Genomic DNA, 124,197 nt, shown 5'->3' on the forward strand with positions numbered 1-124,197 from the left:
GGACAACTGCTGCTGAATTTTCATCCCCCCCCCCCCGCCTAAAGATAATTACTTTACATGCAAAGCGTCTTGCTTCCCATTTCAGTTCCAATTGTAATGCCAGTTAGGTCATTGAACCTATTTTACAGATGGGAAGACTGAGGCTGAAATTGATTCCCCGCCCCTGCCCGATCACTGGACTGTCCATGGATGACTACGGAACTGAGCCCTTCTCCCCTCATGGGCCACCACACCTCTCATCTTGTCACATCTTTTACTCTCAGAGCAGCAAAAAGGGCTTTTCTCTTTGCTCTTCAAAATGTGATGACAGACCCAGTTCTACAGATCTGTACGGTTCGACAACTTCACCAGCTTTGTCTGCTTGTCCGCTTGCAGCTTCTTTTCCCCTTCTCTGCCCCCCACAAGCTCTTCCCCCCTTTATTTATAATGAGCCAGCAGAATCGCTGAAGTCAGTGACAGCTCAAAAGATGTTACGATTCATTGTTTCTGTTGTCACTGGCTTGGCTTGATCAGGAGAAGAAAGGGAAAAGAGAAGCCGCTTGACTTCTAGGAAAGCAGCAGAGAGTGAAAAGAGAGATTTTGTTGTTGTCGAAGGTGTGGAAATCTGCATGCTGTTAAGCATAGGGATGGTGCAGGTGCCTGATTCCATCTGGGAATTCAGTGGAAACCCCCCCTGCCTGCACCCCCAAGCCCTGCTTGCCCCCTACCTGCGAGCAACCCACACTGACCCCAGTGGCCTCATCAAGCTCTGCTGTCACCATTCTTTGAATAATAAAATGGCAATCGAAAAAATGTGCACATTTGTGTGTGTGCGAAAATGCGCATTTTTGCGAATGCACATTTTTTGCATATCCAAAAATGCACATTTTTGTAAATGCGCATATTTCTGTATGCGGAAATCCCCATTTTTGCAGATGTGCATATTTGCATATGAGCAAAATGCACATTTTGTGAAGTTGCACATTTTCACACATACCAACTATGCGCATTTTTGTGGTCGCCATTTTGTTTTTTTAAAAATGGCAACTACGAAGCTCGACGAGGCTGCCGGGGTGAGTGCATGCTGCTTGCCGAGTGCAGGAGGGGCTCAAGCGCAGTCTGGAGACCAGCGAGCGGGGACAAGGGCTGGGCGGACACCCAGAGAACCTGGACAGGGTGGGTTCTCACATCCCTAGTTAAGCATAGCCCCACACAATGCAGAGCCAAGAGTTGTTGAGCATTTCTGTGCACTGAAGGACCATCCAAATGAATAGCATAGATAGTAGATACATCACCTAGTTAAAACTGGTTTGATAAATCCATGATTTCTTTAATTGCCAGTTTATGGAAATTTGCATTGGAGGAAAAATCTCAGATGCAGATTTCCAAAAACCAAGAATCTTTGATTTTAGATCAGGAGTGCGGAAACCTTTCAACCCGAGAGCTGAATTCACTCAGTTAGAAGGTCTGGGGGCCACATTCCCATGGCCGGTGGGACCAAAAATACCAGCATATTTTAGCTTAAAGGCACTATCCTATGCAATGCTGGCTGGGGAATGTTGGGAGCTGTAGGGTTTCTTTCTGTCTAAACATGCATAGGATTGTGCCTTAAAGCTCTTATTGCCCAGTAACTACACCTTAAGGGAGACAGTTCAACCTTTTAGATTGGAGTGGGGAAAAAACTGCTCAAAGGCTGGGAAACTACCAAACAATTGGTGGTCTGGGGAAAGGGGCGGAGCCATCTGGGGGACCAGGGAGGGACAGATTTAGCCCCCGGGTCTAAAGTTCTTCACCCCTGTTTTAGATTATGGGTGTGTGTGTGTGTGTGTGTGTGCGCGCGTGCGTGCGTGCGTGCGTATGTGTTGTTATATATAACATCTCATCCTGGTTTTGTCAGGGCAACGTTTAGACAATCAAAAGGCTTTTTTTTTCAACTGATTCATCGAAGCTGATTAAATGTCGTGTTTCCAATAATGCCAATAATTCAGAGGGGTACAGTCTTTATGCACATGTCATGGGTTCCATTGTCGTACTGCTCTAACAGTCAGGACATTTTTCCTGATGTTCAGCTAGAATCTGGCTTCCTGTAACATAAGCCCATTCTTCCGTGTCCTGCACTCTGGGATGATCGAGAAGAGATCCTGGCCTTCCTCTGTGTGACCACTTTCAAGTACTTGAAGAGCACTATCATATCTCCCCTCAGTCTTCTCTTCTCAAGGCTAAATTATTTATTAAATTACTTAAATGTTCTCATTAACATTTTAACCACACCTTTCCCCTGTCTTCATCCGCACAACAGCCCTGTTAGGTAGCTTTCACTGGGAGATGATGCCTGGCCCCAGGACGCTGGATGGCTGAGTAGGGATTTGAATCCGAGACTTCCCACTCCTAGTCTCACACAGTAACTGCTACACTGAGATGGCTGGCTGGTTGCCTGCGACTTTTGCAGATCTCTAACAGAGGTAGTACTTTGCTCTATCTAGCCTGATAGCTTTATTTTTCTTTCTCCCCACCCCCACCCCCGCCCCCAACTCCCCACTTTGTAGGTAAAGAAGATGTGAAGTGAACCTCCCCAGGAGCGTGCTCAGCAAGCGCCGTCTTTTCTGACCGTTCCGTTCAGCTGGGAGATGCCAAGTTCTGCCCACGCTCTTTCCCACCCAGTGTTCCACATAGTTTCATTGTATTCCAGAGCTAGGCCAGAACACGATGCAGGACTGGAACGGGTGGACAAAGACTAATGCGTGAACTGTGTAGGCAGCACACTTGTTCAAGGTATGAAGCATCTGAAAGAGGCAATCTCCCTCCCCCTCCCCCAAAATGGTCCAGCTATGGATGGACACTTGGGGCCAAAATCCAGGGGTCCACAGGTCAAGCCCCTCCCCAAACGACCACCCAGAGAGTGACAGGTGATGGGGGGCAGTGGTGTAATGCCACTGCAGCTTGCTTGCTTGCTTGCTTGCTTATTTTTTAAAATGTTTTATACTCATGGGGCTACTGGCTGGCCATGCATGTATTTACAGATGGCCATTTTATTATTTTTACTCTTAAAAATATATTATCCTTTTCTACAACTAAATGTTGCTCATTCCCAGGTAAATAGGTTTAGAACCAGGGCAGTTCTAAACTGCATTTTATTTCTGTAGTGCTATATGCTTTTAAGGGTGCAATCCTGTGCATGTTTAGACAGAAAAAAAGACCCACAACTCCTAGCATTTCCCAGCCAGCTGGGAGTTGTAGGACTTTCTTCTGTCGAAACATGCTTAGAATTGTGCCCTAAGTGAATTTAAAATGCAAGAAATCTGCACACGCACAGAATATTTATTTTATCAGGGTTGGCAAACAGGGTTGTTTTCCTTCTAATGTATCAGGTATGTAGAAGTAGTTGTAAAGCATGGAATGGTGGTGGGGGAGATGGGGAAGAAGAGATGTTGACTGTGCATTCAACAACTGAAGTGACACACATGGGCATCTAAAGCCCCTCACCATCAGTTAGCTCTATTAAGTCCAGAGCAGGGGCATTGCTAGGCACTTAAAAGATTTTGGTCCCAGACCCATATGATGCAAATCTTCATATGTTGTTCAAGGTGTTGGCATTGACTTTTAAAACCTATCTTAAGGAGCACCTCCAACAATACCAGGGATGCCACTCAAAGAGATCAGCCTCAGTAGGCCTTCTGTCTGTCCCATCATTGAGGACAGCTAGGCTGGTGAGGACTAGGGAGAGGGCCTTTTCTGTGGTGGCCCCCACTCTGTGGAATTCCCTCCCTAGTGACCTCCACCATGCCCCTTCTTTGATGAGCTTCTGCCGGGCTTTAAAAATCTGTCTGTTCAGGCAGGCATTTGGGGTGGGTTAGGGTTTTTAGAGCAGTGTTGTTTTGTTATATTCAGCTGATTATATAAATTAATTGTATTTCGTGTTGTCATTAGTATTGTACGCTGCCTAGAGTGGCCGGGTAGCTGGCCAGATGGGCAGCTAATAAATCTAAATAAATAAATAAATAAATAAATAAGCAAATTTAGAAAGAATGACTAGGACTTATTTCCATTTCATAGCAGATAAAGCCAGCCAATTAATTCATTGAAATTATCTCAAATAAAATAAATTCTTCAATTAATTTGCAGACCATCCCAACTCAGTAGTTCCTCCTCAATTGCAATTAATTTTGCTCTGTCTCACTGTCTCTTCTCCCACTTTCCCTCCTGGAAGGAAATGCCCCACCTCACGCAATTAAGCATTGAAGAAAAGCTTCCATTAACACCCAAGCTTTCATTAACACTATGTTGGCGGGGAGGGGGTATTCCAGCATGTGGGGAGGGGAAGGTTAACCCTTCCCTCTCCAACTTCAATCCCCATTAAAAATCACCCCCTGCATGAGCTAAGGAAGAAATCTTCCATTGGCATGAATGGACACTTAGGTCTCTGGGGAATCAATCTGGGCCCTGGGGAAAAGATCAGGCCCAGAGCCCCATGAGTCCGGCCATAGCAACTCCCATGGTCCAGGGTATCAAATTACCAAGCTTCACCACTTCTTCCCCCTGAGTACTGCTCGCAGATGGAAATAAATCTGTCGTCCTCTCTCTATCCCTCCCTCCCTCCCTCCCTCTCTTTCTTTCCTTCTCTCTCTCTCTCTCTCTCTCTCTTTCTTTCTTTCTCTAGAGGCTGGAGACTAGCAGTAGACCAACTGAGAGACTGTCCGTGCACCTCTAGCTCTTTGCGCCTGGGCTGGTAGATCTAGGGACTACAATGGAAGAGACTGTGTTCAGCGTCCAGCAGATTCAGCCCAATGTCATTTCAGTGAAGCTCTTCAAGCGCAAGGTTGGGGGTCTCGGGTTCCTGGTGAAGGAACGTATCAGCAAGCCGCCAGTGATCATCTCTGACTTGATCCGTGGAGGGGCAGCTGAACAAAGTGGCCTTATTCAGACAGGGGACATTATCCTTGCAGTCAATGGAAGGCCCCTGGTGGATATGAACTATGACACTGCTCTGGAGGTCCTCAGGAGCATCGCCTCAGAGACCTACGTCGTCCTCATCTTGAGAGGCCCAGAGGGCTTCACGACTCACCTGGAGACGACCTTCACCGGCGACGGGACACCGAAGACCATCCGGGTGACCAGGCCCCTGTGTGTGACTCCTACTGCGGTCGACTTGCCCTCCGACTCCAGTCTCCACACCAAAGACAAACGGCAAGGGGCAGACCACATGATGGGCGGCTCCATCAGCTCTCGGTGTGCCCGGGTGAATGGGCGGGGGGACGAGAATTTGGTGCACATCAACGGCATGGTTGCCGGCACTGTTGCCGGGGACTCTCTGAAAGGAACTGAGGAGGTTTCTGATCATTGCCTTAATGGCAGTCTCGACAACAGTGAACTGCTAAAAGAGATTGAGCCGGTCCTGGATCTCCTGAAGAGCAACAGCAAGGAACTCAATGGAGACACGCAACCCAAGATGGAAATGAGAGATGTCGAGGTCCAGGTTGACAGGTAGGTCCCCTGCGTATCATTTATACTTTGGATGAGATATGTCAATATGCTGCAGTTACTGAAAACACTTCTCCATTTAATGATCTTGTTTGAGCCTGCTGTCTCCCCACAGTAATGCTCACCAACCTTATAATGGTGTGAAGCCATTTTAAAAGTGGCTACTGAAAGTGAGCTGAGCTGGGATTTGAGCCCAGGGCCCCAGTTTTTCTTACAACTGGACTTGGTCCCTTAGAAAGAAGCAAAAGGAGTAATAGTAACAAGGGCTACCAACAGATTTAAAGAATTATTGTTGTTTTTTGGCAGTAATGGATTGATTTAAATAAAATGTGAAGATAATCACAATTTTAAAGTGTATTAGGAGATTTTCAATTCTGTGTGCGTGTATGTATTTCAGTTCAATGTCTCCGTGTATGTAGGCTTGTGTGTGTGTGTGTGTGTGTGTGTGTGTGGAGAGAGAGAGAGAGAGAGAGAGAGAGAGAGGTTGGTGTATCATTAACATGCACTTCTACTAATATGGTGTATTTTATTGAATGTTTAGAAATAATGGATGTCGTATGCAATATGTAGGGCAAACTACAGTGGACCTAAGAACAAGATTCTGTAACCACAAATCTGTGATTCTTACCAAAAAGCTGTAGTGGCCTCTTCTAATTCACCTTCATATAGTCTCTCGGATTCACAGTTGTTTCCAAAAGAACAAACAAAGACGCTGACACACTTGACAAAAAGGAAAATTTCTGGATCTGTGGACTGAGAACTCTTAGATCAAAAGACCTTAATCTGGAGAACAATTTGTAAGCATAATACCAATCGTACCTCTGTTTTTCCTCCTAAGAAACTTTCATCTCTCTTTCTATATATATAGAGGGGCGGGGGTTAGTGTAAAGCAGCACAACAGCAAAGCAAGAAGGGGGCTTGGGATCCACTGTGGATGCAGTCAGTCTTAAGGTAAAATATACAAGAAAGATGGAAAGACTAACAACAGAGTATTGAGAAATATTTTTTAAACTGCCACTCCTGATACCCATTTAACAGCACAGCTACTGATGATGGTGGAAGCAGAAATGTTTAGCGATATATAGATATATAGATATATAGATATATATACTCTGTTAGTCTTCCCATCTTTCTTATATATATTTAGATAGATAGATAGATAGATAGATAGATAGATAGATAGATGTGCACGCACACACTAACTATTTTGTAAACTGCTTTGAGCCGTTTTAAAGCTGAAAAGCAGTATATTAAAAATGATGTGTGAAAAAAAGAAATCTTGTGGCCAGATTTCAAGGTAGGTCCTTTTCTGAGATATTGGACTAAAGTAGCCTTCCCCAACCTGGTGCTCTCCAGATGTGTTGGACTACAACTCCCAGCATTCCCAGTTTGCAATGGAAGGGTGAGCTTGGCCAAACGCAATTGGGGCAGGCCCAAAATATCAAAAAAACCAGTCTATTTTAGCTTAAAGCTTTTACTGCTAGTAACTAAACCTCAGGAGATGTATTTCGACCTTTTGGCATAGGGGAAAAATTGCACAAAAGCCAGGAAACCACCACATAACTGGTGGTCAGAAAAAAGTTTAAATCATTAATAAATAACAGCACAAATCCTCTCTCTGGCAGCTCATCGGAACTAAGATGAAGCTGTTAAAGCTGTTTGGAAATAAACTGGCTGACAATTCTTCTTCCTGCTGGTTTAAGCAGGCTGCTGAAAGCTTTTACCTGGTGACCTTCTCTCTGAGTTGGAAGTGTAATTACAGTATTGCAAGTGATATCCAGGGAGGAGGAAGAAGTCAAGTCTGAAGAACAATAGGCCTGCCGAACTGGGCTATGATCTTGTGTCACGTACACAGTTCTGCTTTGGACGTGACTGGCCTGGCTTCTACGATGGCGAAAAGGTTTATCTTGTGCTCTTCCCAAACTGAAATAAATCTTGGGAGGAGCCGTAGCTCAGTGGTAGAGCACCTGCTTTGAATGTAGAAGCTCCCAGGTTCAATGCCCAGTATCTCCAGGTAGGGCTGAGAAAGACTCTTGTCTGAAACTCTGAGAAGTCACTGCCAGGTAGGGATGTTGGAGAAATCTGCAGTGGAACCAAATGAGTTTGAATTTTCATGAATCCAACCCACGGATTCCACAGTGGACCAGCCTTTTCCCTGGGGGTGGATTCCACACACCTGCAGACATATCCGCCTTTCCCAAATTTTGCACAAATTTTGCCATAGAAAAAAATAACCTGGCCAAAAATGTGCATTTCCCCCATAGGGGGAACAACTGTATAGTTGCACAAATGTGCATTTTTGCAAATTCAGAAATGAACAAAATCCGATTCCGCCAATGGGCAGACAACAGAACGTACATCCCTACTGCCAAGCAATGTAGTCAGAACTGAGGGAAGTGGACCAATGGTCTCGCTCCTGTATCAGGCAGCTTCCTATATTCCTGTGTTCTGGAGGAGGGCTGTAGCTCAGTAGTAGAACACATGCTTTGTATGCCAATGGTCGCAGGTTCCATCCTCAGCATCACCAGATAGGACCAGGAAAGACGCCTGTCTGAAGCCCTGGAGAGCTGCTGAACAATCAGCAAATGTGATTTCCCAATGTGGTGCCCTCTAGATTTTTTTGACTACAACTCCCAGAAGCCCAACCCAATATGGCCAATGGTTGGGAAATTTTGGAGTTGTAGTCCAAAACATCGGGAGGGCACCAGGTTTCCTGACCCTGGTGTAGACAATACTGGACTGGCTTGGTATAAGTCTTGGTATGAGGGATCTTCCTATGTTCCTAGAATAAAAGCCCATCCTGTTCCAGATGCTTAAAAGTTAACATTAAATACATACTGTTGCCCTTTTGATACAAAGTATTTGTGTCTCATCTGGGTGCAATAATGTCCCAATTAAAAAAGCTGTGTGTGTGTGTGTGTGTGTGTGTGTGTGTGACCAAAGGGACAGCAGTGAGAACTTAACTGGCTATGTTTTATGTAGTCCTCTGTATAGGAATCCCAGAGAAAGATTGCTAGGATCAGGCCTCTGTAGAACTATAACTAGGCCTAAGGGTTTTTAACAGATTCCCCTACTGCTAGATTTGGATAAAACCATAACCAGTAAGATATCGCTTTTGCTTACAGCAGCTGGAGAAATTCCAAACCTAGTTTGCGCCCTCTATCACTGTCCCTTGCAGAAGTGGCCATTTAATTTAATGTTCATCATCATGAGGTTGATATATGTGTATTTTTAGTAGCTCTGGCTCAAATCTGGTCTGCAAAATATAATGCTTGAAATTTGTCCATTTTGGACACCTGCAGGTCAAGTTGCTCCCACCGAAGCCAGAGATGGATGAATCTGTCAATTTTGGTGTCTCTCAGTTTCTCATTTTTCCAGTTGGTTCATCTCAAATGTTGAGACTTTTTTTTTATTTGCACGAAAATTCATAAGCATCTTTCTGCACATTTCTCCTAATACATGCATTTTTTGCCTAATAATGAACATTTTTGCAGGCAGTGTTCCTAATATTATGCATTTTAATGTTATTTTCCCTAATATATGTATTTTTGTACACAGTTTATGATTGGAGAACTCCAGTGCAAAATTTGGGGCAGTGCAGATTTTGAAGGGTCACTGATGTTCAGTTCATGTGGTTTGAAAGTGTGAAATGAGGCGAATGAATGTCTCCGCCATCCCAGAAAGGAAGATTGGTTGGTGAGAGAGAGAGAGAGAGAGAGAGAGAGAGAGAGAAGCTGGTAGGGAAAGATATACAAAGTGATTGAAAGGAGGGAGGGAGGGAGGGAGGGAGGGAGGGAGGGAGGGAGGGAGGATTCTTGGAAAGAGACATTGGGGACCATCATGCCATGGACAGATATGGAGAGAGATATTTCAATAATTACAACTGAATCTTAAACTCCTGAAGAACTTATGTGGATAAATATAAGGTTAGTAATATATTGAGGGCGCAATCCTATGGCCGCTCGCTAATCAGTGGCTAGATGGCCATAGAATAGGTCAGTTCCCTGAGAACTGACCTCCACCCCCTCCCGCACTGACTCATAGGCAGCGCGTAATGGCCCCGTGCTCCGTGCTCGGAAAAGGAGTGCAGAGCGGCAAAAATGGGGCATTTCTGGGGGCATGTCAGGGCGGGGAAGTCGGAAATGCCAGTACGACACATTCTACATGTCATCCGGCTGCCGCTTCCTGCACTCAGAGGTCCCACGGCTAGACAGCCAAAATCGGCTGTCTAACAGTAAAAGCAGGGTGGCTGAAGCACAGAGGAGACGATCCCCTCCACACTTCTCCTGCCCTGCATTGGATAGGCAGTCGTGTCCGAGTTCAGAGGCGGACGCTTATCCTGATAGGATTGCACCCTGAAACACCTGTGATCCCATTTGACTGTAATTGGATCTCCTATGTAATGTTTGTGTTTAATTTTTTTTTTTTAAAGAAGCAACATATAAATTGGATCATAAAAAAATGTCTCCCTCATCCCCAGCTGAGGCTTTGGATATACTTGTAGAGGACACCGTGTTGTGATGACCTATGGGGTGGGGTTTGGGATAAGCAAATGAACTGAACTGATGTGATAAAATGGCAGCATGGCGATTCCATCCTCCCAATCCGTTCCTCCATGGCTTCCAAATTCGTGAGCTTATTCATTTGGACAGAAGCGAGAACAAGTCCTGACACTGTCCAGCACTCAGTCACATATCATTGTAAGAATCAGGACTAGCGCAAGACAAGTTGGTGACTGAGCTGGGAAATATTAAAAAACATAAGGAAGCAGTGGTACGGTTACTTCATTTTAGACTCCGGTCTTAATGGTCTTATGTGGGTGCTCTTTAGTGTGCAATCCTATGTATGCTTAGACAGAAAAAAGTCCTACCAACCTTCTGAAGAACTGGTGATGGCTTTGAAGGATGACTCATCCTATATCATTGAGAAGGTTGCAAGTTTCTTAGTTCCAGAGGAGGCTGGTGGCTCTTATTTAAGTGGGGCCTTGCATCTGCTCTGGGTTTCAGTCAGAGCCACTCAAAACTCTGCAGGAGTTGAACCTATTGGGTTCAGCACCTTGGATAGCTCCTTTAGAGTTCTGACTGAAACCTTGAGCAGGTTCACTGACCCAATTAAATTGGAGCCACCAGCCTCCATTGCTTATTTCACTGCAAACTAGTGGGGAAATTATGTTGGCCGCATTTTAAAATTTATTGGTTTATCTTCTTGAACCACTTTTCAAGCATAATAACAACAATAATAATTTTATTTTATTAAATTTTATATTTTATTTCATGTTATTATGGTATTTGTTTTTATTTTTCTAATTTGCTAATATTATAACATATTACATTTTCATATATCATATACTTAAATAACCTTTCAAAGATGAGCCGTTAGTTCTTGGCCATCCAGAAGAATGCAAAAATCATTTTTAAAGTTCATTATATTCAGTATAGCCCCTCAAGTAACTACCTTTATATGCAAAACATTATTCCACCATACTTATAAGTTGCTGATCACATTCCCATCTTTATAATAATACAAGTAAACCTATAATTGCATCAACTAAACTAATATCGCACCATAATTTCAAATGATCCAAATAATCTAGTTCATGGAAATAACACAAATAATGCATATGTACTATTTATATTTTTCATATTTGCTGTGATAGTGAGGTTATTTGCGAGCTACCCATTTTTTTGCTCAAACCTAAAGGGAGTTGGTTCCTCAAGCCTGGAGACTTGGCTTGTTTTCCTGGCATGCTTTTTGAACAAAAATCTGCAATTAAAGCAGCAGTTGACTAATAATGCCAGTTAATTAATGCTTGCAGCCCTAATGTCATGTGTGTTTCTTTTAAATAAAAGAAAATCTCAGTTACAGTGATATACCTGACCATTAATGAAATGTTAATTCATTGATGGTTTTCCCCCAGCTTCTTAAATTGTCTTAGTTGCCTGTCTCAAAATGCTGACAGACTTGTCTTTTCCTTTTCTTTTTCTTCCGCTGCTGCTTCTTTTCTCCAGAACTGAATGACAAGGGGATGTGATCAAAGCTGCTAGTCATAATTCCCTCTGCACATTAGTCTCAGCAAGCAGCTTTGGCACCCAAGCTGGCAAGAGGGTGGGTAGGGGAAGTCTTTGCAATGATCATGGCTTCTGCTCCGGACAGTTAGCGCTCTGATCTCGTGAATCAGTTGAGAAGCACCTTCTTCAGGTAGGATGGGATGGGGGAACGAGTGTCTTGGGGAAGAGGGCTGACCTTCTAAATAGGTCATCAAAGGCTAAATTGTTCCATCTGGACAGAACTGTGTAGATGTGCTAAAAAAGAAAATTAAAGTCGCACACCAAAGGAAACCCGGATTTGGCAACGTGGAAAGCTGATTTCCACAATCTGCATAAATTATGCAAACACTCACGAGATCTCTTGTTTTGCCTAATGGTTTTACATTCATTTATCTGCTTGTCAATGGAGCGGGGGGGGGGGGGCAAGGCATTTTTACAGGGTTCTTTAAAAATACCCATCCAGTTTCTAACCACTTTATTCAGCTGCCAAAGTTTCACTAGGTAGTCTCACACATTCCAGTTCATTCCAAGCATACGGTCTAGAAACTTGTTGTCTTCCTTTTTGACAAAATGATGATGGAAATGGCAGTTTTCAGGGTGCTTAATTTTTGCAGCTGACACCACATTCGGCAGCTTTTCTGCACTCCCTTGAAATCCTCACTAAGCACAGAGACTTCCGCATAAGGAGGGTTTTCCTTGAATGCGTGGAAGGAGCTTGGTGGGGAACGTGAAACTGATAGCAAAGGTGATCCGTAGGGAGAGGTGTCGCTGTCAGCAATGCAGCTAGGTAGTTTTAGACCCTGGCTGTAATGGTCTTACTTGGGGGAGCCTTTAGATAGCCATGTGTATTACAGTTGTAAGATTAGAGTTCTCTCCACCGCCACCATCCCATGCTTTACATATGCTTCCATATTCCTGACATGTTAGACCAACAAAACTGTTTGCCAACCCAGATAGACAGATAGCCTTGTGATGCTGGGAAAGACTGAAGGCAAAAGGAGAAGGGGACGGCAGAGGATGAGATGGCTAGATAGCATCACGGATGCAATGAATATGAACTTGAGCACGCTCCAGGAGAGAGCGCAGGACAGGAAGTCCTAGCGTGCTATGGTCCATGGGGTCACGAAGAGTCGGACATGACTGAACGACTGAACAACAACAATAGACAGATAGACAGATAGATAACACAATACTCTGAGCATGTGCAGTTTTGCATTATAAACTCATTTAAATCACAGCACTATCATGACCACAGGAATAAAATGGAGTGTGCTCTCAATGCTCTGATGCTCTCATCACCTGCAGTGTTCTGTGTGGCCATTGGGGGGGCTGTGCTGCGGCCCCAAGATCCAAGCCTAACCACACCATTGGCTGCTGGGAAATAAGAACATAAGAAGAGCCCTGCTGGATCAGACCAAGGTCCCTCTAGTCCAGCATTCTGTTCACACAGTGGCCAACCAGATGCCCCAGTGGGAAGCCCACAAGCAAGACAAGCAGGAATGGCAGGACTTAGCGTCTCCTACAATGGTTAATGCTAGAAAAGGATGCTGTGTTCCTGCCCCATTGTGAGTGCAGGGGTATAGTTTCTGGCCATTGAAAGAAAGCCAGATTCCGGCTGAACATCCGGAAAAACTTCCTGACTGTTAGAGCAATACGACAATGGAACCAATTCCCTAGGGAGGTGGAGGGCTCTCCCACACTGGAGGCGTTCAAGATGAGGCTGGACAGCTATCTGTCAGGGGTGCTCTGATTTGGATTCCTGCATTGAGCAGGGGGCTGGACTCAATGGTCTTATAGGCCCCTTCTAACCCTACTATTCTATGAAAGCCGTTTCCTCATGTCTTGGAGGCACGATTCTCTTTACTTTGGGGGTGGTTGTTTTTATTTTATTTTTAAATTTCAACAAAACAAAACATAAAAAAGAGAAAAAAGGAGAGAGAAAAAGAATATAAGTACATGTTTTAAATGTATCAGTTTCAATTGATATATATGAAATGTATATAGATATGTATGAAAATACAGCTTTCTAGAAAGAGAAAATTATGCATAAACTTCAACAAAAGCAGACCAAATGTCCATATATGTATCCAGTCAAGAGTGGTGCCTATATACCACCCGTTCAAACATTGTGTTGTTAGGTCCTCAGTTCACTGCATTATAGGAGGTGAACTTTATCCTTTCAGTGTTGTAATGTCAGTCTTTTAAGTTGTCAAGAGGGCACGGAGAATCCATTTACGCTGACCCCGTGTTAACTTCCAGGAAACAGGTAAATAATTTAAGAGGACAGGTACATCAGTAAATATTAAGGAGTGTTCTAATACAAAGTTTATCTGTAAAACAACCTCCTCCCAAAAGGAGGCAACTATTAGGCATTGCCAAAACACATGGTTAAGAGACACATTAGCCATGTTGTTGTTGTTCAGTCGTTCAGTCGTGTCCAACTCTTCATGACCCCATGGACCATAGCATGCCAGGCCTTCCTGTCCTGCACTCTCTCCCAGAGCGTGCTCAAGTCCATATTCATTGCATCGGTGATGCTATCTAGCCATCTCATCCTGTGCTGTCCCCTTCTCCTTTTGCCTTCAGTTTCTCCCAGCATCAGGGTCTTTTCCAGGGAGTTTTCTCTTCGCATTAGGTGGCCAAAATATTTGAGCTTCAGCTTCAGTATCTGCCCTTCCAATGAGCACTCAGGGTTGATTTCCTTTAGGACTGACCTCCAGAAATTAGCCAGCTTAGACAATTCCTTATTAAAGAGACGTTGTGGCATCCAGTAGTCACGAAACAAGAGTTTTTGCTGAATAAGACTCTTGTGTCATGTGTTTCTGCTGTTCCTAAAAGGGGCTTCTGGACTTGAGATCTGGCTCCAATTTTATCACATCTGTTTCTGGTGCAGTGATGCTCTGCCACTGAGTTCCCAGTAGAGCACAAACCCGGTGTGGTGTAGAAGTCATGACCAGAGAAAGATCCATGGCTCAGTGTGATAGAGCACCTGTCTTGCACGCAGAAGGTCCCAGGTTCAGTCCCTGGCATCTCCAGGTAGGGCTGGAAAAATTCTGAAACCCTGGAGAGCCATTGCTGCCAATCAGCATCGACAGTACTGGGCTAGATAGACCCATGGTCTGACTCAATATAAGGCAGCTTCCTATATTCCTGTGAGACCTGGGTTCAGATCCCCAGTTAGCCATGAAGCAGGCCCATTGCTGTCTTTCAGCCTGAGCTATCCCCCAGGGCTGGTATGAGGGGAGCTGTGTACATTGCCCTGAGGATGTCCTTGGAGGAAGGACAGGGTAGAAATGATAACAAACATCTTTAAGGTGCCACAAGGCTCCTTATTATGGTATAAGCTTTCATGTAGGGGCCGCGGTGGCTTAGTGGTTAAGACGCTGAACTGCAGACTGGAAGGTCGGCAGGTCAGCAGTTCGAGACCCGAGTGCTGCGTGACGGAGTGAGCTCCTGTCTTCAGTCCCAGCTCCTGCCAACCTAGCAGTTCGAAAGCAAGAAATTGCAAGTAGATAAATAGGTACCGCTTCGGCGGGAAAGGTAACAGCGCTCCGTGCACCTCGGTGTTCAGTCATGCCGGCCACATGGCCACGGAAGCGTCTTCGGACAGCGCTGGCTCTTCGGCTTAGAAACGGGGATGAGCACCACACCCTAGAGTCGGACACGACTGGTTGGGGACACCTTTACCTTTACCTTTTTAAGCTTTCATTGACTACAGTCCATCTGATGCATGAAGTGTGATCACGAGTTTAAGATACACTCATGCACGCACACACATATGGTGGGGGGGGGATTGCAAACAGTGGGGTCAGAAGGAAATGAAATGCAGACAATACAAACAGTGACAATCACATTATTGACAATGGGTGTTCACAAAACAGTTGTTGCTGATAACAAAAATGCCTGGCATGAATAAGCAAATTAACAGATATACTGTGAGATGGATGGATGGATGGAATTTATTTTTTTATTTTTTTATTCATTTATTACATTTATATCCTGCCATTTTTCTCCTGAAGGTACCCAAGGCAGTGTGCATAATCCTCCTCCTCTCCGTTTTATCCTCACAACAACAACCCTGTGAGGTAGGTTGGGCTGGGAGTCTGTGACTGTCCCAAAGTCACCCAGTGAGCTTCCATGGCTGAGTGGGGGCTAGAACACGGATCTCCCAACTCCCAGTCCAACACTCTAGCCACTGCACCACACTGGCTCTCAGAGAGAGAGAGAACCTTTATCCTGATTCAAGCTGCAGGAGATAGAACTGAACCTCTCAATGAACTGCAACTCAGTGGGCCCTCATTCTAATCCCACCTTTCCACGTTGGGTTTTGTTTTGTTTTGTTCAAGAATGGCTACTGTAAAGTCAGTGACAGAGTGCCATAGGAGGCTGAAGAGTTCTCCCACTGGTTTTTGAATGTTGCCATTTCTGATGTCAGATTTGTGTCCATTTATTATTTTGCGTAAAGCCTGGCCTGTTTATCCTATGTAGAGTGCAGTACGCCTGGGGAAGGCAACGTGATGCCTGTGGGCACCAGTGTGCTCTTGGGCACCTTTCTTGGAACCTGCCAAGGTGCCCCACTCCTCCCACTTTTAAAAAAATTAGCACATTTTCTTACTGGCAGTTGGGATTGCTTCAACGGGCCCAGTGAGGGCCCCAGCTGCTGCCGTCTTCATTTCCCATGAATGCCTCTGGACCGCACATAGGGCTCAAAGACATTCTTAGATAATGAAGACAGAGGGTGGCTGCAGGCCTATGGTTTCCTCTGCCGCACACCCAGCCACCAAGAAGGTAATAGAGTAGTTTCTCAAAGGGCTAAATATGCCCATAGGTCCAAACTGTTGCCTCTCCCTGCAGAAGGCCATTGCTAGCAGGTGATGGCATGTATCACACTGGAAGATGAGAAAGTAAATGAGCCCCTGCTGCTGTTGATGACATTAATAATTATGACATGATTAAGTCACGCAACTGTGTTACCAGAGTAGATATGGGGATGGAGTTGGCATCTGGGTTTGTTGCTGGGTCTGGTCTTCGTGTTTGTATCCTTGATTCGTGGCTTGTGGTTGCTAGTTGAGTGGCTATTTTTGGTTGGGGTGGGGGCTGTCTGTAAGCAAGTACAGGCCTACCCACCAAGATCTATGAGAGTGAAGTGTTGTCCAGGATAGATTCTAGCTCATTGATGATACATTTGAGTGGTTTAAGCTGGGAGCTATAGGTGACAACAAGTGGTTTTCTGCATTTTTCTCTTCTGAGCCTCTCCTGTAGTAAATTATTTCTGGGTCCCTTGTCAATCTGTTATTTTCACTTCCTTGGGTAGGAATTTTAGTTTGAGAAATGCCTGCTGTAAATCTTTAAGTTGCAAGTTTCTGTCCAATGGGTCTGAACAGATACGGTTATATTTTAGGGCTTGTCTGTTTCCTACAGATGTGCCAGACCAAATCTACAATGACATGCCCAAAGAGTTTCAATCAGGCATCTTCTGTTTGCTACCCAAAATACGCAAACCAGGCGATCCTGAGCACCCCATTGTTTCAGGCATCAGTACGATTACAGTTGGGATGTCTGGATATATGGACTCCATTCTCAGACCATATTGGCACCAATACTCCAAGTTACATACAGGATATGTACGTTTTTGCCTTAGACTTCTATCTCTTAAAATTAGTCTTTTTCTCTCCCCAACTCCAACCAGTCAAGAGAGTAGTTTCTTCTTCATTTCTGCAAACTAAGTTTCTATTTTCTGAGTTGATTTTTTTCCCTCTTCCCCGGGCCTTTGATTGATCTTTATAATCTTCCTGCTCCTCTGAGTGCCAATGGAGGGTTTTTTCCTCTTTGTTTAACCCCTGCATGGGGGGGGGGGTTGGGGGGGAAGTAGCTGAGTGGGAAGGTTTAACCCCATCCATCCACACACTCCCACATGCAGTGGTCCCAATCCAGATCAGTGCCCTGAATACTTACAGTAAAGTTGTTTTGTTTTGTTTTTAAAGGTACATTCTGCTAGATGCTACATATTAAACATACCATCTAATTTAACGCAATTCGATCTCCTATGGCTTCATTTGGGACACAGGGATTTTATCACACTACATGTATTAGTTTGTGTAACCATGCCAGGAATAACTGTTTTGTAAACAGCCACTGTTAATGACATGATTGTCTCTGTCTGTATTTTTTGCCTTTCATTCCCCTTTGACTTCATTGTTTACAATCCCACCCCACCACCACCACTCCAACCATGTGCATATATAGTTTTAACCCCAGATAATACTTGCATCTGATGAAGTGGACTGCTCTGGATTTCATTCAATGAGCAGGGAGTTGGACTAGGTGGCCTACAAGCCCCCCTCCAACTCAACGGTACTATGGGCAGTATCCTACACTGCCTGATTGCTAGCAGAACTGACCACTAGCTCAATGAGAAATTGCCGTTTCAGAAACATCCAGAAATGAGCAGCAGCACTCATTTCCAGAATGGGGCAGGGAGCTTTGCTGACCTGCTCTGTTCTGGAAACTAACGTTGGCACTCATTTCCAGGGTTATTTTTGGAACCGCTGCTTCCTGTTTCACGAGTGATCTGTTCCACTTCTGCAAGAGAACCAGTAGAGGATATTGGCCTATGAACCAGGGACTTACGAATGCATACGTCACAGTCTCTGTAGCCATAACACTACACCTTTTCTGTCCTTGTAACAATTTCCAGAGGCGTGGCCATGTTAATCTGTTGCTGCAAAAAGAACAAGTATTAGAAGTTCCTATGCACACCAGTTGCTAGAGATCATGGGTGGGAGGGTGCTGTTGCACTCACGTCCTACTGTGGGTTTCCCATTGGGGCCACTGGTTGGCCACTGTGTGAACAGAATGTTGGACTAGATGGACCCTTGGTCTGATCCAGCAGGGCTCTTCTTACGCTCTTCTGTTCTTAACAAAGCACGTTTGTGGCACCTTAAAGACTAACAGATTTATTATAGCATAAGCTTTTTTGGATGGAAGTGGATGGCAGGCCACAAAAGCGTATGTCACAATTTTTTAAACAGTACTCTGTTTAAGAAGTACCTTTTAACCGCCCAGAGAGCTTTGGCTATTGGACGGTATAGAAATGAAATAAATAAATAAAATAAAATAAAAAAGAAAGAAAGAAAGAAAGAGAAAGAAAGAAAGAAAGAAAGAAAGAAAGACTTTTAATATGGTGTTTTATTCTTTTTATCCTTTATTGTTCACCGCTCCGGAATCTGCTTAGATGTGGAGCAGTATATAAATACTGTAAATAAAATAACTTTAAAAATGTATTAATCTTTGGGGTGCCACAAGGCTCTTCATTGTTTTGCCACAATGGTGATAGAAAGTGTATGGATAAGACAGATGCCATCGTTCCGGAGGGACATGAGCAAGACTGTGTTTGGTTGCGGGGAAAGTATGGAGGAATAAGCTGGTGACTTTTTCAAGTACACAGGCTAGAAAGCTATCGCCCTTACCTGTTTCCTGATTTGTACAGCCATATCCAGAGACACAATGCTGGCACAGGAACATTGCAAAGTTGCACTGGCACAGAGATTGTTCTTATCTCGATTTCTCCCTCCCTCTCTCCCTCCCAGGTGCTGAGACGGAGGTTTCCTCAACAGTAAGGCATTACAGCCAAATGTTCAGTAACCCACCCCAGTTGTTACTTGTTTCCCTCCTCAGCAGCTGGCACAGGGAGATACGATCTGTGCCAGTCACAGCATGTAACTGCTTCCTGCACTAAACAAGTTGGAAACCATTCTGCCTGCTGAAACAAACCAAATGGCTCTTGGGCTTGCACAAAGATGGTTGCACAAAGAGGGCCAGATGCAACAGAGCCAGAAGAAGAGCTAGAAATGGTGCTGCTGATGGAAAAAAAAAAAAAAAAGAGCAGGTGTGGTGTAGGGGTTAGAGCAGAGGTAGGTGACCTGGTGCCCCCACCCAGATGTTTTTGGCTACAAGTCTCATCAACCCCAGCTACCATGGCCAAGAATGAGAATGATGGGAGCTGTAGTCTGAAACATCTGGAGGGCATCATGTTGCCAACCCCAAGTTTAGAGCGATGGACTAGAATCGTGGAGGTACTGCTTCAAATCCCCACTCAGCCATGAAGTCCACTGGGCCAGCTGTTCTCTTTCAGCCTACCTCACAGGGTTGTTGTGAGGATAAAAATGGGGTGGGAGGGGAGAGAACCATGTACATAGGAAGCGCCTGTATACCAAGTCAGATCATTGGTCCAGTACTGCCAAGCAGTGGGTCTCCAGGGTCTCAAGCAGAGGTCTTTCTATGCCTCACCTGGAGATGTCAGGAATTGAACCTGGGACCTTTTGCATGCAAAGCATATGCTTCGCCACTTAATGATGGCTCTTCCCCTTTGAGGGAAGGTGGGAGGTAAAATGTAATAAATGGTAATTCTGAGACCTCCAAGGATATACTGTCTGCTTTTGAGGGAACTGATGATGTTTTTGAAGATTAGCACTGTGTCTCTGGCTGTTTGCGTGCTCTGTCCTTGCTAGTCAGCTGCATCATTTCTGCCTCCTTCTCTGGCAATATTGCACCTGCCAATCTGTTTCTCCCAAGCAGGTGGGATGTGTCCAATAGCTACTAGCCACCAGCCATCAAGGCTCACTTAAGCCATTCTTTTCTAGCTATTAGTGCCTACAGAGGAAGCCATTGCGCAAAATGCTAGAAGACCAGTAGTAGTTGCATTTTGCATGGGATGTGCGGGTTTGACAGACACAGAGACAGACATAGAGGCAGACAGACAGACAGACATAAAGGCAGACATACAGACACACATAGAGACAGGCAGATACAGTATGCAGTAACAGTTGCAATTCTAATTGTCAAGCATGAAAAGTCTAGTACTGATAACAATGTTTAGGTATTTAGTTACTAAGGAAATAGTATTGACATTGACCCCATCAAGACAAAAAGCAAGCAGCAGTCTATTGATACGCAATCTCCAAATATCTGAAGTAGGGAGGGATATTGACGCAACTGAAAACCTTCTGTTAATGGCTGAATGGCCCTTAATGGTGCAAATCAAAATGCACCCTAGACAGTTGATGAGATGAAAAGTGATGCCTTTCTTTCCCACCCCCAGGAGGCATTGGGAGACATTTCACCCGCACTAGCTACTGGGTAAAAATAGAGCATGGCTGATTCAGTGTCCACTAACCTTGTTCTATTTTTGCCCCCTGCCTGAAGATGGTTGTCATGTCCTATCTCCTTTACCAGCTACCAGCTTTTCAGTCTAGATGTGCTTCTGTGTTTTCCCCGTGACTCCTGAGGCCTCTTCCATTAATTGATTGAATGATTTGTTTTGTACCCCACCTTTCTGCCCAGAAAAATGGCACTCAAGGCACCTTACAATCATAAATAAAACTTGATTAGAACAGTAGTAAAACAATGCAATACAATAATAGATAAGGCAGATATTGCTGTATTGACGTACAAGGGGGCCTCAGAATCATAGAAGCCTAGGGTTGGAAGGGCCATTGGGTCCAACCCCCTGCTCAATGCAGAAAGCCTGATTCCGGGCAGTCTCCCATCCAAGTACTAACCAGGGCTGACCCTGCTTAGCTTCCAAGATCAGGCACATCCAGCCATCGTAGCTCGGTGGTATTTTATTTATTTATTACATTTATATCCCACCCTTCTTCCATCATGGAACTCAAAGTGGCTACACACGGTTCTCCCAGGTGGTGTCCCCTCCAAGCACAGAGCAGATCCAGACCTGCTTAGCTTCAGCAAGGTGGCTGCCTCATGTGCCTTCAGACCTTGCCCTGGTAGAATGCATATTTTGCATCTCCAGCATCTGCAGGCAGAGCTGAGAAGGGCTCCTGTCCTGTCTGAAATCCTGGACAGCTGTTACCAGTGTAGAAGATACTGAGTTGGATAGACCAATGATATGAACTGGTGCAAGTCAGCTTCCTAAAACAGGCAAACAGGTGATTTTTTAAACTGAGCAGGTGCTCAGAAAATTCAGGTTAAGAATGTAAGAGCCGTGTTGGATCAGACCAAGGTCCATCTAGTCCAGCATCTGTTCTCACAATGGCCAACCAGCTGCTCATGGGAAACCCACAAGCAGGACAATAATACTCTTCTCCCTGATGTGCCAGCTGTGGTTGTAGGGAGCAGTGTGCCAGTTGTGTTTGGGGGGGGCAGCTGGGAGAACTTTAGTAATGTGAACATTTACTCAGAACCAGCTCAGGACATTCTGCTGCCTGAGGCGGAACAACAAATGGTGTTTCCCCCTCCCCCCCCATCCCAAACTCAAGGTGCCTAGTACCCAAGGTGGTCAAGTTATCTTGGCACTGAGACAGAAAAGCCTACATGCACCAATCTCTGGAAATAATAATATGATAACAATAATAATTGAAGATGATGATGATGTAACAATTTGCTCTTCCTTCCATGTCACCCAAAATCAGTGGTCTGGGGTGGCTACCTCACTCTGCCTAATGGCAGGGCTGGCTCTGCTGCCTCATCTGCAACCTGACCTGAGACAGCCCAGAACCAGGTTTACCTCTTCATCTGCCGTTCGTAAGCACCTAGGTTACTACAGGAATGTAGGAAACTGCCTTTTGCTGCGACAGACATTGGTCTATCTAGCTCAGCGTTGTTGACACTCAGGGGCATTGCTAGGCCTGGGCCCACAGGGCCCCAGCCCTGAATCTATTTTCCAGGGCCTCGGAACTATTCCATAGAGATTTGAGTGTCCGTTGGTGCCAATGGAAGGGGGGGTTGCTTGGCTTAGAGAGTAATCCTGTAGTCCCTGGGTGAGAATCTCAGGGACCATGGGATGGCTCAGATTCCCCCCCCCTCGCCAAGGTCAGAGACAGTGCTCCAACCTTGGAAGGGGGAGTTGTAGGGGTCAGATACCCCGACCCCTCGCAGCTAGCTCAGAGAGAACACGGTCGGCTACCGCTGTCGTTCAGGAAATTCACCTCAGAGAGCAGGGGAAGAGGGCATTCTGTGGGCAGGATAAACCACCAAGATAAACAAGGGGGGGGGAGGAGACCGGAGAGGCCAGGATGCAGTTTATCCTGAGCCTCCTCCAGCCTCTTTCTCTCCCCTCCAAAGAGCCCACACTAGATGGACTAAAAAGCCCATCTAGCAAAAACTCAAAGATCAGAGGACCTGGAGGCAAAGATTGCCTCTGCCACTCCTCCCGCCCTGCCAGGTTCAACCCAGCAGTGCATAGGAATCTTGGAACCCACCTGATTCATGGGCTTCCAAGCAGTAAGGATGCTGTACATAGGATTATGTCCTTAATTGCCACGTAGGGGGGCAATTTTCAAGGGAGGAATTGCAGCTTGGGAGGGAAAGGTTAACTCTCCCTCCCCACATGCTGCAATCACCTCCCCCAAAAAGGTCTCTCCCTGCATGGCAATTAAACTTAGGAAAAACTTTTCTTTTTTTTTCATTTTTGTGGGATGCTCTGGGACTGGGTGCAAATTAACTGAAGAATATTTTGCTTGAGATGATCAGGGTGAAAAATGAATTGGCTGGCTTTGCCTGCTGTGAAATTTAAATGCATCCTAGTAATTATTTTTAAATTTGCATATATAGATATCGATCAACATACGCTATAATTGGGAGCTGCAAGAAAATGTCGTAGTGGAATGGAGTTAGGAATGTATGGATTTTGTAAAATCTGTCTGCATTTCGTGGATTATCAGGTGCTTTTTGATCTGCTGTCTGGTCATTGGTAGAATTGGATTTCCCCCCCTAAATTTGTGCAAATTTCCACTTGCACAAATTTCCACTTTTTAAGATGTGTGGATCCACCCTGAAATGCACAAATCTAATTAAAATGCACATTTTCATGCTTTAGCCTATGGGAGAAATGTACATTTTCAGCTAGTGCTTCTTCTTTTTAATGTATTTCTCTATGACTAAATTTGCATAAAATTCCAGAAAGTAAAAAAAGTCAGTCCGTAAGTCCTCAGAATCGATGCAACTCTGAAAAGCCAGTCCACAGCAGAATCAGTGGGTTGGATTCATAGAAATCCGAACTCATCTGATTTCATTTCAGATTTCTCTGACTTCCCTAAATGGAGTATGCCCTCCATTCCATTCTCCCCCTCACTCCCCATTTTCAGGTGGGGGGTTTCCCCACAACAGTCAGTATTTCATGGCCACTGAGTATGCTTAGTCCTCATACTGGCTGTTTTGGGTTCCCCCCCCCCACCCCACCCAGGTTCCTCACTACCAAAGATGTTTTGTACTTCTTTGAGGTTCCCTCAAGCCTACTGAACCTAATGCCTTTGGTGTGTGGGTGGCGCTGTTTTGGCTACGTGTGCATCGGCACTCACAGCCGAAACATCGGAAATAGAAGGTATGATTCAACTGTATATTATTTAATGTGATATCGTTAAGCTACTCAGTATATGATAAGAAGGTGGAAGAGGGATTTTAATAGCGGGGGTGCAATATATATTGCTCTGGAGCCATCTAAAGTTTTGGAGCATGTTGCCTTCCGTATGCTGATGACACCAGCTCTGTTTCCCCTTTTCATCTTTATCAGGTGAGGCTACGGATGTGCTACATCAGTGCCTGGCTGTGACAATGGACTGGATGGGGGCTAGTAAACTGAAGCTCAATCCAGACAAGGCCAAGATGCTGTTAATGGGTGGTTCTTCTGACTGGAGGGAGGGTGTTCGACTTGTTCTAGATGGGGTTGCGCTCCCCCTGATGGAGCAAGTTTGTAACAGGGGGGGGGTCTCTTGGAGCCATCTCTGTCACCTGAGGCTCAGGTGGCCTCAGTGACACAGAGTGCCTTCTACCAACTTCAGTTGGTGGCCCAGCTATGCCCTTATCTGGACAGGGATAATCTGGCTTCAGTCCCCTATACTCTGGTAATCTCCAAGTTAAATTACTGCGATGCAGTGCACATAGGGCTGGCCTTGACATGCAGTGTACATAGCGTACATGCAGTGTACATGCAGTGTCCATAGGGCTGGCCTTGACATGCAGTGTACATAGCGTACATGCAGTGTACATGCAGTGTCCATAGGGCTGGCCTTGACATGCAGTGTACATAGCGTACATGCAGTGTACATGCAGTGTACATAGGGCTAGCCTTGACATGCAGTGTACATAGCGTACATGCAGTGTACATGCAGGCCTTGTACAAGGCTGGCCTTGACCAGTTCAGAAGCTGCAGCTTGTGCAAAATGCCTTAGCCAGATTGGTAACGGGGACAAGAATGTTGCAACATATAATGCCAATTTTGGCCAGTCCTGGGTCCAGCTGTCTTACAAGCAGAGCAGCAAACATGTCAGCAAAAATGTGTTTCTTGGTTAATGGTAATACTGGAGGGAGGGGGGCACTTGTATCAGCGAATCAGCAGGGCAGTGTTGAATTCTTCCCTTGTGCACAACTGTGCCTTTGCAACTTGTCCCCTGAAGCATCTCCTGCATCAGGACTATTCTCAGTCCTAGAACCTAGCTGGAAGGAAAATGGGGAAGAAACTGATGGGATGGCAATTGCAGGGGACAAATGGTAGGGCAAGGGTTAAGCATGCTATCCCATCTGCCCATGATTCCCCACAGACCTCCCCCCCTTACACACACACACACACACACACACACACACACTGTGCCCTGACACATTGGCTTTACAAGCCTAATGGGGATCTTGTGTTTTTGTGGGGTGCTTCGGCCTTAAAATTAGAACACCAGCCCTCACAGGGGAGATAGCATGTTTGAATGGAGGAAGACCTGTAACCGAGTGGTAGAGCCCCTGCTTTGTCTTCAGAAGGTCCCAGGTTCAATCCCCAGCATCTCCAAATCAGGCTTGGAAAGTCACCCATCTGAAAACCCCGGAGAGTCGCTGCCTGTCAGTGTTGACAACACTGAGCTAGATGGCCAGACGGTCTGACTCAGTATAAAAGTAGCTTCCCATGTTGTGAATATTCCCCTGCATTAACCAAAGTCTCTTAGGCATCTAACTTTCCCCCTGATGTGCTAATTTTCTTCCAGGGAGGAACTGTTACGGAGAAGCATTCACTTGCATTGTGATGTGGTACAAGGGCTCTGTACCGCTTTATTTGTTTCTTTAGTTATTTCCCCCTTACCCCATCCCCAAATGTGTTGTTCAACTCCAAGCTCTCAGTCACTTGAGGCAGATCAAGCATCATCGGTGGTTACTGCAAAGAGTTCGTGATGATTCACTCGCTGGGATGTAGGGTGGAGGTATAGGAAGGAAGCAACACCAGCTGGAGGTGGAAGCCAACTCCCTTAGGGTCATCCACACACACAAGAATAAACAGCATTGAAAATCTGGAAGGCTCAAGATGGAGAAACACCAATACCAGGAAACATGAGATAAGTACACCAAACAGGGCAGGTCCTCTCTGTTATGGGAGAAGCTTCAGTTGGCAGGAGGTTATGAGCACGCACGCACCATGAGTCGCTACAACCAGCAATATGATGTGCGCTGAATGTGTAACTCAGTCTTTCCTGGCCTTGTGCCTTCCAAAGGCATGGGGCTACAACTCCTATCAGCCCCAGCCACCTAGAGTAGTGATGGCCACCAACTTGGATGAATTTAAAGGGACTTTGGAGAAATTTATGGAGGAGAAGGCTACAAATGGCTACTAGTCCTGATGGTTATATGCTGCTTCCAGTATCAGAGGCAGTAGGCCTGTGTACACTGGTTGCTGGGGAACATGGGTGGGAGGGTGCTGTTGCACTCATGTCCTCTTGTGAGTTTCCCATGGGCAGCTGGTTGGCCACTGGGTGTGAATAGAATGCTGGATTAGATAGGCCTTCGGTCTGATCCAGCACTGCTCTTCTTGTGTTCTTATGCACTCCTGTATTTCTGGTTATCCCAAACTTTTTATATTTCAGCAGTATAATTTAGGGCAGGCTGGAGCAGTTCTGCTGCTGTTAAATAACTGAGAGGCAGAAATCCTTGCTGACCTGCTGCAAATCCCCCAAAGATCTACCAGTAGAGCCCTATCTCGTTTCTGCCCTTGCCTGATTTAGCATATGAGCACGCTTTACTTAATTAGATGACGGCTATAAGGTATTAAGTCAGAGGTGGACAACTTATGGCCTTCCAGGTGTTTTGGCCTACAGCTCCCACAATCCCTCACCACCAGCTATGCTGTCTAAGGCTAATGGGAGTTGTGTGGGCCAGAACATCTGGAGGGCTACAAGTTGCCCACCCCCAGTATAAGGGGAAGTACTGTGTATGAAAAATCAATACTCCAGAGCAGGAATCATGGAGTAGTACCCAATGTTAGTCCTACTTAAAGTAGACCCTTTGAAATGAATGGGACATTATTATTATTATTATATTACTATTAATTACATTTCTATACTGCTTCATAGCTAAAGCTCTCTGGGCAGTTTACAAAGGTTAACTTAAGTTGGATACTACCCATGGAAGGGACTGAGGGTGAGAGACCTACCTAGAACTTTATGAAATGAGTTGAGGAACATCCTGAGCTCTTGAATGCCCATTAAATGTTGTCATTATCTCGAAATCTTTCTTTCTTTTTTTCTTTCTTTCTTTCTTTCTTTCTTTCTTTCTTTCAAAAAGCTAAATCTGAATAATGCACTGTCGAGTACATCCTTGTTGGTTGGTTTGTTGATAAATGGAAAAGCGTTTGGGTTTCCCTGAAAAGTAGCTTGCCTCCTGCCAGCTACACCAGCTCCTTATCTTTCCACGTGATGGTCTCGTGTTCTTGCGTAGGAAGCGTTTGTCCTTTCTCCTTGGTACGTTTCAAACTTGGGTTGATTGACTATAGGCTGTGCAGGGGGAGGGGGTGTTGTGCTTCCTTTGCTTTGATCCCCTGGGGCCTGTGCCAGGTGCCTCCTCTTAAGACCCCAGATCCCCTTTTCATGCTTTTGTGGCATTTCTTCATTAAGACCTTGCAAACAGAGCTAGTAATCATATTTTCCCCGAGCCTTCAGATTACATCAGCTTCTTTTCTCATTCAGTACGTCTGGAATGTACTTGTCCTCACAGGACTTTTCGAGGGAACACAAACTGCTCCTACCTTTACAAGGCCTACTGTTGAAAGGGAACTGAGTGCCTGAAACGGAGATTCATTAATGGCCTGTAAAGAGATCTCACCTGGGGCACTTGCCCCCAAGCTCTGTTCCAACTCAAATATTTCAGATGCAGCAAGCAAGTGGGGAGGTGGGGAAGAGACCAGTGGAGGCTGGTGGCTCCAATGTCAAGGGGTGGTGAATCCTCAGTCAGAACCAGTCAGAGCCCAGTATAGGCTCAGCACCTTGGATAGCTCCTTCAGAGGTCTGACTGAAACCCAAAGCAGATCATTGCCCCCAGCCTCCACTGGAAGAGACGGCTGAATGTCTGATGACAGATTGGTCGAATGCCAACATAAGGGCAGTGGTGCCATCTTGGAAGGACTTTGGGGCCGACGTCCAGGGCTCTACTCAGCAGAATGAGCAGAAGGGTCCCAGGGAATAGTCTGAAGGCACTTGAAACAGCCACCTTGCTGAAACTAAGCAGGTTTGGGTCTGGTCAGTGCTTGGAGGGAACCACATGTAGCCACCTGGGAACCACATGTAGCCACCTTGAGTTCCACGATGGAAGAAAGGTGGGATATACATGTAATAATAAAATATAAAATAAAATAAAATGCAGCAGGGCTGGTTTATGACATTTTAAAGTCAGTGAAACTATGTACATTACCATCTAAAGAGGGTGTGTGTGGCTTGTAAGACCATTAAGTACAGAGTCCAAAATCACCGAACTGCACTACTGTGTAAGCTTGATCAAGGGTGAGCAGAAAGTCTATCACTGGATATTTTGAACTTCAACTCCCAGCATTCCTGAACATTGGCTGTGCTGGTAGGGGCTTCTGGGAGTTGAAGTCCAAAACATCTGGCGATCTGCTTTCTGCCCACCCCTGAGCTAGATGATACATGTGTGATGTGTGTGTTTGACTTCCGTATGTGTGTGAGTGCATGTGTTTTAAGTGAAAAGCAGCAGTGGAAGCTGTGAACAGGGGCAGAGGAGTGGGCAGGGAAGGGCTGCTTAACCCTTCCCACCCCACCATTGTTCTGCTCAAAATCTCTTCTCCGCCCACCCAATCAAAGAAGAAATGCACTGGTAGCTGAAGAGAAAAGGTAGCTGAAGAGAAAAGCAATTTGAGGGAGGGTGACTTTGAGCATACATACGATTGAAGGGAAAAGGGTTATGCAGCCCCTCGCTGTTTCTCCACTAAAACTGGAAGCTTCTCATGGCTGGTTTTCTGTGCATATGTCTCTGTCTGTTTGAGCTATTGGTACGCAGTTCCCATGTCTCTCACGTATCATCTACTCTGGCTTTAAGAGCCAGAGATGGAGTAAAGGGTTGCCCTTGCTGGACATTTGCTGAGGCTCACCTCCAGCAGAGGGTAGGGGGGCCTGCTGCTAACCCACCCTTCCTCCTTGTTGTCACCGCCCGATTACCTGCACTCTCTGACCATAGTGGCGGCGACAAGACAGAGCATGTACCTTGCAATCTCCCTCTGGATGGTTGTGGGTATTGGGCTGAGACAGAGAAGACAAGTGAATGGGCAGCAGCAACCAGTGGCATAGTAAAACCAAAGCTTGTAGGGATGCAGCTCTGGAAATTTTTGGTTCGCAGAGACACCAGCATCATCAGCCACCCCCATCAGAATTGCCTGTCCCCTGTGAGCTTAGCTGCAATCCTCATAGTAACTGGAGGGGCGGAGGGGGGCAATTAATTTCCCCAGAAGCAGTGCATTGATCCCTGTTGCCAGGCAAAGTATTTTTGGTGTGTCTCTTGGTCTTGAATGGGCAGTTAGGAGTAGGGATGCTGGAGAAATTGGAGATGGACTAAAATGAGTTCAGGTTTTTAAGAATCCAACCTATGGAATCCTCTGCAGATTGGTCCATGGACTTTTGGATCTTTTTTTTTTTTTTAACTTTCCTGAAATTTACGCAAATTTATTTATATGAAAATATGCAAGTTTCTGCTGAGACTGGAAAATATATGCAGGGAAAAGTTGGATGGAATGGGGGACAATACGCTAAATGTTAAGTACTAATGTAAATTACGTGAATTGTTGCAATACGCTAAATGTTAAGTAAAAGGTGAAAGGTAAAGGTGTCCCCAACCAGTCGTGTCCGACTCTAGGGTGCGGTGCTCATCCCCGTTTCTAAGCCAAAGAGCCATCGCTGTCCGAAGACGCTTCCGTGGTCATGTGGCCGGCATGACTGAACACCGAGGTGCACGGAACGCTGTTACCTTTCCCGCCGAGGCGGTACCTATTTATCTCCTTGCAATTTCTTGCTTTCGAACTGCTAGGTTGGCAGGAGCTGGGACTGAGGACGGGAGCTCACTCCGTCACGCGGCACTCGGGTCTCGAACTGCTGTCCTGCCGACCTTCCGGTCTGCAGTTCAGCGTCTTAACCACCAAGCCACCATGGTCCCTTAAGTACGTAATGTTAAGTACGTAATGTAAATTACGTAAATTAAGGAATTATTTGCATATTTTTCCACATAACACCCCCCCCCCAATTCAAATCCATCTGTGAACGGACGCCAGAATGAATGACACCGCACGGACCACAAAACACACATGGGACAGATTTCACAGAATCCAGACATCCCTAGTTATGAGCCATTAGCTTGATAAAAGACCTGCTCCTGGTGCAGAGGAAAACTGCTAGAACTGGTTTGTTGATGTGGATCAACACATCCGCCTGGATTTATGGACTCTTCCTTGAGGGTGTGGCTGCAGGGGCTGTCAGCATGAGCAGCTGCACTTCTAAACTGACCACTACGCCGCTGGTGATGACAACAGTGAGGAGGAAGAGAACCTAACCTGGAAGGGAGGCCTGCTAAGGGGAACTTTCCCATGGGGCCCCACAGCCTCGAGCCGGCCCTGCCAAGGGGCATTGTGAATGCATGTTTTGTGGCTGAGCCAAATAGTGCAAAAGGAAGGGACTTCTGCTGGCTTGCATTGTACAAGAATCGCTGCAACTCCTACGCATCAGTTCAAACAATGGCTCTTTGCTGGTACCTTTTCCGCACAAAGCATGGCGAGTGTTGTGCTCTCAGCTGTTTTCTAGGCAGGCTCACTGGAAAGGGGAGATCAGTTTATGGCTGAGCCTCCCCCTGAGCTGTGAGCTTGATGTGGCTTTAAAACCCTTCATGTTCCTGCATATGTTTGTTTACGTGAGCGTAGATATCGCTCGCTGTCATTTACAAAGAGTTTAGAGGAGAGAGCATAGGTGGCATAGAGCACGTGCTTTTCATGCAGAACATCCTGGTTTCAATCCGTGACATTTCCAGGTAGGGTTAGGAAAGGGTCCAGTCTGAGCCTGAAAAGCTGCTGCCAGTAAGGTGGCCAGTTTCGCTACTTAACAGTCTTCTATTTGAAGAGCTACTGGTGAGCAGTTCTCTGTTTGATAGACTGTCCAGTCCAAGTCTGGTTTAAAGATACAGAACCATTTGAAAGAAGAGCAGGCAGGGGCCTTAAAGTTGCCCATTCACAGTTAACAGCCCCTCAAGAGCAGACTGAACAGCCAGGCGCGTGGGTCCCCTGGTCACAGCTTCCCCACACTGGTGAGATGTATTTCTGTTTAAACGATGGTGATTATTTTTAAATGCGTATCTATACATATGTATACATCTATACATATACAGCATAGTCAGAAGCAGAGACATCACCTTGCCGACAAAGGTCCGTCTAATCAAAGCTATGGTTTTCCCAGTAGTAATGTATGGCTGTGAGAGCTGGACTATAAGGAAGGCTGAGCGCCGAAGAACTGATGCTTTCGAACTGTGGTGCTGGAGAAGACTCTTACAAGTCCCCTGGACTGCAAGGAGGTCCAATCAGTCCATCCTAAAGGAAATCAACCCTGAGTGCTCTTTGGAAGGACAGATACTGAAGCTGAAGCTCAAATATGTTGGCCACCTAATGCGAAGAGAAAACTCCCTGGAAAAGACCCTGATGCTGGGAAAGACTGAAGGCAAAAGGAGAAGGGGACGGCAGAGGATGAGATGGCTAGATAGCATCACGGATGCAATGAATATGAACTTGAGCATGCTCCGGGAGAGAGTGCAGGACAGGAAGGCCTGGCGTGCTATGGTCCATGGGGTCACAAAGAGTCGGACACGACTGAACAACAACAACAACATATAAAGCAGCATCTGCAAACGTCATGCAAATCTGTGTCTTCTTTTGCCCTCTTTTTTTCGGGATGCATCTCCTCTTTTTATGGCGATGTGTAAGTGGCCACTCCGGCCGCCACTCGATCAGCACTAGATCGCTGAGTTAAGACTCCCTTGCTTGCCTTGGGCAGTGTCACTCTGAGCCACCCTTACTGTAATCATAGAATCACAGAAACATAGGGTGGGAAGGGGCCGACAGGACCATCGAGTCCAACACCCTGCTCAGTGAAGGAAGCCTGATTCCCAGGCGGTCTCCCATCCAAGTACTAACCAGGGCTGACCCTGCTTAGCTTCCGAGATCAGACGAGATCGGGCGCATCCAGCCCTTTGCTCGATGATGTGTGTGTGTGTGGCTCATGCAGTCGACTGGCTCTTCCTGAGTTGCACAGATTCCGTGGACTTCCAACCTGGCTTTTTACTTCCTGGAATTTTATGCAAATTTAGTCAAAGAAAAATACATAAAGTAAAAAAAACTGCTGGCCTTAAATGCGCATTTCCCCCATAGGTAAAGCATGAAAATGAACATTTGGGGAGATTGCACATTTTTCCATTTTGTGCGGGGAAAAATCCCCCCACCCCAAATCCATTTCCTCCAATGAGTGGATGACGGAACGAAAGACACCTGACAATCCACAAAATGCAGTTGGAACAGATTTTACAAACTCTGTACATCCCTAGCTGTGACAGAGAGAGTGGTATTGCAGAGGTGATATTTCAAGTAGCGACTTTCAGTCTCTTGGCCGTTTTGGATTAAAATCCAGATCAATACACCTTCTTTTTTTTTAGGTGGCTTTTATACAAAAGTGCAACAGCTTGGCCGTGAGAAATCTTTGTGCAGTCAAAAGAGTTGTTCAGACCAATAGCATACTTAGTTTTAAAAATAGACAATGAAAAACCTGATTGAAATACAGGCCATTGTGCCAACGCTGCTGTTGGTGAGTGCTTGTATGTACAGTTTTTGGTTTGTTTGTTTGTTTAATATATTGATATAATGAAATAGCAACAACCCCCTGCTCTGAAAGTCATTTGACATGTAAAGGAACAGGAGTAAATTCTTTTAGGAGAAGTTCGTTTTAATGCTGGGAGAAGCAATGAACCATGGGGAGAATGACAAAAAGTGGGGGAAGGACACCTCCATTTTGAAGGTGCCTACTTTCATCAGCTTCCCTACATTTCCTGTTTAACATGGATGACAACTTCCTGCGATCTATGTTCACCACTCGTGAGCAAAACCTGAACTATGGGTAGACCACTGAGTGGCTGCTTTCAAAGATTTTTCTTTCTTGTTTATGTTGGGCTAAGTCATACTGCATTCTTCTCCCATTGATCAAAGCACAGTTGCCCACATTTTTCAAAAATATGGATTTTTACATGCACATCTTTTTCAAATGTATGCATCCTGTCAGATGCAGCTTTGGGGTCCACAAATCACATTGCAAGCTTGGAAATGTATGGACTTTGACCACAGAGTCGAGTCTGAGCCTCTGTTCAGTCTGGAAGGTGTAAACTGGATAAATCCTGATCAATAATAAATTGAAACAAATTTCTCATACATCCCTACATACATTAGAACATGTTCCTGATGGTTCCACATGGACCCATGGCCTGGCTGGAGTCCACCAGGAAAAGAGCCTCCAGCGTGGTGGCCCCCTTCCTGTGGAACTCCCTGCCTTCAGAGGTCAGGCAGGGACCAATGTTGTGTTGCTTTCTGCGCATCCTGAAGACATTTTTTTTTATTTCAGGAAGCCTTCTCTGAGTGAGCAGCTGCAGTTTATTAAATTCGATCTTAGCAGAATTTCTTCCTTTTAAAATGTTTGAATTGTTTTAACATGGTGTTTCATTATTTTATCTTTGCAGTCCACTGCTCCGAAATCTTTTGATATGGAGTGGTACATAAACATTGTAATAAAAATCAAATAAATAATAAAAAAAACCAAATTCTTTGCTGACCCTGATAAAAGAAATGCTCTGAGCACATGCAGTTTCACTTTTTAAACTCAGTCAAATCATAGCCGCTGTGATGCCTACAAGAATAATATGGAGTTTGCCAGCCTAGGTGCTGACCTGTTTGCTACTGCCCCATCAGTTGCTGCTCTCTGGGTGGTCATTTGGGGGAGGGGGCAGGGCTGTGGGGTCCTATGTCAACTTTGTCCCAGTCGGGGGGGGGGGGAGCTATACCCTGTGACACTGATTCGGAGTCAGAAAGAGAAACTGTGGAGTGAGGCCCAGCCATGGGAGACCAGACGCCTGAGAATTCAGTTCTACCAACCCTCCCACCTGGTTATGAGCCGGGAGAAGGTTAGACTCAGGATGTTGATGCAGCCTGTCTTCCATGGCTGGGAGAACTGACCTTGACGGAGGCCCATGCTTTTCCACCAGGGACATCTTCCATGGGAACAGGGCAGCAGAGGGAGGACTCTGCTGGAATGTATCCAAAAATGCACCATCAGCTAAAATGGGTGGAACAGAGGTGTCCAGTGAGTTGCGAGCGAGGTTTCCCTGCCAGGATCGAATGTCCGATAGTGATCTTTAGTGACCCCTCCCCTGTTTTTAAACTAGAGCAACAGATGGTAGAGTTAGCTGGAAATAACGTCTTCCCAATCTGGAAAGCTTCCTTGTTTTGTTCCTTTGATGGAACTATAAACTCCTTTGGGCTTTTTCTGCATGCTGGACCCAAGTCTGTTTGGGTCTTTTGTTGGGAAATCCTGAAACTGGTCCTGGTAAATGAACTACATTGTAATCTGTTCTCTGCTGATGGTGACTGGGACTGTAAAGGCCAAAAGCCAGTTACTGGAGTTATGGCAAGGAAAGTTTTATGGAAACTTGAGCTTCAGTATCAGGAAGTCAGGTTCTGACACCCGGGGCCTCAGTACCAAGATCCAGGCCTAACTGCACCACTGGCCAGACCACCTGTGACTTCAGACGTGGACCATGCCACACACAGCTATAAAGCAGATTAGGGGTGATTTAAAGCGAAGGAGTGGCAGAGGAGAGGGAGGAGGCTGAACCTTTCCCACATTTGCTGGTTTGTTATGACCTCCCTCTTCCAACTCTGTTATCCCCAGAAGTAAGCCAATGAGGATTAAGCACCCAGTCCCACTAGCCAGTCTTCCACTTTAAACCACTTCATCTTTCTGTAGAGCTATGCAGCTTCCGGGGGAATAAGGAGGGGGCTGGCAAGATGCTCCCCGCTGCCCTCCCTCCCATGTGTCAGTGCCCCCCAGTCAGCCACAGGTTTACCTGGCAGCAGCAGCTGGGTCTGAGAATATATTAAATTCTTCCCTGGTTTCTCCTTTCAGAATGATTTTCCAATAATGTGAACACACTAGGGCTGAAATGGGTTGTTAGTTTATCTTAGGTATTAGGCATATAATATTTTAAAGTCTGAGATGATTTTAAGGGTCGGCTCCTGTCAGACTGGTGTACAAGATAAACACAGTACACAATTATCCAAAATGTAAAAGACAAGCAATACATAAAAGAACAATAAAAATATTGTGAAATCAGATAACACCAAGAAAAGCTGAAGCCCACAGGGTATGGAAAAGGCAGCGAAAACAAGTGAGTCTTCAGAGACTTCCTGAAGACCTGCAACGAAGGGGCCTGCTGAACCGCTTGTGGAACTGATTCCAGAGGTGTGGGACCACCACTGAAAAGGCCCTCTCCCTTGTACTCATCAGCCTAACTGCCCTTGGAGGCGGGCCTCTGCTGATGGTGTGTGTGTGTGTGTAAAAGCAAAGTATAATTTGTGTTTCCCGTACGATAAGTTATTAATTTGCAAGTGGTGTCTATCGGGGCCATATAATGATATATCCTAATGAGATCCTAATGATATGGGGCAGGATATAAATGTTTTAAATAAATAAATAAATTCATGTTTTGTTATTGAGTCTTTTGAGCGTGTGCTAGGTGTTTTACTTCAATATTCACACTTTACATGTGCAGTTCTCCAATCAGAAATTGCACACAAAACTGCATGTGTTTGGGGAAAGTGAGCACAAAAACCATGCATATTAGTTAACGTAACTTAAAGAATAACACATACCAGGGAAAATAATGTACGAAAGCACATTTTCATGCTGACTTCAAAAATAAATAAATGACAAGCTGATGCAGAAACGAGATGAAACAAAATGAAGGGTGGAAAAATGAGAAACTGAAATTGACAAAGACATCTTTCTTTACTACCCAGGAAAGCAAATAATATTTGTTGACTTTGCGGGCTGCCGAAAGACAGGACTCTCCACAGCCACTCTATCTGGCATTCGATTCTCCTGCTCTAGGGATAGAGAGCTCATGAATTTGCAGCTCCACCCCATCCCCAAATAATTATTATTTCAAAGCTTTTCATTTCCTGGTATTTTTAGGATTTATGTTAGTGTTATGAAAGTCCCATTGTTTCTACTCCTGCTTGCACATGGTGATTCATGACCATTGCTTGCCCTTAGCCAGAGTCCCCTCCCGGGTTCCTCACCCCACCCCATCCCACTTCTGCCCCAAAGTGAACTCCTGTTTTTAAAAAGCTTTGGACTCCTGAGGGAAATTGGGTGTACCAAAGGTTGGCTAGATGTTCCCAGCAAACTAAGACCTCTGCAGCACACCTGCTCCATCTTGAAGTTCCGCACATCAAAACCAGGTTAGTTTTGATCATGCATCCAGAGCAGATCTGCCCAGTCTTGACTGGGAAGAAAGGAACTTGGAAGGAGCTTGCGGAGGGGGAGAGAGATACCTTTGGCCAGCATTCCACTGCACTGTGTATCTTGCCTGCAGTTTCATAGGTGGGGCCAAAACTCAGTGGTAGAGCACCTGCTTTGCATGCAGATGGTCTCAGGTTCGATCCCCACCACTTCAAGGTAGGGCTGGACGAGACTCCTGCCTGAAACCCTGGAGAGCTGCTGCCAGTCAGTGCCAACAATTCTGAGCTAGATGGACCCAGGGTCTGACTCAGTATAAGGCAGCTTCCTATGACCCTATGAATGGATGCATCTGGGTCTGAGAAGGACAGAGTACTGGGGCTAGCAAAGGAATAGACCTGCACAGATATCTCCCTTCTGTGAAGGTTCTCACAGACCCGGTGCCTCCATGGAACATATGGGAAAGGATGCATGCTGTGTTTGCCAGGGTGGTTCTGTGCACATACAAACTTGGAATGCATATGCAAAGCTGGGTGAAGATTAGTGTGGCTGTCATTCTGGGGTCCCCAGTGTGGTGCCTATGGGCACCACTGTGTCTGCGGACACCTCTCTAAGCGCCCACCTGCCTTTGCTGATTTTTAATTTATTTTATAAGATTTTAAAAGTTATTAAAAAAAAAAAACTGGGAGGCTGGCATGCTGCAAAGCAAAAGGCTGCCCTCCAGCGCCATCTTTATTTCAGTTCAAAACAGTGGTTTTATGTTTTAGAGGTCAGACCCCCATCTCTACCTTGCACTTCCTGCACTGAGCAGGAGGTTGGACTCGATGGCCTTGTAGGCCCCTTCCAACCCTACTATTCTATGATTCTGTGATTCCTTTTCATCTCACCAGTTTGCCTTCTGGGAAAATGAGTGTTTTCTGACTGACCATGGAAGCCATTTTGGGAATGGGCAAGCCCCTCATGGTAGCCATTCTGTGAGAGCACCCACAACACTCCCTCCAAATTCGAAATGTGCCTACTGACCCAAAAAAGCTGTGGACCCCTCCCTTGCCATTAGATCCAGAAGGGGAGGTCTGTTGGATTGATTTCTTCTCAAGCAGGGAAGTTCGCATGAAGTCCTTCCAAAGGGGAACATGAATGGCAGCAGTTTTTGGCTTTCCCTGCTCCAAAGCTCGGTGGTCCCTTGATGACTCTGCCTGGAGAGAGACTAGCTATTGTTCAAATCCCCACTGATTGATGGGCTGTTGTGTTTTTCCCCCACCTCCAGTTTCCGGGAAGTGGACCGGAAGTCGCCAAAGGCATTGCCAGCAGGAATGGAGAATGACCGAGTCTTCAGTGATCTGTGGGGAAAGACAGACGCACCCGCCGTTGTGAGCAACACCTCTTCGGAGAAGGGCCAGGTAGAAGATAAAAAGGGGTGGGTGAGTGGGAGGGTGCCTGACCCTCTTCTCAGACAATGCACAACTGGACTCAATATGTTTGCTTATCAAATAGCCCACAAGAATTTCGACCCACAAGCTTGTCTCCTTTATTTATTTAAAGCATTTTTATTCTATTCCTCATCTAAAAAGTCTTCCGGACCAGGTTGCATGCAATTAGTAAAACAAGGCAGACCGTGCTCACAGGCTTATAGTCTAAAAGGACACAACACACAAGGAAAAAGGAATAGGGAGGGAAGAGGAAAAAATTAAGTAGTCTTTCAGCAGGGCTTGGAGATTTGTCCCTGCTTCCCTTTTGGTCCCCTTGCTAGAGGGCTGCTGCAGACAGCCATTGCTTCTCCCAACAATGCCTCTGGAAGGACACTGTGTTGTGACATAGCATCCTTCCACAGAGACGTTGAGAGTGGAATGGCCCCACAGTTGGCTATTAGCACTTTTGCCACTTGCCACAGTGGCAAAAGGTAATAAAGGCAAGGCAAGGCAAGGCAAGGCAAGGCAAGGCAAGGCAAGGCAAGGCAAGGCAAGGCAAGGCAAGGCAAGGCAAGGCAAGGCAAGGCAAGGCAAGGCAAGGCAAGGCAAGGCAAGGCAAGGCAAGGCAAGGCAAGGCAAGGCAAGGCAAGGCAAGGCAAGGCAAGGCAAGGCAAGGCAAGGCAAGGCAAGGCAAGGCAAGGCAAGGCAAGGCAAGGCAAGGCAAGGCAAGGCAAGGCAAGGCAAGGCAAGGCAAGGCAAGGCAAGGCAAGGCAAGGCACAGGCACAGGCACAGGCACAGGCACGGGCACGGGCACGGGCACGGCACGGGCACAGGCACAGGCACAGGCACAGGCACGGGCACGGGCAGGCACGGGCACGGGCACGGGCACGGGCACGGGCACGGGCACGGGCACGGGCACGGGCACGGGCACGGGCACGGGCACGGGCACGGGCACGGGCACGGGCAGGCAGGGCAGGCACGGGCACGGGCACGGGCACGGGCACGGGCACGGGCACGGGCACGGGCACGGGCACGGGCACGGGCACGGGCACGGGCACGGGCAGGCACGGGCACGGGCACGGGCACGGGCACGGGCACGGGCAGGGCACGGGCACGGGCACGGGCACGGGCACGGGCACGGGCACGGGCAGGGCACGGGCACGGGCACGGGCACGGGCACGGGCACGGGCACGGGCACGGGCACGGGCACGGGCACGGGCACGGGCACGGGCACGGGCACGGGCACGGGCACGGGCACGGGCACGGGCACGGGCACGGGCACGGGCACGGGCACGGGCACGGGCACGGGCACGGGCACGGGCACGGGCACGGGCACGGGCACGGGCACGGGCACGGGCACGGGCACGGGCACGGGCACGGGCACGGGCACGGGCACGGGCACGGGCACGGGCACGGGCACGGGCACGGGCACGGGCACGGGCACGGGCACGGGCACGGGCACGGGCACGGGCACGGGCACGGGCACGGGCACGGGCACGGGCACGGGCACGGGCACGGGCACGGGCACGGGCACGGGCACGGGCACGGGCACGGGCACGGGCACGGGCACGGGCACGGGCACGGGCACGGGCACGGGCACGGGCACGGGCACGGGCACGGGCACGGCAGGCAGGCAGGCAGGCAGGCAGGCAGGCAGGCAGGCAAGGCAGGCAAGGCAAGGCAAGGCAGGCAGGCAGGCAAGGCAAGGCAAGGCAAGGCAAGGCAAGGCAAGGCAAGGCAAGGCAAGGCAAGGCAAGGCAAGGCAAGGCAAGGCAAGGCAAGGCAAGGCAAGGCAAGGCAAGGCAAGGCAAGGCAAGGCAAGGCAAGGCAAGGCAAGGCAAGGCAAGGCAAGGCAAGGCAAGGCAAGGCAAGGCAAGGCAAGGCAAGGCAAGGCAAGGCAAGGCAAGGCAAGGCAAGGCAAGGCAAGGCAAGGCAAGGCAAGGCAAGGCAAGGCAAGGCAAGGCAAGGCAAGGCAAGGCAAGGCAACCTCTGTTATCTGACATTAAATTTGAAGTTCCCCACCTCCGAAACATTAAAAAATGTTTGCAGTACACCAAACTCAATGCTCTGTGGTCACTTGAGCATGCTCAGGCCTTACAGGCCTATTTTTTGGTCCCCCCTGCCACCTTAAGGTTTTTTTCCCTGACTTTTTTTTTTCCTTCTGCAAACCTTGAGTTTTCACCAAGCCTGCACCTCCCACTTGTATGTGGAACTTGGAGCATGAGTTGGCTATTAGTATATGGGATTCTTAGTATTCATAAAGTGTTCAAAGTGCTTCACACGCATCGCTTTCTTGTAATCGTCAGAACAACTCTGTAAGGTGGGCCAATATCATCACCTCATATTTCAGATGTGGAACTGAGGCTCAGAGAGAGTAGCTTGCCTAAGGCCACCTATTGAGGTCATGGTGGAGGCAAGAATCAAAGAGGGGGGTTTCTGACTCAAAGCACAACCACACCAGCTACAACCTTCAGGCTAGCAACTCTCCTATGAGGAAAGGTACAGCGTTTCAGGCTTTTTAGCCTTGAAAAAAGGTGAGTAAGGAAGGACACAATAGAGGTGTATAAAACTATGCATGGTGTGGAGAAAGCAGAGAAGGAGACCTTTTTCTCCCTCTCCCGTAATACTAGAACCCAATGGGGTCATCCCATGAAGCTAAATGGGAAGAGATTCTTTGACAGATAAAAGAAAGTATTTCTTCTATAATTAAACCATGAAACACACTGCTGCAGGATGTAGTCATGGCCACTGATTTTGATGGCTTTAAAAGTGGATTCGACAAATTCATGAAGGATAAGGCTATCAAAGGCTCCTGATGGTTATATGCTACCTCCAACATCAGAGGCAGTATGCCTGTGTACACCAGTTGCTGGGGAACAAGAGCAGGAAGGTGCTATTGCACTCGTGTCCTACTTCCGGGCTTCCCACAGGCAGCTGGTTGGCCACTGTGTGGACACAGTGCTGGACTAGATGGAGCCGTGGTCTCATCCAGCAGGGCTCTTCTATCCTTACGTTGACTTCCTGAGTCAAGCACTCGGTTGACCCATGTGTCTTCCTCCCTGAGAATTGTGTGCTGTGCAAACAGCGTGTGATGGATTACATAGGAAAGCTTTTTCTTTTCCCCTCCTCCCACTCTGCTCCTGTTTCCGTTTGCTGGCTGTTTTTGAGGCGTTCCCACCCAATAGCCCTTATTGTATGCATGATCGTGATGGATTAGTTGCTATTGTATCATGTCTCGTAGCACAAAGTACAGCAGCACCCCCTGTGGTCAGAGCTGGAGCGACAGTTCAGCAGTGTTCTGGAATTCACAGCAGCTTTCTGAGTTAGAAATCCTCACGACAAGAGCTTCCCTACAAGGGCTAGCAGCACCTTCAGGGGGGATTTTTCCAGGATTGTGGAGGGCGGGGTGTTAAAACCCCTCCATACACATCCCACGGCTCTGATCCGACTCATTTCCATTCAGCCATTTATCAAGGCACCTACAACAACTTTGAAGGAAAGCAGTGAGATGCCCACACTGTTCTCCTGCTCCATGTTGTTTGGACCTTTGAAGAAACAATGGCGCATTTACAACGTCTCTGCCCACAATGCCCAGATGTATCATTGCTCTAGAGCTTTGTGGGCAACTTAAAATGGCCACCGCTGTTGCTCAGTAAACCTGAGCCTTGAAAGGGGGTGGCTGTTGAGCCCCCGGCAGCTGCCTGAGGATACAGGACTTTCTATCACCTCAGAAATGCAATACCTCATTCTGCTGCATGTATAGATCAGCGCAGCAGTCCTGGCATCAGCGCCAGGGGCCTCAGAACTCCAGCAGCGCCCACCAGCACTGACTTCTGCCCTGGGCTAGCTGCAGAGTAGTGGGATCTGCACACCGCCATTTTCAATTGCACACAATGACACTCTAGGGCAGGGGTGTGGAACTTGTGGCCCATGGGCCACATCTGGCCCGTCTGGGGTCCCAATCTGGCCCTCTGAGGTTTTCCAGATGGCCACGCCTCCTTCCTTTCCAGATGGCACCACCCCTTTCCCCTGGTCACCGGTCATTTGGTGGTTTCCTGGCTTCTGTGCCATTTTTTCCCCATTCTAAAAGGTTGAAATGCCCCATTGTGAGGCTTCGTTACTGGCAGGAAGAACTTTAAGCTAAATTATAGAATTATAGAATCACAGGGTTGGAAGGGGCCTACAAGACCATTGAGTCCAACCCCCTGCTCAATGCATGAAGCCTGATTCCCAGGCAGTCCCCCATCCAAGTACTAACCAGGGCTGACCCTGCTTAGCTTCTGAGGTCAGATGATGTGGGGCACATCCAGCCCTTTGCTGCTGGCATTTTGGGCCCCACCACCTTTCCCTTTGGCCTCACCCACTACTGGAATGTGTCCCCCAAGAGCTTCTCCAATATGGAACTTGACCCCCAGGCTGAAAGAGGTTCTGCATCCCTGATTTACATGAACATAAGACTACAAGAAAAGCCATGCTGGGTCAGACCAAAGGGCTGTGTAGCTCAGTATCTTGTGTCCCACAGTGGCCAACGAGACGCTTATAGGAAAGCCACAAGCAGGATGTGAGTGCAGGTAGTTATGCGGCTGCAAGATACACAACAGAAATGAATCCATCTAGTTTTTCTTGGGCGGGAATGCCTAAAAACTAGAGTTGTGCACAAATGGCTTCTCAAAATTCCCCAGCCTATTTGTGGGCAGAGAAATTGGGGGACCATTTCACTGAATTTCTCCTAGGGGAGAAGAAATTCTCCAACAGTTTCTCACAGACAGGGCTCACCATTGGCAGGGGTTGTAGCACAGCTTCTTTCGCTTTCCTCAGGGCATTTAGTTTACTGCACTGCTTCTGTAGGTGGCAACAGCATCAACTGTGTTGAGGCTTCCACTTTTCTGAGGCAGAATTTTGAATTTCTTCGGGTGGTATTTTTGAGCTTACCTAATTGCTGCAAGGTGGCCGAGGGTGCTGGGTGTGTTTTCTCTCTGTATTACAAATCTTTCCATGGCTCTGCAGCCTCCCAGGCCGCCTGCACGTCCTGAACTGAAAAAGCCCCAAGGGAGGAATTGCCCCCTAATGTCTTCCTCATGATGGCTTTAACTGAAGTGTGGGAAGCCAAGGAGGCTGCAGGCTGCCACAGAGGTGACGGTACAATGACAGACAGGACAGTCATGCACACTCCTTGGCCAGCTCACAAGTAAGGTAAGCACAAAAACCCCAACCCATGGGAATTTCTCCAAAATTTCTCCTCATGTGAATTTCTTTCCGAAAGCCATTTCTTTTCTATCAAATTGAATGAGAATGGTTGGAAAAAATGTGGGAGAAAGTTTTGGCACAGCACTACTAAAAACACCCAACAGATAAAAAACAAGTTTCAATTGGGAAAGAGGAAAAAAGCAGGGTTTCCAGGGTTTGCATCACACCCTATATGCAGAACACACAGTTCTCAGGGTAGAAGATGTATCAGCCAGCCTAGTCCTTGACCCAGGAAGCTGCTGAAGTACTTTATTTTATTTATTTATTTATTCATTCATTCATTCATTTCATTTCATTTCATTTCTATACCGCCCAATAGCCGAAGAACAAGAGTGGGCCAAAAGTAGATCTCCAGATATTTTGCACTACAATTCCCAGTATTCCTGACCAATGGCTGTGCTGGCAGGGGCTTCTGGGAGTTGAAGTCCCATACATCTGGAGATCTGCCTTCTGCCCACCCATTTTAGAATATAAGAAGAGCCATGCTGGCTCAGACCAAAGGGCTGTCTCGCCCTGCATCCTGTTGACACAGTGGCCAACCAGCTGCCTTTGGGAAGCCCACAAGTGGGACATGACTGCAATGGCACTCTCCCTCTTGTGTTCCCCAGAAACTGGTATTAACAGGCATACTGCCTCCATTACTGGAGGAAACAGATAACCCTCAGGACTAGTAGCCCTGATTTCATTCTCCTCCTTCAATTTTAAAGCTATCCCGTTTTAAAGCCTTCCAGGTTGGTGGCCATCGCTACTAGGGATGTTTGTTGTTGTTTATTCGCTCAGTCACTTCCGACTCTTCGTGACTTCATGGACCAGCCCACGCCAGAGCTTCCTGTTGGCCGTTGCCACCCCCAGCTCCCCCAAGGTCGAGTCCGTCACCTCCAGAATATCATCCATCCGTCTTGCCCTTGGTCAGCCCCTCTTCCTTTGCCTTCCACTTTCCCTAGCATCAGCATCTTCTCCAAGGTGTCCTGTCTTCTCATGATGTGGCCAAAGTACTTCAGTTTTGCCTTTAATATCCTTCCCTCTGGGGGCTGCGGTGGCTTAGTGGTTAAGACGCTGAACTGCAGACCGGAAGGTCGGCAGGACAGCAGTTCGAGACCCGAGTGCCATGTGATGGAGTGAGCTCCTGTCTTCAGTCCCAGCTCCTGCCAACCTAGCAGTTCGAAAGCAAGAAATTGCAAGTAGATAAATAGGTACCGCCTCGGCGGGAAAGGTAACAGCGTTCCGTGCACCCCGGTGTTCAGTCACGCTGGCCACATGACCACGGAAGCGTCTTCGGACAGCGCTGGCTCTTCGGCTTAGAAACGGGGATGAGCACCGCACCCTAGAGTCGGACACGACTGGTTGGGGACACCTTTCTTTCATCCTTCCCTCAAGTGAGCAGTCTGGCTTCATTTCCTGGAGTATGGACCGGTTTGATCTTCTTGCAGTCCAAGGGATGTACACATTGTGTGAAATCCATTCCATCTGTGTTTCGCAGATTGTCAGGCACCTTCTGTTCCGTTGTCCACCCATCAGCAGCATTGGATTGTTTTGTTTCTGGATTTGCACAAATTCACATTTGCGCAATTCTGTACATGTAAAAAGCAAATTCTCCCAAAATGCACATTTTCATGCTTTAGCCTATGGGAGAAATGAGCATTTTTGTCCAGGTTTTTTAATTGTGCGTATTTTTATATAATGAAATGTGAGCAGAATTCCCGAAGGTTAAAAAACCAGTCTGCAAGTCTGCGGAATCCGCCCAACAGGGGAAAAGCCAGTCCACTGTGGAATCTGCAGGACGGATTCATAATAATCTGAACTCATTTGGTTCCATTGCAGATTTCTCTGACATCCCTAGTTCCAACATCCAGGGAGCTCAGCGCCATGCACTGTGTGAAGACATACTTCTTTTTATCTGTCCTGAGTCTCCCACTACTTAACTTCATTTGATAGTCCCGGGGTTTTTAGTATGGCACAAATACATTTATAATCGATGGGATCCAGATTTAAACTGGATTAGGGATGGGAGAATGAATGATGTTTGAGGTCACTGGGATTCTCTGAACATTGTTTTGCTGCTTGTCTCATGCCTGAGTCCTGTTCACTTCATGTGAATGGGAGATTGGTGCGAACCAAGCAGCGATCAAACAGGAGATTTGTGCAGATCTCCAGAGATTTGTTCTAATCTTCCAAAATTTGTACAAATCTTCCAAAGTTCGCACAGTTCTTCCAAAATTTGCGCAAATATCCATAGGCTAATGGGGGCTGATTCAGTCTACTGAGGGGATCTGTGCAAATTAGGAAATGTGTACAAATCAACGTTTGTGCAAATTTCAAGAATGGGTATCAGGAACGAGACGAACCCAAGCACGTGTTCCACAATTTGCAAAAATTCTCAGCAGACATTTACTCGCATTCGGGGCTTTGAATGGGGCACGCTCGCATGTTTTGGGAGCAAAACAAAATTCTCATACATTTCTAAGCTGGATCAGCTGCGCTGGCAGAATTGGACTTCCACGTCTAACTCCTTCCCATAGCAGCCCCTCTGGCCCCCTGAAAATGCTACACAGAGAGTAAGGAGGCTCTGCTGCATGGGGTGAACTGTGATCCCTCAAAATCAAGCAGAAAGACCTCCTCTGAGCAGAGCTCTTCCTCTCAAGGGAGGTCTCTTCCTCTGGCGGAAGGCAGATCCTGGATCCAAGTCTCAAGACTTTTCAGTGCCAGGATATTCCTGGTTGTTGCTGTTTGTTGCAACAGGTTGACATCTTTCCTCCTCTGGAAAACCTTTCTGACTTAGCAAGTCCTTAACTCAACTCCCTCTAACTTGTTTTCTCTTCTTTTTTTGAATTCCTCCTTTAATCCCATGGTCTGTAAGGCCATTCTCTGGATGCAGAGGTTTCTCTCGCTGGCCCGCCCACCAGCTGCTCAAATGGAAACATGTTACGCTTTTTGTTTCTGTGCCAAGCTGCACTATATAAAGATGAGAAAGCCCGTGAAGAAGCCTGAAACAATGTAGTGGAGGCGGGGGGAAATCCAGGTTCTCCACCCTTGAGGGGAAAGGTTCACACAGGGAACTTCAGCCTGCAACTTGAAACTCTTTGTTCAGTTGAACAACAAAGCAGGGATTTTGATCACAGCAAATCCAGAGACCGCCAGGGAGGGAGCAAAAAATTATTTGGTTCGTATTTCAGTAAGACTTTACGAAGTTCACACTTTCCCATTCGGTACATGAACTGGAACACAGTTATTGTTCCGTATTCGCATTTGTGAGAATTTTGTGATGGAGTTTTCCAAACAAAAAAGGGTACAAAAATGCATATTTTAGGGGAAAGTGCATACAAAACTATGTGGAAGATGCACAAAACATTATATTAAGGAAAATGGCTTGCACAAAATGCAAATATTAGACAAACCTGCATACACAACTGCATATATTAGGCAGATGTGTACAAAAATATGTATATCAGGCAAACAAGTGTACAAATATGCATTTATTAGGAAAATGCACACAAAATTGCGTATGAATTTTTTTTATGTTCCATACAACCGAGAAAGGATTTGTAGCATCCTTTCCTCTTTATTTATTTTTCTTTTTTAATTATTTTTTTAAAAGAAAAACACAACAACAACAACAGAAACACAACAACAATACACATACAGTAAAATATCTCTTAAGATTGTAAGATACCTTTGGCTCCCCTTACACAACAAATGCTTATTATTATTATTCTCTAGCTCTTGTCTTAGTTGTATATCGTACATTGAGTTCACAGACATTATCTCCTTTCTCGTAATTTTAACAGCAGAAAAAAGAGAATCAACCATCTCAAAGTTCAAAATTCACATACATAGATATCATTTTTCTCTATTTCTTGTACAAATTCTATAAAAAGTTTCCAATCTAACATAAATTTAGTTGTTGACCCTTCATTAATTATAAAAAATGTGTATGAATTTTTGTGTGCGTTTTTTTAAAATGTCACAAACTGATGCGGAAATGGGATGGAATGAACTTAAGATGGGAAAAATGAGAAACTGAGAGAAGCCAAACATTCATCCATCCCTAGAAGATGCCTTGCTCATCTCGTACATGGGCAGTCTGGGTGGATTGTCGGACAGCCGTCACAACAGACAAATGGCGCCTCTGTCTGGAACGCTGTGTGCAGAGAGAGCATTGTGTGATTGGCTATGGTTCTGTGTACACATGGTGGGAGGGAGAATTCAAACTCTCTACCTCTCATCTATTTATCTATCTCCAAAGAGGGATGTTCTTGTGCAAAATCCTAGTGGCCTGATTATAAATAACCCAGTGTTTGTTTGTTTGTATCTTGCCTGCCTGCCTGCCTGCCTGCCTTCCTCTCTCTCTCTCTCTCTCTCTCTCTCTCTCTCTGTATTTCCAAACCAGGATGTCCTCTTGCAAAATCCCAGTGGCCTGATTATAAATAACCCAGTGGTTATTTATTTATGTATTTATTTGTATCTTGCCTGCCTGCCTGCCTGCCTGCCTGCCTGCCTGCCTGCCTGCCTGCCTTTCTTTCTTTCTTTCTTTCTTTCTTTCTTTCTTTCTTTCTTTCTTTCTTCCTCTATCTCCAAAGCAGGATGTCCTCTTGCAAAATCCCAGTGGCCTATTTAAAAATAACCTGTTATTTATTTTTGTCTTTGTTTGTATCCTGTTTTCCTATCACAATTCACCAGAAGTGGCTTGCAAAAACAATACAGTCAAAAATACACGATAGAGCTACAGAAGAATCACAAAACAAGACAATAAAACAAAAGCAACATGGTCAGGTTTAAGGAGAAATCCGTCCCATCCCATCTGCCCAGCATGTACCCTCTGGCAGGCCTCCAGGAATTCCAGAGGCTGGACAGCCATCTGTCAGGGATGCTCTGGCTTGGATTCCTGCATGGAGCAGGGGGTTGGACTCGATGGCCTTGTAGGCCCCTTCCAGCCCTACTATTCTGTGATTCTATGATCCTCCTCCTCATTTGGGTCCTCCTGGCCGGCTTACCCATGGGTGGCAACAGGCAATCTCCATGGGGCAGCTCCGAGCCACCCACCACAATGACTCCAGAGCTACGTTGCAGGCACCGTGGGTAATTAAAATGGTGGGGCCAGCAGACCCAGCCACCTGCATGTAGGGCCTAGGGCTGGCATCAACAGTGGGCCCTACCAGAGCCCTGGCAGCTGCCTGACATTGCTGACACCATCCCTAAATGAGCTGCCGTATGAGCTGCAAAGCAAACCTTCGAGGCAACAGATCGTTCTACATTAAAAGCTTGTTGATTTTTTGTTTTCTTAAAGTGCAATCCTATGCATGTTTAGACAGAAGAAAAGCCCTACAACTCCCAGCATTCCCCAGCAGCCATGCTGGGAATTGTAGAACTTGTTTTCTGTCTAAACGTGCCATGCCTTGAGTCCTAAGTCATCAGTGCATGTCTGAAAGCAAACACAGGGGGAGACCAGTGGATCTCTACAAGGAGGGCATTCCAACAGTTTGGCAGCACCATCTATGAGATCCTGTCTCTTATACCCATCTGTCTCATCTCACAGGATGATGGAACGGAGAACAAGGCCTCTGAAGGCCTCCGATCCAGCAGCTCTACCACATGCGTGGAGTTCTAAGGGAAAGGGAGAAGAGAGGGTCCCTCTATTATCCTCTTACCATTGCAAAATAACAGCAGGGTGTCCAGGTCCTGTACAATGTTCTCGAGAGGCCTTCAGAACGTAGCAGTATTTGAACTGAATATGCCATGTTCTGAATAGTGAGAGAAACAGAAGTTTATGGGAAACGCTAGGACAGCCTTCCCTGACTGTGTGCCCTCCAAATGTGTTGGACCACAATCCCCATCATTCCCAGCCACATGGTGGCTGGGGACGATAGGAGATGTAATTAGGGTGGCCACTTCTGAATCACCAAAAAAGACAGCACCGATTTGCATAAACATTTGCATATGCTGATTTATACATATGGATGCAACTTCAGAAATTATTATTAATAATAATAATTTAAATGGAAATACAGTACATGTATTTTATTGTACTCCACTAGTGTGGAGGACCAGGTGACCTGAGTACCTTGCTCAGTCTGCTGTCCAGGTGTTCACTGTTGATGCGCAGCTTCAAGGCCCAGCTCTTCCATCTGATGGTTCTCCATCTTTAAACCAGATTTGGACAGGGCAGCCCCTTCAAATACCACAGGGGGTGCAAAACATCAGGGCCTGGGGCCAGATTTGGCCCTCTGTGGGTCAAATCCAGCCCTCCTGGGTTCCTCAGGAAGCCATGCCCGCTTCCCCTGGCTCCACCCACTTCCCACCCACCACCAGTCGTTTGGTAATTTCCTGGCTTTTGTGCCATCCCCCCCCCCCATTCTAAAAGGTTGATATACCTCTCCTAAGGCGTAGTGCCTCGTAGCAAGAGCTTTAAGCTAAAACATGCTGGTAGTTTTGCGTTTTTGGCCCCACCCATCGCTGGAAAGCGCCTACCTGAGCGCTTTTCCAAAATGAATTTTTCCCTCAGGCTGAAAGAGGTTCTGCACCCCTGAAATAGAAGACTCCATCAAAATAGAGTCCTCCAGCAGCCCTTCAAACTGAGGACTGTAAAAGGGGATGCATAGTCACCCTGTAACTCAACACATCTGGAGGGCACCAGGTTGAGGACGGCTGCTCTTGGAATTTATGGACGCTCCCTTGGCACACTGGACCATCTCAAACAGGCCGATTCACTCATGTGTTGCCTTTTACCTGTCAGGATTTCTCACTTCTATGTTCCCCGCTAAGCTCACGACTCTGTAAGCACATTATAGCCATCTGCATTGAAAGCTGAATTTCTTTCCATGTTAGGGCTGCTAAAATCCTTCCCTCTTTGAAGCTATTAAACTTCTCCCCTCCCTGGAATTGCAAGCTTTCTTCTTCTTTTTATCCTCCTTTCCTTAACCATGTTGTTCCTCTGCCTCCAACCTCCAGTTTCTCCCACCTCCACCCTTAGAGTTGCTAACCCCGAAGGATCAAATCCATGGGGTGAAGAATAAACCTCCCTCAAGGAATAAGGATTTTAAAATACTAATACTACTAATAATGGGGAGATTTTTTAAAAAGCTTTTGATTCCTTTACCCTGAGGATCTTTCCTTTCAGATTGTCCAAGTGATCTTAAGGGCTAGAAACACTGCTGTTACCAGCAACAAAAAACACAAAGCAAGATGAACAAACTCCTTATGATTTCTAATCATGAGTTTCAGAACTGGAGTGCAGTTCTAGGCATCTGCATGTTATAGACCAGAGGTGGGAACGAGTGGCCCTCTAGATGCTGGTGGACTACAACTCCCATCAGCACTAGCCAGCATAGCCAAGGGTAAGGGATGATGGGAGTTGCAGTCCAAAAACATCTGGAGCGCTGCTACAATACTGTAGACCTCGAGGGTAGAACCTTCTGTCTGCAAAGCAGTACATGGGCTCTACCACTGAGCTATGGTTCCCTTCCCTCTCTAGCTCTTTCAGGAGACATCTTACACCCCCACTTTCAAGCATATCTTTGCAGCCTTAAGGACTAGAAACTTGGAAAATATGAAAACGTCATTCTTAGAATGCTGAAGGCTTTGTGCTCATTGCCAGCTTCAGAGCTGGAGTGATGCAATCCATCCTAAATGTTAGCTTCTCTCTAACCAGCAAGAATGCAACTGTCTAATACTGTGTCCCTCTCCACCCCACCCAACCAGCTGCCTCCCTCAGACCGGCAATCGCCAACCAAGAATTTGGTGAACGGAAGCCCTTCCAAGTGCCCACGCTTTGCCAAAGTGAGGAACTGGGAGACGGGCTGTGTGCTCAACGACACTTTGCATTTGAAGAGTACCATGGTAAGTAAAATGGCATGACCACACCAGTGTTTTCCAGATGCATTTTGCCAGATCCCAGGTTCGCCATCCCATAATGCTTCAGGAAGCTAAGTTTCGGTGCAATGGAAGGGCAGAAAAATGTTAGTGATTTAAGGTGCAATCCTATGCATGTTTAGACAGGAAAAAACATCCTACAATTCCCAGCATGCCCCAGCCAGCCATGGGGCCACCCTGTCTGGGGCATGGTGGGAGTTGTAGGATGTTTTTTTCTGTCTAAACATGCATAGGATTGCGCCTTTAATTTATTCTTATTGTCATTTTACCATCAAGGAGGACAAGAGAGACTTGTGGGTCAGGCCTGGTTTAGCCGTCCTTTCCCACAATGCCCCAGGGTGATGCTAGGTCCAGGAGTATTGTAGGAAATTAAAAGTGTGCCTAGACCCAGCTGCCTGCCATTGCTTGGAGACAGGCTCTGCCGCCACCCTGGAAGTAGGAGGGAATGGTTTTCCCCCATTCACTTCTTTTATTGTTCTGCGGGCTTGCACTGCATTCTACCCCTCCTGACATCTGGTTTAACTAACAGAATTTCTAAAACATAATTGTGGAATTGGAGCATCCGTAATTTGCAGGAGCATTGAGTTCTCCCAGTTTGTTTCCATCTCTTCCCACACGCATACACCACATATTACTGATGTGGGCATGTGCATTGATCAATCCCTGCAAAGGAGTCAGTTCAATGGAAACCGCTATATGATTTGCCTCTAAGTTCTCTTTGTACTGTGTTTTGCTGATGCCGTCTATGCTCCTGTAAAAGCGGTTCACGCACAAAGCATCTTGATACAGCCATATGCACCGCCGTTATTGAGACAGCTCTTTTGTAGTTGAATCAATGCACACAAGCGCACGTGTGCCATTGATTGGTAAAACATCAGAAAGGATGGGAAAAGGCATGAATTGAACTGAGGAGCATTGGCCCAAGCTAAACATGATGTTAAAGGCATCTTTTTTATTTAATATGTAGCTTTTAAAAAAAATGCAAATAGGGGTCACAGCAAATATCTCAATGAAAGCGTCAACCCAGTGTGCAGCAGCTGTGAAAAAGGCAAAACTCTGTGCTAGAAAATGTTAAGAAAGGGACTGAAAACAAAACTGCCAATATTGTCATGTCTTTAGACAAATCTATGGTGTGTGACCACATCTGGTATACTATGTGCAGTTCTGGTCACCACATCTCAAAAAGGATATTGAAGAGCTAGAGAAAGCACAAAAAGTCAACCAAAATGCTCAAGGAGCTAGATCAACTCCCAATATGAAGAAAAATTACAAGGTTTGGGGCTTTTTAGTTTGGGGGGGGGGGAAGGCAAGTAAGGAGGAACATGACAGAGGTGCATTAAATTATGCATATTGTGGAGAAAGTGGTTCTAGGATTATCTCTGTGAATCTGAATGATGGCTGATTTGGGACTGATAAAAGGAAGAACTTCTTCACACAGTGCATAGTTAAACTGTGGAGTTTGCTCACACAAGATGAGCTAATGGACACCAAGTCAGAGGCTGATGACTATCCAGCACAGGGCTCCTGGGGCACGGGGGTGATGGTAGCCTCCGTGCTCCAATCACCCTGCATTTTTGGCTAGACAGGCAGTTTCGCCTGCCTAGCCAGGGACCTTCAGAGCAGGAGGGGGGCGGCCACACGGCACATAGGAAGCTGCGTGACACAGCTTCTGCAGTCTCCTCCCCTCCCTTCCCCCAGGACCACCTCCTTGTCCCTGACTCCATGCTCCATTTCTGAGCATGGAGACGTAGCCAGTGTGGAGAGAACCGCACTGCCTATGAGGGGATGGGGAGCGCGGTTTCTGGGCTCCGAGGTCGGATCCCAGGTTCCGACCTCAGAGCCCAGAAACCAAAAAAATCCTATGTCCCCCAGACACTGTGTGGGGGACATAGGATTGCTCCCTTCAATAGGTAAAATTAGATGGTTTTAAAAGGGGATTAGCCAAATTCATGGATAATAGGATTATCATTGGCTACTAGTCCTGATGACTGTATGCTGCCTACAGGATCAGAGGCAGGATGCCTTTGTACACCAGTTGCTGGGAAATATGGGTGGGACAGTGCTGTTGCACTCGTGTGCTGCTTATGTACTTCCCATAGGCATCTGGTTGGCCACTGTGGGAAAGAGGATGGTGGACTAAATAGGCCACTTGTCTGATTCAGTTGGACTCTTCTGATGTACTTAGATAGTTATCGGAGACTTTGGAATCTGGTACTCAGTTCTGGCATAATGATCTCAAACTAATAAACCCTATGGTCCATCCTCACACCTCCCTTCCTCATGTCATGCACGTAGCTTCAATGCTCCTATTGTGCTTAATTAAACGATAGTTTCCCATTCACCCAACTGGGTAAACCCTGGCTTCCTGTTGTAGATGTAATGGCGAATGGAGGTTTAATAAGCTACAATAGGAGGTCTACGATCTCTATTGACTAACCACGATATTGAACCAGAAGCTGGGAGATAGGATATGGCGCATGGCATGGTGCATGGTATCTCTTCCCGTTTACCTTTCTCTGCAGATCCACTGCATTACTACGAGCCACCCGGCGGGGAGCCAGGATATGTACCAAGTGGTCTTCTGATTTGTGTCTTTCAGGTGACACCCTGCAGTGAGCAGGTCTGCATGGGCTCCATTATGATGCCTTCCCAGCACGTCCGAAGACCAGAAGAAGTCCGGACGAAGGAGCAGCTGCTCCCACTGGCGAAAGAGTTCATCGATCAGTACTATTCCTCCATCAAGAGGCAAGTCTTGCGCATGAACCATCTGGGCCTCTGCAGTTGGCAGGGCATAGACAGTTTTGCCCCAGAAATCATCTAGATTCTTGTCAACAGAATTGGCTTTCCTATTACTAGAGCAGGAGTACAGGGCATCTTTTAACATGAGGCAGTGGAGGATGGTGGCACTGATGGCAGCTTAGATTGCTCTATCATCATCATCATTTCTATACCACCCAATAGCCAAAGCTCCCTGGGCAGTTTACAAAGGTTAACAACATTAAAAATACAGTATACAGAGATTAAAAGCCATTTACATTTAAAAAAAAAACACAAACAGACAGTATACATGAGAGAACCTATATCTAAACCAACTTCAAACAAGCAATCTCAGAGCAAACAACCATAACCATAAGACAATCCAGGATTGATTAAAACTTACCATATGCTTCCAAATACCTGGGAGAAGAGAAAGGTCTTAACCTGGTGCTGAAAGGACAACAAAGTTGGCGCCTTGTGGGCCTCACCATTGGGGGGGCCACCACTGAGAAGCCCCTCTTCCTTCTTCCGAGCTTCCCTCAGAGTAGGCAGCTGGAGGATGTTTAGAGTTCTGACTGGTTCTGACTGAAACCCGGAGCAGATTCACCACTCCACTGACATGGGAGCCACCAGCCTCCACTGGCATGAGACCCAAATCCCATTTCAGAGAAGCTCTCAGGGTGCTGCATTCCAATGGTGGGCATGGCCAAAAGCAGAAGGGGCAGGGCCAAAGACAAATGGGGCAGGGTGAAAGGCAATGGGGCAGAGCCAAAATAGCCAAAATGCCAGAATATTTTAGCTTAACCCGCCAATCATTTAGGAGAGGCATTTTAAACTCTTAGAATCAGGGAAAACCGTATAAAGCCTGGGGCACCACCAAACGTGAAGCAGGGGGGTCTTCTGGGGACTCCTTGAGGGCCAGATTGGTTCTGCAGCCCTGTAGTAGAGCATGGAACGTTAGTCCCCAATTATTCTGATTCCGATGGACAAGTCTTGCATGACTGTCCCCCTCCAGGTCGTGACCATTACAAGGCCTATTTGTGTGCACGTCTATGCCCGTGTCGAAAACAGGGTTGTATACTCCTGTGTAATGCGACACAGCTTTTCTCCGCTTGATGGTGATGATAGCTGCTTGCTCCTTTCTCCATGCCGGCAGGTTTGCCTCGAAGGCCCACACGGAGAGGCTGGAGGAGGTGACCAAGGAGATAGAAGCGACTGACACTTACCAGCTGCGAGATACGGAACTGATCTACGGTGCCAAGCATGCCTGGCGCAACGCCGCCCGCTGCGTGGGCAGGATCCAGTGGTCCAAGCTGCAGGTGAGGAAGAGGTTGCCCTGGGGGAGGTCTGGCAGGGAGCCTGTAGGAGAGACACCCTTGGGAAAAATTCTATTCACTGGCCAACTATGAGACCATAGGGAGACTGCTAATTCAGATGGAAGTTTGCCTTCCAGGAGGATTTGAGGAAGCTGGATTAAAACTGGAAAGTTCAGGATTTTGCAAGGAACACGTCCAATAAGTTTCTTTTCATTAAATGCAGGGGTGGGGTGGGGGGTTCTTGCAAAAGGGCTTGCTGTACCAATGTTAATCTTTAGTTAAACACTTTCAGAGATTTTGCATACAAAGCAATAATCACTAGCTCTTAACTCTTATTGTAAGCCTCCTTAAGGGCTCCTTTGCAGGCCCAGCTCCAGATGTGAGGGGGGGTCAACAAAGTGCCCCTGTTGCCCCCCCCCATTGGCAATGCTCTCCACCCCCATGTGCTTAATGATGGCAGCAGCAGGCAGTAGCTGCAGACCACCCGCCATGATAATTACCCACAATTAGAGGTGCACAAGAATTTTGTTGGTGTTCGTAAATCACGTGAACGTGTCCTGTTCGCAATCCCGAACGTGAACACAAGCAGGACCACCTTTCTGGGGAGAAATGTTCTCAGATTCCTGAACTGGCAATCGCCTTCTCAAAAAGCACGTGTTTTGTGTGTGTTTTCATGTGCACATTAAAAATGCATTTTCATGCTTTATTTGATGGGAGAAAAGTGCACACTTTTGAAAAATGCACATAGAAATGCATGTAGTTCCCATTCAAAACGTGCCCTTTTCCCGCTCAAACGAGCTGGAAAACATAAAAAAAAATGGGAGCGAGCCAAAACAACCTTGGAAGTGATTTTCAGAGAATGTAGGCAAGCTATAAAATCACTGGCTCTCCCATCCCTACCCACAATGCCCTGATGTATCATTGGTCTAGGGCACTGTGGACTATTTAAAATGGCCAACACTGCTGCTTCGTAAGCCTTGGAGAGTCAGGGGGGCTGTTGGGTACCCCCGGTTGGGTACCCCAAGCCTTGGAGAGTCGGGGGGGCTGTTGGGTACCCCCAGTTGGGTAACCCAAACCTTGGAGAGTCAGGGGGGCTGTTGGGTACCCCGACCCTTGGAGAGCCGGGGGGCTGTTGGGTACCCCCGGCAGCTTCCTGAGGATACAGGACATTCTATCACCTCAGAAATGTATTGCCTCATTCTGCTGCATGTATAGATCAGTGCAAAACTCCTGGCATCAGTGCCCAGCTCTCTTGGGCAGCAGGTGAGCCCTGCCAGACCTGCTGTGGGGAGACATCGCTCCAGCAGGGCCCACCAGCACTGACTCCTGCCCTGGGCTAGCTGCTGAATAGCTGGATCTGCACGCCGCCATTTTAAATTGGACACTATGACACTCTGGGGCAGGCGTGCGAAACCTTAGGCCCGTGGGCCACATCTGACCCTCTGAGGTTTTTCGATGGCCACACCCCCTTCCCTTAGCACCACCATTTTCCCCTTGACATTTGTTTGGTGGTTTTCCAACCTTTGTGCCATTTTTCCCCCATTCTAAAAAGTTGAAATGTCTGCCCTAGGGCTTAGTTCCTTTAGCTTTAAGCTAAAATATGCTGGCATTGGGGGTATTTTTCATCCTGTCCTTTTGGCTTGGGCCCCACCCATCACTGGAATGCGGCCCCCAAGAGCTTCTCTGGAATAGAATTTGACCCTCAGGCTGACTGAGGCTCAACACCCTTCCTATAGGGCATTGTGGGAGATTCCAAATGGCAGCTCATTTGGGTGGCACTGCCTTCATATAGGCTTGCATTCAGGCGCCCACCAGAGAGCACTTTGCCAAGGGCCCCCCTGAAGCTGCAGCGAGCCCTGGATCCCAGACACACACCCTGAAGCGTTTATTTTCAGGGCACTGGATGTGTGTTCACACTTACTAACACAGATTGTTTACTGTTACCGGAAGTATATCTGTCTTCGCCCTTAGAACGTTGCATCTGCCTTCACCCTTACTTGACTATATACAGCACACAGTTGTGCCCTGTTCAAGATCCTGTTTACGTCACTTTTCCTCTTCCCTCCCCATCCCTTTTTCCTTGTGTGCTGTCTTCTTTAGACTGTAAGCCTGCAGGTAGGGACCGGCTTGTTTAAGTTACTCTTTAAAAACTGCTCTGGGACCCTTTTCAGCTGAGGAGCTGGTTAAAAATACTTTAACTAAATAAATAAACCCTGACCTAGGAGGAAATTGAGAGATAATTATTCCCCCAAGGTGTCCCTTAGAATCAGGGAGGGGGTTTCTCGGCCATCCAGTACAGACCCCTGCAGGAAATCCAGAGCTAGAGAGTTCACAACAAATGGCTCTCCAACCTCTGCCTGAAAACCCCCCAGCGAGGGACAGCTCCCCCCCGCTCCACGTAATTGATGTCATTGTTGAATTGCTGAAGACATTTCTCCTAATGTTCATCCAAAAACTACCCTCCTGTAACTTAAGTCCATGATATCTCGTCCTTCCTCTCTGAGGCAGCAGAGGACACATGATAGCCCTTTAAGTATTCTTTAAGTCTCCCACACTGGAGGCCTTCAAGACGAGCTGGACAGCCATTTGTCAGGGATGCTCTGACTTGGATTCCTGCATTGAGCAGGGGGTTGGACTCGATGGCCTTGTAGGCCCCTTCCAACCCTACTATTCTATGATTCTATGATTCTATTCGAAGAATGCTGTCGTGTTCCCTGTCTCTTCTCCAGGTAAAACACACCCAGTTCTTTCACCCTTTGACCATACAACGTGGTCCCCATACCCCAGGCCTATTGCCCTCTTCCTAACTCGACTACGTTCGAATTCTTTCAGGTGTTTGATGCTCGGGACTGCACCACTGCTCACGGGATGTTCAACTACATTTGCAACCACATTAAATATGCCACTAACAAAGGGAACCTCAGGTACATGGTATATGTAAGCTCATCTGTGTGTGCACCTGTGTCTCTGTGTTCATTTTGCATTTGTTCTCACACAAAAAACATTATCGCACAACAGGTCTCTGCCAATTGGTGTGTGTGTGTGTGTGTGTGTGTGTGTGTGTGCGCGCACGCACGCGCATGTGTGTGGGAATGGGCAGCTCTTAAAAAAAAAACAAGGAAGAAAGGAGCGGCAGTGAGCAGCTTCAGCCCCGGTGGGCCCCCGCGTGCTAATGTCAACCCAGGTGCTGATCTTGTTGCTGCCCCCATCATCTGCTGCTCTGTGGGCTGTCATTTGGGGGACTCTGGACTTTGGCCCCACGGTCCAGTCCTAGCTGCGCCACTGGAGCCCAGACACATACTGATCGCTTCTGTGAGAACTGAGTATGGGAGGTGGGCGGGGGGGGGGGTAAAGAGAACTGACTGGATGCCTGGCATAAGAACATAAGAAGAGCCCTGCTGGATCAAACCAAGGGTCCATCTAGTCCTGCACTGTGTTCAGACTGTGGCCAACCAGCTGCCCACAGGAAACCCACAAGCAGGACACGAGTGCAACAGCACCCTCCCACCCATGTTCCCCAGCAACTGGTGCACACAGGCATACTGCCTCTGATACTGGAGGTAGCAAAGAACCATCAGGACTAGTAGCCATTGATAGCCTTGTCCAGGAATTTGTCCAATCCCCTTTTAAAGCCATCCAGATTGGTGGCCATCACTACATCTTGTGGTAGCAAATTCCATAGCTTAACTATGCACTGTGTGAGGAAGTCCTTCCTTTGATCTGCCTGAATCTCCCACAGATCAGATTCGTGGGATGATCCGGGTATTATGAGAGAGAGAAATGTCTCCATGTCCACTTTCTCCACACCATGCCTAACTTTGTGCACCTCTATCATGTCCCCCCTTTACCTTTTTTCTAAGCTAAACAATCCCAGCTGCTGTAACTTTCCCTCATACGGGAGTTGCTCCAGCCCCTCAAACATTTTAGTTGCCCTTTCCTGCACTTTTTCCAACTCTACAATATCCTTTTCTTGGTGCAGTGACCAGAACTGTACCCAGTATTCTAAGTGTGGTTGCAGCATAGATTTGTATAATGGGAGCGTGATCTTGACAGTTGGCTTTTGTAAAGCACCAGTTCCATCACATAAGTTGTCTAAGTAGTGCAGAGAATGGGGCTCCCCACATCTTTGTGGAGTCCACATTTCAAAATAGGGCAGCAAGATTGTTAACAGGGACTGGCCAACAAGATCACATTACGCCAGTACTTTTCCAGCTGCATTCAGGTCCATTTCCATATCTGATTCAGAGTGCTAGTATTAACATTCAAAGCCCTTAATGGCTTGGGGCCAGGTTATCTGAAGGATTGCCTCCTGCCAGATGTGCCTGCCCAGACCCTAAGGTCATCTTCAGGGATCCTTCTCCAGGAGCCCCTCCCAAAGGAAGTGAGGAGGGAGGCTACCAGGAAGAGGGCCTTTTCTGCTGTGGCACCCCGGCTGTGGAATGAGCTCCCTAGTGAGGTTCGCCTGGCACCTACTTTCTATTCCTTCCGGCACCAGGTGAAGACCTTTTTATTCTCCCAGGCATTTTAGCTTCCCGATCTTTTAGCTTTGCTGTTTTAAATATGTATTTTAAATCACTGCATTGCTGCTAGGTTTTATTCTACTTGTATTGCTATATTGTGGTTTAATGCTTTTATGTTTTATATTGTTTTATCTTGTGCTTTTTGGTTTTAATTTTTGTGAGCCGCCCATAGAGCTTCAGCTATTGGGCAGTATAGGAATGAAATAAAATAAAATACATAATAAAATAAAATCAGTGACTCTGGCTGGAATGGTGCCATGGGCTACCTAGCACCTCCAAGGTCAAATTTTGCCCCTTTTAGATGTCTCTGTGGACTGCTGATGTCAGCCTTCTTCCTTCCTAGGTCCGCCATCACCATATTCCCCCAGAGAACAGATGGCAAACATGACTTCCGAGTCTGGAATTCCCAGCTCATCCGCTACGCTGGATACAAGCAGCCAGATGGCACCATCCTGGGTGACCCGGCCAACGTGGAGCTGACCGAGGTCAGTGGGTGAGAAAGAGGGACTCACCCTTCTCTGTTCTTTAAGCCATTGCAAAAATGTATCCTTGTTAGTGAGATGGCTGACGCCAGCTCCTTACCAACATAATTGTTTAACTGATGTTATTAACAATTTTGATGATGTTTTGAGGGCCAGCTAATATTAAGCCTAATACTTATTCCAAAGCTTTTTAGAATCCTAAATTGAAAGATTACAAAATGGCATCCAACTGAAATTTATTTGGGACAACAATTAGAGATCTGTACAAAATATTTTATGAATTCAGGTGTGTTGATTGTAGAGTATTCAGTGACACATCGCTTGGTGTATAAACCAGCATTCTGTGATACTTCCATTCTGAGAAAATGGAAATGTAAAAATCCAAAATGGCTGCCAAAATCACAGCTTCTCAGTTAAAACTGAAATATATGCAAATTTCTGTAACCAGAACAACAATTAAATGTTTAGAACAATGGGAAAAAATATTTGATATCACCTTAGAACAACTATTCACAACTTCAGTGTTTCCTATCTGCTTTTATTTAGGTATGTTGAATATTTCTATTGAAGTTGGAGTAGAATAATAGAATTTTATGACCATTTTACAGAAGGGAGAATATAAACCATCACAAAGAAAAGCTGAGAATATGTTACTCGTATACCAAAAATAGATGCAAATAAGTGAAAAATAGCTTCAAGAAAAGAGCATTTAAACTGCTGTATGCCCACCATTTTTTATCTAAACTTTATAAAATTTAGAGTACAATCCTATGGGATGAACAACAGAGGGCTTCGGATTTTGGAAACTGCTAAGTGCCACATTCCCTTGGCCCCGCTCATGCACACACACAAGAAGAGCGGCTTCAGTCTCATGTCTTCAATTCACTATCAACAGGTTCATTACAGATGCAAATCCCCGAAGACTCCCAGGCTACAAAGGAATAACAGCAGGGAATCCAAAGTGGAGCTACGATGTCCCTCGCAGTTTGAACAGGGACTTGCTGGCTAGAATAACTTAGGGTGGGATGCCCCTCCCATCCAGTGAGGCTCCCCTACGTCGACCCTCACGCGTCGCCAACCGGGTCGACCATCTGAGCTCCGCCTCTAACTTTTCTCGCTTCGCGTTGTGCTGCAGTCTAGCATCCCTCAGGTCACACCCCGTGCTCTCCTCCTCCTCCTCCTGGATTCTCCCGGAGCGGGGGTGGGGGGTCTTCATGCCCAGCCATCTCGGTGGTAGCATCCTGAGAAGTACACCTATCCATATCTGAACTGGCTGGGGAAGATGCCTCCCCCGGTTCTTGCTGTTCCCCTTCTGAATCTGAACTGCTAACTATCTCCATACGCTCAGAATCAATCCTGACACTAGCGTCTACGTATTTGACCACAAGCAGCTATGCAAATGGGCTATCTGGCAGCTGCCGTTTATTTATTGTGATTATCATTATCATTATTAGGTTAATTTCATTTCTATACTGCCCAATAGCTGAAGCTCTCTGGGTGTTTCACAACAATACACAGATGAAAACACCATAAAAAATAAAACATACAAAATTTAAAACTGTTTAAACAGCTAAAACAATTACAACAAAATGTTAGACATGTTTAGACAGCTGGCATAGATGCCCCATTGTAAGCCATTCAATGCCTCGGAGTAGAGAACAGTCTTAACCTGGTGCCGAAAAGATGACCATGTTGGTGCCAGATGGGCCTCAGTGGGGAGCTGTTAGGGGGCCACCACTGAGAAGTCCTTCTCTCTTGTGCCACCTTCTGAGCCTCCCTCAGAGGAGGCACTTGGAGGAAGGCCCCAGATGTTGATCTTAGTGTCCAGGCAGGTTCATGTCAGAAGAGGCATTCCATCAGGTGTTGTGTTCCCGAACCATATTTATTTAATTAATATGTATTTGTGTATTTATGTATTTATATTTTTGATTTATACCTTGCCTGTCTACCCAAAAATTGCACTCTTCTGCTGTGCGGACAGTCACCGGCCTGTGCTCTCTTCTTTGGATGCAGATCTGCGTACAGCAAGGGTGGAAACCACCGAAGGGCCGATTCGACGTCCTGCCACTCCTTCTCCAGGCCAACGGCAATGACCCCGAGCTTTTTGAAATCCCACCTGAGCTGGTCCTGGAAGTACCCATCCGGCACCCCAAGTAAGTCCAAATACCGGCTGTGTTGGACCGGGAAGGTGCTCTCAGGCTATCCTCAGCCTTTTTGGGGTTAGCAGTGACAATGGGCCACCACAGATAGGGGCTACTGCTGTATGCACATCGCCCTGCCGTGTGCACGTGAGGAGGGGATGTAGCTGAATGGCAGAGCGCATGTTTTGCAAGCAGACAACCCCAGGCTCATTCCCTGACATGTCCAGTTCAAAGGATCAGGTAGCAGGGGATGAGAAAGATGGCCTTCCTGCAACCCTGGGGAGGTAGCACCAGGCAGGGTCAACAATCAGTTGTCATTGCTCAGAAAAACAGCTGAAACAGGAATGGAGGCATTTCCGTGCCTGAAAGAGGCGTCGGTGGAAGTAGCAGGCTCATTGGCCAGCCCTGGCATGGGAAGTAGTAACGAGTGCCTCTGAGCATGTATAGAAAACCTTTCTCTCTTTCTGAGTGGTGAAAAGCTCCCAAGTGCCAGTTTCCCCTGCCACTGCTTTTTAAAACGTAAGCAACGTCCTATATCCACTAGGCCCATTTGGGTGATACAGACCAGGGGTGCAGAACACAGACCCAGAGGCTGAATCTAACCTTCTTGGGGTTCCCCGGGAAGCCACACCCCTTTCCCCCAAGCACTGATCATGTGGTGGTTTCCCTGCTTTTTGCAGTCTTTGTGCAAATCATTTTGTTGCTAAATGGGAGCTCTGGAAAGCAGAGGTGCAGAACTCAGGCCTGGGGGCCATATCTGGCCCGCCCGGGGGTCCCAATCTGGCCCTCCAGATGACCACAGCCCTTTCCCCTGGCCCCACCCTCTTTTCCCATCCACCACTCATTGGTGGTTCCTCGGCTTTTGTGCAGGTTTTTCCCCCTTCCAAGAGGTTGGAATGCCTCTCCTAAGGCTTAGTTATTGGCTGTAACATCTTAAAGCTAAGTATGCTGGTATTTTTGGCCCTGCCCCTTTGCCTTTCGCCCTGCCAAACACTGGAATGTGGCCCCAGAGAGCTTCTCCATCAAGCTGAAAAAGGTTCTGCACCCCTGCCCTAAGGGATAGCAACCCTTTGGCAGCTGCCTGCTATCTACATCCCAGGAGGCAACGCGTGAAAGAACCAGGTGCTGTTGTACTTGAGCTGTGTCCTGCTGGTATCTTTGGAATGGCCATTGCCTTGCCGATCCTGCTTCAGACTGTGGGGGTCAGACTAGATGGCCTCCAAGTAGATTCAAGATCAGGCTTCTTTTCGGCTGCAAGGATCCAGCTCTCCTGCTTCAGATTATCTTGGCCTGGCCTCTCCTTTGCAGGTTTGCCTGGTTTAAAGAGCTAGAGCTGCAGTGGTATGGATTGCCGGCGGTTTCCAACATGTTGCTAGAGATCGGAGGCTTGGAGTTCTCGGCCTGCCCCTTCAGTGGCTGGTACATGGGGACCGAGATCGGAGTCCGTGACTACTGTGACACTTCTCGCTACAACGTCCTGGAGGTAGTAACTGGCGTTGGCATGTTGCTTTCGACTGTTCAGACCACTTCACATACATTTATATTGTTGTCATCTTTACAACAATCCTGTAAGGTAGCTCAGTCCTACTGCCCCCATTTTGCAGAAGGGGAGAAAGGGTGTGTGAGAATGGCAGGTCTAAGGGCACCTGGTGAGTCCATTACAGGTGAAATTCCAACCAGGACTTCCTTGTTAATCACTCTCTATGTTATAGCTTGAAACCTACCTTTTAAAGACATCGTGGGGGATACTTTGGAGAGCATAGCTCAGTGGTACATAGGGATGCCGGGGAAATCTGCAACGGATTCAAACCAGTTTGGATTTCTTGGAATTTGACCTGTAGATTCCACAGTGGAGTGACTTTTTCCGAGTCATATGGGCTCCGCAGACTTGTGGACCAGTTTTTCACTTCTGGGGGATTTGTGTAAATTCACATTAGCATTCATCCCATGATGACTGGTGGGCGATTCAGGACAGAGAAAAGGAAGGACTTCTTCACACAGTGCATAGTCAAACCCCGTGATGTAGTGATGGCTTTAAACGGAGGTTAGACAAATTTCTGGAGGAGAAGGCTATCAATGGCTACTAGTCCTGATGTCTATAATGCTACCTCCAGTATCGGAGGCAGTATGCCTATGTACACCAGTTGCTGCAGAACATAGGTGGGATGGTGCTGTTGCACTCATGTCCTCTTGTGAGTTTCCCATGAGGAGCTGGTTGGCCACTGTGTGAACAGAATGCTAGACTAGATGGACCCTTCTGTTGTTCCCATGTTCTTATGAATATCTCTAGATGTGAACTTAGGAATCCTGAAATTAAAAATCCAAATTTTGGATTTCAAATTTTTGTGGGAAAATGCAAAGACAATTAGTTGATTGGTGCATTTATTTCTTCATTAGTTGATGTGAAACATTTAATACCACCCTTCATCATACTGGATTTAAGTGTAGTATAGGGCAGGGGTGGGCAGAAGGTAGGTCTCCAGATGTGTGGGACTTCAACTCCCAGCATTCCTGACGATTGGCCATGCTGGCAGGGGCTTTGGGGAGTTGAGGTTCCAAAACATCTGCAGTTCTACCTTCTTCCCAGCCCTGGTGAAGGGCATAAAACAAATATGCAGAAACACAGTTACAGCAGATAAGAGGTTAGATCGCATAACCCGGGTGGCAATTTAAATTTCATTGCACCAAAATTGGTGTTCTCAGAATCTGCATTTTGATCTTTAATTTTTCCAAGACATTGGCATACAAAGGTGTTGGTTTCCAATCCAGGCTGTTCATCCAGTTCTGAATTCAGCTGGAGTTTCATTTCATGTCTGGTTATTTACTGATCTTCACATTTTTGTTGCGCTCCAGGAAGTTGCCAAAAAGATGAACTTGGACATGCGGAAGACCTCCTCACTCTGGAAGGACCAGGCACTGGTAGAGGTCAACATTGCTGTCCTTTACAGCTTCCAGGTACCAGGAAACCATTCCGTAGCAAGCAATGGCCATTCGGTCACATTTGAAAATGCAAATCTCAACGGTGGTGCATTTCAGTAATTTTAGGTCTTGGATTTATGGTTGCCCCCCTCATAAATGGAAACACTATCATCATTTTATTTATATGCTGATTTTCTAAGGTAAAACCATGCTCATGGTGGCTTACAGCAGCATCCTAGAATTAATTAATTAATTAATTAATTAACATGTATATACCACTCCAAATCTAAACAGGTTCTGGAGCAGTGAACACTAAAAGATAACACAATAAAGAATAGAACACCGTATTAAGATTACCAATAACAAATACATAGCTGGTCAATCAAGGAAGGCTTCTTGAAATAAAGATGTTTTCAGCAGGTGCGGAAAACAACACAATGTTGGTGCCCGCCAGCGGAGGCTGCTGGCTCCCATTTTGGTGGGGCTGTAAATCCATTCTGGGTTTCAGTCAGAACCAGCCAGAACTGGTTATGTAAGGTGTTGAACCCTATCCTCAAAATATTTTCACTGCCTTGGATAGTGTCTTTAGTTCTGGCTGGTTCTGACTGAAACCCACAGTGGATTTATAGCCCCACTGAAATCGGAGCTACCAGCCTCCACTGGTGCCTGCCTGACCTCCAGGGGCAGGGAGTTCCATAGGACGGGAGCCACTACACTGAAGGCTCTTCTCCAGATGGGCTGCAGCCAGACCATAGGTCCATGTGGAATCACCAGGAACATCCCATCTGATGACCTCAGTGACCTCAATTACATAATAAAATATCCAAAGTGCTGAACCCTAAGTCCAAAATGGGTTCAGCACCTTGGATAGCTCCGTTAGAGTTCTGACTGAAACCCAGAACGGATTCACTGCCCCACTGAAATAGGATCCCCCAGCAGGGCTAGCCCAAGACATTTGGCTGCCTGAGGCGAAGAACAAGAGGGTCGCCCTCCCATCCCATCAAAAAACCCGCAGATGAACCTGTCTTCAACACTGTTGATGGGACAGCATCCTTCGCTGCACCAGAAGGCAGCAGGCTAATTTAGGGGGCGCAGAGCAGGATACATGGCACACAGGTCCCTCCTCCTCCAACACCTTGTTGCCACCTCCCAGCATCTGCTGCCTGAAGCGACTGCTCCACTCTGCCTAATAGTAGGGCCGGCCCTGGCCCCCGGCCTCCACTGAGAAGCCAGGAAACCACCAAAATGATAGATGGCCAGTGGAAAGGGGCATGGACAGGGTAAGGGGGCGGGGCTTCCAGGGGACCTCCAGCAGGCCAGATTTGGCCCCTGTGCCTGAGGCTCTGCATCCCTGGTTTATCTGTTCCTCTCTCCTTTGCAGAGTGACAAGGTGACCATTGTGGACCACCACTCGGCCACAGAGTCCTTCATCAAACACATGGAGAATGAGTACCACTGCCGGGGAGGCTGCCCTGCTGATTGGGTCTGGATCATCCCACCAATGTCTGGAAGCATCACCCCCGTCTTTCACCAGGAAATGCTCAACTACAGGCTCACACCTTCCTTTGAATACCAGGTGCCGTTCATTTTCTGGCTTGCCGCTGCAGTTCAGGTTCAGCTTAAGGAATATAGGTGGGGGCCAGATAACGGAGATGATCACCCAGCATGGATGGACCCCTGTGGCTCGCCCATGGTGATGGTGACCTCCTTAAGGCAAGCCCTACCTATATTTCCTGCAGCTCTCCAGTTGCCACTGGGAGTTGTGTAATGCTGGGAACCTCTTGGCAGGTGTAGTGTTTGCCCGAAGCCCAATTTGCATTCCCTGCGCCATACCTCCCCTACCTGATAGCCTCCAGATGTTTTGGACCTCCACCTCCCATCAGCCTTTGCCAGTGGACCACAGTCCTAAGAGTTGTAGTCCAACATATCTGGAGGCTGCAGAACGCTGCCCTACACAGAGGTGGCTGCAAAGCCCCAAGAGAGACCCTACAATTGCATCCTTTCGGCGAGGAGGACCTGGCCCTCAGCAAGGTCAGAAATAGCGTTCTGAGGATATCAGTGTCCATCTACATCCAACAGGATTCAAGTGAATTTAAAGTTCCCTTGCTTGCAAGCATGACGACGTATACAACGGATGTCAAAGCACATTGCGAGAAGCGATGGCACTGAATGTCAGCGTCCTTATGTGGGACGTAGGAAGCGGCCTTCTACCGAGTCAGACGCTTGGTCCACCTAGCCCAGTATTGCTGGCACCAACTGTCAGCAGCAGCTCTCCAGGGTTTCAGGCAGGAATTTTTCCAGCCCTAGCTGGAGATGCTAAGTACTGAACCTGAGGCCTTCTGCATCAACCCATGCCTTGATGCGAGCCACCATCTTGCATAAAAGCGCAGCTCGCATCGAGGAGTGGGAGCTGCGGGATGTTCCCGGACTGCTCACCGAGCCCTCCAAGGCTCGTGCAGCCCAGCTAGCGGGGGCGGGTGGCAGCAGGGGCTCTGTGAGCACCCACACTCGGCGGGCACAAGCGAGTTCTTACATCCCTACGGCAGAGCAGGAGGAGCAGTGGAGGCTATCTTTGCCTCCCTGCTCTCCGTTCTTCCATTTTTTGCTGGACAGGCTTTCCAGCCCATCTAGCACTTCAGAGGAGGAGGGAAGGAAGGTGCAGAAGGCTCAGGATAACTTGTATCCTGGCCTCTCTGGTCTCCTCCCCTCCCTGCCCACCAGAACGCCCCCCTTTCCTCCTCTCTGAAGTCGTGTTTCCAACCTTGAAGAGGCAGCTGGTGCGGTTCTCTCCGCACCGGCTGCAAGGGGGAGAGGGAGGGGGTCTTCTCTCTGCTTCCCCCTTCCAAGATCAGAGCGTTGTATCCAACCTCAAAGGAGGGAATCCGAACTATCCTCACCCAGGGTCCATAGGATTAGTGCATTTATAACCTGCCTTTCTTCCATCATGGAAGTCAAAGCAGCACACATGGGGTTCTGAGATGATCTTCTCTCCAGGAGGTACTGATGCAACCCCAGGCATGCTTTGCTTCAGAAAGGTGGCTGCATCGGGTGTCTTCAAACCATCCCTGGGACCCTGAGAGCATGAACGTTCAAAAACTCAAGAGAGAACCTCAGTGATGCAGTGGTCAATTTGGAAGTGCAGGCACTCATCATCATGACAGTTCCCATAGCCACATCCCCAAGGAGAAGCCAAAAATGCAGACAGCTCGGTTGATCCATATCAACACACCAGTTCTAGCAGTTTTCATCTACATTCGGAGCAAGTAGGGATGTCAGAGGAATCCACCGTGGAGTCAAATGAGGCTGGATTCCAAAGAATCCTCACAGTAGCTGGTGGGGCAATGGATTTCCCAGCAATAATGTATATTTTTGTCAGCTATCCCTGTTGCGATGCAAAGTATTTTGGGGTGGCCTGGTGTTGACCATTTTGAACATTCATGCTCTCTGGAATCCGTGGCGCAATGGCCCCACTTACCTCCGCTCCAGGAGGATTCTGGCCGGAACATCACTCGGGTGCTTGAGGCTTAAGCGGAGCCATTCGCCTCCCCGCCGATCGCCATTTTTCTTTTAAAAATGGCGATCGGCAGGATGTGCCCATAGACTTATACGCAAAATAGAGCCGCGAATCTTGCGTATAAGTCTATATGTCCATAGATAGTTCCAGTCTCCCTTCCCATTCCAGGCCAGCCACGCAGGGGCAGCAGCTTGACAAGACTCTTGACGGGTCCAAGTAAGCTTCCCTCAAGCCAGGCGGCTCTACAGAATCCTTGCGGAGCGGAGCCGCTCAGGAGGATTCCGGGGGGGGGGAGGAAAAGATCCCCCCCCAAGCGGTTTCCCCACCAGAATGGAAGGTGGGGGATCTGTACATCCCCAGGAGCAAGACTTTTGTAAAGCTAATGGGTCCTAATTACCTGATCAACACCAGGCTGCCCCAAAATATTTTGCATCACAACAGGGATAACTGACAAAAATATACATTATTGCTGGGAAAATCCATTGCCCCACCAGCTACTGTGAGGATTCCATCTAAGCTCAGAGGCACAGGGAAGGCTGATAGGGGTGGTAGATGAGGTTACGGCCCCTGCTCTGCTATATCACTGAAGATACTGTCATGACCCTGGAGTCCAGTAGTAACTGTCAGGGTGGACACTGAGCCCATAGAATCCCAGAGTAGTTCTGATTCTGAGGAAGAGCAGTTGCTCCTGGGAGAGGAGCGCGCTCCTCTTTCCCAGGGCCAACAGCTGACGGAGATTCCTCCCACCGGCATTCCAAGCTTAGATAGCAGTCCTGGGAGTGACAGAGCGCGGGAAGCAGACTTGATGGGCGCGCGATGCCGACGCAGAGAGCGGCGCCAAATGGAGGGCGCAGAAAGGAGGCGTAGTGCCCGGTTGGCGCGCAAACCACGGCTGCGCCCAGAGGCTCCAAGGGAAAAGGGGAGGGACTCTCCCTAGTCCTTAAGTTCAGGGGTCTGCCAGTAATTCCCTTTCAAATGGGGACCAACTGTTCCAACTCAGGGCATAGGTACTCTGCTGCTCAGATCTAGTTGCTACCTGTAGAGTTGTTAAGTTGTAAAAGAAGAATAAAGCTTTGAAAGGAATCCCTTTGTCTGTGTCTGGACTTGGCTACTGGATTAGACTGAGAGAGGCCTCCAAGGAGCCCTTGACAGTAACCTGGACATGGGTTCAGAGGTTGAAGAACAAATGGTGCCAACGGAGGAGGGTCTGGGGCCCAAGCACCACTGCAGAAGCAGAGACCCCTGAGCTTGGACCAACCCTTCTCCAAGAGCAACATGTTCCATGGGGCCGAGGCACCAACACCAGAAGTGCACCTGGCAGGCGCTCCTGGAGAAGGCTTAGCGTACTCCACCTGTGCAATGAATACATTTTCCTAGCCTGTTTTCTAAGACAGGCTAGAAAAAAATACCCATTCTACCAATGCTTCCCTCTTTGATAACGTGATACGCAGACGCATGCAACATGTTTGGTGACTTGACGCGAGTCGTCTGTGGATGAGATCGTGGGCTTGAGTTCTTGGCTCTGCACATGTTTCTAGTTCTCACTTTGTGGCTCGTGGCACGTTGCATTAGTCTGGATTATGGTAGAAACAGAGCCATGGCCTCGTCTCATCTATGGGGCCGACCTTCTTCTTGAGTCAGAATTCCACCTCTGGTTGCCACCCAAGAGAAATACTGTAGCCAGCTCTGGCTTTGGGCATGGAAGACCTTTCGGTCTGACCTTGCACAAGTCTCCTCTTTCAACCAGGGCTCTGGTTTTTGTCCTCCTCCCAGCCTGATCCTTGGAACACACATGTCTGGAAGGGCCTTAACGGCACCCCCACCAAGAAGAGAGCCATCGGCTTTAAGAAGTTAGCCAAGTAAGTACCCAATGGGGTGTAGTGGGACCAGTGGAATAAGGGGGCAGGGGAGGGGCGTGTGGAGCACTGGCTTTGGGACATCCTGCACCTCGAGGCTGGTGCTGGTCGGCATTGTCAGGCCCCTGCCTAGGCCCATGGCCTGGTAGGGGGCCCATTGCCAATCTCCGAAGCCACCGGCCCCTGCTGCTCTCCCTCTTTGCTGTTGTTGCCTGTTCACCCGCCACGCCAGGTGAGTCAGCAATGGCAGGAGCAGGAAGGAACAGCAACTTCTGCACCTTCTGTCTGTATTGTTATGATGACGGCGATGCTGTCATTGTTACTACATTTATATCCCACCTTTATTCCTCTTGCAAGGAAGATGGCTTACATAGTCCTCACCCTCTCCGTTTTATCTTCCCAGCAACCTGTGAGGTAGGTTAGGCTAAGAATCATAGAATCGTAGAATAGTAGGGTTGGAAGGGGCCTATAAGGTCATCGAGTCCAGCCCCCTGCTCAGTGCAGGAATCCAAGTCAGAGCGTCCCTGACAAGTGGCTGTCCTGCCTCATCTTGAATGCCTCCAGTATGGGAGAGCCCACCACCTCCCTAGGGAATTGGTTCCATTGTCGTATTGCTCTAAGAACATAGAATCCTAGAATAGTAGGGTTGGAAGGAACCTATAAGACCATCGAGTCCAACCCCCTGCTCAATGCAGGAATCCAAGTCAGAGCATCCCTGACAAGTGGCTGTCCTGCCTCATCTTGAATGCCTCCAGTATGGGAGAGCCCACCACCTCCCTAGGGAATTGGTTCCATTGTCGTATTGCTCTAACAGTCAGGAAGTTTTTCCTGATGTTCAGCCGGAATCTGGCTTCCTGTCACTTGAGCCCATTATTCCGTGTCCAGAGTCAGTGACTGGCACAGAGTCACCCAATGAACTTCATGGCCAAGTGAGGACTAGGACCCGCATTTCCCGAGTCCCTGTCCAATAATCTCACCACTATACCATGCTGGCTCAAAGGGAGCAGCAAGCGGTGTCCATGTATGTTCATTTGAAACAGGAAATGCCAGTCAAAGTCCACTGAACGTGGGATCCCTTGAGAAGAGCACCATGGGACATCTTGGCAGCTGCTTAGGAACATAGGAAGCAGAGCCTTGGTCCACCTCACCCAGTATTGTCAGCACTGACTGGCAGCAATGGCTCCCCAAGGTTTCAGGCAGGATTCTTTCGTAGCCCTCCCTGGAGATGCTGGGGATCCTGGGACCTTCTGCATGCAAAGCAGGGGCTCCACCACTGAGCCATGGTTCCTCCCACTAGCAACACTCCCTGAGCCTGCTTTGCTCAGGGAGTGTTGCTGGCCTTAAGAGATGACAGTGGGAATAGTGAGTTGCCAGCCCTGTATCCCGTTGAAGCCGAGCAAGGAGCTGCCTTGTGGATTTGGAGCACCAGCACTGAACAACCCAGGACTAATGCTTCTTACAGAGGGCCTAAATGGTAAAATCCAATATAAGTCCTACTTAGAGTAGACCCATTGAAATGAACAGGCCTTAAATTAGTCATCACTAATTCAAATCCCATTAATTTCAGTGGGTCTATTCTAAGTAGAATTTATGTTGGATTTTACCCAAAGGCCCCCACCTCTTCCTGGAGCTGCTCAGGGCCAGGATCCGGAGCACACACAGGGCTTGCCTCCTCCTGAGTAAGATGGATGGATGAGATGGCTCCTAGCCAGGTGCTTCAGCACAGACCTGTCATCATTTCCATGCCTCCCATCCCAGAGGTGATGGGGGGGGGGAGTTTCAGCAAGAGGGGAGTCTCCTCTGGTTTTGCAGCCCTCTTGGAAAGGTGTCTTCTGGAGACACAGCCTCTGGATTTGCCTTGGTGTATTGAGTCCCAAAGTCCCCCATTTACACTAGGGGCCTGCATAGGATCCTTGCCCCTCCCTCCTCTTCAAAGGAGGTCTTCCTGAGGCTGACCTGTGAGTCCTGGTGGGTTCCAACTAGGGATGTATGGATTGTGTAAAATCCGTTCCATCTGTGTTACACGGGTTGTCAGGCACCTCTTGATCCGTCATCCGCCCATCGACAGAATTGTATTTCTTTTTTTAATTTCTGAATTTGTGCACATTTGCATTTCTGCAAATGGAAATTTGCCCAAATTCACACATGCAAAAATGTGCAAATTCCCACAATATGCGCAAATCCCCATAAAATGTGCGTTTTCATGCTTTGGCCTAGGAGGGAAATGCACATTTTGGGCTGGCTTTTTTATTTTTGTGTATTTTTCTACAACAAAATTTGCGCCAAATTCCCAAAGGTTAGAAAAATTGTCCGCTCAGTAGGGGAAAAACCAGTCCACTGTGGAATCCATGGACTGGATTCATAAAAATCCAAACTCATTTTGTTCTGTTGCACATTTCTCCAACATCCCTAGTTCTGACATCCAGGGAGCTGAGTGCCACGGCTGAATTCTCTGTACTACTTCAGATCAGGCTAATTATTCCCAGCGCATCTATGCATCGTCGTTGTGATCTCATTATACTGAATGCCAGATTCCCAATGACCTAGCTGCAAGTGTCATAGCAGAGATTTGCCAATATTTATTCATTTATTTAAAGTGTTTCTTTATTCTGTTCCCCAGCCAAAAAGGCTCCAAGACTGGCTTACATGCCATCAGTAAAACAAGACAGTCCCCGCCTGCCACAGGCCTGCAGTCTAAAATGACATGACACACAAGGAAAAAGGCACAGGGAGGAAAGAGGGAAAAAATTAAGTAGTGTTTCAGGAGGGCTGGTGGAATGGCCCTGCTTCCTCTTTCATCTCCTTCTATACAGCCTCCTGGAAAGTACTGAGCAGACTTTGGCCTTATTTTGCCGCCTAAGTAGAAGCAAGGATCTTTTCTGATAATCCCATCTTTTAAATTCGGGTGCACGAGTAACAGTGCTTAAGAAATCTCCCAGCCCACCTCTGGTAGTTTCCAGTGAGCTTAAAGGAAAACTACCAGCACCTTCCTTGGGCCATTTCTTGATGTACAGGTTTGAGCCAGAGCCCAGAAGAGTTGAAGGGAGCTGAGTTGGAAAAGGAGAGCAGAGGAACAATTGCAGTTAATTATAACCACATTCCATGCATGCAACTGATCAATGGCTGTATTTAAAAAAAAAAAAAAAATGTGACCCTGATGGATCGCTCTTCTTCTTCTTCATTGTCCCCAGTGCAGGGGTGGTATTTTTCTTCCCATAAATCCAGCCTGGAACTGGCTGGTCCGCTTCTAATCTACTTTGGAGCTGGTGACAGACAATGCTAAGCCAGGCACATATAGGAATTAGAGCTGGGCTAAAAGGTTTCACTCAGAAGCTGGGGTTCCAGGAGGCAGATGCAATACATTTCACAACATTCACACACGTACACACACGCCTCTCTTTTTTTGCCACCTCCTCTTTCATTGTTTCGGCAGTGACGGTCCTTACACTCCCAGTTGCTGGCAACTCACGAGGCTCCTGAATGAGGGCGGAAACTTTGACATCATGACAGTGCCAAGTCATCAGCACTAATAAGAATGTCAAAATTGGTTCTGAAAGTCTTTAAGGTTTCAGTTGGTCTCCGTTTCAGTGGCTCAGTTCAGATGATCCACCAAGCCCTGGCTTGTCAAATCATGCATTAGTTTGCAGGCTAATGGGACATGCTCTCTACTCTATTCCGCCTTGGGCATGGCTTCCCTTTGATGTGTGACATCCCTAACTCTCTGTGACAGGGACTCAATCCCCCTGGTCCCCTGGAAATAACATGACCTGAGGGAGGGAGGGAGGGAGGGAGGGAGGGAGGGAGGGAGGGAGGGAGTAATTATCTAACACATGCACAGCACCCCTTCTAGAAGCAAACTCAGGTGGTGAGTGCCAATAGAAATTGAGTCAAACCCAAGCCACTGAGAAACAAGAGAGAAATGCTCCTGGAAATTCCAACGTTTGCAGAAGTACAAAAAAATCTTTAGGAAAAACAACTGTACAGGGACAAAACCTACCAAACAAAATGAGATGTGAACATGTTCAGTAGTCACTGAGTTCTAAGTGTGAAAGAAAAATGGAGAATTGGTGGCCGGGGTGTGGGAAAGAAACAGAATGGAGTATATTGGAAAAGGCTGTGGCTGGCTAGTTGGAACCACGAACAGGAACACTCCTGTTAGAAAGTGAGGATACACTGCAACTTTGGGGGTAAAATCCAACATAAGGCCTACTTAAAGTAGTTCCATTGAAATGAATAGAGTAGACCCACTGAAATTAAATCATTTCAGTGGGTCTACTTTAAGTAGGACTTATGTTGGATTTTACCCTTTGTTTCAGATTACACTTGTATTTCCCTAATTGCACCCCTCCCTTTTCTTTCTTCATTCCATCCAAATTGAAAGTATAGAATTCAATTCCATACATTAGAAGTGTCCTTTCCCTTTATTCCATTGTATGGAACAGGAAAAAAAATGGGCAGCCAGGAAAATTGTTTGAGGAAGAAACACAAATGCACATGAATTCAAAACAAGAAAGGGGCAGGAGAGCTGTGAAATGAATTCATGCAGGACAGCAAAATACAACTTGAGCCAGCCCTGAATGGTAATCAGACCAATTCACCAAATATAGTCAAATGGAATAACCTCCCAGACTGGAAAAAATAAAATACAACCATTTTCATTTATTGAAGATTATCGAAGCCATCCATTGACCCAGTTGAGTTACATTTACCAATGTCTTTCCAGTGGGTTTAACAGCATTTCTCAATCACTGTAAAAGCTTTAAGAGATGCTACGGTGATTATCCTTTCCGTGGAATTACCTTTTTTTACCCTTCTGCTCTATTCTCTAGATTTTAAGCTGTACCTAAGATAGTCTGCGTACACTTTTTCTTTTCTTTTTTAGCTGTCTGCATCTACTTTTCTCCTTGATGAGCTGTTGTGGTTCTCCTTTATGTTCAATTAACGTTATTTTTCTTATGTACAGAATTTAAGCACCAATGGCTCCCTAAATCAGGAGGGAGCCATCGGGATGTCTGACTTGAGCCATAGTGACACATGCCTTAGTTACATCCCGTTTGGATTACTGTAATGCGCTCTGCGTGGGGCTGCCTCAGAAGAGTGTTCGGAAACTTCAGCTGGTTCAAAGAGCTGCGGCCAGACTGCTGACTGGGGCTGGTTACAGGGGGCATATAGCTCCCTGTTAAAACAGCTTCACTGGCTCCCAGTCTGTTTCCGGGCACAATTCAAAGTGCTGGTTATGTCCTATAAAGCCCTATATGGCTCGGGTCCAGGTTATCTGAAAGACCGTATTCTCCCCTATGAGCCTACTCGTGCCCTGAGACCTTCAGGGGAAGCCCTTCTCGCCATCCCGCCATCATCACAGGCACACCTGGTGGGAACGCAGGAGAGGGCCTTCTCGGTGGCTGCCCCAAGGCTCTGGAACTCCCTTCCCAGGGAGGTGAGAGTGGCACCCTCTTTGATATGTTTTCACAGGCATGCAAAAACTTTTTTGTTTCAGCAGGCCTTTGGGGATAACTAGTCTGGACCTGGGAAAATGTGACGTATGGATACCATTTTTTGTTTTTCTGGTTGTCTTTTAATGTTTTAATGTCTTTACAATTTTAATATTGATGATTTAATTATATTTTTAACTTTTATACAGTTGTATTTATATTTCTATTTATAGGTTTTAATTGTAGCAGTTTTAACGTTGTAAGGCCGCCTTGAGTCCCAGTATTGGGAAAAAGGCGGGATATAAATATAATAATAATAATAATAATAGTAGTAGTAATAGTAATAATAAAAAAAATCAGGGGAAAGTAGTCATGTTTGCATGACTACCTGAGCTGCCTTGTGATGCCAGCTCCAGGTTTTGGAGGGCCCTTGGGCAAGACACCCACAATGGGCCCCCTTGCTTAGCGAGTCTCCCTTCTCACTGCCATGGTCACCAGCTCCTTATACTCTTTCTCATCATTGCTACCACTCGCTTGCTTGCCAGGCAGAGCTCCTCCTTCTCATGACCACTGTTGTCCAGGCCAGAGTGAGAGGCCGGTGAACAAGGAGGTTGCAATGATGAAGAGGGGGAGCAACTCCAGGGGCCTCTTGGCAGTGGCCCCTCCTGGGGTGTGGGGGCCCTCAGCAGGTGTCCGACCACGCCTACCCTTGATGCTGCCGTACACGCAAATCCGATCCTGGCTCTGTCTAGCCAATGCTATCTACTCCGGAGATGGGCAACCTGGTGCCCTCTAGATCAGGGGTGCAGAATGCCAGGCCTGGGGTCTCAATCCAGCCCGCTGGGGTGACCCAAATGGCCACCCCCCATTTCCCCTGGCCCCACCCCCTGTCTCCCAGCTGCCAATCATTTGGAGGTTTCCTGGCTCTTGTGCCGTTTTTTCCTCCCATTCTTTTATGTTCCACGTTTACTGCACTCTCCTCCCATGAATGTTGCAACAACAAAAAATATATCTCTGGGCTGAAAACTGTAGGTCAGCCCCAGTCTACACCTTTCTGGAGCTTTCCCGTACATAAAGTGGCAGAAAACATAAGATTTGACACCAAGCATAGAGTTGGCCAGGGGCTCTTGCCATTCAGTTCATGTACCCGTAAGATGTGTGTGTCTGGAAATGTGGTTGTCTTTTTTGCACGTTACCTTTTTAGGGGTACACTTAAAAAACAAAAACTTAGGCATGCACACCTGAGAAGCTTCGCCGGTGAATCTGCCCTTACTCAAAGATGTTGCAGGGTTTTGGTAAGGCGTTTGTTCTGTTCCTGCTACAAGTTAATACGCACACGTGCACACCTATATTATAAATTGGCAAATGAAAACTCTAGACTGAGTATGTGGAAATAAAAATCTTGACAGCAAACCTGGAGAGTGAGAGGCAGTTAGGAGCAGGAAAGTCCCCCACGTCAAGGAATCATCTTTCTCGAGACCAGGCTACCTGAAAGATTTCATTCTCCCATACAAGCAGGCCTTTGGCTTGTACATTGGTCTGTTGCTAAAATGGGTACTATTGGGTTGGGTGCTGTTTTTAATTATTTTATTATGGTTTCTTTTAATTATGTTTTTAATGTATTTGTTTTTATGATTGTTTTAAATAGATTTCTATTTTAAGCTTTTTGGTTCTTATTGTTAGCTGCCTTGAGTGCCATTTTTGGGGGTGGAAAGGCAGGGCATAAATTGATTGATTAATTGATTGATTGATGTTTTGATTAAATAAAACATTTGTCCCTCCCTCTTAGATCCGTGAAGTTCTCTGCCAAGTTGATGGGGCAGGCAATGGTGAAGAGGGTCAAAGCCACCATTCTGTATTTTGGGGGCAGGGATGGAAAGGCAGAGCATAAATTAATTAATTGACTGATTGATTAAATAAAACAATTTTCCCTCCCTCTTAGAGCTGTGAAATTCTCTGCCAAGTTGATGGGGCAGGCAATGGCGAAGAGGGTCAAAGCCACCATTCTGTATGCCACAGAAACAGGAAAGTCCCAGGTCTATGCAAAAACCTTGTGTGAAATCTTCAAGCATGCCTTTGATGCCAAGGTAGGATCCTGGCTCTTCTGGTCAGGGAAACAGCATGGGCTGCATGAGGGAGCCAGAACTCACCAACTTTTGCAACCTTGGAGAGGCGGCCAGCGCACTGCCTGTGAAGGAGAGGGGGCAGGGAACTCGGACTCCTGGGTCTGAGATGAGAGCATTGTCTCTGACCTCGGATCCAGGAATCTAAACTATCCTCTGGACCCCCCCAGACATTGTCTAGCAGCCATAGGATTGCTCTCTAAAGAATTTATTTCATTTGGCACAATTTCGATGGGAAATTAATCGGCTGTCTTTGCCTTCTGTGAAATGTAAATCAATCCTAGCAGTGTATTTTAAATAAAATAAATTTAAATTTCTGTAAAATTTAAATAGATCTTGTCTAAATGTGCATATAGAGATAGAAATCAGCATATGTACATTTTATGCAGGTTCATGCCCTATGAGCCTGGAGCCTGAATCTTTCAAATGCCTAGCAATGCTGGTGGTCGGAAGCTGGACGCCAGCTCTGTGACTCTCAGGCACGTGCGCACACGTATCCATGCATGCGGGAGCGTGTGTAACGTTTGTGTATGCCATTCTGAATGATCACGGGGAGCCCTTAGCAGCCTCTTCTCCCCACCCCCCGCCAGGTGATGTCAATGGATGAGTATGACACGGTCCACCTGGAACACGAAACCCTCGTACTGGTGGTCACGAGCACCTTTGGCAACGGAGACCCGCCTGAGAATGGGGAGGTAGGAAGGGTCGCTCTTCCTAATGCTCTCCAGTACTGTACATGTCGCAGTCCGATCCAGTCTGGGGTGGGCGCTGCCCTTCTTCAGCAGCAGAGGAACCTGCCTTACACCGAGTGAAACAGTTGGTCCATCCAGCTCAGTATGGCTTACAGCAGGGGTGGGGAACCTCAGGCCCGTGGGCCAAATCCAGCCTGCAGGCCAAATCCAGCCCTCCAGGGTTCCCCAGATCACCATGCCTCCTTTTCCTGGCCACACCCCCTTTCCCCTGATCATTAGGTGGACTTCCAGCAGGGGTTTCCCCCCGTTCTAAAAGGCTGGAAGGCCACTCCCATGGCTTAGTTATGGGCATGCAGAGCTCTAAGCTTAAGCTGGTGTTTTGGCCCCGCCCCTTTGGCTTTTGGCCCCACCCACTGCTAGAATGTGGCCCCCGAGAGCTTCTCAGAAATGGACTCCAGCCTGTGGACTGAATGGGGTTCCCCACCCCTGGTCTACGGTATCCTGACCTGCAGAGGCTCTCCTCTCCTGTCCTTTCCCTACCAGGGAAATGGCCAGCTTGTTAGGAGGCTGGTCTGGCCTGGGGTGGGGTGGGGTGGGGTGGGGTGGGGGAAGTGTGGGGCAGGGAGCAAGGCCAGCGCCAGCATCCTTGGGCAGTTGCCACAGCCCACGGATAATGCCTGCCGTGGTCCCCCTTATTTTCCTTTTCCATCCCAGCACTCTGAGCAGCTCCAGGCAGCTGGGTTGAGCGAGCCAGCCTTTGAATTTCCCACAATGCTCCTGGGCCTAGCATCACCCTGGAGCATTGTGGGAAGTTAAAAGAATGGCTAGACCCAGCTACCCAGCACTGCCTGCAGCACTGCCCACTGGCAGAGGAGGAAGCCCACCAGAGCACCCCTTCAAACCTGGAACCTGGGATGGGGAAGAGAAATGAGACAAAGACCCCAATTGGAGTTGGGTCGTATGGGCTGATCCTTCAGAGGGGAAGGCATCTCCCCCACTCCCACAACCTAGATCCATTTTTCATGGATGTTTTTCAGACTTAATGGTGTTTAATGTCCCTTTCCTTCTGCCTCTTTTCTTTTTCCTTGCTACCCAGAAATTTGGCTGTGCTCTGATGGAAATGAGGAATCCCAACTCCAACCTGGAAGAGAGCAGGTAAGTGATGGGACCAAGCACAATTCTCTAGTACAGGCTCTGGAGTGTCTACTTCCACATATTCTTGCTTCCGCTGCACATACCAGCCTGCAATGGCTCAGTAATAAATCCCAGCTTGTTCCAGGGGAGAGCCGACTCCCACGGGATGCCATAAGCAACAGGCATTGCTGCAGGATGTCTCTGGTTCCAGGGGGCTGGATTGGGCCCCCACCCTGAGGTTCTGCACCCCTGTGATGTGCAAAAGCATACTGAGCCCCTGAACATGGACGGTACCTTCCTGTTCTAGCTGTCATGTTGAAACCAGCTGTTTCTCTTTCAGATGACAGGAATAGCTGTTCTAAATTCCTAAAACTGTTGGTGGCTTGCCTTATTATTGTTCTTATCGTCATCATCGTGTTTATCCTGGCCTTCATCCAAAGATCTCAAGACAATGAATAAGTTCCATCCTACCAGCCATTTATTTTCCAAAATCCCCCCTCCCCAACAGGTGGGGGCTAAAAGAGAGACAGAGAGAAGCCTTCACTGGAACCAACTGAGGCTTTCCCCTGCTTTTTGTTATTTTTCCTTTAAACAAAACTTTTAACAGTACTTTAAGGGTGCAAGAGCTTGTTATACTTTTTAAACATCCACATTCAGTTTTGTAGTGCCAAAGTTACCCTACATAGGGTTGCATAAGATATATAATCAAGTCCCTTATGTTTTTTTCCCTTCTTTTTTTAAGCCCCTGCATGAAAGTGTTGGGGGATTTTGGAAAACAAGCAACGGGCAGGGGGAAGATTTAAACTTCCCCTACTCATGCCCAGTGGTCCCAATTCAGATCGGGGCCCATGCATTCACTTGTGAGTAAAAGTAAAAGAGAGGGACAGTCAGCTGCAGGGTATGTATTTAACACATCTTGCAATTTGCCCCTCGTGGGTTTTTCAAGCTTAGCAAAAGCCCCTCATTTTTTCAAGCTTAGCAATTGCATGAAGCAACCACTAGATGTCAAGCTTTCACCATATTTCCCTTGGTCTTTTTGACTGGTGTCTTGAGCTTGTTCCTTGCATTCAAAACAGATATGTGATGTGTTGCAGAAGATGTGTGACTTTAAAAAAGAAAAAGGTTTAAAACAGCCCCAGGAATGAGAATGGGGGCTCCAACTGTGATCAGTGCAGAGACACTGTGAGTAGAGGTGTTTTTAAGCCCACAAATTTCTCTCCCTAGAAGTATAAATAAAATAATAATAACAACAACAACAACAACAACATTTAAAAGTAACAATTTGCTGCCCTTTCATGACACCCAAATTAGCACCTTCAGGCAGCCTCCTCACTATATCTAGTGGTGGGATCAGCCCCTGTGGGACAGGGTCTTTTTAGTGGTGGCACCTAGGTTGTGGAAACATTCTCTAGGGATGCTTTATTGGTCCTTGCCAGATCTTAAATGGATTGTGAAAATTATTATTGTTGTTGTTGTTGTTAATAATAATTCGAATCTTCAAGGATTATCTATTGTAATACTTACTACAACCCTGTAAAGTCAATCTCACCCATACTGCAGATTGGGAGGCTGAGGCTGAGAGAGAGTGACTTGAGATTTGAACTAGAGACTTCCTGACTTGTAGCTCAGTCACATAGTTGCTATGGTTCCAGATCTGATCTGATTGTTTTGCTCTCTTGCTATTTGAGTAGTTTTATTTGACTCTGCTGAGATCTGTGCACTTAAAAAAAAACCGTTATTTAATATGCTGTCTGTGATAAGTTTGTATCTTAATTATCATGATGAGGCTTTAGGGGCCTTCCAGACAAAAGGTGAGATAGAAATGTTTTAAATAAATAACAGAGCAATCCTGTGCGTTTCTACTTGGAAGCCTGTCCCACTGAGTTCAATGATGCTTATGTCAAGGTAAGTGGAGATAGGATTGCAACCTAAATCAATTTAGGTCAAGAAATGGTGCAGGGGAAACAGACATCAAACTCCCATATTTCCACTGCCACCACTCTAACCAAGCTCAGAGGGTTGTATCCCACGTTAGTCCTACTTAGAGTAGACCTACTGAGACAAATGGGACGTAAGTTAGGCACAACTAACATAGGCCCCATTCATTTCAGTGAGTCTACTCTAAGTAGGACTAACATTCGATACAACCCAGAACTTCTCACAAATGTGGTTTGTAAAAATTCAGTTAGAGTTGGAAAGTCCAATCCTGCATCTCATTCACATCTCCTTCTGGCTCTTAAAAGACCTGAGCAGATACACACATGGAGTCATCTCCCGTTCTCCCATGGAGGTTCTAGCTAGAACCATGGAGGTTCTAGCTAGAACCATGGAGGATCTAGCTAGAACCATGGAGGTTCTAGCTGTGCCTCAATTCTGCTTTTCAGGAGCTACAAAGTGCGCTTCAACAGCGTCTCCTCGTATTCAGATGCTCGGAAATCCTCGACTGATGGACCTGAAGCCAGGGACAACTTTGAGAGTACCGGTCCTCTGGCTAATGTCAGGTGAGGAGGGGAGACCAAGGCTGGGCAGAGGTGATACAGGGTGCAATGGAGGATGTGTGGAACTCAAGCGACAAACCTGCCGTCCTCTGGGCCTGGACTGCCTTGGAGCGGAGTCCAGCATCTCATCTCATCCTGGCTCAGGACAGGAGAGGCCCACATCTCTCTTCCTGCTTGCCGCCTCCTGCTGGGATGACAGAATGGACCCTCTGTCAGCTCTGCTCATTAGCCACTAGCCACTTGTGGCCACCTCTGTGTCTGCCTGCTTGCTTGCAGGTTCTCCGTCTTTGGCCTGGGCTCACGGGCGTACCCCCACTTCTGTGCCTTTGCCCGCGCTGTGGACACACTCTTGGAAGAGCTGGGAGGGGAGCGCATCCTGAGGATGGGCGAGGGGGATGAGCTGTGTGGTCAAGAGGAATCCTTCCGGACATGGGCCAAGAAAGTCTTCAAGGTAGCCTGCTTCCATTTTTTCCTCTTGGGAGAGAAGTGGGGAGGGAATCTTGGCCTTAATGTGAACCACTGTGAAGCAGTTGCTTCAGCCAGGGGGTTCCCGAAGGTATGAAAGCATCTAATGTGGGCATTGGAGGGTGCTAAAAGGGCTGGTACAGCCTGGATCTAAGCCCTGGGACTAGTGGTGTAGTGGAGACAGGGCTCGCAGGGATGCGGCGCAGCACTTTTTTATTAACAGGGACACTGACTTCATCTGCCACCCCTACCCCACAAGTCAGGATTCCCTGTTCCTCCTGAGCTGAGCTGCACACAGTAACTGGGGGACAATGGGAAATATATCATTCCCAGGGATGATATATTGTTCCCTGTTGTAATGGAAAGTCTGCTGGAGTGGCCTGGTCTTGAATGGGCATTTAAGACCCATTAGCTTTGCAGAAGATCTGCTCCTGGTAGAGATAAAAACTGTTTAGAAGTGGCTTGTTGATACGGATCGACACAGCTGTCTGAATTTTTGGACCCTCCTTGGGGGCTTGGCTATGGGGACTGTCACGATGTCACGATGAGTGCCTGCACGTCAACATTTGCTGCAACACCACTGATTGGGACACTTGGGGAAAGTTGTAGGGTTGGTGCTGTGAGTTCCAGCTGCCTTCAGGATGGTGTGCGTGTATAGAATCCCCAAGGCATCAGACCCACGCACTTCGTAAAGCAAAGCACTGTCTCTCTTTGGGCGGGCTGCGGGCTGCAGTCTCTCTTGGGGTTGATGATTCCTGCGGGGAGAGGTGCTCATGTTGAAACTTTGTAAAGCCAGGGAATTGTAAGGCCTGGTTCTCACTAAGAAAGCATGGGAAAGGAGATCGTGTACACGGGCGTAATTTGCACACGTTAAGCATATTTACGGCCGCAATTTGCACAGGTTATGCAAAGCACGGCCAAAATGTGCATAAAGTACCTAAATTGCACCTGCAGTTTGCGTAAATGACAAGTATGACAAGAAGGGGAAAAAAGATGTGAAAGTTCCCAGATTTCGGGGAAAAGCCCCTGCTCACCTCGCAGATGCAAGCTGAAGCGGTGGCTGTGGGGAAATCTGGTGAGCCCAAAAAGGGCGGGATTTCCCCATGATGGCCATCCCTGAGGGCAAGTCTAAATTACGTGTGTGTGTGTTGAGAGAAAATACGTTCAGAAATGCATATTTTGAGAGAAAAATGAGTTTCAAAGTATGCAGAGATGAATACTTAAATGATAGCATCATGGAGGTGGAGGGGGGCCATGTAGGTCACTTAGTCCAAGCCCCTGCTGGTGCATGAAACTCCCACAGTAGAGTGACTTTGCTTGAAGGCCTCCAGCAGAGGCCTTCCATCCCTCTATTTACTTACTTATTTACTTACTTACAATATTTATATACTGGTCCATATCTAGAAAGGGCCACGGTGGCTTAGTGGTTAAGACGCTGAACTGGAGACTGGAAGGTCGGCAGGTCAGCAGTTCGAGACCCGAGTGCCGCATGATGGAGTGAGCTCCCGTCTTCAGTCCCAGCTCCTGCCAACCTAGCAGTTCGAAAGCAAGAAATTGCAAGTAGATAAATAGGTACCGCCTCGGCGGGAAAGGTGACAGCGTTCCGTACACCTCGGTGTCCAGTCATGCCGGCCACATGGCCACGGAAGCGTCTTCGGACAGCGCTGGCTCTTCGGCTTAGAAACGGGGATGAGCACCGCACCCTAGAGTCGGACACGACTGGTTGGGGACACCTTTTTTTACCATATCTAGAACAGATTTTGGAGCAGTGAACACAAGGGAAAAACAGTGAAAGAATAAAAAAGATTAAAACACCAGATTAAAATTATGCTATTTTTAAAAGAATACTAAAAAAAAAAAACCCCTGACTGTTCAATTAAGGAATGCCTCCTGGAACAGTGCTGTTTTCAGGAGGTGCCGGAAACAGCACAGTGTTGGTGCCTGCCTGACCTCCAGGGGTGGGGAATTCCAAAGAAAGGGGGCCACCACACTGAAGCCTCTTCTCCTGGTGGACTCCAATCGGGCCTAGGTCAGGGGAACCTCAGCCCCGGGGGCAGCTCCAGCCCTCCGGGGGTTCTAATCTGGCCCTTTGAGTTCCTCAGATAGCCATACCCACTTCCCCTGGCCACGCCCCCTTTCTCCTGACCACCAGTCATGTGGTGGTTTCCCGGCTTTTGTGCAATTTTTCCCCCATTCTAAAAGGTTGAAATGCCTCTCCTGAAGCTCCATTCCTGGTAGTAAGATATTTAAGATACAACATGCTGGCACTTTTTGTGGTTTTGGCCCTGCCCCTTTCACCTTTGGCCCCACCCACCACTGGAATGTGGCCTCCAAGAGCTTATCTGAAATTGAATTTGGCCCTTGGGCAGAAAGATGCTCCCCAGCTCTGCTCTAGGTCAAGGATGGGGCAACTTCTGGCCCACCAAATGTTTTGGCCTACAACTCCCATGATTCCTCACCAACGGCTATGCTCATGGGAGTTGTAGGCCAAAAGATCTGTGGAGCCACAAGTTGTGCCATCCCTGCTCTAGGTAATTAGTTCCATTCTCAAACTGCCAAGACAATTCTAATGTTCAACCGAAATCTCCCCCCTGTGCCTTAAGCCCATGAAATCTAGGCCTGCCCTCTGGGACAGCAGCAAAGAACAAGGGTTGTGTCCAATGGGCTGTATCCACTGTTGGTGTAACTTAAACCCCATTCATTTCAATGAGTAAGTAGGAGTGACATTGGATACAACCCCAAGTCTTTGCCCTCTTCTAGAAGACAGCTCTTCAGGTATTTGAAGAGGGCTATCTGACAGGAATTAATCTGAGTGTTTGGGGATGTCTGGCAGCTCAGAGTCGGAATCAGAATGGGACCAGCCAGGAGGCACCCTCCCTAGTGAGCCCAGATATGGCGAGACTTTCTTCCCAAGATCTTGACACACAGATGGCCCAGCTGAATGGATCCCCCATTCCTCCACCATGAGAACCCAGGTTTCAGAGGAGGAGGGCAAAGGGTGTGACTTGAGGGACTCTAGGTGTCAAGGGCTCCTTGGCGGCCTCTTTCAGTCTAATCCAGTAGCCAAGTCCAGACACAGACAAAGGGATTCTTTTCAAAGCTTTATTCCTCTTTTACAACTTAACAATTCTACTGTTAGCAACTAGCTATGAGCAGCAGAGTACCTATGCCCTAAGTGGGAACAGTTGGTCCCCGTTTGAAGGAGAATCACTGGCACACCCTGAACTTATGGGCTAGGGAGAGTCCCTCCCCTTTTCCCTTGGATCCTCTGGGTGCAGCCGTTGTTTGCACGCCAACCAGGCACTATGCCTCCTTTCCACGCCCTCCATTTGGCGCCGCTCCCTGCGTCGGTGTCACACATCCAGCAAGTCTGCTTCCCGTGCTCGCTCACTCCCGGGACCGCTATCTATGTCAGGAATGCCAGTGGGAGGAATCTCTGCCAGCTGCTCGCCCTGGGAAGGATGAGCGCACTCCTCTCCCAGGAGCGACTGCTCTTCCTCAGAATCAGAACTACTCTGGGATTCTATGGGCTCAGTGTCCAGCCTGACACTAGGGTCCATCACAGAGCGTAGCAGGAGAACTTAGGGGCAGGGCTCAGATGCTCTGCCAAGTTGGCCACTCGTGGTAGCCAATGTAGGAGGGAGCCACCCTAAGGGAGGGGCACCCCTGCCAAGCCAGTTTGGCTAAAAGGTTCATGGTCAGACTGCTGGCAACTTCTCTAACTTCCACTTCGTCTCCTCTGTTGATATTCGTAACTGTGTGGATTAGCTGTTTCATTGCAGTCTGAGAGTTTCCTAGAATCTGCATTTGTAAAGAAGTGAGTCATTAACCAATCAAGTCGTGTAGCCCAAAGCCTTGTTTCCTGGAGTGTGTTGATTTTAAGGGGGAGGATGAATGAATGTGCCACTACCATGCCTTCCCCCCAAGTCTTCTCCACAAGTCTTCCTTCAACCTTTCCTAGGACTTGTTTTCCCTACCACAAACCATTCCACTTAATTAAAAAAAAAACTCAGATGAGTAAAGAAAAAGAATGATCATAGAATCATAGAATAGTAGAGTTGGAAGGGGCCTATAAGACCATCAAGTCCAACACCCTGGTCAATGCAGGAATCTAAGTTAATTATGCTAACTTAGGGGTGAACGCATGCAAATGGGACACCGACTGAAAATGGACTCATTCGTCCACCCGCTGTACCTGCTCCAACCCTATCTGTGACACTTGTGTTGTGCGTCCCACTGTTCTGAATCTCACATCTGCACACCATCTGGGAGTGGGGAGGGGAGGAATATTGCCAGGACATCTTTATTTTTTGCTTTGTCTTGAGTGCCTGGTGTGTCCTGCAGGCAGCATGTGATGTGTTCTGTGTTGGCGATGACGTGAACATCGAGAAAGCCAACAACTCCCTCATCAGCAACGACCGGAGCTGGAAGAGGAGCAAATTCCGCCTGACTTACGTGGCTGAAGCCCCCGAACTGACGCAAGGTATTGCTCCCCATTGCCTGGACCAGTGAGACAATCTCGAGGGAACAGTGGCTGTTCTGCTTTTATAATATCTCATATATTTACAAATATACAAGTAGGGTGCTTCCAGATGGAGGGCTCAAATGTCCAGCTCTTTCCTCTTCCTCCATCACTTTGGATACAGCCTGCCTGTAGCATGCTGTGCCTCCATTTCTTACGTCTCTCTTTCATCCTCAGGACTGTACAGCATCCACAAAAAGCGAGTCTCTGCAGCCCGACTTCTAGCACGTCAGAATCTACAAAGCCCCAAATCCAGGTAGGAAGTGCAGACAGGCCATCATGCACCCAGTGGGGACTTGTCTTACAAAACTGGCCACTTTAACAGCTCTAAAAAGCTGTTATTCAGCCCTGCTGAATTAGACCCAGCCTCCATCCAGCCCAGTATCCTGTTTCCAACAGTGGGAATAGTACTGGAATGTGAGTTTGATGATGTTTGGGTGTTTTCTTTACACATGGCCCATCTGATACAGTTCTGAGACACCCATAAATACATACACCATGCTATCCGTATGATATCTGGGATCTCCAGGCTTTTGGGGTTGGTAGGCACGTTTGGAATTCAAAGAGTCTTGTGGGCACTGGCACGAAATGGCTGCCATGGGGGGGTAGGGCTTGCCCATTTATGAAAAAGCTGACATAGTGGGCAAGAAAAGTCATAAACAGTCATTTCCCAGAAACTAAACTGGTGAAACCAAAAGAAAAGTCACTTGTCCAAGAACCTAAGTACAAAGCAGACGCAGGATCTGAGCTCCAAAACGCAAAACCACTCTTTGGAAACCAAATAAAGATGGTGCTGGAGGGCAGCCCCTTCGCTTTGCAGCATGTCAGACTCCCAGTTATTTTTTTTTAAAATTAAAATTAAAACAAAAATCAGAATGGGCAGGGAACCTGGCAGGCGCCAAGAAAATTGCCAACCACAGAGAAACATACTTTGCCAAATATTATAATGTGATAACTGCTGGAACTGCTAACGTACGGTGTTTCAGTAGCTGGAAATGTGTGGAAAGAATGGCATGTTCTAAACCTTCCCCTCACTTCAGCCGCTCTACAATCTTCCTGCGGCTTCACACTAACGGGCACCAGGAATTGCATTACCAACCTGGGGATCACTTGGGCGTGTTCCCGGGCAACCACGAAGACCTGGTCAATGCCTTGATTGAACGGCTGGAAGATGCACCACCCACCAACCAGCTGGTGAAAGTGGAACTGTTGGAAGAGCGAAGCACAGCTTTAGGTAAGCAGAGTGGCCATTTTTAATTTCACCTGTCGGTCAGGTTTGGTTTACCTGTGTAAGAGCCATCACTAGATGCCTTGTCATTTTAATTGTATTTATGTAGGTGTGTGCAAGGGGAAGCATTGTCATTTCATTTTTCCATTCGTTGCCATTTTTTTAAAGTTTCACCAGCTTTGTTTGCCGTTGGCATAAATTACATTTGTCTCATTTTTTCCCCCCATTTGTTATTCCTTCGCTCTTTTCTAATTTTTCCATTGATTTCGAGGGAAACCCAGCCAGTTTTCTGCTGCCTGGAACTTTGGTGTTTTCCATCCAAATCGTATGAAATTTGCAGGCATGCTATTACCCCCCCTCCCCCCCCCCACACACACACGTACACATACCCCTGGAGCATCAGGCCTGCCAAACTGAGATTGATAGGACAAAATGTCCCCACTTGAAAGGGAATTCGAAAAGGCACCCATTCGATAAGTTACCCATTGCTTTTAATGGGAAACCCACTCAGTCTTTTGCTGCCTGCAACCTCCGTGTTTTCAACCAAGCAGCATGAAATTCACAGATGTAGCACTTTCCAGTCTGTCAATTTCACTGCTTTCTTTTTCTTCTCCTGTGGTCTTTCCACGAACTATACACAGGCAGTGCATGCACTGCAAAGTCATGCCTGCCATGAAAATCAATTGAAAATGAATGGAGAAACCAAACAGATGGGTTTTCTGTTCAATACTGCGTTTGTTTTCATTATTTAAAACAGATGAAGTGGACAGGGATCATTCCTTTCGTTTTCATTTGTTGTTGAGGTTTTTCTTAAAAAAAGAAGAATGTGCTCCCCTGTTACTTAATAAGTAACCCCAGGTTTTCCATAGCTAGGGCAAGCAAGGGAATCCCTTCCCTTATCTCCAGTCTCTCTCATCAGAAATCAGAGAGAAGGAACGGTTTCCCTTGCATGCACTGTCAAAAGCCTAGGATTTCTCTTGCTAGCACAAGCAAGGCTTCGGTGTTTGTGCACTGGCCAATGCAGCCCTTGGAGCCAAAAAGTTTGTGCACCCCTGCTGTGGAATCACAGAGTTTTAGAGGTGGAAGGGACCTTGGACGTCACTTAGTCCAACTCCCTCTCAGTGCAGGATCTGCAGTGCAGAATGCAACTACAGTATCCCTGACAGATGGCCGTCCAGCCTCTGCTTAAATGCCTCCAGGCCTACCAGCTCATTCCTACTACCAGACCCATCTCTAAGTTTTCTAGCACCCTAGGCAAGGTGGTATTTTGGCACCCCAAATGGACATGCCCTTACCTCTGCTCATACTTGTCTCCCCCCTCCACCCCAGCCACCACTGCCACACGCCCTTGCACCCTCACTCTGACCTCCTCTTCTTCTCCAGCCACCATCCTCCTCCTCCTCTTCCTTACTCTCCCCGCCACTGGCCTCCCCCTCTGTGCCGCACTTCGAGGGGTCCTTCCTTAAAGCAAGGCATTCTGGGTGAGGTGGCCCTGGAGATTGCCTGTACTGCTGCAGCACAGGCAATCTTCATAGCCCCCTCACCCAGAATGCCTTGCTTTAAGGAAAGATCCCTCAAAGTAGGGCATTTGGGCTCTCCAGAGAGCCCGCCCGATCAATCTCTCGTTCAGGGAGAGCCCTCGGAGTGAGAGAGTGGGAGGGCATGTGGGCTCTCTGGGCAGGTGGCCCACAAAGGGGAGGAGCCAGAGTGCTGCCACCACCTTCGGGGGGTCATTTTGGTGCCCCCATAATTTGCTACCTAAGATGGTCGCTCTGTTCAAAAGAAACCACCTTGCCTACTATTCATCCTGATGTGACGTTGCCTGGTTCTGTCCCGGCAGGTGTCATCAGCAACTGGACAGATGAAAATCGAATTCCACCCTGTACCATCTTCCAGGCATTCAAATATTATCTGGATGTCACCACTCCTCCCACTCCAATCTTGTTGCAGCAGTTTGCCTTACTGGCCACCAGTGACAAGGAGAAGAAGCGCCTCCAAGTTCTTAGCAAGGTAAACAGAGACGGGAGCGGGTGGGAGCATGTGACACCATGTGACAGGATGGTGACTGACTTGTCTCCTTCCTCCTATGCCATACTGTCATTTACAAGGTAGCTGCAGGCAACCATTCTGTCACGCTTTCTACAGGATGTGGCAAAGTTATCTGCCTCCCCCAAATAGTTTGGTCATCTGTGTGGGACTCAGAGACTGCGGCACTGGGGTTTTTCTTTCCAGAACCAGTTGCAAAACTGTTCAAAGCCCTTTACCCGCTACCACAAAATTCCAGGTGTGCAGAGTAGGTGAGTGTGCCTTATTCGCTTCGCCGTTTGTTATAATACACCAAAAGACACGCGGAACTAGATGGGGTGATAGGCCCTAGCCACCAGAGGAGAGAGTGTTGCTGCTCACTCAACACGCTAACCCACACTCAGTGGTTGAATGTGGGTTGTTTGTCGTACCGTGGGTTGGCGTGTTTTCTGAACCCAGGACATTTTCCACAGGATGACTTGTTAACCATGCAGTGTGGCTTGTTAATCACCCTGAACAACCCAACAACAAACCATGGGTTCTCAGGGTGGCTTGTTCAAGAAAAACAAGCCACACTGCATTGTTAACACACCACCCTGTGGAAAATGTCCTCAGTTCAGACAACACACTAACCCACGGTTCAACAAACACACCACGGTTCAACAACAACCCACACTCAGTGGTTGAGTGTGGGTTGTTGAACAGTGGGTTAGTGTGTTGTGCGAACCCAGTCATCACAGGTTACTGTGTTGTTTTCAATGTTTCACCCTGTTTCGATGTTTCGCCCTGTGTTGTTTTTGATGTTTCACCCAGTCGATGTTTCACCCTGTTTCTAACATCTAGAACTGTGGACTGGTCCCAATGCTCTTTGCAATGTTTTAAATGGCCTGACTCTACTTTTTTTGTTACCATCTAGACCAGAGGGGTGTTTTGCTTTTTTTTTTCTGCTGTTAACAGCGTTATTTTACTAGGTATTTGTTATTATGAAATGGTTATGAATTCGCAGATCACACAGTTGCACTGTGGAAAGGGAGACATTTTCCTCCCATTTTCATAATACTAGAACCTGGGGTCATCCCACGAAGTTGAATAGCGGGAGATGCAGGACTGATAAGAGCAAGGACGTTGTCACACAATGCAGAGTTAAACTATGGAATTTGCTAACACAAGATGTGGTGATGGCTTTGTTGGATGGCTTCAAAATGGGATTGGACAAATTCATAGAAGATAAGGCTATCAATGGCTACTAGTAATCATGGCTATATATTATCTCCAGTATCGGAGGCAGTAAGCCTCTGTAAACCAGTTGCTGTGCGGCAACGACAAGAAAGAGCTATTGCCCTTACGTCGAATTCCCAAGAAACTAAGGATGTACGAAAGTTCCGCCACGGATCTCAGGGAGGCCAAATGCCAGTGCATTCGGCCCCCCGAAATCAGTGGCGGAACGGCCTGCCACCCCCGCGCGCCCCCCGGGACGAGACTTACCTTGGGCAGATCTTCCTGGCGGCGGCGGCTCCGGCGGCGGCTCTGGCGGCAGCTTGGCGGCGGCGGTGGCGGCAGCGGCCGGTATTCTGACCGGCTGCCGCCACCGCCATTTCCAGTTTAAAAAAAAAAAAGTGATAGGCTACGTAAAGATTTACGTAGCCTATCACGGCTAGGTTTAAAAAAAAAAAGTGATAGGCTATGTAAATGTTTACATAGCCTATCACAGCTGACTTAAAAAAAAAAAAACCCGTGTGTACGCAAATGGCGGCGGCCATGGCCGCCGCCATTTGCGTTCCTTATTTTGGCCCGTCTTAGTCTACGTAAACATTTACATAGACTAAGACGGCGAAAATAAGGGGAACGCAAATAGCATAAACGCATAAATGTTTACGTAGACTAAGACGTGCCAAAATAAGGAATGCAAATGGCGGCGCCCATGGGCGCCGCCATTTGCATACGCGCGTTTGTTTGTTTTTAAGTCAGTCGTGATAGGCTACATAAACATTTACGTAGCCTATCACGGCTGACTGCAGGGATGCAAACGGCGGCAGCTATGGCTGCCGCCATTTGCGTCCCTGCTAGCCAGTGGCCAGATGTCCAGCTGCTGGCGGAGCCGGCCGGCGGCTCTACAGAATCGCTGCGGAGCACAGCCAGCCGGCCAGGATTCCGGGGGGGAGGAACGGAGCGCCTCCCCCCCCGTCCAGGATTCCGGGGGGAGGGACGGAGCGCCTCCCCCCCCACCTTCAGCATAATCCCCAAAAGGTAAGTGATTTTCGTACATCCCTACAAGAAACATCTGGTTGGCCCCTGTAGGATACAGAATGCTGGTCTAGAAAGGCCTTTGGTCTGATCCAGCGCTGCTCTTCCTATGTTCTCATGCAGGGCCAACATCAAGGGTAGACACTCTATGCGGTAAACAGGGCCAGCGTCAAGGGTTGGCATGGATGGGCAACTGCCGAGGGCCCACAACCCCAGCCCACCACCAAGAGCCCTCCTGGACTTCCCTTCCCTTTTTTTCAGGCTTGCAACCTGCTCATTTGCCTGCCTCTCATCTAGCCTAGTCAACAGTGGTGGTGAGAAGGCGGAGCAGTAGATGTCACTGCCTACTTGCGCACTGGCTCTCTGCCTGGCAAGCAGGTGGTAGCAATGAGGAGGAGGGGGAGCAACAGCAGCTGGGGACACTGGTGGGGACAGGTTGAATCGCTGAGGGAGGGGGCCCATTGAGGGTGTCTTGCCCAAGGGCCCTCCAGAACCAGGAGCCAGCACGGTTCTTATGGATGCCATCCCACACTGTTTTCACCAAGTGCATAGCTTGTCCAAGAAAGCACACACTTGTATTGCCCCTGCAGTAGGCCTCTTAAGTTAGGAGTGCCAAGGTAGTGATAAATCGGATCCAGGTTTACTTACAAGGAGTACTTTATTGAGTTACTTACAGCATACAGGCGTACCCAATGGTTGGATCAGACAGCTTATCTGAACCCAGAGCCATGGGGTACAATGGGTTTTATACCATACATGGCAGCATGACAGAAGCAGGCATTAATTAGCTAGCATTCATCCCCAGCATAGACTAACAGTGCTTGTTCAGAAGGAAAACAGTCGGAGCTTTCTTGGCACAGACACCTTGGCATAAACATAGCCTCACTTCCCAGGCACATCCTAGGCCCTGATAAGATACTAGCCTTCGTTAGCATGGAATGTGCTGAGGCCACGCTATCGACCTTTGACTCATCTCACATGCTCAGAGGCCCACTAGCAAGGGAATTGCACTAATAATGAACTTAAGCAAAGCATTATGGATCCCTTTGTTTATTCATTCAGTCGCTTCCGACTTTTCGTGACTTCATGGACCAGCCCACGCTAGAGCTTCCTGTCGGCCGTCGCCACCCCCAGATCCCCCAAGCTGGAGTCCGTCACCTCCAGAATATCTTCCTTCCATCTTGCCCTTGGTCGGCCCCTCTTCCTTTTGCCTTCCACTTTCCCTAGCATCAGCATCTTCTAAAACTGACTTGGTTACAGGCCTGGGGCCAACAACACTCCAGTTGTGGATGGAAGCTACTTAACCTACAAATGCACCTCCTCTCTTGTACAGGGTCTGCAAGAATATGAGGAGTGGAAATGGTCCAAGAACCCCACCATGGTGGAAGTGCTGGAAGAGTTTCTGTCAGTGCAGATGCCGTCCACCCTCCTCTTGACCCAGCTGCCGTTGCTCCAGCCTCGCTACTACTCCATAAGCTCCTCCCCTGATATGTACCCCAACGAGGTCCATCTCACGGTGGCCGTGGTCTCCTATCGCACCAGAGGTAAACGACCCTGCTGATGGGCTCGGGAAGTACGTGCAGGGGCTAAGCCAGGCCCCAGTCTAAGAAAGCCAAGACCAAGATGCCACAAATTTAGCAAAACCACCTTGGCCTTAAACTAGCCCCTCTCTCGTGCCAACCATCTTTTCCAGCAGGGGTGGGGAACCTCTTTCAGCCTGGGGGCCACATTCCATTGATGGGCAGAGCCTAAGGCAAAAGGGGTGGAGCCAAAAATCCCAGCATGTAAGCTTAAAGTCCTTGCTGCCAGTACCTAACCATTAGGAGAAGCATTTCAACCTTTTAGAATGTGGAGGGGGGAACTGCACAAAAGCCAAGAAACCACCAAATGATTGGTGGGTGGGGAAAATGGAGTGGGGCCAGGGAAGGTGACCAACTGGGTGACCCCAGATTGGGACCACAGGTGGGCTGGATTTGGCCCCCGAGCCCTAGGTTCTGCACCTCTGCTTTCCAGAGTTGCTGCTGAGCAAAACAGGGAGACGGTGCAGGGAATTCCAAGGAGCCTGGCTCTCAGATTTGCTTCACAGGTGTCCTGTCCTAGTCCCAAGGAAGAGATCATGGGGCACGGAGGAGCAAGGACACCTCCTAGTGAGCAACGTTCTCCAACAAGGTCTAGGACCAGACTGCAGCCTTGACGTCTGGAGCCCCCCCTCTCAGATAGGGGTGTCAGAGAAATACATCTGGGGGTTGCTTTCAGCCGCTCTACCCCCCAGGCTTTGGCTTGCTGGTTTTCCGTTTGGGGGGCAGGGGGTTCATAAATAACTTGTGCAAAATGCAGCTGCAATGTGTGTAATTTGCACATGTTGGCCATGATTTGCGCAAGCTGCTATTTACGGGTAAGGGGACCGAGAAAAGTTCCCAGATTTGGGGGAAAAGCCCATGGCTCAGCTCACAAATGCAAACCGAGCTGGGGAAATCCAAAGAGCCCCAAAAGGGCTGGGTTTCCCCACGATGGACATCCTGTGTTGCCCCAGCCATAGGCTCTGAACTCATAATTTAGAGGTGCCAAGATAGTGATAAATCAGATCCATCAGTTTACTTACAAAGAGTACTTTATTGGGTAACTTACAGCACACAGGCATACCCAATGGTTGGCTCAGACAGCTTCTCTGAGCCACGAGCCATGGGGGTACAACGGGTTTTATACAATACATGTTAGCCATGAGGCAGCATAGCAGCAGCAAGCGCCCCTAGCGTTCATTCCCAGCTTAAACTAACAGCACTTAGTTCTCAGCACAGCCACCCGCAGCTCAGCATAAATACACAGCTTCACTTCTCAGGCACGGCCTGGTAAGGCTTTCTACTCATTAGTAAGGAATGTGCTGAGAAGGCTGTTATCAGCCTTTTGACTCATCTGCACATGCTCAGAGGCTTACTAACAAGGGAATTGCACCAATAATGAACTTAAGCAAGCATTATGGATCTCTAGGCCCCTCTAACACTATAAATGACTTGGCTACGCTCCTGGGGCCAATACACATCCCTACTCTCGGACTCTGCCGCCTTCTTGAAAAGTGGAAGGTCTTCAAGGGTAGGCATGAGGCCTGGAGCCTAACACTCCTTTGTCTGTCCAAGAGCTCGTTCCGAGCGCACTGCCTACACTGGTGGACCAGCTCCATGAATTGTGAGGCCCTTGTAGGTGCTGGATTTGGGATTGAGGGCTGCAGTCTCTGGGCTGGGCTAGAGGGTCTCAGGCTCAGGGCGGGGTCTCTGATTCTCCAGTGGTGCTCAAGTCTGGTACCCCCTCCATCAGCACCACTGGTTCCTCAGCCTCTGTATCCATGTGCGGGGTCACTCCTCAACTTGAGGCTCACAGACATAACTTTGCCAGGCACCCCCTCTCCCTTATGTCAGGCCTTGGGAGGACTCTGCTCTTAGTTGTCAGGTGCAAAGATAAGAGCATAGTCAAAAGAGGCAGCATTTGGGGTTTTAAAAAACACATTTATTATAAAATCTCAACAGAAGAAAAAAAAGAAAGAGAAAAATGTGGCTACATAGACTGGAATATATCAGCTGCAATGCAGGTTTATGACATGACTTATATATACATATCTGAAAATACAGGGTTCTAAGAACTGTAAATAAACTTCAACAGAAGCAGACCAAATATCCAAATAGGTATCCATTCACTCATGGTGTCTATATGGCCCCTGTTCAAAAACTTGAAAGAGTTGTAAGGTCTTTGATCCGTTGTGTTATAGGAGGTGAGCGTTTATCCATCCAGTCTTGTAATATCAGTCATTTAGTTGTCAAAAGAGCATGGAGAATCCATTTGCGCCGACCATGGAAGCATGTAGATAATTTAAAAGAGCATGTGCAGCAGTAAATATTAAGGATGGTTCCAATACAACATTTATCCATATAATGACCTCCTCCCCAAAAGGGGCAACTATTGGGCACTGCCGAAACTTATGCTCAAAAGAAGCATTAGCTGTGTTACACCTCCAAAACAGGCAAATGCCAGGCTGCAGGCATGAGCAAAGCAGATCCTGCAGGGTCAGAGGCAAGAGCATCATCCAAACAAGCATAATCGAGGACTGAATTCCAAAGCATGGGAATCTACTGCTGCTAGTAGCAAGTTGCTCAGACTGATGGGCCAGTCCTGAAGCCAGGGCTTTTATCAGCCTGGGTGAGCCAGGATAGGCCCGTGGGGCCAACTGGCAATCACTGCACCCAAGTAGGGTTGTTGGAGACATCCACAACAGAATCAAGTGAGTTCAGATTTCTATGAATCCAACCCGTGCACTCCGCAGTGGACCAGCTTTTCCCACGTCACACAGACTCCACAGACTTCCAGTCTGTCTTTTTTTACTTTCCAGAAATTTTATGCAAATTTAGTTGTGGAAAAATACATAATTAAAAAAAAAAAAAACACTGGCCGAAAATGCGCATTTCCCCCGTAGGCTAAAGCATGAAAATGCACATGGGGGGATTTGCACATGTGTGCATTTGTGCAAATGTGGATTTGTGCAAATTCGGAAACTTGGAAAAAAATCTGGTTCTGCCAATGAGCGGACAATGGAACAAAAGGCACCTGACAATCCACAAAACATTTTACAAAATCCATACATCCCTACATTTTCTCTTTGTGTTCTATGCTATCTGACACGCTGTAGTAGATAACAACTGAAAGTACTTGGTGATTAGCATGTAATAGTATCTTGAACATGAGATATTTTGCTCAATGGCATGCAGTGGCATTTAGCATTTGACAGGTGACAGCTTATGAGATTTCATTTTTGCAGTGTCAATACAACCAAGAAATGCCAATGTCTAAAGCACTCAAAGATCACATTTATAATGTTTATAAATGTGAACATTATTCACATTTATAATGTGAATTTGAATTTGGGGATTAAAAAGTTCACAGTCAAAATTTGAGTACTGAATATATATATATATTTTTCCCCCAATGGCCAATTCTTAATATTTGCAAGTATATGTTTCCACTGTACACATTCAGCAGTCTCCCTTCTGTATTCTCCTAGATGGGGAAGGCCCAATACACCACGGGGTCTGTTCCTCCTGGTTCAACCAGATACAGGTGGATGAAGTTGTGCCATGTTTTGTCAGAGGGTAAGTTGGGGAAATCCAGAGATTTGAGGGTCAAGCTAGAAAACATGGTCTTCAGCCACAGACCAGAGTGTAGGATGTATCCACTGCACATTTCCAAATATCTGTGATCAACCAGGAAGCAAGGTCTTTTTCTTCCTGGTTTTGATCCTGTTGAAGCCCATAGATCCAAACCAGGTTGCAATCCTATGCACGCTTACCTGAGAGCAAGCTCCATTGAAGACAGTGGGACTTCCGAGAAGTCACACATGGGCTAGCACTGTGAAATACGGTTACTCTGGTTCAACTAGCTTGCGGATCACAACCATGGTAACGTTGAATGTCGAGACTATAACGGGGGTGTTGAACTTCTTTTAGCCCAAGGGCCAAATTCCATTATGGAGAAGCTCTCGGGGGCCGCATTCCAGTGGTGGGCGGGCTGAAGGCAAAAGGGGTGGGGCCAAAAATACCACCATCTTTTAGCTGAAGGCTACTCTGCCAGTAACTGAGGCTTAGGAGGGGCATTTCAACCTTTTAGAATGCGGGGAAAAACGCACAAAAGCTGGGAAACCACCGAATGATGGGGCAAAGGGGGTGGGGCCATCTGGGGGCCATATTTGGCTCCTGAGCCTGAGCTTCTGCACCCCTGGACTATAAGAACGGAAGCACTGTTTTGCTGTAACATCCACAGAAATGGGGGTGGAAGCGGTACTCCTCTCCAGAGGGTCTGCCAGACATTTAACTTTCGCTGAGCACTGTGCAATAACCTGGAGGTAAACCCACTTGCGTGATCACAGTGGGACTCTTGTCTTCTGTCCTCCAGAGCTCCTGGGTTCCATATGCCACAAGATCCACAGGTTCCCTGCATTCTGATTGGTCCTGGGACAGGGATCGCTCCTTTCCGGAGCTTCTGGCAGCAGCGGCTTTTCGACGTCAAACACAAAGGTATGTCCAATCCGGCGTAAGGTGGATGAGATTCTTTGCCTCCCATGAGCAGGAATAACCAACTTTTTATGTTTTTGAGGAGGGGGGACATATGCTTCAACACTCAGATACTTTGGGGATGGTTTGCTAAAAGGGCAGCCTGTACAGCCACTAGGTGGCTTCCATAAGAATGGACATGGTTTCCTCTCTTTTGAGCCTAGCGGCTTCTATCGCCATACCCTGATGCAGGACCAAAATCAGGGGTAGGCATTGTTGGGCACTTGCCAAGGCCCACACCAATTCAGGGGGCCCACTGCTGATCCCTGGAGCCTCCAGCTCATCCTTTTTACTGTCACTGCTTGTTCCCTTGGCCTCTCCCATCATGCACGCACTGGCAAGAATGAGGAGATGAAGCAGCCTCCTCCAATCGCTCGGCACTCTCCCTTTAGGCAGTTGTGCCAATTGGGGCACAGGATTCCAGAACAGGTTCTGGAAGCTGCATTCTCCATTCGGGCTATTATCAGCAACAGCCAGACTTTTGGGGATGATCTGTTGCTCTGCATTAACTGAGAGTCTACCATGGAAATATACTGGGCACTTCTTCAGAAGCTGCTCATTGCTGGGAAAGATTGACAGTTGTGGTTCCCCAGAAGAACACAGTTTGGAACCCACTTAGCGGGTTAGGCAGTCATGCTTTAGAGCAGGGATGTTGAACCCAGCGATGTCGGAGGAATCCACCAAGGGCGGTGGAACTCACTGAGCTTTCTTCAGCTCAGCCCTCCAGACTTCGGCTTGTTTTCCCGCAAGCTGGCCTCATTTGTTCCGCGTTGAGTCTGGCCAGTTTGTGGATTTTCGAGGTTTTTTAAAAAAATTGTGTAAATAGCAATTTGTGCAAGTTGTGGCTGCAATTTGTGCAAATTACTATTCATGCAAAAAAATGAAAAACTGAAAAAGTTCCCGAATTTTGGGAAGAAACCCACAGCTCAGCTCACAACTGCAACCCAAGGTAGGGGCATGGTGGAAATCCAGCAAGCCCCCAAAGCGCCAAATTTCCTGGCAATGGACATCCCCAGATGGCTCCACCCTTTTTCCCTGACCACAGATCATTTGAGGGTTTTAGTTGGCCCCACTCCTTTTGCCTTTGGCACCACCCACCACTGGAACAAACCTCTCTGAGATCTTCTCTGAAACTGAATTCAGCCCTTGAGCTGAAAGAGGCTCGACAGTCCTGTATTAGAGCCCTTATATTCAGATGCGGATTAGTTTGCCTAAACTGCTGGGAAGACTGGAGCAATCATGTCAGCATGGTGTAGTGGTGAGAGTGTTGCACTGGGGGCTGGGAGATCCAGGTTCTAGTCCCCACTCGGCCATGGAAGTGTCAAGGGCTCCTTGGAAGCCTCTCTCAGTCTAATCTAGCAGCTAAGTCCAGACACAGACAAAGGAATTCCTTTCAAAGCTTTATTCTTCTTTTACAACTTAACAACTATACCGTTTGCAACTAGATCTGAGCAGCACAGTACCTATGCTCTAAGTTGGAACAGTTGGTCCCCGTTTGAAAGGGAATTACTGGCAGACCCCTGAACTTATGGACTAGGGAGAGTCCCTCCCCTTTTCCCTTGGATCCTCTGGGCGCAGCCGTTGTTTGTGCACCAACCGGGCACTACGCCTCCTTTCCGCGCCCCCCATCTGGCGCCGCTCTCTGCGTCGGCATCGCGCATCCACCAAGTCTGCTATCTGTGCTCCGTCACTCCCTGGACTGCTTTCTAAGCTAGGAATGCTGGTGGGAGGAATCTCCGTCAGCTGTTGGCCCTGGGAAAGAGGAGCGCGCTCCTCTCCCAGGAGCAACTGCTCTTCCTCAGAATCAGAACTACTCTGGGACTCCATGGGCTCAGTGTCCACCCTGACAGGAAGCTCACTGGGTGACTATGGGCCAGTCACAGTCCAACCTACCTCACAGCGTTGTTGTTGTGAGGATAAAATGGAGAGGGGGAGGAAGATAATGTAAGCTGTCTTGGGTTCCTTCCAGGGGGAAAAAAGGTGGGATATAAATGCAGTCAATCAATAAAAATGTCCCACTTCCATTCTTCCATCCCCTAGGGCTGAAGCCGTGCCCCATGACGCTGGTCTTTGGTTGCCGACAGTCCAAGATCGACCACATTTACAGAGAGGAGACCTTGCTGGCTAAAAGCAAAGGCGTCTTCAAAGAGCTGTTTACTGCCTACTCCCGTGAGCCGGACAAACCAAAGGTAACCTCACCCACTGCTGAGAACAAGTTTTGCTGATGACTGTATAGGAGAATATTGAACCTGCCATGCAGGAATGAAGAAAATACCCCTGGTTGTGTGCAGAGTGCCATTCCTTCTTCCCCTCTGTGTAACTAGGTCATGGCTCTCCCATAATGTTTTGGGTAGGGAAACTTGGTTGACATTTAGGGCCACTATTCCACCACCCACCAAAGCCCCCTGAGAGTGTTGCGATGTCATGACATGACACCGTTCTGTGGTCATTGTGGGTGCGGAGGAAACAGCAGCCACCAAGAACAGCTCTACTGCCAGTGACACCACCACCGGTGGCTGCAAAAAATACACATCAAAAAGTTCCTTTGAAGAAAAGAGAGAGAGAAACTGTTGCCACTCGGTATCACTGTGAACGCCCCACTCTGGGAAAGCTTTTGACAAATTTCAGGGCCCTCCTGAAATCACTCCCTGCCCTCCCACTTGGGGAGCCTGAAATTGACCTCGCAGAAACGTTGAACTCTTGTCTCAGTCCGCAAAATACAGGGCAAGATGCATTTCACAGGTAATCACAAAATTTCCAGTCTCCATCAGGTTGGCCTCCCGTTCCTTCTGGGTTCACACAACATGGTAACCAGCACTCATTGGTTGAGTGTGGATTGTCCTTGAGCCATGGGTTACCGTGTTAGTGCTTTTTCCGTAGCGTGGCTTGTTAACCGTGCAGTGGGCTTGATAACCGCCCTGAACAACCCAATAACAAACCTTGGGTTCTCAAGGTGGCTTCTTCGAGAAAAATAAGCCACGCTGCGTCGTTTACAAGCCACCCTGAGGAAAACGTGCTGCATTCAGACAGCACAATAACCCACCATTCAACAACAACCCTCACTAACCACTGAGCATGTTGTGTGATCCCAGTGTCTCTCTCTCTCTCTCCTTCCCTCCTTGTTAGGGATAGCCTCACCGATCGAAACAAAAACATGTTCGGTTCTCCAGTACATGGGCCTCCAGGAGGCACTCTATGGCCTTACCAAGAGCCTCTTTCCCCAATGTGCAATAACATCCTTATGCTGCATCCTTTTGTCCTCTTTTTGTATAGAAATATGTGCAGGACATCCTGCAGGAACAGCTGGCCGGATCGGTCTACAAGGCACTGAAGGAGCAAGGCGGCCACGTCTACGTGTGCGGTGACGTCACCATGGCCGGAGATGTCCTGAAGACCATTCAGAGCATCGCCAGGCAGCAGGGGAAACTGATGGCAGAAGAGGCCAGTGCTTTCATCAGCAAGCTACGGGTGAGCAGCCATTTCCCAGCATGCCATGGGGCAGCCAGTGTTCAGTTCACTGTGCTCTACAGCAGGGGCGTTGAACCTCTTTCAGCACGAGGGCCAAAATCCATCTCAGAGAAGCTCTTGGGGGCTGCATTCCAGTGGTGGGCAGGGCTGAAGGAAAAGGGGGCATGGCCAAAATACTAGCATATTGTAGCTTTAAAGCTTGTACTGCCAGTAACTAAGCCTAAGGAGGGGCATTTCAGCCTTTTAGAATGGGTGGAAAACTGTACAAAAGCCAGAAAATCACCCAATTATTGACAGTCAGGGAAAGGCAAGGGGAAGCAGGTGTGGCCCTCTGGGGAACTCTGGAGGGCTGGATTTGGCCCCCTGCACCTGAGATTCTACGCTGCTGGTCTACAGTATCAGCTCTGGTATTTGGGTGGGGCCTCATCAGCTGCTGTGGAGGCTAGTGCTCCTGGTTTCAGTGGGGCTGTGATTCAGTCAGAACCAGCCAGACCTCTAAAAGAGATGTCCAAGGTGCCAAACCCTCTCCCCTAAATGGTTTCAGCACCTTGGACAGCTCTTTTGAAGTTCTGGCTGGTTCTGACTGAATCACAGCCCCACCGAAACCAGAGCCACCAGCCTCCCCTGGCCATCTGAGGACCCCACCGCAACGTGCATGGCATCTCTGTGCATGGTAGGTTTATAAAATGCTAGAAGACAGGTCCCTGCCACGAGGAGCTTACAATCTCAGCTTTGACACAAGAGGATGCAACAGAGGAAGCAGAGCAAAACTGAGGCAGAGGTCAACAGGGGAAGAATATGCATTTCTTTCGAACCTGAACACCCTCCTGGTCATCTAGAGCAGGGGTGGGGAACTCAGGCCCAAGGGCCTAATCCAGCTTTCCTGAGGCCCCAAGCCAGGCCTTTGGGATTTGCAAGATGATCATACCCCCTTTCCCCTGACGGGTGAGCATCTGGTGGCTTTCCAACTTTCGCATGCCGTACCACCACCCTCTGGAAGGCTGAAATGCCTCTCCTAGGCTTAGTTACTGGCAGTAAGGCTTTAAGCGAAGATAGGCTGGTCTTTGGGGTATGTTTGGTCCCACCCCTTTTGCCTCTGGTCCTGCCCACCACTGGATTACAGTTTCCCAAGAGCTTCTCTGAAATTGAATTTGGGCCTTGGGCTGAAAGAGGTCCACCACCCCTGATCTAGACCAAGAGCAGCCCTAGACTAGCCAGTGCCAGTAGTTGGCGCCCTGGGCGAACCATGCAATCGGCACCCCTGCCTCCAAACCCCAAGGGCAGATCTAGGCTGAGGTTTTCATAGAATCATAGAATAGTAGGGTTGGAAGTGGCCTTCAAGGCCATCGAGTCCAAGCCCCTGCTCAATGCAGGAATCCAAGCCAGAGCATCCCCGACAGATGGCTGTCCAGCCTCGTCTCGAATGCCTCCAGTGTGGGAGAGCCCACCACCTCCCTAGGAAATTGGTTCCATTGTCGTGTTGCTCTAACAGTCAGGAAGCTTTTCCTGATGTTCAGCCAGAATCTGGCTTCCTGTAACTTCAGCCCATTATTCCATGTCCTGCACTCTGGGATGATCCCAGTTTTAGGGAAACTGGGAAACATTTTGCCCCTATTTTCCATTTAATGAAAAGGCAACCCCCACCCCCGCATCTTCGGAAGCAGGAATATTATCATTTATAATGAAATGCACCCCAAATGGGGTTTGTTGGTTTGTTTTTTACTAAGCACTGTATCAGCACAGAGTGTCTGATCAAAACAACGAAGGAGACGAGCACAGCTGTCCACTCTGCGAAAGAACATTAGTCCCATTCACAACGCTCCCTGGAAGGAGGGTCCCGGTTGCATCCTCGGGGTGACATGGCCAATGAGGCACCACCAGCCCCCAGGCTCAGCCCTCCGAGGGCAAAGGAAGTGGATGCTGGGAGCAGCAGCAGAGCGGGAGGATATCCCACATCGCCTAAGGGAGGGCCGGGTTCCAAAGGTGGGCGGGCAGCCTGACTTAGCCCCACCATCCCCAGTCGGTCCCTTGCTCACCCCTCGGTCATATTCCCTCTGTACGTGCACAGGAATTGAAATAATGACATCTCCGTTATTATTTTTTTAATGTATTTTTTTCCCCTTGAATTTGGCACCCCACTTAACTTGGCATCCTAGGTGACCACCTAGTTCGCCTTATACGGATAGGCCACCCCAATCTAGATGCTTCTCTGCTTTCTCTTAAGTGCCTGTGCTCTGCAGGAAATGAACTGTGCATGCATTTTACGTCTTGTGCTTTTCTGCACCTGTCCTCTAACCGCGTCCTGCTTTGCAGGATGACAACCGGTACCACGAGGATATATTTGGAGTCACTTTGCGCACGTACGAAGTGACTAACCGCCTCCGATCCGAGTCGATTGCGCACATCGAGGAGAGCAAGAAAGACACGGATGAGTGAGTTGGCTTGCCGGCCTTTTCCCCCCACCGCTTTTCACTAGTGCTTTTGTTTCCTCAAAACGCTTGGGTTGGAGAACACAATCCCATTTGTTGCTTGGATGGATTGGTGGCAAAGCGTGATGCCGTTCTTTTGAGTGTCATGCAAAGAGTGGGTGGGGATCATTACAGAATCTCGTTGGGTTTTAACATTCTTCTCTCGCCACAGAGGACACACAGTGCTAAAACATATGGTGTTGCATGCAGAAGGCCACCGGTTCAATTCCCGGCATTTCCAGTCAAATTATCTCAAGTAGCAGGGCTGAAAAAGGTCCCCTGACTTGAGACTCTGGTGGCAGCACTCTTGAGACTCTGTGCCATGGGCAGCACTCTGCAGTGAGCCAGGAGGCACAGGATAAAGCCAGGAGTCAGGACCAAAGAGTAAGTCAGAACCAAAACAAACAAACCAGGGAGGCAGGATCAAAGAGCAAGTCAGGACCAAAGAAAGAACACAGGAGCTCAGGGAGACCTTGTTCCTCAAGCCAGGCTTAACTGGAACAGGAAGCCCTCTTATACTCCTTCCTGTTTGGGTGGGTGGAGCCAGTCCAGGACCTATGGCATACTTCCCTGAGACACTGCTACCTGCAGTTCAGTGGCTCCCCACAGAGGGCAGCAGTCCAAGTGGCTTTCAATGCAACTGCCCAACCGTGGAACAGAACATGCCTTCCAGCATATGACAGCTTTACTGTTTATATATGACATTTCTATTTTACTCTTCCTTCCTCCAAGGATCACAGGACATGGTGTAAGTGGTTCTGTTCCCCCACCCTATTTCATCTTCCCAGCAACCCTGTGAGTGAGGTAGGTTAGTCTGAGAGATGGTCACTGACCCGAGGTCGCTCATTGAGCTTCCTGGCTGAGTGGAGATTTGAACACCAGCCTCTTCAGTCCTAGACCAGCACTATAACATCTACACCACACTGCTGTGTAACCCCCATGCCAAGGACCACTGATGCATCCAAAGGTATAAAGGTGGTGGACAAGGAGTGGGGAACCTCAGGCAGGGGGCCAAATATGGCCATCCTGGGGTCTCAACCTGGCCCTCTGGGGTTCCCCACAGTGCCATGCCCCTTTCCCCTAGTCCCATCCACTTCCCCACCACCACCAATTGTTTGGTGGTTTCCTGGCCTTTGTGCAATTTTTCCCCATTCTAAAAGGCTGAAATGCCTCTCCTAAAGCTTAGTTACTGGCAGGGAGAGCTTTAAGCTACAATCTGCTGGGGGTTTTTTGCATTTTGGCTCCATTGCTTTTGCCTTTGGGACTGCCTCCTTTGCTTTTGGCCCTGTGCACCACCAGAATGCGGCCCCCGAGAGCGTCTTTGAAAGTGAATTTAGCCCTCCGACTGAAAGAGGTTCCCCATCATCTATCTATCTATCTATCTATCCATCTATCTATCTATCTATAGATAGATAGATATCTATCTATAGATAGATATAGATCATATATCATATAGATAGATAGATAGATAGATATAGATATAGATATCATATATCATATATATCATATATATAGATATATATCATACCTATCTATCTATAGATAGATAGATCATCTATCTATATCATACAACCACAAAACAATAAAATACAATCATAAAACAATGTTAAAAGCAGTAAAAAAAAATTATAAAACAGACCAACCAACTTAAAATGTCCTGACCAACAGAAAAATTTTCATCTGGCCCCTAAATGATTGCAAGATTGCATTGCATTCTCATGCAATGCATGCTCTCAATCATTGACAGCCAATGTGGTGTAGTGGCAAGAGTGTTGGACTAGGAGCTGGGAGATCCGGGTTCTAGTCCCCACTCCGCCATGGAAGCTCACTGGGTGACTTTGGGCCAGTCACAGACTCTCAGCCCAACCCACCTCACAGGGTTGTTGTTGTGAGGATAAAATGGAGAGGAGGAGGATAATGTAAGCCGCCTTGGGTTCCTTGCAAGAGGAAAAAAGGCGGGGTATAAATGCAATAAATAATAATAATAATAATAATAATAATAATAATAATAATAATAAGATTGGTGACAGTTGCACTGCTGTGGGGAGGGAGTTCAACCAACAGGGTGCCGTAACAGGGGAGATTCTTTTGCTAGTTTGAAAAGAACCTCCTTTGAGAAGAGCCTGTCTTGCAGATCTAAGGACAAGAGCAAGCTGGAATAGGGAGACGCGTCCCTTCAAATACTTGGGTCTCAAGCTGTTTAGGGCTGTAAAAGTAAGCGCCAGCACCTAGAATTGGTTGTTGTTGTTGTTCAGTCGTTAAGTCGTGTCCAATTCTTCGTGACCCCATGGACCATAGCACGCCAGGCCTTCCTGTCCTCCGCTCTCTCCCAGTCCCAGATGCAAATAGGCAACCAGTGCAGCTCCCTTAGAATCAGTGTGGCCGTACCTATCAACACTCTAAGCAGCCATTTTCTGCACTTGTTGTGTCAGAAATGGCTCATTCTTCCCCTTCGCAGTCAACGCCACGAGGAGACAAAGCTTCGGGCTAATACGACTTTATTTTGGTAGAGACGAGCCTTTCTACAAACACAGATTCAGGGAAGCTCTCAGACTGCCTCAAGCCCTAAACAACTAATCTGCGATCTCTAATCAGAGGAGATGAACCAGAGGGTAGTAAAGTTGCCGACAGTTTGGACATGAACCTCACAACCAGACTTGCTTTGCAGTGATGCCACTGTCTTAGTGTGGCTCCCTCCTACATTGCCTTCCAAGAGTGGCTGTCTTGGTGGAGCATCTGAGCCCTGCCCATAACTTTTCTCACTTCGCTTTACGATGCGCCCTAGCAACTCTCAAGACACAACCCTCTTCCTCCTCCTCTTCAGAAACTTGAGTTTTCACAGTGGAGGGAGGGGGCAACGACTCAGCCTGGACCAGCTGTTTGTCAAGGCCTTAAGAGGAATCTCCCCCAGCATCTTGGCTCTCTGGGGAAGGTCCCTCCCTCAAGCTCTGATCTAGCTGTTCCAACTCTGATTCAGAATCAGAGCTGTCAGACATCTCAAGGGGATGTCTGACAGCTCTGACAAGTTGAAGCTTCCAAATTGTCTTCAAGGGCAACCCTACATACCATGCATTACAGTAGTCTATTCAGGAGGTTACCATCATGGCCAGAATACTCTTATGCAGGAAATTGTAGCCAACACTATAGAATCAAGATAGACAGTGTTTTAATTTTGATGCCTGAGGGAAGAAACGGGAAGAATGGCAACTCTAGTACATGTATGCGAACACTAGTTCAGGCTGACTGTTTGAGGGGGGAGATGGAAAATTGCAGGGGGCAGAGAGAATGGAATGGAGTATCCTGGCACCCTGAACAGCAGAACTGCACACTGCACACAAAATTTTATTGGAGGTCCCATTTTTTACCTTCTTTAGGGAACATGCCATGCCATGAACCCTCCTTTTTCCATAATTAATACTATTTAGCATCTGTTCAGGAGAGGCGAACCAGTGTCCCTCCAGATGTTTTTGGACTCCAGTTCCCATCATGCCTGGCACTTAGCCATGCTGGCTGGAGGTGATGGGAACAGCAATCCAGCAACATCTGAATGACTCCTTTGAATGACTGACTGACTCCTGCCATTGCTTTAATATTTCAGCCATTGCTCTTTAATATTTCCTTTGTGTAGAAATCCTGTTTGCTTTTGGCTCAACAGATACTGTGGCACTGCCAACTCAGAGAGCATTTGCAAGTCAAGTACGCAGATCAGTTCCAAAAACCCAGGAACTTTCCTGCCTTTTTTTTTTAATCACGAGCCATGATTTGCGCGAAATCACGGGTGTAAATGTTTACACAATTTGTGCAACATCGTGGCCGAAAATAGTGCAGTTTTGCACAAATTGTGCTATTTAGTGGCATGATTTTGAGCAAATCGTGAATTCCATAAATATTTATGTCCGCAATTTGCACCCATAAAAAGGCGGAAAGCCACGAGCTTGCCCAACTTGGTGTGTGTCGAGTCAGGCAAACCCAGGAGCCTGAGGGGCTGAGCTGGTGAAAACTCACGGAGCTGTACCCCCGCAACCAGATTCCTCCAACATCCCTAAGAAAAACTGACTACCACTTCATTCCAACCCAACACTGCCATCTCCTGTCCAGAAACCATTCTTGCCGTTCCAAGTACTCTGCCTAGCTAGAATTGCCTCTTGCTAAACCAGCAACACCCAAAATTCAGATCCAGGACCCACCTTGTTGGAAAGTTCAGCAAAGGAAAAGGTATCACAGGAGCAACACTAGCACAAGCTCCTGGGGACGTTGCCTTTTTGCAGATATTTCACACGCATACACACCCTCCCTAAATTAGAGAGATAGGAAGCTGCCACATACTGAGTCAGACGGTTGATCCATCTTGCCCAGTATTATCAACACTGACTGGCAGCGGCTCTCCACAGTTTCAGGCAAGATTCTGCATGCAAAGCACATGCTGTACCATGAGCCACCATTTCTAATGTCCCACAATTACCTGGAACAACCTCAGGAACATAGGAAACTGCCTTAGACGGAGGTCAGACCGTGGGTCTGTCCAGCCCAGTATTGTCAACATGACTGGCAGTGGCTCTCTGGGGTTTCAAACAGGAAATTTTGCAGACCTACCTGGAGATGATTAAACCTGAGACTTTCTGCATGAAAAGTAGGCGCTCCACCTCTGAGCCAGAAAGAGAGAGAGCACGCACACACACATTGTTTTATGTATTTATTTTATTATTTACATTTATACCACCTTACCTGCTGCAAAGCCATCAAGGCATATTCAACCAATTTAGAACGTGGGAAGACCCATGCTGGATCGGACCAAGGGTCCATCTAGTCCAGCATTCTGTTCACACATTGGCTAACCAGCTACCCACAGGAAACCCACAAGCAGGACAGGAATGCAATAGCACCCTCCCGCCCATGTTCCCCAGAAACTGGTATACATAGGCATGCTGCCTCTGATACTGGAGCTAGCATATAGCCATCAGGACTTGTAGCCATCAATAGCCTTACCCTTATCCTCCATGAATTTGTCCAGTGCTCTTTTAAAGCCATCCAAATTGGTGGCCATCACTACATCTTGCGGTAGCAAATTCGGTAGTTTAACTCTGCTCTCTGTGAAGAAGTCCTTCCTTTGATCTGTCCTGAATCTCCCACCAATCTGATTCACAGGATGACCTTGGGTTCTAGTATTATGAGACAGAGAAGAAAATTACTCCCTACCCTAGCCATTTATTATCCACACCATGCATAATTTTGTACACCTCTGACATGTCTCCCCTCACTCATCTTTTCTCTAAACTAAACTGTCCCAGAAGTCATAACCTTGCCTCATAAAGGAGTTGCTCCAGCCCACAAGCAAGACGTGAAACCCACAAGCGGGACGTGAGTGTAATACCCTCCCACCCATGTTCCCCAGCAACTGATATACATAGGCATACTGCCTGTAATACTGGAGGTATAGGACTAGTAGCCATTGATAGCCTTATCCTCCATGAGTTTAAAACTATGAAACCTTAAAACAATTAAAATAAGAACATTAAAAATAGTAAAAATGTTAAAACCTTTAAAACTATATATATTTAAAAGGCTAAATTGAAGAGATGCATCTTCATCCTTTCTAAAGGCCAGTCATAGTTTTTGTGGGAGCACATTCCACCATTTGGGAGCAACACAGGAGAAAGCCCTTTCACACACATACCTGACAAATGGGCCTCTGGCTAAAGGTGCCCTCAAAAGAGCCTCTCCTGAAGATCTTAATAAGCAGGCAGATTCATAGCAAGACAGGCAGTCCCTTAGAGAGCCAGGTCCGAAGTTGTCTAGGGCTTTAAAGGTTAAAACTAACACCTTGAGTTACGTCTGGAAAGCAGTTAGCAACCAGTCTTTCAGGACAAGTATAATAAGGTCCGCATACAGAGCACCAGTTAGCAGCCTAGCTGCTGCATTGTGTACCAATTGAAGCTTCCAAACACTGTCCAAGTGTAGCTCCATGTAGAGCAGATTGCAGTAGTCTAAGCTTGATATAGCCAAGGCACGGATAACTGTTGCCAAGTCAGATCAATTCAGGAAAGGTCACAGCTGGGATACCAAGCATAATTATGCATGCCACCACAGATGATAGATAGATAGATAGATAGATAGATAGATAGATAGATAGATAGATAGATAGATAGATAGGCGGGCAGGCAGGCAGGCAGGCAGGCAGGCAGGCCCTCATTGTTACCCCCATGTGATAACATAGTTGTAAATCTACTTCTGGAAATCTAAAAGTTCTCCTTTCACCTGCCTCTCACCACGTTCCCATCTCCAAACCCCTTCCAAGGTGTTTGTTTAAAAAACCATGTGCATACACTAACCCTGGAGCATGTGGTAATAGTTTAATTTGCAAAAGAAAAGAAATGGGCAATGCAGCTGCGCTGAGGTGAAACGGACAGATAAAATTGACAAGGATGCTTGCCTTCTAAACAAGATGAAACTGAGTTGGGTGAAATTGACAAACAAAAATGCTTGCCTTGTATTGGAGGTGAAGCTCACTGGTGAAATTGACATGGATGCTTATCTCCCATACAAGGCACAAAGGGGCAAAGTGCAGGTGATGCAGAAATGCAGGGTTCCATGCTGCATTATGGCGACTGCATCCCAGCCTCATCACAGTGCAGCGGTCCAGCATCAAGGAAGGCAAGGGCATGTGTTGGCAACTACCCAACTAACTGCAGGATAGTATGGTGACATTTAAATCAGGGAGAGCATAGCTTGGGAGGGGCGGTAATGCACATGAGCTACTGTGGAGGGAGACTCCCTAGCAGTGCTGAAAAGCGCTTTACAATGCATGTAACTGGCCTTAACCATTGGCTTTCTTGCAGGGTATTTTGTTCCTAACCTTGACTGTGTTGCCCTCGATGGGATGCCAAGCCAGGCCCAGTCACAGCAGCTTCTGCTGCACTGTTCCAGCCTGAGGGTGCTGGATCCCGTACTGACACCTCCACATCCGCTCCTTTTCTCCAGGGACTTGACGGCCCGTGAGAAACGCTCCACTGTGTCTCGTCCTGTTGTGTCCTGAAGGGATGCATGTTGGCTGGCGCACGGAAGACGGCGGAGGAGATGACGACGCTGCTGCTGCTGATGTTTCTTTCCCCCTCCTTGCATCCTGTGGCAGTTTCTCTTATCTCTGTGTGCCCTTCTCTGAAGTCGTCCCCCCATTCCACCCCGCTGAAGCGTGATGGCTTTTAACAACCCGCCGTGGCTCTGACAAGCACACACAAACCCACACCTTTCTTCTTCCTCTTGTTAAGAAGGCCAGGGGGGGTTGGGGGGGCTGCATGAAATCACCACTTTTGTGATCATCATCTGCATCTTATGGTGTTTGGGGGGGCAGGGTTTGAGGGTCAAGGCCACATTTCTGTTGTGTAAGCAGCAGAGATATGTGGAATCACTGCCCTGTTTGCCAAAACCTCTGGCTGGCGTGATTTGCTTCAAGCAGTGGGACATGGTTTCCCCCCTTCCCTTTTGTTCTCTGCAACCTGGCTGGGAGGAGAGGTGGTGGACAGCTGCTGCAGTGACTTTGCCCTTGTGTAGCCTCTCAGTCCCCTACAGGATAGGGGACTGGTCTCTGTTGAACAGGTAATCACCTTCATCAGCATGCTGTGTTCTGTTTGTACTGTCTTAATGTAACTGCATCGCCCCCTCCCCCCTTCTCCTCTCCCTGTATCTGCTGAGTTTTCAGCCCTGTGCAGTGTGTCTGAGCACGATCCTGTGATTGCAAAGGCGGTAAGCAGGTGGGCAGGTGTTAACCCACAGGCTTCTTTCAGGGGCCATTGTGGGGAGTGAAATTTTGCTAAGATTAAGAGTCTGTGGGAGACCCTTCTAGGAGTCAGAACATTTTGCTCTGCTAACTTCTTGCCTTGGTCCTCCTCAGCAAGACAAAAAGAGCAAGGATAGTGCCAAAGGACCATCTCTGTGGAACCACAGACTAAGGCCCAAGAGGGTACAGAGAGGAATAGCCGTGTTACACTTATGATCTGCCCTGTCAATGGTTTCCCAAGCCACCAGTATCTCCGCTCCTCAGCCTAGCTCCACTCTGCTCAGCAACAAATCCAGGAGAGAATCTACACGGCCAATTTAATGCAGAGTGGGAGCAGTTTGGGGTTGTTTACGACACATTACATTGTTGCCAATCTGCAGTGACCTTGAAGATTCTCTCAGGAAAAGGCGTGTTTTCGCAGTCTGTTTTGTCCCCTTAATGTGGCTCCCATGTGGTTCAGCTGCTGTGTGCTCATTCCTCCAGATTAAATACAGCATGATGGGTGTGCCCAGGGGTGTGTCTTTCACCTGGCTGTGACCTCGGCCCTTTTCCACCCTTTCGCAGTAGCTTGCACAGACACCGCTTGGGCTTCTTTACTTTGCCACTCACTGTAATTTATTCTTCATTCTCCACCCCTCTGGGTTTAGCTGCCTAATTTATTAAAATCGTGAGTTCTGTAAGTCTCTAAATTGCTAAACCTCCAAAATCCCAAAATCATTAAATCGATAGCACTACAACACTACACTGTTATAACGCTACAGTGTCATAGCACTATAGCACTACAACACTACCATGTCATAGCGCTATAGTACTACACTACTGCACCACTATAACACTACAACATCATAGCGCTATAGCACTACAACACTACAATGTCTTAGTGCTGTAGCACTACGCTACATTGTTATAACACTAGGCTTTCATAGCACTATAGCGCTACAACACTACAATGTCATAGCGCTATAGTGCAGCAACACTACACCGCTATAACACTACAATGTAACAGCGCTATAGCACTCCGACACTGCGCTGCTGTAACACTACACCGCTATAGCACTATGGCACTATAACACTATAGCATGGTAGCATTAAATCCTATACCACTAAAGCACCAAAGTGGCGCATGGGGCTTTCTCTTGCAACTCCTTTCTCTGCTCTTCCTTTCTACCTTGCACCTTTTAGTTTTAGGCACTCGCTGCGTAGGTGCAAGGGACATTTTGAACAAAGGGCAGAAAAAACACAGGGAAATAGCGAAGCACAATTGTATGAAACAGTAATCGCAGCAAAAAACAATACAGCAATATCTTGTGTATGGAGCTTTAGTGATATGCCATGCCCCCATACGTGTGATATTGCTGTATGGTTCCATCTACTGCTCTGTGGAGAAAGGCTGGCAAGCACACTTGTTGGTGGGATGTAGGGAAACTTCCAGACCAAAGGTCTTGCTCCTTTTCTCTGGATGCCTGATATGCCATACAATACATTTCCTTTCCCTGAGCAGTGGGGAAGAGGGGGGCAGGGACCAAGCCTCTCAAACCTGGTTAATGATGTTCATTTCGACTGACGGGACTCCATTCAACCCACCCCAAAGTAGGGCAGATTAGAGTGCAATGTGAGCTGTGAAAGCGGTTGGTTTGGGAGGGGTATAGTCCGCACTTTTCAGCTTAGTGTGCTGCTGACAGACCAAAGCCAATTTCAGGAAAAAGCGGAGAAAAGCTGAAAGCAATTCTCAATGCGTTGCCCCAGGTTAGCTCTGCATAATGTTTGAAATTGCCCACTGTGGAGTCTCTTCTGGTAAGAGCAGCCAGAGTTGTTCTTCCACTCTGCTTTCATCAGGCCCAAGGGCATCCCTGATCCAGCACAAACACAGATGCTGGAGAAATGTCCCAAATCCAGATCCCTGGCCCAAAGGCCTCTGAAAACACAGGGGAAAGTCTTATGCTTTTTGTTGGGCTCTCCACCAAGGTCCTGACTCATCATGACCAAGTTAGAGAGGTTGTATCCATTATTCAGGATGATGGGTGGACCCAAGACCTCAATCTTTTTTCCAAGTTCTGTTTCCCAGGGCCCCAGTTCTGTTTCCCAGGGCCCCAGTTCTATTTCCCAGGGCCCCAGTTCTGTTTCCCAGTGCCCCAGTTCTATTTCCCAAAGTCCCCATTCTGCTTCCCAGATCCCTGAGTGTTCATTGGTGCCAATGGAAAGGGTTTTTTCCCCCTAAACTTAATTGCTTAGACAAGATAGCCACCTTGGGATGGATTCTGCCCTGAAACACAGCCTAGAAATGTTTAAATACATACATACATACATTGTCCAAGAGGATAACAGCTGGGGAAGGGATGGCTAGCCCTCCCATCTTCATGTGGTGTGAGCCCCACTGACAGTCCATGGGTCACGAATCCAAAAATGGGGTGGCTAGAAGCTTTTTCCTGATAGCCCATGACCCTATTAAAATTATTAGCCTTGATGGCTGTCAGTAACAAGTAGTTTTCACAGAAAGAAAGAAAGAAAGAAAGAAAGAAAGAAAGAAAGAAAGAAAGAAAGTCCTTAATTATGTAAAAAAAAAAAAAGCACACACAAAAAGGTGGGTGTGGAGCCCAAACTACATGGCTATATGCTATGTACAACATTGTAGCAAACAGGCTGATGAAAATGAGGATTACTTTGAATCTGTTCTTGAAGGAGAAAATGATGACGCTAACCTGGTTCACACGTAACGACAAGCCAGAGTACAGGTTGAGTATGGGTTGTCATTGAATCATGGATTGTTGTTGAATCGTGGGTTGTCGTTACACGTGAACCCTGCATTATGGCTTAACTATGGGTTGTTAACCACAAATAACCGAGAGTTCACAACCCAACAACAAACCATGGGGTCTCTTCCTGTGTTGGTCGTGGTTAACAACCCATAGTTAAACCATAGTCCAGGGTTCACACGTAACAACAACCCATGACTGAATGACAACACATACTCAATCCATACTCTGAGTTGTCATTATGTGCAAACCAGGCCAATGAGTTTTATGATTAAACACTACAACGCTTTTAATGAGTTGGGATGCTTTTGAGAAATCTTTGTACTTTGTTGTTTTTGTGCATTTGTGAATGTAGATACGGTAGCAACATACCAACATAATAAAAAGTATTGTCATTGAATCCAGTTATCTTTCATTTCCATCTCTCTGACTTATTTCACTTTGGATACGTTGCATTTGTCATTTCTTCTTTTTTGTCACATTTTGCTCACATTTATTACATGTAGGTTTTGGCTTTTTTATGTTTTTTTCTTACACAAGGTGTTTGGGGGGGCGGGGGGTGAAAACTCCTGATTGTTCCCATCATGGCTGCTAATTTTACTAGGGTCATTTTGTTGTTGTTCAGTCATTCAGTCATGTTTGACTCTTCATAAAAAATCCTTCAGTAGGATAGGGAGCATCCCATTTCAGACTCACAGACTTGGAAGGAACTATGCTAACAGATGAATGGTATTGTTTTACAGAATGTTACCTCAACAGAGATACGATTGATCACTGATCAGGGTCAGCAGACTAAATGAGGGAATATTTTGTGTATAATATGCAGAAGACAGATCAAACCCCCGGCCTCTTTGAGTGATTTTTATCCATAAATAAATTCTAAAGAAAAATATTTTTATCCATGCAGAATTAACAACAGATTTCGCACTCTCCTGTATCTTTTCAGTGATGCCCCCACTGCTCCCCACCAATTGTTTCAGTACATTATGAATCTTTTCTAGATGGTTGGAACCCTCTTAGACCCAGAATGTGGAATATATAGCCCTGAATGAACTATTACATATTTTCAGCTGTTTAAGGTGTGTGTTTTCAAAGAAAAGTACTCATTACTGCCTACAGTACTGGCTAGTGGTTCTGATTTTGGTGGGACTTTGAATCCATTCTGGGTTTCTGTCAGAACCAGCCAGAACTCTAAAGGAGCCTATCCAAGGTGCTGCTGAACCATATCCCCAAAATTGTTTCAGCACCTTGGATAGCTCCTTTACAGTTCTAGCTGGTTCTGACTGAAGCCCAGAAAAGATGCACAGCCCCACCCAGATTGGAGCCACCAGCCTCCAGTGGTATTGGCTCATAATTGTATTAGGATCACAACAGGCCTTCAAAAAACAAAGACTACCCCCATTTAATTCTTCGAGATGGTAGCCAACCCTCCCCGGCCCCCACTGGCCCATAGACGATGACAACTGACTCCTGCGAGGCAATTAAGGTTAGGAAAAAAATCTTCCTTTAGTGCCATGAAAGGGGTGATTAATTGCTATGCAGCGGGGCGGGGGAGTTCCCAGAGAGTGGGTTACTGCTGGAGAGGGGAGGGTTAGATCCTGTAATCCCCCCAAACCACCACCACTCATGTGGCAATTAAGCTTGGGAACCCTCCATTGCTGCCCATTTGGGGGTGATTTTCCTCTGGGCGGGAAAGAGAGAGTGAGAAGGGGGGGAGAAAGAGAGAAAGAATGTGTTCCTTGCTCTCCTAAAGGGCAGAAAGTTTGGGTGGGGGGTTGTTCCCCAGGGATCCACAATGTGTGTAGTGTGTGTGTGTGGGGGGGGTAAGGTTCCTTTTGATCTTTGTATCTCCCTTCCCCGTATTGTAATGCAAGGGAAGCACTAAGTGTGAGGGCGTCCTAGCCTGCTTCGGTTGCGTCTTCCCCTGTGTGTGTCTATATGTGTGTTGGGAGGGGAGAGTCACAAGTCCCTACCACCGCTGCCAGCTTCAGGTTTGGGGGCCCCTTGGGCAAGACCCCCACAATGGCCCCATCTCCGAGTTGACCTTCTTACCGCCATTGTCACCGGCTGTTCCTTGCTACCACTTGCTTGTTTGACAGGCGGAGAGAGACCATGAGCAAGTCGGCAGCGGCATCTGTGGCTCTCCTTCTCACCACCACCATTGTCTGGACCAGAACCAGAGGCAGGTGCAGTGGGGAAGAGGAGGAGTCCGGGGGGCTCTTGTCAGTGGGCCCCTGCTGGGGTGTGGGCCCTCCACAGTTGCCCGACCATGCCTGCCCTGAGACCAAGGGCCCATCTAGCCGACTATCCTATTTCCTGCATGTTAATGTGGAGGGAGCATGGCAGGTACAGCACCTGCTTTGTATGTCGAAGGTCGCAGGTTCAGTCCCCAGCATCTCCAGTTAAAACCATCAGGAGATTGGAACAGACCCTGCTGGAGATCCATTGCGAGTCAAAGTAGACAGAAGCAAAGCAGACAGAGTAGGCTAGAGGGACCAATGGTTTGACCTAGGATATGATAGCTTCCTATGCTCCAATGGCCTGCGATGGCAGGAGACAGTGGCATCTGCTGGTCCTCCTTCTCACCACTACCGTTGTCTGGGACAGAACCAGAGGCAGGTGAAGAAGCAGGTTGCAATGATGGAGGAGGAGCAAGTCCAGGGGGCTCTTGTCGGTGGGCCCCTGCCAGGGTGTGGGCCCTCGACAGGTGCCCAACCATGCTGACCAGCACTTTGAATTCAGCCAGGACATGGACTGGCAGCCAGTGCAGCTGGAAAAGTACTGGCGTAATGTGATCTCGTGGGCCAGTCCCCGTTAACAATCTCGCTGCCCTGTTTTGGACCAGCTGAAGTTTCCAGACTGTTTTCCAAACTATGCAGGTGTATTAAATTTGTCACATGGGATGTTGTAGTTGCTTCATTCCCATCCATCACCCTATAGTTATAGAAATCACCAGGGGCGGGGGGAATTCCAGAGGGCAGCCCTGTTACCCTTTTGCAGCAAAAACAACAAAGTGTCCGGTGGCACCTTAAAGACAGATTTATTCTGGCATAAGCGTTCGTGGACATATCTGATGAAGTGAGCTATATATATACTCCACAAAAGCTTATGCCAGAATAAATGTGTTAGTCTTTAACCCACAAGAGTCTTTGATGTTTTTACTGTAGGAAAATGAGCTCTCAGAAGGCAGAGCTTAAAGTTTGTTATTTATTTGATTTATATCCCACCTTTCTACCGAAGGCAGCTGACAATAATAAAAGCCAAAATTTAAAATAAAAACTTCATTAAAACCATCATTTTATTTTTTTTATTTACAACATTTGTATACCGCTCCACATCAAACAGACTCAGGAGTGGTGAACAACAAGAGATAAAATGAACAAAAGATAAAAAGAAGAAACATGACATTAAGGGTGCAGTCCTATCCTCTGAACCTATCCAAAGCAGGGCAAGAGAAGCACGGAGGGGATCGTTCCCTCCGTGCTTCTCCTGCCCTGCTTTTTCAGCTAGACAGCTGATTGCAGCTGTCTAGCCATGGGAGGACGGAGCAAGGAAGGAGGCTGCTTTACGACACGCAGGATGTGTCGTACAGGCATTTCCGCCCTCCCTGCCCCGGAATGCCCCCAGCCACGCCCCTTTTCGGCTGCTCCGCACTCCTCTGAGGTAGCATGGAAGTGGGGGGAGGCCGGTTGCCGGAAAACAATATATCCTATGGCCATCTAGCCGGTGTCTAGCGGCCATAGGATTGCTCCCTAAGATTATCATTAAAAAAAATCAGAGTGCCATTAAAACTGAGGCTGGTTAACCAAGGAAGGCTTCCTTGAAAATAACTGCTTTCAGGAGGCACCTAAAACAACCCAGTGTTGGCGCCTGCCTGACCTCCAGCAGCAGGGAGTTCCATAGGACAGGAACCACCACACTGAAGGCTGTTCTCTGGGTGAACTCCAGTCAGGCCATCGGTCCATGTGGAACCACCAGAAGCATGCCCCTGATGACCTCAGTGATTGGGTAGGTTGGCAAGGGAGAAGGAGCGCTCTCAGGTATAAAACAAATACAGTAAAAACATAACAATAACAGAATAAAAACAACACCCAGCCCAACAGACCAGCCTACATGCCAAAGGTCTGAATAAAAGCATCTTTGCCTGCCAGCAGAGGGACAGCAAAAAGGGAGCCATCCTAGGCTCTGCAGTGTACTTACCTTTAAAAAACAATGTATATCCCACTTTCTCCAGTTAAATTCAAAGTGTCTTGAAATGAGTAATGAGAACATATTAACAATAAGATACTGAAACAATTTTTTAAAAAACATTAAATTCTCAACATGCTAATCCTAAAATGTCAACAATTAAATCTTAGCAGTAACGGCACTCTGCAAATCCTTTTGTTCTGCACGCTGAGGGACTCTACTGAAAAGCAATGAAATGGGCCTTTGTACTAGGGTCTCACGCCAAACGCACAAATTCTTTTTCTTCAAGTCAACTGTTTGATCTGCATTTACCAATATTGCAACACTTAATATAAGGCATAATGGAGTAACTATGACAAATGTTTATTCCCCATCTTTTTTGCATTTTAATTTTGAACATAGCCAATAGTGTTTTTTTAAAACCTTGCTGAAAACCATAGAATCACAGAATGTTATATCTGGAGGGTTCCTTGGAGGCCATCCAGTCCAGCCCCACTACACTCAATGCAAGGCATCCAAAGCTAGTACATGCTCAGCAAATGGCTATACAGATGCTCCTTAAATACCACACACACACACACACACACACACACACACACGAGAGCCCACCACTTAGTCCATTCCACCATCATTTCAATTGGGATCTCTTTACTCCCCCTAGGAAATGCCATGACTGAATAAAACACCAAGACTCCAGCAAGAAGCCCCAGATATGTCTGCTGGGAGGGAGACGGAGAAGGGAGAAGGGTGCAGAGGAAGTGAGACAGCCATTGAAATTGATGAATGGCTTCAGGATTCCAGAACCTGAACAATGTTACATCTTCCTCCTGTTTGCACCTTTGGGGAGAGGGGGTAAGTCCCCCTAGACTCAGGATGAGTTAAAGGGAAAGAGCACCGCTTTGTGGGACAGCCCACGATTTGCAAGCAGAAGATCCCCAGTTTCAGTCCCCAGCATCTCCAGTTAAAAAGATCATGGAGCAGGTGATGGGACCCTTCTCTGCCCAAGACCCTGGAGAGTCAAAGTCGATAATACTAGAGCTGTGCACAAATGGCCTCTCAAAATGCTCCAACCTATTTGTGGGCAGAGAAATTGGGGGGACAATTTCACCGAATTTCTCCTAGGGGAGGAGAAATTCTCCAACAGTTTCTCACATATAGGGCTCACCATTGGCAGGGGTTGATGCACAGCTTCTTTCTTTCTTCCTCAGGGTTTTTGGTTTATTGCAATGCTCCTGCAACTATGTTGAGGCTTCCACCTTTCTGAGGCAGAATTTTGAATTTCTTTTGGTTTTTGAGCTTACCTAATCACTGCAAGGTGGCCGAGGGTGCTGTGTGTGTTTTCTCTCTCTACTACACACTTTTCCATTGCTCTGCAGCCTCCTAGGCCACCTGCCATTCCTGAACTGAAAAAGCCCCATGGGAGGAATTGCCTCATGATGTCTTCCTCATAATGGCTTTAATTGAAGTGCGGGAAGCTGAGGAGGCTACAGGCTGCCACAGAGATCATTGTACAATGAATCTCTTTACACTCCATGGCCACCTCATAAGTAAATTAAGTTCCATGGCTACCTCATAAGTCAAATAATCACAAGAACCCCAAACCCAACCCATGAGAATTTCTCCAAAATTTCTTCTCCTTTGAATTTCTTTTTGAAAGCCATTTCTTTTCTATCAAATTGAGTGAGAATGGTCAAAAAAAATGAGGGAGAAATTTTCGACACAGCACTGGATAATACTGCGCTAGTTGGACAAACAGACTGACCTAGTACACAGCCGCTTTTGATGTTCTTGCGGTTACCAGATTCAAACCGTTGTGGGGATTGCTCAGCCCTGTGTCTGAAAAATAGAAAACTAGTTAATGTCTCCCTTGTGTAGAATCTCAGGCCTGATCCCAGTGTGGCCTGCTGGGGTTCCCCAGATGATCACACCCCTTCCCCTTCCCCTGCCCTTTCCCTGGCCCCACCCACTTTTCCCCAGCCACCAATCATATGGTGGTTTCCTGGCTTTTCTGCATTTCTTTTCCCCTCATTTTTAAAGGTTGGAATGCCTCTTCTAAGGCTTCATTCCTGGCAGTAAGAGCTTTCAGCTACAATGAGCTGGTATTTTTGGTGTTTTGTCCCCACCCCTTCTGCCTTTGGCCCCACCCACCACTGGAAGATGGCCTCTGAGAGCTTCTCTGAAATGGAATTTGGCCCTCAGGATGAAAGAGGTTCTGGGCCCTCTGTAGACAATGCCAAGCCAGATGGACCGATGGTTTGACTTGGTATAAGGCAGCTTTCTATGTTCCTATCAAATAAATAAAATTAAAACAAAATTAAAACAACAAAGATCAGTCAACAGAAAAAAGAATAGTACTATCTAAATGCACCAACCAAATAGGGCACAACAATCAGTGATAATCAATCTTCAAAAGGTTCTCTGGGAAAGAAAAATCTTGAACAGCTTCCAGAAAGACAGCAGGGAGAGTCCTGTGGACTTTACTTGGGAGGGAGTCCCAGAGCATTGGGGATAACACAGAGAAGGCCTTGATTCTTGTAGAGGCTAATTTAACCTCCCTGTAAGATGGAGTCAGGAGCAGAATTTTCCCAGAAGCTCGGGAGGCAGAGTCCCCTACAGAGAAATAAATATAGGAACTATATTAAATATAGTTAACATAGGAAATATAGGAAAATAAATATCCTTTATTTTTCTCTCTTAACATGCATGGGATTGCACCCTAAATTTTAGATGGGTTTAGACACTCCAGTTTGATTCAGGCTGCGATTCTAGATATGCTTACCTGGGAGGAAAACCTATTGTGCACAGTGGGGCTTACATCTGAGGAAACATGCCTAGGATTTTACTGACAGTAACTGCAGTGGCCAAAGCTGGTATGGGGTGATTTTAATTTTGTTTTTAAGGACACGGTTATTGATTGTTGAGATCCTTTTAGCATGTCCTGGTGTGAGCAGAACGCCCCACATTCTAGGTCCGATCTAAACTCTATGCATTCCTGAAGATATAAGTCCTGATCATATAATGCTTTTGTGATCAAAAACAAATGTAGCCTGTCACCTTGCAAAAAATTAAAATAAAACCGGCACACTGTGATAACTTCACATCATTTGCCACATCCAATTAGCCATCAGAATTTTCCCAGACACACATACACCACTGCTGAGAGAGGACTTTGCCCTTTTAAGCAGTCACATGGATGTCTGGAGTGCAGTTCAGTGTGAGTTTACCCAAAGATGGGGGGGGGGCATGTTGGCCTTATCTATATTTCCATACGGATTGCTGGTCTTTTGTGTAGGTGAAAAAGTGAGCAACAGAAGAAAGAGGGATGCACAAGGAACAAGGAAAGTCAGTGAGGGGGGTAGCTGTAATTTCACTTAAATGTTCTAATGGCTCGATTGTTCATTTACAGCTAATCTTACGCATATTCAGACTGAAAAAGTCCTACACGTCCCAGTATTCCCCAGCCAGCCATGCTGGCTGGGGAATGTTGGTACTTGTAGGACATTTTTCACTCTAAAAACATGCATAGGATTCCTACCTTATTTTATTTAATAACATTACTCAATACTTGGAGACATAACATGGCATTGATACCAAGTTCGCACAATTCAAAAAACCCTACCGTTTGCTAACCATGGGTTGTTTCAGAATGAGTGTGCTGACTCATCCACTTCTGGTGGGCTAAACAACCCAGGGACTTTGCATCCCTGGGTTGCTCTCTATTATATCCAAACACAAAAGTCTGTGGTGCTGAGGAAGAAACAACCCAGGATTATAACCCATGGTTTGTTCTTCAGTCAGAACCAGACAGAACTCTAAAGGGGCGATCCAATGTGTTGAACCCTTGAATAGCTCCTTTAGAGTATGGACTGAAACCCAGAGCAGTTGCACCGCCCCATGATATCAGAGCCACTGGCCTCCACTGCTTATAAACCTGAGTTGTTTCCCTCTCAATAACCCAGAGTTCCAGGTTTGGACATCCTGGGAACAAACCAGGGATGCAGCATCCCTAGGCTGTCTGGCAGACTGGAAGTGGTGAGTGCCCTGGAGCCAGTTCTTTCACTGCCAAGCAACCCACAATTAACAAAGGGGGCCTGTTAATTATTACTGTATATCGATACATTTCATGATATGAGTTCCCCCCTTTTTTCTTTGCTTTTTTGGTTTGTGTGTTGTTGCAAATAAAAAGATCTAAAAAAAAAAAATGCATGCAAACTGGGGCACAGTGGTGTAGTGGAGTCAGGGCTCAGAGAGATACAGTGCTGGCATTTTTTTTTATTATCAGGGACCCTGATGTCATCGGCCACCCACCCCCACCCACTTCCCTGTTCCCTTAGAGCATAACTGCAATTCTCACAGTAGCTAGTGGGGAATAAATACTCCTAGCAACAATATATTGTGCCCTGTAGTCATGCAAAGTCTTTTAGGGTGGCTTGGTCTGGAATGGTCAATTCAGACCCATGAGCTTTACAAAGACCTGCTCCTAGCGGAGATGAAATTGCTAGAACTGGTTTGTTGAACTAGTTAATTGTACAGCAGCCCAGATTTTGGGATTTTCCTTGGGGGTGTGGCTATGGGGACAGTCATGATGAACACCTGTACTTCAAAATGTGCCATTACACTGCTGGTGACATGTTGTCAGCTCCTCCATCTATGGAATTCTTGGAGGAGATGCAACAACTTAGCATCCGTTGAACTGTTGTACACATTCCCTTGACGAAGTTCATCAAAACACAGTGGAAAGTATTTATTGCATTAC

At 47.4% G+C, this 124,197-nt stretch overlaps 1 protein-coding gene across 2 annotated transcripts; it reads left to right on the forward strand.

The window, feature by feature from the left end:
* The first annotated feature begins 4,723 nt into the window (after positions 1 to 4,723).
* NOS1 (nitric oxide synthase 1) lies at positions 4,724 to 111,759 on the forward strand. 2 transcript variants are annotated; one of them, XM_084820063.1, is made up of 28 exons: positions 4,724 to 5,460; positions 37,575 to 37,707; positions 50,660 to 50,797; positions 53,430 to 53,575; positions 54,744 to 54,906; positions 57,736 to 57,827; positions 59,767 to 59,908; positions 61,919 to 62,058; positions 63,355 to 63,529; positions 64,900 to 65,001; positions 66,347 to 66,541; positions 70,253 to 70,338; positions 77,710 to 77,854; positions 78,481 to 78,585; positions 79,679 to 79,737; positions 82,101 to 82,217; positions 82,491 to 82,665; positions 87,024 to 87,162; positions 87,379 to 87,457; positions 88,242 to 88,435; positions 90,270 to 90,439; positions 94,032 to 94,242; positions 97,746 to 97,833; positions 98,633 to 98,754; positions 100,831 to 100,979; positions 102,064 to 102,258; positions 104,572 to 104,690; positions 111,705 to 111,759. In XM_084820063.1, the coding sequence occupies exons 1-28, from the start codon at positions 4,724 to 4,726 to the stop codon at positions 111,757 to 111,759; spliced, it is 4,371 nt and encodes a 1,456-aa protein (XP_084676189.1). The 2 variants fall into 2 exon arrangements, with proteins under 2 accessions (XP_084676189.1, XP_084676188.1); XM_084820062.1 differs by lacking the exon at positions 111,705 to 111,759 and adding an exon at positions 105,459 to 105,525.
* Positions 111,760 to 124,197: the final 12,438 nt, after the last annotated feature.

This window comes from Heloderma suspectum, chromosome 13 (genome assembly GCF_057233095.1).
Source record: "Heloderma suspectum isolate Gila_16-S chromosome 13, 16-S_ref, whole genome shotgun sequence".
NCBI classification, from domain to species: Eukaryota; Metazoa; Chordata; class Lepidosauria; order Squamata; family Helodermatidae; genus Heloderma; species Heloderma suspectum.

What these genes read in the sequence shown, in the direction of transcription:
- NOS1 (XM_084820062.1), top strand. Translation starts at nt 4,724, where the DNA reads ATGGAAGAGACTGTGTTCAGCGTCCAGCAGATTCAGCCCAATGTCATT. An exon ending in TCCAGTGGTCCAAGCTGCAG is followed by an intron (nt 54,907 to 57,735) that starts GTGAGGAAGAGG and finishes GAATTCTTTCAG; the next exon opens with GTGTTTGATGCTCGGGACTG. An exon ending in CACCTTCCTTTGAATACCAG is followed by an intron (nt 66,542 to 70,252) that starts GTGCCGTTCATT and finishes TCCTCCTCCCAG; the next exon opens with CCTGATCCTTGGAACACACA.